The following is a 144,179-nucleotide window of genomic DNA, read 5'->3' on the forward strand; positions in this document are numbered from 1 at the left end:
TGACTACTCAGTAAGCACAACCTTAGGGTGCCCACCTTAGGGTGCGTCCCGTCTGCCCCTGCTGACGTGAAGGCCTCTAGCTTCTCAAAGTAATTCCTAACCTGTTCTTCTTCTACTCTAGGCTGTTTGTCTCCTTCCCCATCTTTGCTGCCATCTGCATTCATCATCCGGTAGCTGCTCCTATTTTTGAAGGCTGAAGTAAAAGAAGTCAGAGGCGTCGACATACTACAGGGAACGGCACATATGCAGCCACAGAGACAGAGCTGCTACTGTCCCCTGATTTGGGACCTTCTCACCACAACCACATTCAATGCAACAAAATACATATTTAAAGGAAGAGGAGCCCAATCCTGCACATAAAGTACTGCACACTTAACCTTACTCAAGAGCAGGCTAGCCGAGGGCAGTGTGAGGATCAGCACCGGCACAAACGGGGGCAGGATCGGGGCCTCTGATTTGCTGGAACCTGCATTCATTTTCCCCGGTCTGCCTCCTCCAACCTGTCACTGCAGCAAGTTATTGGCTGCAAAACAATGGCAAATCAAAGGAAGTGCTCTGGTGATAGGATGTGCTATCACCTGTCACAGGCAGCTGATTAATACCCAAGCTCTCAGCAGTACAGGCTGCAGTCAGAGCAAACCGACATCCCATCAACTCACTCGGAGGCTCCACGTTTTATGGCTCTGCCATGTGCACGGAGGTTAAGAGACAACACATGCCTGGGGAGCTGAAGCTGCTGTGCGAGGCAGGGAAGGTCCCAAAGGCATCGGGTTGCAGATCAATCTGTTTGGATTAAAAGAGTCCCTAGGGACCGCAACGCCGACTCTGCTGTTAATAGAGAGCGCTGCTCGCGACTCGCCGCAGACGTCCGCGCCGAGAGAAGCTGGCCACCAGGATCTCGGCCATGGGCCACAGCTCCTTCTTGCACAAAGGGGCTGAGGACAGGGGGCAGAAGGATGGAGAGCTTGAAAAGATGCATGCTGCAGGGAGCGCATGCATGCGGACAGAGCGCAGGTGGCAGCTCCTGGACCGGGACGCTGGAGGTACAGTGCACACTCCAGTTGCAAGCAGCTGGACCAGTGCCTCTGTACACAATTCGCTGTGACTGCAGCCACAGCCACCCCCTCGGCTGGAGGAAGGTGCCTGTGCAATACCTTTTCATTCCCTTCCTGCGCTGGAGAGTATTCCTCCATCCAGATCCAAGGGGTTTTATTTCCTCCATTAAGGCAAGGTCCATGCCTTCTCCAGTGCTTGGCATGCACATTGCGAATCCTACAAGAGCGGACGAGGAATTCCTGGAAATGCCACCACTTGAAAGATCTGCCTTTTTTCCCCAAAATGCTTTTGCTCCACTTACTACTTTGCTGCGAGGGGAGAGAGCCGGTGGTAGTAAATGCAGAGCAAACCGAGCCTGCGCAGGTCATCGCAGCTGGGCGCAGAGGACCGCAGCTCGTGACCTGGCTCGAGGGGGAGAACAGGGCGATCCCACGGTTCAGCTAGAGGCTCGAGACCACGGGGCATCAGCACGGCAGTGACAGCGACTACAAGCAACAGTTACGTCTCATGCCGAGACTAGCACGCGCCATGTGCCCTTCCGCCACCCCCAAAAAACCCTTCTACCCACCCGGAGACACCGAATACCATCTTAGCAAGGTTGCTTGGGTGTCATTTTAGAGACAAATGAGAATAGTGCTGCACCCTCTGAACACAAGGCTCAGAGAAATTTGTGAAACCCATTCAGATGAATCAAGGAATCATAGACAACGAGGGGTGGAAGGGACCGTAGGGGGTCCCCATCTAGTCCAAGCAGGACCAGCCCCAACTACATCATCATCCCAGCCAAGGCTTTGTCTTCAAAACCTCCGAGGATGGAGACTCGTCCACCTCCCTGGGTCACCTGTTCCAGTGCTTCACCACCCTCCTAGTGAGAAATTCTCTCCCAATATGCAACCTAAACCTCCCTTGAATTTGAGGTTGCCCCAATCCCCACTGAACTGATCCCCGCTCAGTTCCTTTGGAGCCGATCTGCTGCATAGAAAGAGCTCCTGTACGCCCTTTCCACGTGCATCAACGATGCCACTGACCTATTATCCCAGCAAAGCAGCGAGAGGAGAACCACGGCTGTGAAAACCGAACCAGGTCTAGCACCGTGTGGACATCCTGACGCAGAAGCAGGAGCACAACGCCTGCATTTTACAAGGATTCAGTTCGAGAGACAGATGAGGAGATGGGAAAGGGACCGGGAAAAAACCCAATAAAAACCTTCCAGGACAAGAGGCGTGCTGCTGTCCTCCTTTCCCTGCTCTTTAATGCGGCTTGTAGCAGGAGAAGGAAGACAAGCGGCACGAAATATTCTTCACGTTCCACGAATAAACTTTGAGAAGGGCCACCATCATCCAACTTGGAAGCAAGGCACTTCGCAGTCGGGAACCAATCCTCAGTCATTAGCTCAGACCATCATAAAATATATAATGTGGAATAATAGGGCGGAGAAGGGCCGGGCCATTTCACAGGAAAGTAGTAAAGGAAAGTTTAAGCCGTTTGACAGACAAGTGGGGGAGGAGGGATGGGCTGAAGTAGGGCAAGTCAAGCCTGTGGGACTCTCAGTCACCTGCCCGTGTGAATCCACATCTCGTTGCTGTATCAAATTAGAGCATCTCCCAGCATGGCTTTGGGGTTGTTTAAATCCATGTAATAAATGGGTCTGCCTGGCTGAGACCTTGTCCAAACGTCAGGAAAGGGGCTCTCCTATCCCAATCCTGATGCTTTCACGGCAAGAGCGCTTTAAGACCTGGGGAAGCCGAGTTCAAGGCCAGGCTCTGCATGATGCTGGATGGGACAAGACAGGTATTTAGACACTTAACTAGGATAGGGGCACCTGAACTCTCAGAGGTTTCAAATGTTGCTCGGACACCTCAACACCACTCGAGTCTGACCCATACTCTGGGTGTATTAATCCCCACGCTGAAATGGGAGGAAGGACAGTCCCTCCTCTTTCCCAGCCCTGAGCAGTTAGACCTCAAGCCCACAGTTTGCAACAGGTGGAGACAGGAATAAGTCTCAGCTTTGTGCCTGAATTGGCATCGAGGGCCAATATAGCCACGGCTATCAGTCCAGTGCAGCCACTGCTAGCGTTCATTTGTTTTCCTGCAACATGTGAGCACATCCCTCAAGCTCTCCCATGATTCAACCACCTCTGGAGTGACACCAGGAGGAGTCATACATACGTGAACACTAAGGCCAAGCGTAATATCGGAGCAAAACCGATACGAGCAAGAGGGTTGACTGGAAGACGCGCGGCCTCCCAAGTCATTTCAAGCCGATTCTCGGGAAGCGACAACCTCGATAGAGCGGCAAAATGCAGCTGCCTGAGCGAGCCGTACGGTGCAATACTCGAGCAGCATCCAAACACGCAGCAGATGACACTTCCACACTCCTACTCGCACGCACGCTCTGTTAGAGGCGAGCGCCAGCCTCCTTACACAAACAAGCACAACTACCAGTTCATAGCTAGAGGAGACGGGCAGAAAAACTTTACCAACCAGCGCTTATGGGGCGTTTCCAGAACACCCACAGCTATGTCAAAACACTGTGCCTGCGGTGTTATTCCCAGAAACAGCCCTAACGCGCTGGAAGGCAGCCGAATTTCCTGTAAAGACATTTTTATTATATGCTCTTAGTCTCACTGAGGCTGCCACATCATCAGTGAGGGCAGTAACATTAAAAGCATGTCAACAACAGCAAGCCAGGAAACACAAGCTCCCGACACCCATTCCTTTGAAGAATGACTCAAGGGGGTCAACTCTTTCGTTCTTGAAGATGTGCATGGGAAAGTGGCGATAGCCCTACAATTTGTCTACAGAAAACCAAAGCAATTCCTCATTGAAAGGCTCTAGCCTACTGTAGTCCTGATGCAACTTGAGAGTGCATCCCCTTCCAGCCCAGCGATCCCAGGAGTCTGCAGGAGAAACGTGGCGTTTCAAGGGTTCGCTGAAGCTCTTCACTCAAGCGGAGACCCAACCAGGTCCAACTTGATCCAACTAGGGCTGAACAGTCAAAGATGCCAGCTCTGAAGTTCAGTACCCCCTAACCTCATACCGGACCTACACCTGAACATTAGGACTCGAGCCTCAACTCTTCCAAGCAGGACCTGGCTGGGATCCCCTGGTGCTTCTCCCTGCCCTGCTCTTTTTTACAGCCCTCAAATGCCCTGCTTTGTGGTGACCCTTGTCTTGGGCACGGAGAAACGTGAGAACATGGAAATGTTTTAATGTAACATAATGAGCCGAGATCAGATCGCTTGGTCTGGTAAACAGTGTCAGTCGGTTAATAGATGCATTTTCATTAACTGAGCTTGCTGGAATGAATAAGTCATAAGGAAGCCTTCCCAAAAATCACGATGCACCGAGACAAAAAATGGCAAAGGGTCAGTTCAGTTCATCGCCGGCACAGCTGATGCTTACCTGGACCTCGCTGCTCTAGCAATTAGGTTGGATACGGCCCAAAAAAGCACGTACTTGTGAGATCTTTTCCTTCCTAGGACGAGGGCACTAGGGGAATAGCTTCTCTCACAATCTCTGACCCTGGCTCAGACTGAAAAAAGAAAACAGAGAGGCAGGAAAAGCAGTTAAGCAATATTTTTCAGGCTTGAAAAAGTTTTGCTTGGATTTGATTTTATCCAGATCTGCTTGCCCATGAAGGCAAACACTTAGCAACCGAATCCTTACAGGACCAAGTCAAAAGTGTACATGTATGCCTAGGAAAGGACTGCAAGAAGGTTTCGATTAGAAAGCTATGGCAGACAGGCATGTATTTTCTCAATGCCTGACCCACTGGGGATAGGCAACGGCGATCCTAGGAGTGGGCTTGTCACTAGGCAATTAATGACCCAAAACACACAAACAATCCAGAAGGGCCAGGAACCACCAAAGTCTTGGGTTTTACGCCGTCTCCATTCCCAAGCCGTAATTATTTTCTGAGCTGTAAACATTCGTCCTCCTTACTACCGACCAACTCCTTCGCCACCCACCGCCACGGGTTGCGTTTCTTGCCCCACCATCGGAAGTCTTCTGGCTCTCTCCGGTCACACGATGCTCTTCGTCCAGATTCCCAGAGATTTGTTTTCGACCATCTTCTTCCAAACCAAAGCCATCCCCGGACTGGCTCCGGTTTGCAGCATAGCAAGCAAAGCCCTCGTTAGAGGGTGGCTCAACGAGTCAGATTTCCTCACAAAGTCCGGGAAATGCTTTGCTGCTGTTTAATAAGTACAAGGTTTGGGTTTTTTCTGCTGACTTCCATAGCCAAGCTCATAAAAATGGAAAGGAATAAGAAATTCCAGTAGACTGGGATGAGGGAGGGAGGGAGGAGGACACCTTTTACTTGAATTCGTCCTCAACAGGAGAAGATAATGAGCCATGTATACCCTTAAAAGAATAGCTACGGTATATGCAATTATTGGGAACGCACGCTTAAAGAGGGGTTGCCAAAAATGCGCGCTTTTATTAAAAAGGAATGGTTTCACAAAGGCACAACTGTAAGAAAGGTTGTAATTTGCCCAAATAAAACTTAATTTGATCCATGAAATAGCTGTGGTTTATTGTGTAATATATGTGCTATGTGTTTTAATTTAATAGAATCCAATATAATTGTAAGCCAGTTCAGTTTCAGAACAACTTTGGACTGTTCCCACAGCACATATAGTACAGATGCTACTTTATGCCCAGCGCCGGCATAGCCATAAAGCTGGAAAATGGAAGGGATTATCCAGAGCAGCAAGCAAGGCTTCGTCACAGAGCAAAAATGGGGAAAGCGCCTTCTAGGAAAGCAGTCATGTTGCTTTATAGGAAATAACTCGGGGTAAGCAGTGATGAACTGTGCCGTCTCTGATAGACGGTGCCCTGGATCGGGTCTTAAAGGCTGCCGAATGCCTGTGCGGGAATGAGAGCTGGCTTCAAGGTACTGCCATGGCACCAATGCAAGGGGGACGTTTGCCAAAACACACGGGTATGTTGGCACAGAAAAGCCTGGGCATCGCTTGGCGTCCGGCTGGCCTGTGCAATTCTCCCCTGGCCACTCGGCTCTTTGAGAGCCAGGAGGAGGAGGCCACAGGCTCCTTATCCATGAAACAGCCGACCCAGGAAAGGCAGGAGGGTGCAGGGCTCCCCAGTGACTCCATCAACTTCCCTTTCCTCTTCAGGATTTGGCTCCTCTTACGGTTTTCTCCCTGCCTATTCCCTTCCTCCCACCCTCCCCCACTTTCCCTTTAAACCCAACGTGCGAGGAAAGCTTTGAACTCACGCTATAAAATCCTATGCAGAAACCAGCTGTAACCTTCTGGCATAACAACCCCAGCCGTTTGACTGGCACCTGGTGCCTCGGCACGCGCATGCTTTTGGATGTGCAGTGAGCCGCACAGGCACTGCACGGGGGAAGACGGAGGTATTGTCGTCAAGATTTTTCCCTGCAATATTGCTCCATTCGCAGTCAGACCCCCCCGGCTCCGATCGCTGCATGCATTGCACACCCAGTCCAGTCTGAGCAGTAAAGAGAGAGGGAGAGGAGTTTTGCCCATCCTCATGCATTGAGCCACAGGCCTGAGACCTGCAGAAAAAGTCTCCTTGGCCACTTATCTACTCCTTGGATCTTGTGCAAAACATCTACACTGAAAAGTAAGGAAATATGTAGCTTATGGCTGCTATAAATTGTACATTGTCTTTGTGATAAACCTATCCATACACAAAGAAATCCATATTTCCTCATCATAACCTTAACTCTGACCTAGGATTTTAATAGGGTATTTCTGGTACCCAACAGGTACCAATTAATAGATTTCATAGATTTTCAGGGCCGGAAGGGACCGCGGTTGATCATCGAGTCCAACCCCCTGGCCTGAGCAGGAAAAAGTGCCGGGGTCAGATGACCCCGGCCAAGTGTATACGTTGATACAATAAAAGTATTAAATGGATCATTTTTCCTCGTATTTCTCAGACTACCGTGGGACATATTTTGGTGGACTTTGGCAGCCGATCTCTTCAGGGAAAGAGCGTTGCGTGCGCCGTACGATGAGAGATCGCATTGTCCAGCGACTACCTGGGGGAGTCGTGGCAGCAACAGAGCCAGACCTCGGGGCTCCACACCAAATGCCGATCCTGGTGACACTACTGCCAAATCCTGATCCAGACCCAGCTGTGCAGGGTGCTGCACAGGACACATGTCAAACATTGTTCCTACTCCGCTGACGTGCAGTGTCATTTGGGGCAAGTCTCTTCAGCTGCTAGTGCCTCAGTTTCCCCATCACTACAATGGGCAGAGCCCTTGCCCTTCTTTGCTGAGCTCTGCAGGACTATTAACATTAAGCTGGGTCCTGATGGAGTGGGCCTATGTCAACATAAGGCAAAATTATGGTTGTAGCTTTAAAGTCAAAACTCAGTGTAAGCCAGTACCCAAGTAATTACCCTCAGCAGCCTTAACGGGGCCATTAGTGTGATGCTGGCTGTGTTTTGTGTTCAGAGTTTCTAGGGCTCTTCTCCTTTTCTTTTTTACCCATTTCAAGCTTTGGCTCCTGCACTAGAGGAACGGGAAGCCTCCGTCCCTCCAGAGATGCACCGCTACGGACCATGTCCCTTACGAGATCACATCCATGACACCAAATGCAAACCCTTCCCAGGGAAAAAGATCCTGGGGACAAAGATGGGGTGGGAAACAGCTGTCCAAACCTGCAAAAATAGTTATGAATTCAACAACATTTCTTGCCCCGAGTCAGGACGAAGCTAACACAAAAGTGGAAAAAAAAATAAAAATAGGACATTTCGTTCCAAAGTATGTTGAGAGGAAAAGGCTCCAGGATTCACATTGGGTGTCCTACATTAAATCTTCTAACAAATTTTTTTGTAGTTCATATTAGACGATAATCTGTCATTCAGAGACTGACAGAGCCTCAAGAACCACGGCAAAAAAAATAGCACCGCACTTATTTCTATAGGATCCGAGTGTGGTTTCCTGGCATTCGTTCCTTTTATGCTCCGCGCTGCAAATGGAAAGGAGAAGGATATGTTTTCAATCCAAAAGGTAACAAGGGTCAGAAGGCAAGGATGATTTACACCTCACGTGAGGTACCTTTTTCTCCAACTGCCTCTTCAAGCTAAGCATTGGTTTCTTCTCCAGCAATATCCTGAGCAACAACTGGCTGCTTCTATTCAACGTATTTAAAAGACACGTTAAAAACATAGCTTCATCCAAGATAAAGGGCTCCCTCCTCTACAAAAACTGCTGCCTGCAACTCTTCCGAGAGCCCATACCAAGAGGCATTTCTGCTAGGTAGTTTAGTTTCCATAGAAAGTTTTGGACGCGCCAGGGCAATCTTGGCAGCGGGGGCTGCAGCCCTGCAGTCAGCTGCATGTGAGGGCTGGACTTGTGCTGGGGGAGGCGCGACGGCAGGGTCCGGCCTCAAAGCAGCCACGTGCCGATGCCGGCAAACTGAACGGGGTTCAAAATAGCCTTTTCCCTACCTACACCAGCAGCTCAATTGCACTCCCCCGAGCTCAGCAGGGCCCGTTCCTGCAAACATTTAACAACAGCCAGGCTGATTTCCTTAACAAGATCCATTTTAAATTACAATCATCTCCCCCCATGCAAGTCTTTACTTTACAAAAAAGACCTTCAGTGCGTTTTAGAGGGGTGGGGGCCATCCAACCCAGGGTAGTTTTCAGCCAATTTGTGTTTCCCATGCTCCAATCAACTCTGATGAGGACTGGCCATGAACTTGAAGAAATGGCTGGAGACCTCGACCTCAAGAAGAGGGGTTTATGCACGAGCACTTGCATGAATTGCTCCTAGGACCCACACAGCACCTCTCGGGACCGCGCCATGCTTTGGAAATGTGTCTGCGGGTCTCCCGAGAGCAGGCTCTGAGCAGCAATAGCCCAGGCGAGCTCTTCTAGGGGGAAAGGGGCAGAGCCCTTGAGGGAGCGATCGGGCGAGACCAGGCAGCACGTCAGCCGCGATCGGCGATAGGCGCTGGGGGGGTTTCTGCCTTAAGAGAATCTCTACCTCTCTGAACTTACCGTCTCGGCCTTTCAAGCCACCAACACCGCTCCCTGCAAGGGTGAAGAATAAAAGGGATGCATCTTGTGATGTGGGGTAGCGCCGGTGGTGCACACCCGAACAGGACTGGGCTACAGGAATTTGCAGAGCAGGACCAAGGAGGCATGGTCAGACCGGCCTTCGTGCCATGGCTTTTCCTCCTTTGAACCATGCCCTTAGCATTTAACCTTCCAGACGCAGACTTTCAATATATTAAATGGTCAGACTGGCAACCAAATGTGGTAAGGGCGATTTCTTGGGATTTAATGCTCCTCTTAGCTTCTCCCTGCTAACACCAGGAGGGAAAAGAAGCCCTGGTTACACTGGTCCCTGGTCATTTTAGAGCATCAGGCAAACCCACGCATGGATTTTGAGGTTAAAGAACATTTTTACTCACTCAAATCCCCCCCCATGTCACCCATGTGAGCTATTGAGAGACCGACTGAGCACTCGCTGCTGGTTTCAGACTCTTCCTGCAGGCCTGGGCTCTTGCCTGCTGCCGTTACTAGTGATTAAACCATGCAACGAGGGAGTTACTGATGTTCAGTGCAGAGCACGGGCACGCTGCTGCCTCCCAAGAGGTGATTTAAGAAAAGCTTTGCTGGGCTTCAAATGCCATTCACCTGATCTCTTCATGCCCACCACTTATGTCCAGAGGAACCGAGACTCAAACTTTGAATGATGGGCATGAATAGATCAGGTATTTCCAGAGGAACTGAGACCCAATCCTCACCTGATCTATCCATGCCCATGATTTATGTCCAGAGGAACTGAGACCCAATCCTCACTGCCATCTTGTCACTCAGACAGAACAGCAGGAAAGACATCCCAAAATTTCTGCTGTCATCTCATACAACCAAGCCGTGCAAAGTGCTTTAAAGCAACAGCCCTTCATAAGACAGGAGGCAATAACAGGTAGGAGCAGCATTCACTTCCGTCTGTTTTCTGTACAAAGAGTAGCACAATTCGACCCAAGCCATCAATTTTAGTAAGGGCCAGCCAAAACAAAAAATCTTGAAGCTCTACATGGGGCATCGCTCAAGAGCCAGGAAACAGCCCATTTGTGAGCTGGAAACCCCTACCCATCACTGCACGCACCTGCACGCGTTGGCCAGCTGGCCATTTGGGGCACGTGACTGTTCTTCTGGACGCAGAGTTAAGCCTTCAAGAGTTTGTTGGGATTTGAGCGGTGGAAATAGTACAACACGGGGCCTGTTACAGTTAGATTTTAATGCAACTAAAGGCAGCGCACGGTTTCTCACTGGGCAGGCCCAGAGGCACAACTGCTGACAGCGAAGAGCCCAAATAACAGCCAAGGAAGCTTCCCGAGGGCCAGGGACAACTCCTCACGAGGGACACACCTTTCCTTAGCTCCTCTTGACTTGCTCCCAAAACAGAGGCTGCTAGAGATGCCCACCACGGACACAGATCCATTTGCCACGGCCCCTCCAAGAGCAGGGGACCATGCCTAGTGCCAGCCACCCTGCAAGGCAGGAGGCGGCGGGGGGTGAAGGTACTGGCCAGGTACCCCTGGCGCTGGAGCAGACGTCCGGTGCGGCCATCCCGTTCCCCCCTCGCCTTCTCTACAACAGCAGGGGAAGGCAGGCCGAGTTGAGCTGTGCCCCACACCGGGAGCCTCTCCCCTGCACTCCCGCACCGCATACTCGCAGGCCCCTTTGGGGAGAAGGTGCCGTACAGCAGCCGCCCGACAAGGGATGCATCACAATTTCCCAGAAGGGAAACATAAAAAAAAAAAGAGCCACAGCTGAAAATAAATCCTGCAAAACTAGGTCAGAGCCAAGACAGCCCCAGGCGCTTACCATGGTAACTGCAGCACACAACAGCAACAGACGCTTCCCCAGCAGCCTGCACCCAAAGGTCCGCGCGCCCGTGCCCGTGCCCGTGCCCGCGGTGCCAGCTTGCACCAGCACCCGGCGGGGGAAAGCTGAGCACACCTGCACCCTCACAGCGAGCAAGAACAGGGAAGCTTGCACTTGCCTCCGTGGGCTCCAGCCGTGCCGGGAGGACACCAGACTCGAGTTGGGGGGACGCAGGGCATCCCGAGTCTCTCACCCCGCTAGGGGCAGGGGGCTGTTGCCCTGCTCTCCGTGCGGGGGAGCGGATGAGGTGGGGGAGAGGCTGATTTGTGAAGAGCTGCAGCAGGTGTGAGCTCTGCGTGTGCTCAGGGAGCCTGATGGACTCATTGATTGCAGGTGCGGGAAAAACCCCTTTATTGAGGGGAAGACCGGCTCCCCTCCCAGCCTTGCTTTAGCCCAGCCAGCCGGTGCCTAAATCTTTTAACAGTAGCTGCAGTCACTAAGAAAAGCTGCCAGGAGACACCCCTCCGCTCCAGAGCATACGGCCAGCATCAAATAACTTGCTGGATTGCAAGGGGGGTGCACGTGCCAGCTCAAACCCAGCCCAGCTTTGCAGCGTGCCACGGCCAATGTGGAATCGGCTCCTGCCCTCGAGCCCGTTGCTTGCGAATCGCAGCAAGCCCCGGACCCCTCGACGAGCATGCGAGGCCCCATGCGGACAGGCCCGCTCTCCTCTGCGCTGGGGCCGCGGCGTGCTGGCGAGACGAGCCCGAGCTAAATCGCCACCAGAATAGAGGAGGAGGAGAAAAGGACTGTTGGCAAAATAAAAGCAGCATGAGCACGAGGCCGGGCGGAGGTTATTCTAGCTCAGTAGAGGCAAAAAGAGGAGCTAACTCACCTCCTTCGGAGGCCAGAGAAAATGCTCTTTCCTTTCTCCTTTTTATCCCACTTGTGAAAACCATCTTGTTTAGATTGGGTTTCCCGACCCGGCAAAGCGTGACTCACAGGGTAACCAGAAATGAGTGCTGGGTGGTCCGAGCGCAGGTCTTTCTACCAGCCCTCGTCTGAAACCACAACCAGGTCTGCTCCAAGGGCTCATTTACTCACCAAGCAATCATCAGGCTCAAAAACAGTGCGGGGGACTGGGGAGAGGGTTTAACTTGGGCTTTGGGGACCGGGGTCCCGAAGAGGGTTTGAGAGCCAGCTGGTCCAAAAGGTTCCTCAGAAAGATCAAAAAGGTCCTACGTAGAAAATGCATTCAAGGAACCAAACAGGACAGAAAACATAATTGGTGCTCCAGCCCAAAAAGTCTCCACGCGCTGTCCACTGAAATTAGACACTAGATTAATTCATGGAGAAAAGCGGACATGAAATCAAATAAAAGAAGAAGAAAAAAGAACTGTTGCATTGCACACCGGGGACCCGGACTTTAAAAAAAAACACCCACTTCATGAAAACTATGTGGTGCACCCAGGACTGAGCTAATGGAAAACAACCGGATCCAGTTTCATTGCCCAAGCAGAGCGAAATGCAACGTTTGAGGCAAACCAGCAAAGAATAAAGCTGATGTCACCTATTCATCCCCCACCCCTTTATTTTTTTTTACCTTAGCCAAGATGTCGTTCACAGGAAACAACATTATAAGACGGGGCCTGGTCCACAGGTTTCCTCGTGCCAAACTACAGGGTTTAAGGTCGTCTTCCCTGTAACGTCAAGGGCAATGGCTTTCAAGTAACCTGTAAGGCCGTCATTCTTGAAGCAGGGCTCGTGCATGGGCGACAAGGTTTACTGGTGCTTCTCTGCTGGATTTTAGCTTGATCTAACCGGACGCGGTGGTCCAGGCTGCAGATAGGTCAAACAGGCGGCTGAGCCTGATGCCGCGATGCCGCCACAAATGGCTTGGTCTGACAGGGGTCTCCAAGCATCCCGCGGGACCCGAGAGCAGTGGCAATGTGGACGGGGTGGGGGGTGGGAAGCAGCCACAGGGCTACGGGGTCGTCCTGCTTTGCAGCAGCTCGGGGACTTCGACGACACAGCGGCCTGCAACCTGCTCGCTCCACAGGAACACGGATCCCGTGCGTTTCGGAGATGGGGGTGCCTGGGGTTTCCCAAGACGGCACCAGTTTGCAAAAGGTCCTCGGTGCAAACTATTCTGCTGCACACGGGCACGGTGCCGCTCCTGGGCCTCGGCACCGCGGATGCTCCCTCGGGGCGCAGCTGAAAGGGACGGACCGAAGTCCCAAAGAGAAGCAGGATCAGACACTGAAGAAACTGCTGGTGCAAGAGAGCTAGGGAATGAGATGAACCCCTCTCTAGTCACTGAGAAACGTATAAAGACTGGGATTTTTTTTCAAAGGGACAGAAGGCACCGGTTCTCCAAGTCTCAGTGAATTCCTGTTCCAAAAAACTCCTTAAGGCTCCTTTGAAGGGGGAAAAAAAAAGGGAAACCGCACACATGGTGAAAAGTGAATGAGATTTGTTTAAAAATATAAATCAATCAATCACTAAAGGCCTCGATAGTAAAGAAAACTCATCATTTGTAACCGAGTGGCTTGCTCCGAATGTGGCCCCTTTAAAACAGTGCACGTAACGGATACAGCATGTTGAGGTCTATGACACAATGCAACGAGCCCAAGCCAAAAGAACAAGATGAATGCAGTTCTCCAGCACTGCCTTTAAATGACTGTGATGTGTTTTGACACCATCCCCTGACAACAATGGTTGTAATACAAACAAAAATTAATTATGTCAAGTATTAATATTGATGCCACATGAACCCAACCAATGTGGTCCCGATTAAATATCATTTAAAGTGTGGTTATAATTTGAGAAATGACGGTGGAAATGTCCTGGTGGCTTTCCATGCTTGCATCTCATTGACTTCCAAATCAAATTTGTTCAATTTTGCGAGTTAAAAAAGATGCCGTTTCCCCCCCAATTGCCAGCTTTGCTAACGTACTCTGGAATCTGGAAACAGCTGGACGCTGTCTGCCCAGTGCCTCCGTGCTCATTACTGCTACAGAAAATAATGTCTCAAATCCTGTAAAAATCCATGACAGTGACTTCAGTCTTGTGAGATCTGGGGGCGGAAAAAAAGAGTTCATAATTTGGGGTTCTTTTAATTTGCCTCCTGGGCTCGGAGACTTTCGAGGACACATTTCATGCTTTTTTCTGCAAGTACCAGGGCTAGGAACATACTTGTTTTTAATGAAAGCTGAGATCTTCATGTAATCACAGGCCTCCAGAGGCTTGGACGATATGAAAATCAAGTACTGGGAGACTCATAATAAAACTGCAAGAGTTGGCAGCACTCTTAAGCAGAAATAACACAGTTAACAACTTTACTGATAATGCCGGGGTCAGAAGAGCCAGCACTCCCCCAGAGCTGTGTGGGCTGCCTTGTGCTAGCAGGACTAAAAGGAAGTAAAATCATGTCTTTCATCAGAAAAGCAACCAGATTTTATCCTGACTTTGCAAAAGGAGCACATCATTGGCGTGCACTCGCTTTTCCGACCATACCTGCCCCTTCAAATCCAAATGCAATTACAAAATGGCACCGTACGATCTTGCAAGAACACGCTCGCCCGCACCTCTCGGTCCGCTTGCTTCCCCGCTTCGTTTCAAAAGTGGCCGGAGATTTTGAATGACTGATCTGAGACGCTTTAAAGGCGTATGTTTTGCTGAAATGAGTGCTCAAATGCTTCCTGAAATCTGGCCCCTGTATGGTGCCCCAAATTGCATGTATTAAAGACAGAGGCATACAAAATAAGCTAGTGACATCCAAAAAATTTGGCCTTGTCCGCTAGGCACTGGAGAAAGCAAATAGGCTAACTGCTTCAGGGCTTATTCTGTACTGTCCACCCAAGAAATTGGTGATGCCCCTAGCCCCCGACACACACAGCACGTGGGTGCACACGCTTACTTTGCTATCCGCCAGTCACTAGAGGTGTTACTAAATAGCCTTCCTTCCCTCTTAAAAAAGACAATTAAAACCCCCCTATAATGCGAATACTTTATTATCAATGAGTGACCGGTATTAGCTTTTTGTCTGGGTATTAATAATAGTTTTAAAAAAATACATCAAAAATAGGGTTCTCTCCCATTTTTGCTGTATCATTTTTCTTTAAAAAAAAAAAAAAAAATTCTGTATTGAAAGAATTATATAAGCCAAAGTGCATTTTCCTTTTTTTGTCCACATACACATTGCACCATACATAAATAATTACATTGTAAAAATGACTCCATAATTACAAGTATAATATATATTTTCATATAATATATAAAACTTTATATTAAATCTAGGTAGATGATATTTGGGATAGTCTGTGTTTTTCTTTCTCTCTTTTTTTTTTTTTTTTCCTTTTTGTCAGAGGCCAATGGTTATCGGTTATTGCTGAGTAGTATCTCCAGCCAGCAAGGACATGACGTGATAAACTGTCTCGAGTAACATGGCCCCCAGCCTTTTGCAAAGCTGATCCGAACGCTGTTTGGGTCATAGGGCCCATCTGCATAATCCAGGTCCGTGGCGTGTTGTAAGAGGCAAGACTTCTCGTAGTCGAACACCTTTATCGAATAGCCAGGCATCACTTTGCGCACTATTAAAGTCCGACAATGGGGAATGTCCAGTGTTGGGGAGTTGACGAAGATAGGGTGCTCGCTGCGATTGTAGGCCCACACGCCATCTGGCTCTTTGCTAAGTAAAATCCCGTAGCCGATTTTACTTCGAGTCCTTCTAACAGTCTCGCTCCTGTTTTCCAGGTTTAGCTGTCCGAGGCAGAAGCCATTTCCTTGAGGTAGGTCATAAAATATACTGACGGACTGTTCATACACTGTGTAGAGGCGTCCAACACGAGTCCGGTGTTCCCAGTAGGCGACATTACACCAGTGACTCCGCTTCATGGCGTCGGGTGACATACTGGCATCTGAGGAGGAAAAACAGAGAAACGATCAGGGGCTTTGGGAGAAGCAGGAGTTTTTAAAGTCCTATTTCTGCCCAGCAAATGCACCCACCCAGAACTGGACCAGACAAGGACATGCCGTTTCAAGCAATGCCAGGAAGGAAGCCCCAAGCCCAGGCTGCAGACTTCCCTTCGAGCAATCCCTTCTGAGCCTGTATCAGGGCCGTGCAAACTGTCCGGCAGCTGGCAATTTTAGCAGCTTGTCCAGCGATGGAGGGTCCTGGTACCGTTTGCATAGTTGCTTAACATTTATATTGTTGTTGTGTCTACAGCCAGCACCAGCCAGGACCTCCTTGGCGCAAGCATTGTAAGTGGCCATTTCTGCCCCCAAAAGGCCTACCGTTCTCAATACAAAATATTCCAGGTGGATAACAGCAGTGGAGCCTGCCGGGCTGGGCGGCACAGAGTAACGCACCGAACTGAACGGTATGTGCTGAGTCTCCACTGGTCAGCGAGTGACCGACTGTGACTCGGGGAGCCAGATCCCGAAACATCGACTCAAGTCATTCATGTACACGCACTGAAGAAATCCAATTTAAAAGTCCCTTAATTTGATGGGAGGAATCTGTTCCTAGCAGACTAAGGTTGCCCTTGTCTCTAATACGCGGGTAATGCTCAGAGGAACCACAAGTCTCGGGATGCAGCGCTCGGCCCTGGGTCTAGCAGCCTAGGATGCAATGCCTCCACGGCTTGAATTTCCACAAGTGATCCCAGATCCTACAGCCCACTTGGCCTCGCTGCTCCAGTACACAGGACACACCTGATCGCTCGCCGCGTCTGATCCTCCTGATCACAGCAAACAGATCCATTGGATGGACTTAGATTTCACTAGAGGGACACAGGATGGGACATACACCAATATATCCGTTATCTATCGGGTCAGCACTGATAAAAGGCAAATTTATCAGCCTTTTTTGGCTGTTGTAGTCAATAATGTTCTCTGATAATTATGCCTTCTGGCTGGGGCCCCCTGATTAATAATTGGCTATCAGTATTGGCCAAGGCAATCTTTATCAGTGCACCCCTAGAAGGATAATTATGCCATTTAGTTCAGTCCACCGGCAATTGTTAACATACGGACCCCCAAAATCATCCCTTCGCTCCCTTACCCATAACTACAGCAACGGTATCAGAAACACCGTGAGCGCTCTATAACACACCGCAGGTACGAGCACGGGGGACGGTTGCAGCAGTGACAGGAAGCAGCTAGTTAAGATTTGCTCAGAGGGTCCTAGGAGAAGGATGATATCGCTGTATTATTTGTTGGCCAACTGGGCTATTTATTACCCATGTACTGAGTGAAGGCTCCTGGCGTCAGAGGAGAGGAAATATTTTCAGAATAAAAGTGAGCAAGCTCCCATCGTGTCTGAAACGCTAGTATCCGTTATTTGGTGATCTACAAGAGCATCATTTTGATGTCCTCAACACACTTTAAAATAGAAGTTGCTTCAACCAATTGAAGTGGATGGACATAAACCACTCTAGCTTAGCGTTCAAAGGCAAATAAATGCATGCTGCATGGCGCCATGAATATGTGGCGTGGATATGGCCACGGGATGGTTTAGATAAAGGACGGGAATGAACGACATAATCTAGCACGTTTCCCTCACCCGATAATCATTTAAGACCGCCTCTAGTACGATTCTAGAAAAATGAGGTAGCCTCTCATGTCAAGGGAACAGCGTTTTCCACAAACTACACATCTGCATACATAGCCCCGAATTACTGATCTTCCTGCCCATCGGGAAGGTCTTTTCTCTTCGTGAGCCACGCTCCGGCGGTACCGCCGGAGGCTCCTTTCCAGAGCATGGCCATCAGCGCTGCAAGCGGTGCAGGAATTCACAACTCGGACATGTGAATCAGCCTCTTTCCAAATACACAAGCCTAATGCTAACAGGCTGTTTTCCTGCTCCGGGATTTTCAAGGATGGCCTTAAAATAAGCAGCGGTACCTTCATCCTTCTCTTTAAATTGGCAACATTGCCATTACTTTAGCTTAGCTCTTCCAACTCCCAAGGATGCACAGCCCTCCCTCGTGCTCCCCCCACGCGGTGCGCCCAGGGGGAAGGGAGTGCAGACATCCGTCCGAAAACCGAGCTCGGCGCGCTTTCCTCCGGAGATAGAAACCCCGTCTACAGAAGCTTTAACGCCGGGGGGGGGGAAGATTTTTCAGTTCCGGATCTGGTTAGCGCGAAACAATTTATTTTGCTGGCAAACCTGTGTTCAGCTCCGGCGAGTGCCATGCTTAAATAAATAAGCAAACAAAAAATTAACGGGAACAACTGCTTTATTTGTTACCGCGAGTGGGGACTGGTTTTTTCATCTCCAATTTAAATTGGCCTCTCCCCACTTCTGCATAAAATAAGCCTAACAGTCTTGCTCTGGGCAAGGGTCCCAGAGCTACAAGCCCGGCAAGGAGCTTTGCTTTGAGCCAGCCTTGTTCTGTGCCCGGCATTAAGCTCCCTGACAATATATCACAAGACCATGGCCTGTTGACCTCTCTGCCTTCATGCCATCAAGTCTGATTAACTCGCACACAGGGTGATGCCATTATTTTGCTTCAGAGACTCTACTGACGCACCGGATTTAAAGCACAGGCCCACAGCCCCTTTCTTTTCATTCTCAAATTACACTGGAGTGGAATGGGCTTTCCTTCCCATCAGCAGCCTTTGAATTAAGCTGCTTTGTTAGCGTTTAACTCGAGTTGTAACTATACAACTTCGGGGAGGGGGGGAGAAGGTAGGTAATTGGGCTCTTCCACCTCCAAACACACAGAGGCAGCCTGGAAAAGCAATGCGGCTGGCAGCGCCGATGGCCGCGAGGAAAGGGGATGTCTATTGTTTGACGCCGGCCCCTTTATGCGGATTCCTCGAGCCCTCCACTGAGTGCTAGCGCAGCTCTCCCCTGCCCCCACCCATCTGGTTATACCATCTCCCAGACCCAGCGCCATCACGAATCCGCGTGCACGGCTGCCTCGTATCAGCACCCGGGTCCCAACCCAGAATCGCGAGGACTTTGCAGAGCTGGGGATCAGCAGGAGAGGACGGGCTCCTGTTGCTTAAGGCAGTGGTTCCCAACCACCGGGCCGTGGCCCGGGACCAGGCGGCGAAGGGTTGGCTGCCGGGTCATGGCACGAGCCCTCCGCTCGGACCCGTCTGTCCGCCCAGGCGAGCGGCCTCCGCTGCCAGCAGGCGTGTGCGGGGTTAAAGCTGGGCAGCAGGGCAGCCCGGGAGGGAGGGAGGGAGGCGGCTCCATGCTCCCCATCCCGCTCCCATGCTGGTCCACAGTATAAAAAGGTTGGGAATCGCTGGCTTAAGGCAATGCTGACAAAGGAGCCAGAGCACTGGGACCGCAGAAATGCCAGGTGAAATCAAGTTTCACCCACAGATGCTTCCTCCACGGTTGGTGGGACCTGTTCGCAGATACCCTGCCCAAGTGGAATATGAATAATTGTGATAGTGAAGAGGACCCCGCCAAAAACGAAGAGTTTAAAGCACCTCCAGGAGTCGGCTTTTAACTGCCTGGGACCAGGACTGTAGTCGGTAGCAGCTATATGGAAATTTGCTGGCCTCCCCTGGGGAACTGGACTGTTAAAATGTGGGATGGAAGGATTTGGGGTTGAATATACTAATATAGTACACTGGGATGTGTTTCAGGTAAGAGCCTTCGTCATGGGATCACAGATACTGAAGACACATACGACTGGAGACACTGAAGATCCTCTACAACCGTGTCCCAGGACTAGCCCCAAAGCACAATTTCTTTCCTACTTTAAGCACCCTTCGCAATGAGGACACCCCATGGTCTTTAGACGGCTACTTCGCAATCTAGTAGGAACTTATCCATCACGCTCAGCGGTAATTTCTCCCCCAGAGATATCCCTTGAACCTCTCCAAATGTTTGCTCTTTATTCAGCGTGCCACCCCGTGAATCATTCCTACGGCCTGGTCTATCTGCAGTGTCTGCATAACTTTTTTGGAATAAGGGTGCGATTCTTTACTGAAATAACTGGACAGGGTTATGTAAGGTGTCCGATATATCGCACAGATGTGTTCCCTTTCCCTTGTGTATAAATGAGAGGGGTAGTAGACTTAAAAAAATGCCAGAACAGCGAAATCCTCACAACCTCTATGCCTGGACAAGCCCTCCGACAACCTATAAAGATGAAGCTCTTTTTGTCTTTCCCAACTCTGGTGGTTTACGAGATGCGTTTTAATTTGACGAGTAGGCTTTTGTGGACCTGCAATTAAGCAGCGCCCCTGTGTTCCCGGCTATGCGCCACATTAAAGCAAAACTATAAAGGCTCCCTCAAAGACAGCTGCTGGGTATGTCACACACGTTCAAAGACGAACTCTGCATCAAGTATGCACTAAGTTCACCAAGGTTGCTTTCCTACATTGAGAGAACAGAAAACAGCAGCGTGTCTCAATTCACCCCTGCCCTGTGGCCAAACACCAAAAACCAGGAGACAGATTAAAATGATGTAAGATGCTTAATGCTGGCGCGTACTGATGTAAAGGCCGTCGTTATATCCTGACTCAGCATTCGGTATTCTGAAACCAGGAAAACACGAGCTTAAAAGGCCTACAGAAAAGCTGGCTGACCTACATACCCTGTTCACATGTACGATGCTTCGTGTCTCCCATAGACCTTTTCCAGTGACACTCAGAGGCCGCGTCCATGAGCGTGGACGTTTGGTTCCCCGGGGACAAGTAGCATCGGGACACCTTGCGGCAGCTACTGCTTGCCCCCGGGGAATGCCTGAGCCCTTGGGTGCGCGGCAGGTTACCCCAGGTGGGGCAGGGGAGGCTGGGGCCAGCACCCAGCAGCCTTACCCGGGGTCCTGGGGCCCTCCTGGGGCTGCAGCAGCAGCGATCCTGCCACTCGGAGCCTGGCCGGTAGCCAAAGCGTGGCTCCGGCTGTCTGGTTTTGCGCAGCACGTGCCGTGTCCAGTGCACTGCTCTTTATTTTTTAGCAGGGATTTTTTTTTATCTGTAGATATCCAGGGGTCAAAAACCGCCCCCCTACGCTGCTCCCTTGCAGGGCGGAAAACAGCTGAACGTGCAGTGCGTGGCCTTGCAGACGTGTCCGCGGCACCACATCCCGCACGGCTGCGCTCATCTGGACATGGCCACAAACTCTAAACCGGGTGGAAAAACTCCCCACGGAAAGTTGTGTCAATACAAAATATTCAGTTTGTTCCAAACGGGATGCTTGAGTCGAGCTTAAAAACAATTGCACCAGCTTTCCAACTTTTAGGGCTAGCCGTAATAGTTAGCTTCTGCACTCGGGATCCCAAACGCTGCGCTCTTCCACAGTTCGGGCTTGGGGAATGCTCTTTGGACCAACTACCTGAAGTAATCAGGCACCGACATATGCAGGCAAGCAAGTAAATGCCTTTAAATAAATAAATCCAATCCTTGCTGGGCCTATGTCCCTGTCATCTGTAAAATGGGTATGAAAATGGGAGGTTCATATTCAAGGGTGATGTACAGCATGCATCAGGGCCTTACGGCAAAGCTCTGGATTGCCGACTCCTGTTCTTGAGATATGTGAGCGCTTTGGTCATCAGTTTATTTATTCTCTCCTTCCCCGTTAGGCAGGGAAATGCTCTTCATTTTTCACAGGTGGGGAAGGAGAGATGAAGCGATCTGCCCAAAAAACACAGGGGAAGCCTGTGGCCGGGCAGAGTTCCCGGATAGGATACCATAAAGGGTCGATGCAGAAGAACTGAGTTTGGAGAGCAGCCCCACACAAAGCAAACCAAACCTGCAAGTCCTGAACTCGTGGACCCTCTTTTATGTCTGTTCCCCCGCATTTCAGTCTTTGAAGCTGACTGCAGACAGGACTCTAGCAGTGACACAACTGGAATTCAGGCCACTTTAAAACAAGCCCATCCCCTGCCATTAAACAGTGAGTAAGAACCACTACTGGGAATGACCAGAACTACAGTCAAAATGGAAACGACGATCATTTAACTACCATTTAAACCAGCATTTTCCGTATTTAAAACAGGAGTCGGCATCAAAAGACAAGTGGCTGCATTGTGGGATAACTCGAGAGAGGCTGACGGGATCTTCCAAAGAGCATCAGGCATGCCGCTACCCCAAACCTGCCGAAATTCACTGGAAGTTAGGCCCCTATTTGCTTCGGACATCTTCGAAACGCTGCTTTGTATCTGCACGCAGCGGCAGCTGGACTGTGAAGCAGCGCTGGTTGTTACAGAGCATTCGGTCCTTAGGCTGAAGTCATACAAGTGGTTTTCTTGCCCACACCTCTGAAACCAGCTCTGTTTTAAAGCGGCCTGCCCCTCCTGTGCATGCACACATCCAGAGAGAGGAGAGGTGTCTCCAGCTCCCCATCAGCCGCGAGGTTCAAGCACACCGCATGGCTGCTCTCTAGCTCGCCAACGCCATCGGGAGCCTTTCCTCCCCTTTAGACCCAGGCTGCAGATCCTCTCGAGGAGCCAGCAAGGAGAGGCTGCGTCAGGCTGAATACGGTTAATTGTCAAACCTTGGGGCGGAAGTCAAGGTTCCTGTTCAACTAAGAAAATTATTCTAAGGAAGTAACATCCAGCGCAATCACATGATTTATCCCCGTGGCTCGACACAGCGCCCGGACCAACATCAACAAAAGCACCCGTACAACCTGTTTGCTTTGGGCTCAAAAGCAACAAATGAATCCCAAGTCCTGCAAATTTCCTTTCCATCTTCCTAGAGGGCTGGACTCGGCTCGCTGAGTCACTTCATCATAAAGAGCTTGTCCAGCCCCTCCGGTCCATTAACAACACACTGAATTCGTAAACACTGAAGGTTTTTTTCTTTTTACCCTTTGACCAAAAAGCCTTTATCTCCTTTACCATCTGCAAAGAAACCTACAGCCCCTGGATCGTGGGGGAGTTCAAACGAACAACCCGGCCTGCTCTGAAAGGGTAATGACTTCATCGGCAATTGTGCGATGAACATGTTGTATCCAAGCACATCATTAAATGGTGTCAACCATCCCGAAATATGTCACGATGACTTGCAAGGCACTAGTTATGGGGATGTGCAATTTTAAAAGTGCGAGTAAGGGAAGACGACTCAGACTTAACTTTGCCTTGTAAAAAGCATCGGCTTAGATCCAAATATGACATACAAAGTCCTTTAACCTCCCAGATCTCTAGTCAGAACCAAGAACAGAAACTTCAAGACTTTGGGAACCCTTCAGCAAAAATGTCAGTACTTGCACTATTACTACCTGGTTTGCAAAACCCCTTTAAAACAGGCAGTGGTCTGAATGCAAATCTGACCTGATTACAGCCCTAACGAACCAGACATTTCCAGATCTAGGTCTGTCCTCAATGAGATCCGTGCAAACGGCCGTGCTCAAGGAGGTTGGCAAGGGGGTAACTAATTGGACCCGATATTACTGTTTTTCTCAGTGCACCGATATCCTGTTAGAACAGAGTTGGTCGAAGTCTGCCTGGTCATTTTGTTCTTTAGAAAAAAACCATTAAAATTTCAAATGGCTAAAACTTTACAAAAAGAACAAATGAGTAAGCAGGAAGAAGAGAAAGCAGGTCCCGTGCATCTGCGCTTCGTTCGCAATGAAATCTTCCGTGGCACGGGGTATCAACAAACAGATCGTTTCCTCTGCAAGAAGCATCCAAAATTTTGCCTGATTTTTAGATTATCCTTCTCCCTGGGTAGCATGCGTCTGTGGCGTCCTCATACCTTACATCCAGCCCCCAAATGGTAAATTGTGTTGTTGTCTCGCATTAGTCTCAGTCATGCCAACAGCTACAGTAGAGCCTGTCGCTTTTCATCTCCCGGGGCAGAGCCTGGTAACAATTAGGGAGTTCTGCATCTGTTTAACCTCATCACCTCTGCAAGCCCCATTTGCCCATTAGATAAGTAGTTTTTGTTGTTGTACTTTTTAGAAATTACCACTTAACCCTAAATTTCCCTTACAAACAAAAGCTCCAGAACTGGATTTTGCATTAGAAGTACAATTAATTAGGAGAACAGCCAGAAAGCCATGTTTTAATAAGTGTTTTCCATGCCTTATGGCAAACGACCGTGCTCATTGGCTAACGAAACTGAAAAAGGAGGAACACGCCGCATACTCCGCGTGGATCTGGAGCGCTAATGGCAGGCAGCTGTGCATACTTTCCAGGAACGTGCAACGGGCTGCCTGGGATTCCCTTTTTTCCGGCTGCAGCAGTGAAAACTCGGGGAGCTCTTCCAACAGGAAGCTCCTAATCAATCATTCCCTCGAGCCCGATGATACCATGAGATCAGGCGCCTTTATTAAAATGACTTCTGTGCAATTTAAAACTTGAGAGTCAATTCACACGTGCATTCGCTCAGCTGCGTGCAACCATCCCCTTCCCCTCCCATCAGTACTTTAACCCCAAACAACTGGGCAACACACTTCATTTCTTCTTTCCTTGCTCCAGTTCAAGACAACCCAAAGCGGGGTAGGGCAGGCATGGGGAAAGGATGCGACAGACCTGGGGCAGAGCCGGGAAGGACGGTTTGGGCGCTGCATCCCAACAGGGACAAGCTTCCCTTGCAATCACGCTCATCCTTGGGGGTAGGGCGGCAGCTAAGTGTGGCTTGAAAAACAAAACCCCATAAAACCCGCCCGCGGCCCACAGGCAAATCAAGCGCTGTGAAAGGAGAGCGGCGCAAAGGTTCAAATGAAACGCCGCGGCCCCTGGAAAGCTGTGCCAGGTCCCCGCTCTTGCACGCTCTGCAGAGCCTTGCTCCAGCCTCCCTTCTTTGCAGTCTCCCCTGCGACCCAAAGTGGCCGCCCGGGCCGAGGTGGATTGGCTTTCATTCTTTTATCTCCCAGCGCATTCAAACAAATCCCGAGGAGATCAACTCATCTTGCAACCCTGACATAAAGCAAGCACTTCAGCCAGCCTCTAAGACAAGGGGGCCTGCGCTGCGTCTTATCCGCTGCCAAGTATTAGTTTCGCCTCCAGCCATTAGGCACTACCACTGGCCTGGCGGCAGGGATGGCCCACGGGACGCTGCGCCCCGGCCTTTTCAACCAATGCCCCCTTTTCATCCTCTCCCCTCCCCTGCCCGCGGCGTGCGGGCGGCCGGATCCCACGTCTCGTTTTGGGCACAGATCCGCTGCTATAACGTCCTTCGGGAGGAAGACAAAGCCGCACGCCTTCCCTGGCCGGCCTCAATGGTACAGGCCACATTTTTAACAACTATCCTTGTCGGCAGCTACAACTTATAACAGCCACATTTAGGCTGGCGTCAGAGCTATCTCCCCCATCAAAGCCGGCTTTATCGATCGGACGTATGCACAGAAACTCTGGCGCTTGTTTACTTGCGGGCTCGTTCCTCCCCGTCGCCGTTTCCTCCGGTGCTGCCCCGCCTGGCAGCAGGCGCGTCCAAAAGGAAATTCAAACAGGTTAAAGATTAAAAACAGAACAACAAGATAGGAAGCAAAACGGAGAATCGGACCCGGTTAAGGGAAAAGTTAGGTTCAAACCCCCAGGCCGATGGAGCGGAAGAAATGCGAGGACGCCTCTTGCAAGCCCTGCGCAGGGAGCCGAGCGCTGCCTCGGCTCTCTCCCTCCCGCTGCGGGGTCCCGAGGCAGGGAAAACACAGCGTGAGGTTTCTATTTGTGATGTGACAGCACTTTACTGCGAGCAAAGCTCAAAGGACTTCATGAACCAACTAATGCAATTCCCTACTGACTGCTCTACCATTACGCTGAGGAGCACGGCAGATCCTCCACCGAGAGATGCAAAGGTTTTCTAGACGATGCAGACAAATCCCAGGATATAAAGTGCAGGAGGAAGAAAAAAAACTGTATCTGGCTCACACCTTCATTTCTGAATTTGAGCTCCACAGACAGTGCTTCACTAGAAACATATAACTGAGGGCCCATCTTCACCCACAAAGCATTTAAGCACATGCTCAGGAATCAAGGTGCAAAGTTTTCCCTGCAAGGAAAACCCCCAGTCCCACCTGGCATGCCAGCAAAGGGTATGAAGTGGGCTTCACAAGGAGTCCGGGGGTCTTTGCAGATGCCCTTGCAGAATGGCACAGGCTGTGCTAAATTGGGAGACTGAAGCCAAAGGTTCGTGTGGCAAATAGGTGGGCTTGCATCTTGCTTTAGACACAGTCTGAACATGCCCTTAACTCTATGGAGTCCCCATCGAAGACTCTTGCCGAAAGAGATGTGTTACACGGCGAAAAATAGCTACAAACCTGGTACCCAAAATACTGGTTGGGATTTGGACCAGGGTGTGGAAAGGCAGCAAAGATGGCAATACTCCTGCTTAGAAGAATTTTAATCGATAAAATGCTTTGAAGCTTGTTACCATTAATGGATGGCCACGTCAAAAGCAGTCACAAACCACAAGATGCCCTTAAAAGACTCTAGCATAACCTCATTTTGCAGACGGCCCCCCACAAACCTGTCCTCTGGAATAATACTAATTAGGGGTTACCCAAAGGGAAGGCGAGCTAACAAATTTACTTGGTCTCCCAAGTCCTTTGAGCAGACGGGGATCTGAATGGTCATCTTGGCCTAGGAAGAACTGGTGTGGAGGCTTCACAAGCCTCCATGACCTTCAGTAAGACTTTTTGCTCCTAAGATGCACCTCTGCTGTGGCTTGCATTTCATTTCCTTTCCTCCAGTCCTCAAAGACATTAATTCCTCTTGCAGGATATTCTGATCCTCCTCTGCATGGCCAATGCCTCCCAGCTTTGTGTCATCAGCAAATCTCATTAGCTCACTCCTGCTTTCTGAATCAAGGTCATTAATAGAAGTATTTTAAATGAGCTCGGTCCCAAGACTAATGTACGAGGAATTTTACTCTTCTGAAAGTCCCAGCAGGATCTCAAATGAAGACATTTCTGGGCAGCACAGCACTTCTGTACTTGTGTCCGAGTCTCCTCTCTCGCTCAAAGGGGAGGACTGAGGAGGATTTTTATTTTACTCTTGTTCCACGATTACAGAAATAAAAAATAAGCTACAAGCAACTTCCTCAGCAAGGCCCAGCTAGAAAGGACAGCAAACAGAAGTGTGCGTTTCCCCCAGATCCTCTGACGGTTCATTTGGGGAGCTGTCGGCTGAAATAAGCCCTGATGAATGGCTTCGGAAACAAGTTCCAGGGGAATGAAGAGGTTAAAACTTTCCATAGCAGAATTGGAATTTTTATGGCCCTACAAAAAAAAAAAATAATAATTGTCAATCTGCCCCAGCAGTGCTCACCATCATTTTCCTTAAGCTAATATACTTAAAATACCTCCGCCTTACAAGTTTCAGCTGGAATGTATTGCTAAAAAAAATGAAAGAAACAAAAAACCCTAATCCCCCACGACATCACATCACGCTCCAAAATAAAGCAGCCTGTGTAGGTTTTCTGGCTGTAGGAGTCAAACTGTCAGGATGCATATAGCCTACAACCTGGTAATCTGAAATGCCCTCAGTTTCCATAGTTGCGTTACGCACAATTATATCTGCTTTGCGGGGGTGCCGAGATCCCGATGTACGACGGCATTTTGCCGTTAAAAACGTCGCTGCTCAACTCGCTTGTGTACAGCGGCCCGGCATCAGAGAGAGACCTTCAGAGCAGCGTGGAAGTCCCAGCTCCTGGCTCCTTTTCCCCCGCCCTTGCTTCAGGACCGCTGGTTTGCCGAGCGAGCCACGCATCCGAGGGAAGGCAGATGCACATGGAAATGTCCATTCTCCCCTTCGGAGCCAGACATCCCGCAATCCTCTTTCTCGGCGCAGAGGACCGCTGATCTGAAAACCAGAAAGCTCTCACCAATGCATGCAATTTTTGTCCCTGGATTCTCTTCAACGTGTCACCAACATGGCACTTGTGATGTCACAAGATGGCTTTGGGTTCCACGTTGTCCACGAAACGGAAAATCACGTCCAGGACAGAAAAAGTATACAGCTCCGTTGGAAGAATCCACCTGCCTGTTCCTACGGAGAGAGCAACAGGCCGTGTCCCGGTCACGAACTTCCCGTGAACGACACTCTGCCAAGCGGATGGGACGGGGTGGGAAGCAGCAAAGGAGTCGTGACCACGTAACCACTGCCACTGTCCCGGGGCCCGGAGCCCAGCACTGCCGCGGGGAAACCAGAACGGGTGTGGAGGGAATTCAGCTCCGTGCAGGTTCCCCCAGGCCCTTGGCCTGCACTACCCCTTAAATACGGGAAGGATGTCCAGACAACGCCAAGAGGGGAATTTGGAAGTGCCTTTCCTGTTTGTGAAGGGGAAGATTTCATTGCAAAATGCAACAGGCACAAGGACAGCCCTCCAGCATTTGCATATCACCAGGAGCAGGGCCTCTGCAGACTGTTATCTCAACCCGAGAAAGCTCCCGGCGACTGCAGACGGACGTTTGCTCAGATCAATATAACCAGCCGGTCGCGGTTATCAATAGCCAGGTAGAGTTAACTATACAGCAGATGAACGCTAACCAGTACACCAGATGCTGCATTAGCACATAGCTTATCATCCAAGCACTGAATACCCAGGTTAGCCCTGCAGCGTTGCGTGGGCTCCTCATGTCAGTGCTTCCTCCATTAAATGTTTCTCGGCCGCTTTCCCACCCGACTTCTATCACGTGCCCCGAGCTCTTACAACCTTAAGAGCACTTCTGAAGAAGGGCAGGAGTTTCCTCATTTGCTCAATACCATAGCCAGAGAAACTAGACTTCTTGGCTCCAAAGCGTGTACTTAAGGCAACGTCCCCGGCCCTTTAGCAAACACGGAGAACTGCTGTCGGGAAGGCTGAAGCCTGCAGGGCCCAGGAAAGGGGTGCTGGCTGCAGCCCTGGGTGTGTCGGCGGGACGAGGAAAGCAGGAGCAGGGGAAGGTCTCCCAAGTTCCCCCAATTCAGCAGCAAGGAGGGAGCCAGGGCGGCCCATTCATTCCTGCTAATCCCGGTGTCATCCGAGGGCAGCCTGGCTGCGGGCTTGACCAAGGGGGAGGTAAACAGCTGGGGATCAGATTTCCAAAGGGGCTAAAGGAGCGAGACACTGGTTTCCCACTGATTTCCATGGGAACCGGGCGTCTAATTCTTCTAAGGCTCAGAAAATCCCGGATGAATAACTCCGGTTTTACACAAGCCTCTGAAAACTATTGCAAAGTAAAAGCTTTCAGTCGTCGCCCACCGAGGCTTTATTGGAACGGCCGGTTTTGCAGGCACGTCTCCTGCTTGATTATTATTAATCCCTCAGGCCAGCCAGTCACCTTATTTATGAAACCGAACTCCAATCCTACCGCCCCTAGTCACGCCGAGCTCGCTCAGCCCTACCCCAGGACTCTTGGCTCCCTTGACAGATAATTAAAAATACAACCCAGCTCAGGCCCTGATCCTACAGGAAGAAGCAGGCAGGAAGCGAGGGGCTTAAGAAAATACCCAGAAATTGCATATCAACAACTTTCTCTGTATAACAGAAAACCAGGCCTCAATGCCCCAGCAAAACCGAAACCCCGTTTAAATAGAGGTACGTTCTTCTGAAACGCCAGCTTACAGGCCTCCGTCGACTTGGCTGCTTCGCAAGCGACTCGTTTCAAGAAGCTCTGGTTGCTGCTGCTTTTACCGAGCTTTTAAACAATCTGTCCTGAGCTTTTCAGTGTCACTTAGGACTTTTTATCCCCTTCCTCCCCCAGTCACATTGACGAGGGTCACTTCTAGCAAGGGAGGGGAAAAAAGGAGAGAGAAGAAAGAGCAAAGAAACTGAAAAAACAAAGAGGCCGGACCCTAGCCTCCGTGCCCAGATCTCAGTAGGAATCCAAGTGTCGTCCTGTGCCACCCTTAACACGTCTGTGTTTAAAATGCACCTTCGCCTCGGCTTTCCCAACGCAGCCGAGGACTCGCACCTCCGTCTCCGTGAATGGTGGCGAAGCAGGATTGTACTTACAACGCATAAGTACCACTTAGACACCTAACAGCTGGACTAGGACGTGGTCCACAGCGTCTAAGCGTAAACTCCTGCAGGAACAATCCTTCCAGACACAGAGGTGGTTTTCTGAGTTAAAAAGGACCCTCACCGTCTCTGCAGGCACGGCCATCACCTCTGCACACGTCTGCGTGTTGTCTGGCGCCCGCGACTGCTTCGTACCTGGCGTGCAAGGTTAACACAGCGATGTAAATACAGCCTAAAATATAATCACCTACATTTGCTGCCAATTCTGAAAGCACCGTAGCTGTCAGCAGTCCTGATCTGGCTACAACCGTCTGGGGTTTTGGAAGCCGGCCCTGCGTAACTCCAGTCCTCGCCAACGTCCTGCATCCCGACCGGCCTCCGGCTGCCGCTCAGCAGAGACCGCACAACCTCCTCCACCGTTCGGACACCTACGATCAGCTCCCCTACCTTGCTTGCTGCCTGCCAGGCGCTTCTCAGCGCGCCGATCCAGCTGGCCCCATCTATTTGTGCCCTAGTCGTTCCCGCACAGCCCGCCCCACAAGTCTGCCACTCACTTCAAGGGAAGCACGAACCCAGCAAAAATACCCCAAGGCAAGGGTATTTCTTCTGACGGAGGCAGCCCTCCGGAGAGCTGGATGACACGTCCTCCGCGGAAGCGAGCGACCCACCAACTCCGGCAGCCAGAGGTTGGAAGGAGTTGTTCTCACCGTACGCACAGGCCCGAAGAAACAGGAATTGCCTCCGGTCCAGGGGGAGGCGAGAGAAACGAGGACATAAAATTACCCTAATGGCTGCGGAGGGAAGTTACGGGAATCAGCTTGCTAGAAACTTTGGGGATGCCGAGGTGCTCGTGGCTTCGGAGCGCATTCTGGCAAGGAGTTAGCTCTCTTTGCCTTTTTCCCCATCACCTTCTGTAGGCCCGACCCAAAGACCACATGAAGAGATAACCCAACGCAAGCACGGCCCCGGACGCCAGGAGGAGAGGTGCGGGACGTGGCACTCGCATTGCTGGACTAAGGAGGGGTGGGGAAAGGGAAAACTGATCCCTAAAAAAGGAAAAGCCTGGTGCTGACACAACCGATCCGACAAGGAGCTGCGCCGGCAGCCCTGTTCGCAGGAGCGCCAACACAAGACACGGAGGATCTGGGAGACTTCTTCTAAGATCTCGTCCCACTGTACATTTCCCCTTTCGCCACCGCAAAGCCGAACTCTTCCTTCCCCCCTGCTCACCACCCTTTGTTTGCTTTCTCTTTCTGCTGCTTGGGGTGGCACGGAGCCAACTCTCGTTATTAATTAATCTGGGGGGCGCGTGCTGGCCACCCTAACCACTTCCTACTTCGGCTGAGCTGGTGGGCAGAAATCTGGCCGGCCAAATCCCTTTAGCTACGTCAACCTTTTTGCAATATCTTGTAACCACAAAATACATGAAAAGGCTCAAACGTTAATTCTTTTTTTTAAATCCCTTCTGCTGCTATGCAACTATGAGCGACACATCTAATGCAGCTTCAACACTCGGGGTGCGATTCCTCAAGGCACTCAGCCTAGGATTCATCCTGCTCTCATGGAAAGCAGTGGGGGCTTTACCACCGACTTCACCCATGGCAGAGTGACTGCTAGTTGTGTCTGCTAATTTGCTAATCAATGTTAATTGTATTTGAAAACCCCAACCTCAATGCTCAGGGATCAAAAAAGGGATCGACCGGTAGATGAGCAGGTGGAAACGATCAACGGGCAGAAACAGGGATGTTCTCAGAAACCAGACGAACCCAAGGGTAAGGAGTTCCTTAAAATAGTATCGTAATAATAATGATTTGCACTTTCATCCGGGAGCTTCAAAGTGCTGTACAAACTAACTAATTACTAGGTCCATTTTAATAGTTACAGAAATAATAACACCGTACACTTTCATAAAGCCTTTCAAGCAAAGCTCTCAAGACACTTTTTAAATGTTCCTGACGTGAGCCCATGCACCCCTGTAAAGCAGCTATCTTCCAGAGGGCGTGCCAAAAAATCAGATGACTTATCCAACAAGTGGCAGAGACAGGAACAGGACACACAATGCCCTGTTTGCTAATCCCTCTGCTCCAAGCACTGAACTGGTCCCATACCAGAGGTAGTACTGGTGTTGGACTGTCCGAAACCCAAGCTGGACCACCATTCATAGCGCAGTCCACACTGACCCGGATTAAACACATGCCGTGCAGACCAGACGGTGCTGAAGTGGAGTATAACACTTGTAAGCACAGGCACATTTCCTACCTTCTGCACAACCACCCGTGCAATTCCACTGGTGATCGCAGTGAAAGCACGAACGCTGATCAGGCATGGGACTAGATTTTCACTACTGGCACTTCTAAGACACGGCTGTCCATCAGTCGCCTCTATAGGCCCCAGGTGACCATCAGACCAACTGGCTTTGGCAAGTAAGAAATGCTATTTAGAAGGTTGTCAAAAATGGTGTTTCAAACTCCTTCGAGGAATGATTTCATGTGTAATGAGCCCCGAATGCTTGACCCAACGTCTAATGAAATATTTCCCCACCCACTTTGGTGGGCCCTGGATCCAGCCCCGAGTGACCACAGGGTCTCGACTTGCATTCGCTCCAATTATGCTACCTCTCTGCAGAGCACTGGCAAATGCACGGCTGTTTTTTCTCCTAATTGTTAGATAGCGGCAGGGCAAATTAGCCCTTTACAACAACAAAGGACAGCTATGCTTAGAACATTTCCCGAGTGCCGTGTTAGCACATCATCCGTTCTGCGTGGCACTTGAACGTCCCCCTTTCCTCTCCCCCCTCTCCCAAAAGCAGCATGTGACAGTCTCAGTCAAAACGTGCATGTGCACTGGCTTCCCCTCCGGTGCAAACACAAAAGCACCCCCCCTCTGCAAGGGAGAGCATTTTTGGTGACAAGCATTAGCATCGCAGGCAGCAGGGAAATGTTTTGCATCACCACAGTTCATCTCCTTCCTAGAGTATCTCACAAGTCTGACCTGGCCCTGGTGCTTTTGGGACCGGCGTTCGGAGATGGGCACTCAGCACGACCTCCAGATAAGCCCCCAGTCTGGACTCCCATAAATTGCTGTTTACTTTGGATAATTTAGGGGTGAGCAAACCACCTTCCAAATGCTCTTCTATTTTACAAACCAGAAAACTGGTAACGAGGCACCAGGCATAAAGAGCACATCATGAGCATGCATTTTTGCTTGAAGAGACCCCAATGAAACCCCAAACCCAGCTGGCACTGCTGCATGCAATCCCCTTCTAATCTCAGACTGGAGGTTGACCCTGAAACGCCAAAACACAAGCTGCTTTTTGGCAGGGGGCGGCTGGCTGATGCGGGGGGCACTTGAGGCCGCCCTGACCTCTCGGGACTGAAGGTGGTCACATTCGGTTGGAGCCTGCGAGCAGCAGCCTGGAGAGAAAACCGAGGCTCTGGAGACAGGCGTCTGTGGGCTGCACGCCAAGACAACTGAAAATACCAGCGACTGCAAGAGCTCTAAGGAAACCGTATCGCCGACCTGGAAAGCAAGCTCGGAGCGAGGAATGTCAGGTCGGGGGGGCGGGGGGCTCTCGGAGGGCGAGGACGCACGAGCCCATCGAGTGTTTTTCTGCAAACGGGACTGAATCGTTTTGCTCCCTCTCCCCAACGCCGCGTCGCCACAGTCCAGCTCCCGAGCAGGGCAATCCTGCGACACCCCACGCAGCTCCGGAGGAATGTGCAGCCCTCGGCGGGAGGAATAATGTTTTCAAATTAGCAGCACATGGAACGGAGCCCAGCTCTGATGCTGGCAATGCTCCTCTCCTGCTGCCTCCTTCCAGGGTCCAAAGGACCCTGGGGCACAGCCAGCAAAAGCAGAGACAAAGCCAGGCTCCCTGTTTGCTAGCAACGATAAGCGGCATCTAGGACATGCCAGCGTCCTAGGCTAGCAAGGCAAGATGCATTTAACCCGGGTGAGCCTCAGGCTCAGGGCCGGGCGGGATGCCTGGGCTACAACTCCTCTTTCTCCCCTGGAAGTTTTGAGATCTTTGGACAAGGAAGGAAGTGGCAGGACCCAGGTTTTATTCCCAGCTCCAGACAGCACCCTGTGGGAAGGAGTCTCTCTGCTTCCTTCCCAAAGCCGTCTTTTCACGGCCCGCTTCCCTCTCCCCAAGGACGTCTGCACCGTCCTGCAAAGGGCCTGCAGGATGACCGCTTTTCTGTCCTTCCCTGCGTCCCTTCTGGAGCTCGATCCCCGCTGGGAGGAGCGAGGACAGCACTCAGTCTAGGCCTCTCTACGGCTGTGGCTTTGCACCGTGCACCCTGCGCTGAGCTGAATTCTTTCGGGGAGATTTTCAAAAAGCAGAGACAAGATTTAAGGGAAGGTGGGCATCAACAACCCTTTGGATCACTGGAGGTCCAAACCTTTGTGTTTCTGCTCTCATGCAAATCAGTGAGTAAAAAGAGAGTTGCCGGTCCCAGACTTTGGGCCCCTACAGCTGCGTTTCTCTTTATATATATATATATATATATAACCTCACCGAGAACGTCATGCTGGACACTACTGTCCCTCTGAAAGCAGTGAAAAGCAATCCAGCAGGTTATCATGGGGTGCTCCTTCTGCCGTCTGCAGTGTCTCATTCAATCCCCCTGCCTTTTCAAAATTCAGTCGAGAAAATTAACAGCCTCAAGAGAGAAGACAGACGGGAGCAGAGTCAATGGTTTCTTCCAACCGGAGTTAAGTACAATTTTGATTCCTAACATGGAACAAATTCAGCTATGTTTTTTATTCACCCTCTAACAAGTCCTATCAATCCATTGCAGCCTATCAATCAGATAGCCAGCAAGGCAATTCAGCCGTGGAGGATGCATCTCCCCGCTGGGTGAGACGGGGTCCATGTTGTTGCAGAATCATCTGAAATTCGAAGGAGTCACAATAATCCGCAGCATTTCACAGGCGTCCACTGCAGCCCAGCACGTCCTTGATGGCCATCTCCAATAGCATCCCCGCAATAACCTCCTGTCTGACAAAATCCTGAACCACGCGTTACACCTAAGAGTGGCAGCGACTTGAGCCGTTTCCCCTCGCCTTTCTAGGAGGGGTTTGCTGTCATTTCTAAAAACCACTGCAAACAAAGGAAAGCACCAAAATACACACAGGTGCAACCCCGAAGCAACCTGAGCGAGAAGGGAGAAACCCAGGCATGTAAGCAAAATCACACGCAGTGGGCATGTCTACACATGCATTTACACCGGCTTAACTTTAGCGTGCAGTAAGCAGGAATAGGCCGGCATCTACACATGCAGGCATTAAAGTGCATTAATACTGGGACTAAAGTTAGTCCCAAGTCAGTGCGTGTGCATGCACGCACACACACACACACACACTGTTACTGTGCAGTAAGGTGTCTACATGTGCATTACTGCATGGTTTAACTAATCGGCATAAATTTGATTTCTGCATGATGCAGGTATCAAATTTATGCTCCAGTCAGCGTAAGCTGCCCTATTTACTGCACAGTATGGTGTGCATGTGTAGACACGCACCCATACTGCGCAGTAATTTTGGTTACTGCACAGTAAATGCACACGTGTAGACGCGCCTAGTGGGTCATAATCTGCTGCCAGCGACATGAAAGTAAATCCAAAGCAGCTCCAACGATCATGCCTTCTCTCGTGTCTCCAGGGTGCGGGGTCTGATCGGATATGTTATGGGCACAGGAACAGCGAAACCATGAAGCACAGAGTGACACGCTGCCAACATTAACTCAGTCCCCTGGTTTTCTTTGTCACTTATTCAATGTAACTGAACTGAAACCATGTACGGTGTCACTACGGGATCCAATGCAGTCAGGGGAAAGGGGGATGTTCTCAGGAAAGGAGGGACCCACGTCTGACATGTATCTACTCTAGGTTTTTTTGGACAAACTGACAAGGGAAGGGAAGGGAAGAAGGAGGTAGGACTGCGAAGGTAAATCAATCATCTGTTCAGGGACAGCCTGCTCAGTATTGCTGCTCTTACGCCTATAGTCCTGCTCGCCCTCCAGGTACGCTCAGGGAGCATTTCTGTAAAGAGGTTTGTCTACAGTAATAACCACCCATAATTAAGAATGCTTGATTAAGTATAAAAATAAATGACTTTCTCATTTAGGGAAAAAAGGGAAGGAGGGGTATGGGGGGGAAGGTCTGGAAATCAGGGCAGCTGGATTAACAGAGCATGTGAATGCTTCATTATGGCTAACGAGTTCATGACTACACACAGTTTAGCACCAAAGTGGAAATGTCACTCTCTCTCTCTCTCACTTTCTCACTCCATTGTGAGTTCATTTGAGAAAAATGAAGATACAAACACTTTGGAAAGTACCTTCAATAGTTCGCGCTAAGGAGTCAATGCGGCACAAAAGCACAAGAAGCTTGTTTGAATTCACGGTTAACCCTTGAGAATAAATCACATGCAAACATGCTCTGTATCTGAATATACATGCACAAAAATTAAACGCACAGAGCCGGGACTGTGGAAGAAAAAGCAATGCCCGTTATACTTTGCTGAAGTAAATCAGCAGGGCAGTTGATGCAGCTCCACAGTTTCTACAGACTGAACTCATCTATTTATCCCAGACCAGTTTTCCTCCCTCCTGCAGCAGTTCTCATTACTTCTGGTGAGGAGGAGGACGTTCTGTGAATGATGGAGAAGGACGAGACCATCTTAAACCTGAATATTTTCCTGCAACAAGTAAACAGTACCATTGGCACTACATTTTCCATCGAGTTACTGAACGAGAATCCTTAAATTGTTAAAAATAGGAAAGAAACTGCACAGTTCACATATTTTATAAAGCTGGGTTAAATCAACATCTGCAAAAAATATCCCTGTTAAACGAAATAGCAGGATTTCATTAAGTAAATTGCAAGTTGGCAAAATTTCTGAAAGAAAGGGAAAAAGCCACAGCCAGCCCTGTAATTTAAACCTTATTTTAACTGTGACAGCACGACTGCCATAGGCTGTGTTTCCAAACTAAAAAAACCTCCCAAAAAACCCCTTCCTTGCTCCCCTGTCATCCTCACCCTCAGAGGACCACGAGGTTTGCAGTAATTATAATGTTACCTGGAGTTTTAATATAAAGAATTAAAAAGCAAAGAGCTCTCACGCCGCCCCCCTGTCGCCCGGCATTACACGTACTAGACGTGGTGGGAGTGGGGACCTCTGGGACGTGCTACAACCGGGGCATCCACGTGGTTGCAGAACGGAGGAGCTGATGATTGGCAACTCACCCAAAGCCCATGGGGTGTCCTGGGTTTGCATTAAATGGAGACAGCTGCACTCGGGTTCACCTTCCAGATGGCAGGGCAGTCCAGGGAGACGGCAGGTCCCAGCATACCGACCTCCACGTGAATGCAAACTGAGGTTGCTTAGATCAAGACGAAGCATGGCAGCCCGGGATTCACAGCATCCGCAAGCTCCGCCTCTGCACGGAAGAGGCTGCACTCCTTGGCCGCACGCCACGCTCAGCCGCAGGGGCCAAACTCCTGTCCCGTCCCGTCCTGTCCTACCCCAGAGCCAGCGCGCGTCTAGGGGAACACTGCTGCCACCACCAATACTCTCGGGCATGATGCTTTAACTAGCTATTTCCCACCAGCGACTGCCACAACAAACCGAATGAACGCGGCGACTGAAAGAAGATCAGAAACAGAAATATTTCTGCCTTGGTGACGCTCCACAGCGTATGCCATTTTAGCGGCGTACTGCTTTTCTACTCGGGACCAGAGCCCAGCCAGAGGTGCGACGTATCTGAATTGCTGAACGATAACTAGATCATCCAATACCACTGCATGCTTATCTTAGATTTTTAACCTTTTGTCAGTAAGTCTTTGCAGGTGACAGTTATTAGTATTTATTATCTGCGTTACTATAATGTACAAAAGTCCTAGTAGGGACCTGAAATAGCCCCTGTGCCCTGACTGACAAAAAGTAATGTGTGCTTGGAGACCCCTAATTGTACTCCTGCTCTGCTCCATCCACTATGCCAGCCCCGCATCTCTTTGGGTATCCTTCTCTCATGCCCATGCCCATGCCCATGCTGTCTTTCCTGCTGGCCTATGCACACATGGACTCACTTCCCCCTCCAGGTACACTGTCTTCATACAACACCTTTCCAAGAACACGCTCAGGGATCCCGCACTGAGACCAAGACAAAACCCATTGAGTTCAACGGTATTCCTGGCGCTGGCTTGCCAGTTCATTTTGTTTTCTAGCCTTGTCTTCCAGACTGGGAACTGGTACCTGCAGCTTTGCATGGCGCGTGGTCTGGTAGTGAAGACAGTTGAGGGCCAGGGGTTGCACCCCCCCGGCACTAGCTCTGTGAAGTATTGTTGCCCAGACACACTCTTCCTCAGTCCCAATCCCACCTCTTTTCCAGGGACAGTAATTTGGCTTCTCATCTACACTTGCAACCTATTATAACACCTGGTATGTCAGTTCAGCTGTGCCGGAGAACAACAGAGCACGGGCAAGAGTCTAAAAGTGACCTTGGGTACAGACTGAATGATCAAGAGGTGGAATCTGGTGATCAGGTGACCACCAATCAACCTCCCTTCGTTTAAGAGATGTGACGTCTCTGTCCTAAGCCTGCAGTTATCCCTAGTGCCTGGACTTTGAGGATTAACAGGGAAGAAAAAATCCTGGATTTCCTTTGGGAATGAGCACTCTGACAGCCGTGAGGGCTGCTTGCCTGAATTAACAATACCAGGTCTCATCAGGGAAAGCTTCCAAGTCCATACACTCATCCGAGTGAGGACCAGAGTTACTAGGAGGTCTACTTTAATGATGCTTTCTCTCGGGATTCAGCAAGGGCACTGCTGTAAAGAGCAGAACGGGCTTTCCAGGACACGTCAGGTGTGGCTATGAAGCCAGAGCTGATGTCCTAAGGAAGTGTTTAACACAGACACTTGTACAAAAGTCCCTTTCCCTAAACATGCCAACAATGTCATGCTCCAGAAACTTTCCTTTTTTTTTTTTGCTTTGGGCTCCCCACAGCCACGGTGAGGCCTGCCTGGAGGAACTCGAGGCTGAGCCGGCGGAGCAAGGGAGGACCTTCAGAGCACAGCGCGTGCACCTGGACTCCTCCCGTCAGCAAGTCCGTCCCCTTCTCCCGCACACGGCCCCAAACCTGGCTGCGTTGCACCTTAAGGAGTGGAGCATAAGCACAGCCTCCTCTTCCGAGGGGGGGGAAAAAAACCCCTTCTTCTGATGTCCAGCCTAAATTTATTCACGACCAATTTATAACCATCTGTTCTGGTGTCAACATTGTCCTTTAGCTAAAATAACTCCTCTCCCCGCCTGGCATTTGCCCCCTTGATGTATTTATAGAGAAAAATCTTCCATGCCCCCTCTCCACTCTTTGTTCTGCCAGGCTAAAGAAGCCGTGCTCGTTTAGTCTCCTCTCGTAAAACAGGATCTCCGTATCCCAGATCATCCTAGGAGTCCTTCTATGCACTTGTTCCACTTTCAGTTCACCCTTTTTGACCCGGGCTGGACAGAACCGAACCTGGTATGATAGATGAGGTCTTACTTACAACAGCATTTGCTCATATACCTTGCCTGGTACATTTGAGGGTTTGAGTTGCTATTTTCCAAGCTGCAGAACACTAGTAGGTGATAGTCATCATGGGTGAGATCCAAATTAACCGTGTGGGTAACTAAACAGGGCTAAGGTAGGATTTATGTACCTCAGTCATGGAAAGAAAGCTCGTCCAGGTCAACCACACTTCAGGAGCTGCAAAACTGCAGAAGTGCCTTAGATGCATTCAGCACCGCCACTGTGGCTTGTGTGTCATTTCCCTTACTCCAGTCCTCAAAGACATTAATTCCTCTTGTAGGATATTCTGATCCTCCTCTGCATGGCCAATGCCTCCCAGCTTCGTGTCATCAGCAAATCTCACTAGCTCACTCCTGCTTTCTGAATCATGGTCATTAATAAAAGTACTTTCAATGAGCTCGGTCCCAAGACTAATGTATGAGGAATTTTACTGGTAACCTCCCTCCTGCACAAACAGTTGCTGTCTCCACTTCTAGCCACATCTTTCCCCACCCGGTATTTCTTAATTCTTCAGTTTAACTACTAATTTCCGGTGTGGTCCTGTATCAAATGCCTTACTGAGGTCCAGCCAGCCCTATTTACTGATTCATCCAAGTATCCATTCTGGGCCTGTCTGGTCCTAGGTAGATTTATTTTCCTTTTGGGACTTTGTCCCTATAATCCTAGTTCATAAGGAGCAAAAATTTAACTCAGAGAGTGTGTCAAGTGGCCAGTGGTCTCCGTGTCTTCAAAAAATCCTCCCCTTCTGCCTTCTTGGCCTAACTGGCCCCTGAAGCCTGTCCAGACAACGGCCCGCTGCCAATGCCGCAGAAGGGGAAACAGAGCTGAGGGCACGATCTCCGCAGGACTAAGACATGGCTGGGAAACGCACTGACAAAATGAGCCCAAATATTAGTCCAGAGCTGGAAATAAATGTCCTTTCCCAAAGTGTTGCTGTCCAGCTGAATGCATCCCTCCAGCCACCAAGAATCAGACCTTTGATACAAGACGGCTGCACAGCAAATTTTACTGGACAAATAAGTTACCTCTCTAAATTACTATTGCAAAAAATTAAAAAGCAAGAAGGACAGAAGAGAGAGAGAGAGGACTGATACACAGCCCTTAAGATTAAGGGTAGAACCGTAAAAGCCGTGCCATTTATTTGTTTGCCCGGACTGGTTTCATTATTTTTCCTGGCACTTAAGCCATCCAGAATAACTGTCTGAAGTCTGATTTGCTGTATGCAGAGCTGAGAAAATAGCAATCTTTTCCCCTTTGTGATCTAAACATCCGTTTGCAGTGCGAAGCAGGAGAAAACCGTGCATCTCAGGAAGCACAAAGCGATCAGCAATTTGCCTGGAATGGAAAGAAAGGGAACACCCGCATGCAACGAAATGAAAAGCTGAGCACAAGATTTGTGACCTCTCATAATCCAGTTGTTGCTTAAAGCTCAATGCAGTTGTGACCTATTGCCATTAAAGTGTGCATCACTTCGGAATCAGCCTTCTCCTTTAATTTAGTTGGACAAAAAGGGAAAGCAGTTTAGGAATGGATGTCAGCGGGAGGTTAATGAAATCTGTGCAATAAAATCAATTTGAATGGTTGGAAAGCGTGTGTGAGAGAGAGGCAGAGCAGCAGACAGACAGGCTTGGAACTGGGCGAGATGGTTTTCGCTAATCATGCCAGCAAATGACACCATTACAGTAAGGGCTTCTAAATGAAAGGAAACAGCCCCCGCCAGGGGTCTGGGCCACTTATTCTCCAGAAGGCTATGAAGAGAGCTCAATCTGTGATATCACGGCTTTGTTCGCAATCCCCGACGTGAGGCTCTTCCTGAGAGACTGGGTTGTGACTTCCCAGGAGTCGTCCTTTTCCACGGGAGCAGATTGGTGAAAACCCCAGTAGAGGCAATTAGGATCCAGCACTGGATTTCAACTAGCCCTGCTATCCCGCAGCTCCCCCTGCTCTGTGCTCAAACCGTGACGCTCATCGATGATGGCTGACACTCTTCAACTGGAGTTTCCACTCGTGGCCTCTACATTTCCTGCCTTTGGAGGATACAGGTGGGATGTCCAAGGATCTGCCTGCGTGCTTGGGTTTGCTGGGGAGAGATCCCATTAAACAGAAAGCAGGGGTGCCTGAAGGGAGTCAGCAACTCCCAGCAGCTCTGAGTCTAATCAAAGGTACCCCCATCCTTTGATGCATCTTAATGCCAGGCGGATGAAGAAGCTACAAATGCACAAGTTCCTCAAATGCATGCTATGCAGAACGAGACCGTAAACCCCAAGACCCTCTGAGAAGAGAGGGCTGAGGCCTGGCCTCAATTACACTGGTCCATATAAATGAATTACTGCAGATTTATGTCACTGCAATTCAGAGCCTGGCACAGAAATCAAGGCGCACAAAGAGCCCACGCAAAGGGACCAGGGCACAGTTTTGCTCCCAGTTTGAACTGCAGAGCAGCAGTTTGCAAACAAGTGCTGGGGCCTGAAAGCAGCTCCAAGCTGGGCATCTCGTCCACGAACGTCGGTAGCTTTGGGAAAAGCTCACTGGTGCAACCGAGGGCCCACAGGTGGTGAGGAGGAGAACATGCAAAAAGCTGAGATTTGAGCAAGAGCAGCAGGAGCACAGATGGGGAGTAAGGGCCTTGTTCTGTGCCCCGTCGAGTCGAGGGAGCCTTCCCTTTCCTAAGTTTCGGAGAACCCACCAGCCTCATGACGCGTACAACAAAATATTCAACCTGCTGTCCGCCCCGGGGAGCCTGATAAATGGCAACACACACCCAGGAGCGGCTGAACTCCAACCATAATTCACAAAGAGAACTTGACAGCTGGGGAGTCTGCTCTTTGAAATGCTTTTGTGTTTATAGGAAATACGGTTGCGTGCCTGCCACAGGAGCCAGAAAGCTGGTTCAAAAAGAGTGCAGCATCCACACCGCTCAGCCGTGGCCGTCTTCTACGATGGACGCGGTACCTGCCCCAGGGATCACAGGCGACCAAATGGCTATTCCCAAGCCATGTTGTTAGGGCAACTGTCACCCAAAAAGCGGAGATATTTGGAGCTTTAAAGCAACTCAGTGATGTTTGGAGCAAGCACTGCCTCCTGCATAAGTGGCTCGTTTCCAATTCATGAACGTGCATGGATTATTGCATCGCTCCTTGCTATTCGGGAAGGACCACCGCTATTCTTCATTACTTCAGAAAGAGATCCACTAGGAGACAGAGAAGGGTCCTCCGTCCAGTTTGGTGACACAGCAGGGATTTGATCTCAGTCTTATTTTATCCCACTCCTAAGCTCATGCTCCAAACATCACTCTCTCTTCATCCTAGTCCTCGGAGAGAGGCAGTGTAAGATATGCACGGGTTAATGCCCATCCTGAGCTCTACCAGTAGAGAAGTTAGTTAGCTGTGCTATCTACCAGTAGGTGAGCTAAGGTCAAAGTTTGAGTCATGATTCCAAATTTCCTGCCTTTTGAGGATACAAGCAGGCCATTAATGTTATTTATAGGTTCCTGTGTATGAATTTCCATGTGTTTGTCCATTTAAAAACAATTAGGTAAAGAAAAAAAAAATCCCCTGGAGTCGAGACAAGTTTTTCATTTTGAATACACATTAATGGTGGGGTGGATCTAAAGTGACCGGCAGCTCCTTCAGAGACATCAGAGTTTCTTGAAATGCTAATCGTGTAAATATTTAAGGTACTTTATAAAATTCATGCAATGTACTTAGTAGGCCATAAATCTCCATGGCAGGGCCACTGCAGACTATCGTTTAAGCACATGCTTAGCGTTTTTTAAAAACACAAATACAGACATTTTCAAGTTAATTCTGGACCCGACAGACCACAAGGTTCGTTAAACGGCGAGGGTTGAGTGTGACAAAGCCCTTAGAGAACTCAAGGAATGCACTTAATTCCTCGTTACACAGATACACTGCGTGCTCCTCGTGCTACAAATCAGCAAAAAATCATTCCTAACCTGGCGCTCTCTACTTGCCCCCAAATTCAGTGTGCACGTGCCATAACCCATGGCAGTAAATAAATCCCCATTGGTCACTATTAGTATTTTCCCAAACTACCCCCAGTAACTGCACTATAGTTCACATTATGGAGTGGGGGGGGGGGGGGGGGGGTGCTGCAATTTTTCAGGTTATATACAGCGCTGGGTTTTTTTGTTTCTGGAAGAGCAAAAATTCTGTAAATCTGAAACGAGCCGCTTGCATTTGTTTTGCAGCCCCACCGGTTCAAGAATGAAATGATTTTCTTTTACATGCCAGTGGCAGGCCTGAAGCAAAGCCTAATTTGTTCCAGCTGGATTCTAAGACCCTCCCCAGCCACTACATGGAGTCTGCAGCAACCACCACGGTCCTCCACTGCAGACCACTGGAAAACACCTCCCACAGGTGAACACTTGCTTGTGGTGAAGAAAAAGCGGCTGCATCAAGAAATCCATCTGCAATCGGTGCGGTTTCCATCTGGAAAGCTGTGAAGGGCACGTGCTAATTTGCTTGGCGTTCTAGTGTTCTCTAACTGAAATAACCTTAAATAAATGCAGCTATTTCCACCTAATGGGGCAAAAAAAAAAAAGCATATTGGGCTGTTTCTCCACTGCACGGTTTGTTTGTGAGCAGGTAGGTGTCTCCGAGAGAAAGAGAGGCAGTGAAATACAAGCGTGCTCGCTTTGCGAAGCATGGCTTTGTGTTGTGCATGATGAAGTGCAAGGAAAGTCAGGGAAAACTTGGATGGGAGTTCAAACACTAATGTCTTAAAGATGAAAGTCTGCCATTCGATTAACTGTTTAAATAATGTTTTCTCATGCTAAATCATTTAAACGTTTGCACATTCCTTGCATTTCTAGAAGCACTGTTCCCTTTTATTTATTGTTGTAACCCAATGCCCTCCGCCATCAGAATAGTGCTATTTGAGGCAATGTGTTTTGGAAAGCGAAGTTGTCTCAAGGCAGCAAAAGGTTCATTATGAGCTCCGCAGCCCAGCTCCTAATAATATTGTGTGCCGCCTGCACTTATTTTCCAACCCACCTTGTATTTTCCAGCTTTTTCCAGGCAATCCCACACTACGATCTCTGCTAGCCAACATCCACTCTGAATAACACCCATGTAACCCCAAAGGAACTCCAATAACTTCCTAGGAGCAGGGTTTAGACAGGTGGAAGGAGGGTATTGTAACCAAATATCCCCGTTTGAGAAACGAACCCCAAGTTGGCTACCCCCACTTCTTTCCCCTTCCCGCAGCACACCCACTGGTATGATGTCAGGCAGCATCCAGCAAAATGTACTGAGAAGACGCAGCATGGCAGGGTCTGAATCCGTGCTCATGCGTTCGGCTGGCCAAGCTAATTATCCTGGCTGCAGCACTGCACGAAGGCAACCGCGTGAACTGGAACCAGCAGTGGTGTACGCTATTCCCAGTGTCAGCAGCACATGGAGCACCTGGGACAGTGCCCTGGACCCTGCTCCTTGAAAGCGGACCGCATGGTGTAAGAGAGCATGGAATTTAATCCTGGGCGTTCAAGTCTCGTTCTTTTAAACTAAGCAGACTATTTCAAGGATGACAACCTGCCATCAGTTCCTAGGCAGCTCCTTGCTGACTTCAACAGTGCACTTTGCTTCATCATCAGGGACATAAAACAGCTCTGAGAATTTTCAAATTTAGCAAATACATATATTTCTCGTGATTTTTTTTTTTTAATTCAAATTGAGAGGCTTTTCTCCTACGTAGTACTTCATTCTGGGGATTCAGAAAGTCATATTGGATTTATTTCCTGGTGCAGGCAACGCAGATGCCAAGGGAATCGCTGTGTGTGGCCTCCCCAAACGTGTTTCACGAGTGAGGGATATACTCTCAAAAGTGCCTAAAAGATACGGAAGACTAAAATTCTTTTTTAAAACTATCTTTGATGCATATGTCCTATTGAAAAGTCAATGAGACTTGAGCTTTTGAGCACCCACGAGCTAGACTTCAAAAGTATTTCAGCATCTAAAGATGCAAGTAGGCATCCAGTGAGATTTTCAACAGCACTTAGGACAGTAAGGTGTCTTGATGGATTTGAAAATCCCACTAAGGGCCACTAGTCTTTAGTCACTTTGGGGAATTAAGAACGGGAATGTCATAAGTCTTATGAAAATGGGACTTGGATGCTTTTGAACAATGTTAGCTACAATTTTAGGATGAAATCCAGCTCTCACTGCTGACACAAATTTGTGGGGGCATTCCTCTTAGTGAGGAGAGGGGAATATTATTTTCACTGCTCTATCCACGCACCTCCAAAAAACCTGCGTGCGGCGCAAAATATTCCAGCTCCAAGACAAAATAACCAATGTGTGCGGCCGTACCAGATTTACACAAACTCTATCCTGATGTCTTGTTCCTTCAGGGTCCAGTCTAGCACAGCTCTTAAAGATATGCTGATGTTAAAACATACAGGCATTTCCACTGAAGTCCAAATGCTGTCTGCAATTACCAGGCTGCACGTTTGCTTAGGTGCTCTGATGGTTCCAAGTCTGCGATTGTCTTCTTTTATGGAAAAGTCTTATAGAATTGAAATTAAAACTACAGTCTCTCCAGAGGTCTTTTAACCATGTTAAGAATTCAAGGTATCTACAGGCACCAAATGAACAAGAATAAAGCGGTGGAAACTGGTGGTGAATAAATACAGACTAGAAAACAGAAGCAAATATCTAATCATCAGAGGAGGGAAGTTGTAGAACAAGAAGGGATGGGGGAAGACAAGATACCGAACCGATCTGAAATAAAATCGGTAAATCTACACGTTGCAGCCGTCTGGGTTGGCAGGGGACTGACTGCCGTGACCCATGGAGTCCCCACCACTCCCATCTTCCCATATCTTTTCATTTCATTCCTAATTAAATTCCAGAGGACTTTTCAATTAGGGTTCAGATGATGTCTGTCCTAATATAGAGCTCCATGCTCACTTGCTGCAGTCTTTATGGGAGGTTTTAAAACCCACATAAGTCAATTCCCCGAGCTGAATAGCTCTACCGGTCCATGCGCTGACTAGCAGGGATGTGGAGTATGAGGATGTGAGAGCCCTGATGAAGAATGAATTGCATTTGAAATCTTGTCTAATGCTTGTCTGTGCACTTGGTCCAACAGATGATACCACCCTAAGAAATCCTTGCCTCTTGCATAAATCCTGGCCCACCCCGGCTATAACATTACTATACTACCATGGCACAGAACATGAGGCTAGCACAGTGCTATAATCCGGCGATAACAAATGAATTTGCTTAGGTAACAGATCTGGCAAACATGAGAAATGGGACAGACTCCATCTTTCAGATTCCAGGGGGTTCTTCTATAAGGGAGGGATAGATGAAAAAAGGATGCTATTTTTAAACCCCTGCTCCGATAATAACTGATCGTGACATCATGTTCTTAGCTGTTACCAAACAATTCGGCTAATCCACCTCTGATTATCAACCAAAATTTTGCCACCGACTTCAGTGAAAACAGATCTGAAGCCAGTATGTTGAATTCTTCTCGTCCGTTAAAGATGAGCTCTCCCCTTTGCATGTTATAGATGATCATTCAAACCCCCTTCATTAGCTCCAGCCAAAGATGATAAATCAAGAAGATAAAATGTCACTGCAAATGCAAGACATCGAATGTCACCCACTTACCTCAACATTTCCTCCATCTATTAACAACATACACATCATTTTTACAAGGCGTCCAAGTCAGCTTTCAACTTTGCAAACGCTGAAACGCTGTGCCTCCATTTAGTTTGGGTTTAACATTGTGCTTGAAATGACTTACACATGCATGAAGTATGCTAGCCTTTAAAGATCAATTTGCAGATGCAAATGGCACATCAATACTAGCATTTATGCATACATTTAATCATGCCTGCAGAACTGGACAGGTGTCTTTAAGAGCCAGGTCTAAGTTAATTTTCAAGGAAAAAAAGAGACACCCCGGCGGCCTTTATAAAGATATTCCAGAATATAAGCAGCAAACCCTATGTTTGAAGAATCAGAGAAATCGATGTGTGATGTGAAAGTGTATGAATTGCAGCCAAAGAATGGCTAGTGCAGCATGTTGTAGCGTGGGCTGGATCTCCTGCTATGACTTAGAACAACCCTGCCCACAAGAGCATGAACAGCACCGAGGCACAATTCAGCTACCACAAACCCTGTCTAAACAGTCAGCAGTTACAAGAGGAACTGCCAGTCTGTTCACACTGTGTCAAAAGCAAAAACAAAATAGGTTGAATTAAGGTGGCCTCGAGGATGTGGATAAAGTGCAGCTAGTCACAGGGGAGACTTTAGTGTCAAAAATCACACCCCGCTCAGCCCAGAATGTCATTAAAACCAGTAGCTGCAATTATGGATTATCAATTGAAGGATCCCCGTGTTTGGTGCTAAAAACAGACTGGTGGATAAAGTTTTCTAAAACGCTAAAGTTTTTCTGCATCAGCAGAGCAACGCTAGGACCTTGAATATTCACCGCACATACATGCAAAGCCTTGTCTCGTTCTGTCCTAGCGATGAATTCCCACTGTCCATTTGTGGGGTAGGTTTATCTGTGGCTTCTCACTTAAGTGTTATATGGGCTTTGAGATAATCGAGGAGAGTCCTGCTTTTCCGTCTCCTGCAATATGCGTAGGTGTGTGCGTACACACAGGCGTAAATGCACACACAGACCTCCCCCTTCCTCCCGTACTCTTGATGCCAAAGCTTTTTTTCCTGCTCCTCTCTCCCGTCATCCTTGTGCACAGGAAGTCCCCTGGACTTTTCCTACAAGTGCAAATGGAACCGAGACTACAGAATAATCAGAGGTGCAAATCCCTGGCAAGGGAAGCCTTGGGAGCTGGACAATAGCCCGTGACCCGGAAATTCACCTTCTGCACAGGACACACGATCCTGGGCTGGGTTGATACAGGTCAACTCTGTTCCCAGCCCACAATGTCCATATAAGATCAGCCGTTCAGACTGAACTCTTTAGAGTTCACAGCCAATTCAATTCTCCACTCATTTTCAGTGGGGCACAGCACAGACTTGTTATAAGAAATCAGCATCCAGCAATTTGAGCTAAACTGTGCAACCTGGTGGGGGGGTAAAGAGCCAGGCCAACCTTCCCTAATGAGACCCTAAGCCAAACTCACCTGGTTTCAGGTTTCCTTATAAACCCAGAGCGTAAATATGTTTGCAATTCTTTGGGTGAATCTGCGCCAAGTTTCTGGCAGGCCCGCGCCTGGGACTGAAACAAGGGAAGAAACAGTGGTTTTGACCCAAAACCAAGAAAAAACAAAACAAAAACTCGGCGGTTTCGGCCGAGTTTTGTTTCGTCTCAGAACTGCCGTCGCAGCCCGGGGCTCGGACCCCTGGTTTGGAAAGCCCCGAGACGGTCAGAGCCCTGCGATAACCCAGCTCCTCCACCGCTTCCCCCGCCTTATTTTGTTGTCAGTCCAGGTCTTATCAAATGATCATTCTGAAAAGGAGCCAGAAAAGCCTTTTATTAATGCACAGCCGGAAAACTCCACAATACATGGAGACGGTTTCCAGTTTACTCGGTTGCCTTTGCTGTTCGTGGTCTTCACAGTACGAGACAACGGGCACACACGCAGACACGTGAACACGCCGAGCTCAGAGTCCCCCGCGACCGCTGCGCGGCAGGATGTTGGGCTGAGGTTCAACTAAACAACCCAAAACCTTATTCCTAACGGAGGGGCACGGCTGTGGAAGTACTCGAGTCGCATTATTTCCAAAACCCAAATCCCAATTCATTCCCCTCCCCACGGGAATGGCACCGTGCTGGACAGGGCCTTGGAGACTGGACAATGGGCAAAGCACTGGAACAACAGGCGCCTACGAGAGAAGGGTGCAAGCACAACGAGGCGATAGCACCGAACACTAACCCATGGGCTTTTCCCTGGGAACACCGTCAGGCTTCGGAGCTGCCAAAGCAATATGGATCACGATGAATTTTCTCTTGCCTCGAGTGCCCTATTCTGCCAAGAGAAAGGAGACTGAAGGATCCAGGAAATGACCCCAGGATGCTAACCCTTTTGCCTGCACATCACTGGTCCAAATCCATTCCACAAAGCAAGTTCATCAGCTGAGGTCGCCCTGGGAACTCATGGGATGGCCTCAGCCCACCTGCGAGCATCATCTGAATGCCCACGAACACGGGCACGGAGGACACAGGATCCTCACCCTGCCGATATCAAGGCCCTTCTGTGGTGCCTCGGGGGGAAACCCACATCCGTTCTGCTGGTATTTTACCGTTTTGTGGAGTGCTCAGTGTCCTGGTGTGATGCCAGCATTAAATCCACATTTAAAGGATAAAAAGTAAAGGCACTAGAAGGCACAGAGCTACTAGTGCCAACATACAGGCCACTCCGTGATATCTGAACACAACTCAACTAAGGTCCATGCGCCGCCCTGGGATGGAGCACGGCCCCTTGTCCACCGCTCAGTCAGCAGCACGCCCTCCTTAATGGCACAGCACCTGCCTCAGAGCTGCAGAAATATGGTTTGTGAGACCCATCTCAAACTCCTCTCCATAGTCATCAGGTGCCAAACCTGCAAAGCAGGCCACAACTGCACCTTCAGGCCAGACACTTCCAGCAGGCCTGTGGGATGCTAGGGGATCTCAGTGGCTGCATTTTGCAGGGTCAAAGTGCCCAACTCTGAGGTCCCCCGGAGAAGCCCACCCCCCCGCTCTGCTTTGCAGGCTTTGGCTGGCATCTCTCAGTGCAGCGTTCCCGCAGCCAGGCACCTCCGCCACCCTCGCTCCTGGGCTCGACATGGCCATTGTCTCAGGGGAACCTGTCAAGTGAGGGAGGCTGCGGTTACATGGGGCCAAGCGGGTCCCTCAGGTCATCTGAACTCAGGCCCATGAGGGCGTTGATGAGACCCAAAAACCTGCTGACCAGGTAGGGCCGCCCGACATGAGATTCTGCATTTTACCCAACTGAAACTCAAAGGGGAGCTCTGGCTCAGAGACCCAGACGGGCTGCCCTTAGGTGTCGGGTTCAAACCCATCCCAAGGTGGTGGTCCGTGGCACGCCGGAGAGATGAGCTTTAAGCGGGCCGTGTACTGAAGAAACAGTCCTTTGTGCTGTGAACAAACCCAGCTTTTTAAAGGCCGGAAGATTCACCGTTGTCATTATCCCAAGGACCGGTCCTACTGCACTTAATAGCAATACGACCTACCTATGGGACTTTCTGGGATCGGCCCAGTTTTCTGCATTGAATGGAGAATCATCTCTCCGCGGGCACTACACCCGAAGGGCTGTAGGAACAGCATTCCCTAATGAGTTTTTAGTATGCTTCCTACGGAAATCTGCTGTCCAGTCCAGGGGTAGGCAACCCCAGCAACCTATATATCTACCTAAAGATGCCAACAGGAGTGATCTTTGTTGCTTCTATTGGTTTCAGTGGAACGCAGATCCCAAACTTGTTCAGGTGTTTTTTAAAAGTGTATCAGGCACCTATCTGCACTGTGGGTTGCTTAAATAGGTTAAAAAACATCGAGCTTTAAATCCTAACACACGTCCTCCCATGAGATGTTTCCCTGCTCAACACACTGCAGAAGTCTGGAGAGCTGAATTTACAGCGAGTTGGGTTTTATGATGCAAAAAGGGTTTTGGAGAAAAACCCTGTTCTCTCTCAATAGACATATAATGAACCAGAAGCTTCCCCGATTAGAACAATTACAAAATCCATAGACGACTTAGAAAACTGGTATGGGGGAGGATTGAAACAAGGAAAAGCTACCGCATTGCTCCTTTCTACAAGCCCACAGTGCTGTTTATATACAAAAATGCACCAAAATCCACACAAAATGCCAGTCTGCAAGGCCACTCTGGAAGGTCCCACAAGGAACATATGTTTCTGTAGCCCAATTTCAGGGGGGTGGTAGATGGGGAGAAAAACCATGAAAATAGTCAGTGTTTCAACAGCAACAGACCTAGGAGCAAAGCATTTTCAGGGTTTTGTGAGCGGCGAGAAAGCCAAACAGCGCAAAGATACAAGCCGTGAACACGCGCTGGCACTGCCGTGTGCCAAGTCCAACCTTGCCAGGCCTCTGCACACAGCTTGCTCCTGCCTTCAAGGGAAAATTCATTTTCAGAGCCAGCTGTTTCTAATTGTGTACTTCTTGCAGCCTGCCTAACGACATGGGGGTGGGAAGGGCTTGCGCAGGGTGAAGAGTGTCAGGATTAAAATAACATTGCGTAGAAATGTCAATGAAAGTGAAAAGCAGGCAAGAGGAGGGAAATGAGATTTGGTATTCGCTGGGGGTGAGATGGTAATCCAAACTCTGGCTGATATGGGATTAGCTTCTAGCTCCCAAAAGTGTTCTTGGAATATCCATCTTGCAAATGCAGGCAATTCATTTTGATCACCTGGGCTGCACAACTCCAAGATAATTCACTATAAAAGGCAGCATCTGCATTCGGTGTGGACAAGAAGCAGCATCTTTCTTGCACAACGCCTTCACAGCCTCGCATTCTGCTTCCAAAGCAATTCCCTATGGCATTGCAGGAGCTGCGGCTGGGATAGCACTGCTGCGAGAGCCTTTTTATCCTGCTTGTAATGTAAAAAATAGCAAATAAGAGTCTGTACCACACTGACAAAGGTGTGTGCGAGTATCAGCCTTGGATCAAATCACTTCCTGGCCCTTCACATTCTGACTGAAAGAAAGTGCCCATTTATCCATACATTATAGACTTTCCCAGGTCACAGTCAAAGCTACCTTTGGGAACAAAAAGGTTTAAATCTAGAAGCCCTTCTGGTATTTTTTTTCCAATGACCAGCCATAGCACTAGAATAATAGAGAGTGAGGGTTGAAGGGAGCTCGGGAGGTCACACCTAGTCCAACCCCTGCTCCAAGCAGGACCAGCCCCAACTCCATCATCCCAGCCAGGGCTTTGTCTACCTGGTCTCAAACACCTCCAAGGATGGAGAGTTCACCACCTCTCTGGGTGACCTGCTCCAGGTAACTAGTTCAACTCCAGCTCAGGGAGGTCATTTCCAATAACTTTCGGTATCTGATGGCTATGGACGCTGTTGTCTTAGAAAGCGGCTGTCTTCACACCTGCAGAGCTACCAACAGGACTGCCACCAGCTGCTCCCCAGCCCTCAAATCCACTCTTTAAGAAGAAATAAAAACACAATTTGACGGAAACTGCAGCATTTGGAAACAGCTTTCCTTTTGCTCCTAAAAGGATCTGGCATGAGCTGCAAGCCCTTAAAAGAATGAATGCAACTTGCAATAGCAGTTGTAAAACGTGTGTGCTTTCATTACCTGATTTCTTGAAACCTCTTTTTCTCATGACTGCCTGGGAGATGCCGAATACATGGTACATTTTATTCTTTTCCCCAGGGGTTGCTACCAATTTAGGACTCAAGCCTACAGCTGTTTCATGCTTTTTCTCTGATTCCACGTAGCGCCCACACCGAAGTGGATGGGAGATCCACGCGGGGACTGTCTGCATGATCGGACCTGCTCCTCTATTTAGGACTCGGGTCCATTATAGCAGGGTCTGGTGAAGCAGAGGAGGCGGAGAGGAAATTTCAGGCCGGCCTCTGCCACGTTACCCCACACCCAATTCGAAGCCTCAACGGGATCATGCCCGCAGCTTGTTCAAATATTCTTTGTTTCATTGCGATTTCTGGGTTCAAAACAAGCCACCTGCTCAACGGGGTATCGGGAACAGCAAGGCAGGTGGCTGCATGCAGACGTGGACCTTGTTATGACCCGTGCAGACACAAAGCTGGTGGGGTGGTTCTCGTGATATACTGGGCATCGGAGGCACAGACCAGGGTCCCACCATGCCAGGGGCTGCACAAACAGGGAACCGAAAGATGGACGTTGCCACAAAGATGTCACAGTCTGCATGCAAGAGAAGAGACAACAGATGGGATACAGGCAGAAGAGCACAAGGAAACAACGAACCAACCCTGGTCAGCGTGACAGGCCCGAGTCCCAGTGCACCCACCTCATCGTGAGCACACGGGTTTTTTTAAGGCAAAAAAGAGTTTGGGGATCTGAAGGAGGACCATGAGATGGTTTTGCGGGTGCTAATAGGGAGCTGTTCTCCGGAAGGTGTCTGAACGCTGAGCGTGTGGTGATGGAGGCTGATATCGCAGGACTGTCAGAGGCAGGAGCTGGCCTCTCCGTGCCGAATGAGACATAATGGCTAGGGGGTAGGTGCAGGTAAACCTTGGCAGTGGGAACAAGCAGTTTGTTTGATGCGATAGAGAAGGGGGAGATAGCGGAAAGGACAAGGAGGCGGAGGAGGAGGACACAGTCAAAGTAGACAGGTCTTTCTGAAGGGGTGCGAGCAGGACAGGAATGCACTGCCAGAGACACCGAGATCTTGTGGCCTCTGCAGTTCTGATGCGCCATGTTAGAGGGCGGCTGTCATTAGTGGACAGCAAACGTGTCTGGAGAGTCCTGCAAACGGCAGAGCCAGCGGATGTGCATCGCTGGGTCTCCCCGAGAGCAGTCTGTCTCCTTTGAGAACTGGAGTCCAATCCTCCTCTCCGGGCCACGTGAATCAGGAGTGGAGCCACAACGCAGGAGAAGCAGCAGGCGCAGAGTCTCCTTGTGACGCTATTCAGAGCGGGATCAAACCGCACCTGAAGTGGGCTCAGGGCAAAAGGGGCCAGATTCTGCCCTGGTTTATACAACTTGCAACCCCACTGAAATCCATGGTCTTGCAGGCTAAAATATGGCCCCAAGAGCATGCACGTTTACATCAAGGCTGCATTAGGGCCTCAGAAAAAAGTGACTCACAACCTGTGGGTAAGAGAAGCAACATCAGACAGATACAGGTGTGCGCTCCAGCTTACGTTGATGCACCTCCATGCAAAGGGAGAGCAGGCTGCAGACGGGTGCGAGGTCAACGGGAAGGAAGCATGCAACACAACACAACACAACACAAGCCCACAGCACGCCCTGAAATGAAGACGACCCACCTGAGCAGGTCCACTCCACTGGGAACCGGCTACATTTCTGTGCTCGCTTTGCATGAAAACATTGCTATTGGTATAAAACAGGACGCCCGTAGGTGCCCACCCATTTTGGCACCTATGCCATTTTGGCTCGTTCCTGCCCACCCAGAGCAGGAGCGAGCTTTTATGCATATGTAGTATAAGCACATACCCATATTTCTAAACACCCACGTGTGTGCACGTACGTATATACATGTTGCAGACTCTGGCAACTATTTTCCAGGCCACCAAAGGGATCTGGAAACCCCATTTCTATTAAGAAGGACGTTCTGAGTTGGCTTTGACAACCTGAGCTTTGCTCTAATCCTGCAGATCTCAACAAATCGGTTGTGGAGGCTTCTGCACCAAGGCAACAAGCTCCACGGGAGCATCTCTCAGCACACAAAATGCGAAGCGCGAGTGCACCTTTGAAGCAAACACCTTCAAAGAAGGACACGTATCAAATCCACTGAGGTTTTTTTTGCAGAACAAATTCAGCAGGGCGAGAGCAAAACTCATTTGCAAAGATCTTTTAATGTTGCAAGTTTCAAATGACTGACCCTTTGGAGTCAGCTGAATTTGAATCCGGCTCTAAAGATTCATACTGCTGATTCTGAACAGAAAATGTGACGGGAAAACACCGCAATTACCTTGAAACTTAAAAAAAACCCAAAAAAACCTTGTGTTTTGATAGCAGCCGAGCGGCACAGAACATTTCTATTCTAAACCCAGCTCTGCGCTTGCACATACTTCTGCTGACATTTCCCCTTCATTAAAATAGCTCAACAATGGGGGGAAAAACAACTCGCCCTGCGCGTAGGATCTTTACCTCGCTTTGTACTTGCAAAGGAATTTCCTTGATCTCTTGCGGAGTGGAAGTTTCCACAGACCGGAGCCTTATGCTACATGCAGCTCGCTGAGCGAAGTGTCCCACGGCAGCGTTAAGAACTGGTTCTTTCTCTTGTCCGGGAGATGGACATAAATCTTTCCAGAATGGGGATATAAATCACTTTGGCTAAAAGAATGCAGATGTGACGTGCTGCTCACCGGCTGCGAGGGGCTGCCCTTGGCAAACCAGAGTTCCCGGCAACACACTTGAAAGGGCGGCGCTGCTTCTCCGTGTTACGGTTGTGGCTTAGCCATGGCAGTGCCCAGAGGCAGGGAGACGCAGGAGGAGAGAGGCTGCCATAATACGTTGCAGCTGGCGACAAACAGCAAATAGTCGCTCTGCGCTGTTGGCACTGCTTCAGGTGGACGCATCTGGCCCTGCCAGGGGCACATCGCCCTGTTCAGCCAAGGCGGAGGATGGATGGATGGATGGATGGAAAACTTGCCTTTCATCTGATCTGGCACTGGGCACAAGTCTGTGTTTGAGGCTTTAAGAAAAGAAGGAAGCCAATGGGATTTCTGCTGTGCGATGCAAGGCAGGAGGCCGGTGGGAAGGCAGCACAGGGAACGCCTAGATACGCTTGGAGAAAACCTTTGCTCCCCAGTCCCTGCCCCATGGCAGAGCTCTGCGGGCTCGAGTCACGTCCAATCTGGGGTCTGCTCCCCGCTCTTCCCTGCCCACCATTAAACCCCAATGGGAACGTGATGGGAACCGCTGTGATCCCCTAATGGAGACCGGGGGATATCCCAGCGCCACTGAAGCCAGATGGGCATCCACAGGACCAGGCTCATGTAGTGAGCAGCACCTCCATCCGAACCGACTGCTGGCTGCGACGGGGCCAGGAAAGCGAGTGGGTGCTTCGTGCCAATAACTGTGGCACAACGTCGCCCTGCAGGCGTGCTGCCGAGGCGTATCCAGCAAGAGCCAGGAGCCCAGAGGCCAGCCACAGAAACTCATGTCCAGGCAAAAGCTGCCCCTGGGCTTGCCGAGTGCTAATATTGCTTTTGCTTGTGTGGATTAGGAGCAGGGTTTAAATAACCCCCAAATAAACCAATCTTGTAGGGACAAAGGCTCCTCGCAGCCTCCTAATGACCTATTTACACTCTGCTGGAGTGGCTTCCTCCTGTCCTGGAGCCTGAGCTCCTGAGGCAGCGCGGGGCATATCAATCAGATAACCAGATTTAGCTTGGGAAACAAAGCGTGCAGCATTTTACCCGCCTATCGGGGGAAATTAAAAAGCCTGAGAATTTCCTCTCCCCTGCTCCTCACCCTCCTTTATCCTGAGGCTTCTCGTTCCCAGGAGGACAGAAAGGACCAACACAAAAGAAATGCGGCGGGGTTTTTTTTCCTGCATCATGAAAGTAATATCTTTTCCGCAAGTTTAAGCAATTTCAGAGCACGGGAGGTTTCAAGAGCTCAGGAAACATCTCGTGTGCAGCCTGCCCAAGCTGGGCCGTCTCTGTCCCTCTCTCAGGCCTGCAGCACCGAGCGCGCTGCCCGGCACCATAGAAATCCCACAATGAGCCGGGGTCCCGGGCCAGAATCCTGCCCGTATCTCCAGCACGCCTCAACGATACGCAGCAACCCGCGTCGAGAGCCAGAGCACAGACCCTCTTGCAAACTCACTCGTGGTACAAACTCCCCCTGCAAGGCACAACGAGGCGATGCCCCTCCGGTGCCCACAGCGGCCCTGGTCCTTGCTCCCACTTGCATGAGGAGTGCGGGAAGCCTGAAGCAAAGTGTGGGATGTAGGAAGCGCCTGGTCTATGCAGATCTGCCTTGTACGCTGGAAACAGCTCCAAGCTCCTGGCTGTCGGGCCCCTGTGCAGCAGGCATCGTGTGGCCATTCAGAAATGAACCCCCCCCAAGACCGTGGGGTCTCTCCTACCAGCTGCTGAAGACCACGACTCGCAGCAGCAGTGATGGAGACCCCAGCAGCACCTCGCCTTCCATCTCTGCAGACAGCTCCATGCCCAAGCTTCTTTCAAGCCTCCAGGTAATCAGCCCATATAGCCTGGACAAACATCTGCTAACATCTGGCTCATGCTGCCTTCCGGGCCCTCTCCTCTCCTCTCCTTCACCTATCTCCTGCCTCCTTTTGCACACTCTGGGTGCCAGCGCTTTCCTGGGGCCTCGCCGCCCTGCCGACCGTCCCTGCATCTAGCACTGGAGGGTAGACACCCATCACCCTCTGCAAGGCTGCACACGGAGATTTCCAAGCAGGCTGACTTGGTTTAACGGGGAGGCAAGGAGGGAGGGTACGTGGGGCTGGAAAGGACTTACGACAGCCAGGCTGGCACCGTGCCCTGTGCAGCCCTCCAGGGACCCTGCTGGCAGGCTGATGCCAGGAGATACATGCCATCTCCCATATCACCTCCAGCCCTTCCAGCAGCACCCATCATAACCAGTGCTCTCCTGTCCCTGAGCTAACCAGCCCAGTCCGTATTTCAGCTAGGCAGGCCATGGACCGTGCCAATCTGTTTAAGGCAGAGACACAAGACACCCCGCCATTACCGTCCTGACCCAGGGGCGAAGTTTTCTGTAACATTCGATCTGGCCCACGACACACATTCAAATCAAAAGGAAACAGACACTGATCTGTGAAAGCTCCCAAGGAAGCGAGAGACCTCACCTTTGCCCAATTCTGGCCCCAACCCTAAAACAAGCTTCACGTTAGTGCTCATTTCTCTTTTAATCACAAATTATTTCCAGCAGGACGACAGTGGAAGGACACAGCCTGCTGGACACCGCTGACCGGCAAGGAGCCAGTCTCATAAATGTTTGGCAGCCAGCAGAGTAACAAGCCCATTTCTATTGGAACAAGCTTGTTACTACTAATTTTTTTTTATTGGCATTGCAGTTGATTCATAGTGTTTTTCTCAGATTTTTTAAGGTACTTCCTGAGTTGCACAAAAACAAACGCAAGCATGTGCATGCACACACACTCCTCAAAACCTCAGCATCTTATTTTCTCTATTGCCATAAAAGGCTCCTCTGATTTTAAACAGGCCTAAAGGGAAGCCTCGGGCACTCAATTATCCCATCAGCAGCGGTGCGGCTGCAGCACCAACAGACTGCAGTGGGAATTGGGGGCATAAGCTTCATGGGGCGATCTGCCCCCTCGACTTTGAGGAACGCACTTTCAGAATCCAAGCCCAGGTCCAGATTTCACATCTGTCCTCTCTCTCTAGCATCTAAAGCTGGTATTAGACACAGCCAAACTGTGCAATCCAGAAAGGAAATGTGCAATCCAAGCTTGTCACTAATTTCTTGTGAAATGAGGTGTCAATCTGCCTGTTTCGAACAGCGAGACTACGTTCCTGCTGTCTGTCAGTCCACTTCACCACTATCCGCCGCACTGGGGGATTCAGTCTTTTTTTAATTCGTTTTGGCAAGCGTCTTGGAGATCAAGGCTGCAGAAACTTTGGATCTGAGGACAGAGGAGGAATCGCTGGAGGAGCACTTTCAGGCAGTGCTGAAACACATTCAAGGCAAATGCAGATAAACCAGGCAAGTGAGACAATTTTCAACACATGTGCTTTCTTTTTGAACTATAAAATATCACGTCATCTTTACAACGTGCAAAAGCTCAGCATAACAACAGGTATCACTCATTATACAAGGATTTCAAAGGCTTGATTTTGGTTTATGGATATATATAATACATATACACTCTCTCTCTCTCTCTCAAATTATATCAAATAATTATGAGTGTCCAAGAAGTAGAATGCTATGTTCCTACCCCTTACAATGATGCTATTGCCTCCAGAAATAACATTTAAAGGCCTGTTCTTTTTGTGTGATATTTTAAAATAACACGGTTAACGCTTACAGTACTGTTCCAATTAGAAGTTGATCTTTTCCCCTCCAATAGAAACATATTTGATTTACGACCTACAATCGGGCCCTTGACAACTGGCCCATAACCGTGCCACAACGCCTGATTTTCAGTTAACCCTTGCAGAAACAATGAGTGAAAAGCTGACAAAATTCACCTTTGAAAAACGCTCCACTACGTGAATGGGAAAACGGAAACACAGAGGGGGGACTGGTGTACTCCAACATGCCAACCAGTGTTGGTACGGATGCAAAGGGTCTCGAGACTGTGAAAACCACGGGGTACAACATGACGAGAATGGCAGCGCTGCCAGCCGTTCTGGCAGACGGCATGAAATTACCTCCCTGCTTCATGCTCAAAAGGAAAAGTCTCCGTTAAGAGAAGTTACTGATTTATATTGGGAGGAAGGGAAGAAGCTGTTCTTCCTAAAACTGAACCTGAACATGTGTGCTCAACTTATAACCAGAACCACACAGTGAGTGCATCTACATGCGCGCTTTGCTGCAGTTGACCAATTAGCTCCGCAGGAAAGCGTCACCATTTACATGTGCATTCCTATTAGGGCGCAGTGACTTAACCAACTCCATGGTAGGATAGGACTGTCTGGGACAGGTCCTGTCCCACAGCAGAGTTATTTAGCGCGCTGAAACACGTGTAGATGGCGACTGCCTGCTGGCTAACCCCACCCTTGTGCCCCAGCCAGCCCCTCCGCAGCATGTTGAACCAGGTTGGAGCTGCCCCAAGCTGGCAGGCTGACCCCCCGCCCCCCAGGACGCCCTGCCAGCCAGGGCTGCTCCACCCCAGCTCAACATGCTGTAGTCCCAGGCGCACATGTAAATGCTGCGTCTGGGAGCAATAAGCTCCGGTGCAAATTGCACCCGAGTTTATTACCATGGGCTAATTGTATGTGTAGATGCACCCAGCATGTAGGACTTACCACCGTCAAAGTTCCTAGCTCTTTGCTCACTAATTTCTGTAAAATCAGAAACGGAAAATTTCTCCTCCCATTAATTTCTTCCTGCAAGACCTACGCCAGTCTAAACTCAAGCATCTGAGCCAGTATGAAAGGCAGGAGAGACAACCTACCTCCTCTGGGGAGGATATGAGGTTCTGGACTAGATCCATAACTGGTATAGATCAAGGTAACTCTAATTGGAGATCTCGCCCCTTATTTTTCTACTTCTCCCACATAGTTGACTTCTTCCTAAGACAGCCTCATTAAAGGCCATGTTAACTGAACATCCAACTTATGGAGGAAATGCTTTAATGGAACATAAGTGATTGAGCTCAATACAAGGAGTGACTGGATGCAATCTTACAACCTCCCTTTTGCAGAAGGTCAGACTATGTAATGGTCCCATCTGGCCTTACCAGCTATATAGGAAAAAATGACCATGTCTGTCTGGATCCAAGATCGGCGTGAGGGCTTGCAGATCGCAGATATAAAGGATGTTTATAGCTTCAGGGCCCAGTTCTGCCCCTGAAGGCATGCGTGCCACTCCCGCTGTGCCAGGGGAAGCTGTGGACGTGTTACTCAGGGCATCGTTTGACCCTGGGAAGTCTGGCCCATTCAGCAGCGGTTGAATGCAGAGCTGGGAGAGTTTACAATCACAACGCTCAATGTTTGCCTTCGCTCTGCTCCGTGCGCACCGCGAGGAACAGACGGGGACGTTCAGAGATTACTGAGCCTTCGGGCTGGAAAAAATGAATCAACCAGCTCATTCTTTGGGCCGGACACACTCACATTTTCCCAGAGCATCCTCACACAAACAGACCCTTGTCTGGATCCAAAGCAAGCGCTCGCCCGTTTTCTCCAGCAAGAATAGGAGATAAGTGTTCAGCTGTCCGGAGCCGCCTGGCTGCTGCAGTCAAAGGGACAAGCGTTGCAGAGGAAGAGATGAGCTGCAGAACAGCACGTCTGTGCACGGGGCACCTGCAGAGCCAGCTACTCAACAGGTGCAAATAGAGCTATCCCTCTTTACACCCAGCTGAGGATCCAGCTGGGACGGCCATAGGCTTCAGCGCCTCTGCAGCTAGTCACATCACTCGCCCTGAGCTTTCCCCTTCAGTCAAGGTTTCTTTTCAAATAGGCGACGCCTGCGTGAATCGGACTGTGAGAGCAACAAAGGAAGCAGACAACTGACATTTGTGAAGTCTTCCACATGGTTTGGCTCCCAATATGGAAAAAAAGGAGCGCAGGAAACAAGGCCCTAATACATGGAAAAAAAAAAAAAAAAAAATCAGAAAAATAACTAGTCTGCCAGTGCATCTTCTTTTTGGATGGGACAGGTTGGTTAGTCAGATGCGCTCCCTGCAAGAGTCGTATGGAGCTGCTACAAAGCCCCTTCCCAAGCTTGAGGATTTGGGATAATGGTCTCCTTGGATAGTCTAGACACATAAGTAATCTTTAAGGGGTTCTGCTCTTGAAGCCCCATGGTTTAATACAAGCCACATACCTCAAATGTTATTATAAGCTATGGCCTGTCTGAGAGGGGACTGGTCAGGTGGTGAGACAACGTGCCAAATGACGTGGTGTTTTGGAAAACCCGGTGGTCACCCAGGGAAAAGAGCGTTAAATGGATCTGACCCGCCATCTCCCACTGCTGCGTGTCCTACAGCTCCAGAAGCAAAACACACACGGGATAGTTTGAGAAGCCACGTGTGCGTCCCGGGGTTGCCTGCAGGTGATAGCACTGTATGCCAAAGCCAAGCCAGCTTCCTTGTATTCAAAACGACTTGTCAGAGGCTGAGCTCATGGAAAAGAGAGTTTCCAAAGCCTTCACATCATGATGACCCTGAGGGGCTTCAAGTGCCGGATATCCTCTGAAGACAAAAGAGTCCTTGCTTAGGCTGAGTAGGTGGGTTAGGCACCAGGAAGGCAGCGAGTAACCCTCTCACCTGGGTGCACAGAGGCTGTTCCACGACTGCTATGTCGTGCCACAACGATTGTATGGTCCTACGCTTTCCAGTCCCTCCATGGGAAGGACAGAGACCATCCGTCCCCTGTCTGTAGGAGCAAAGCTGGCTGCCTTCAGTTCCCCAGCCTGACGGACCAGGTGCCCCTTCACAACTGGGACAGCACAGGGGGGAGCCTTCGCCTCGAGGCCGGAGCAAAATCTGAACTCGCAGCTCTGCAGCACCCTGACGATTCAGCTACTGCCTCCCGAAGCCTGCGTGCAACGCCCAGCAGGATCCACAGAAACCTGGGGCTGCACAGGACATCAGGGTTTATCCAGTCCAACCTCCACGGCACACTAAACTCCTAAAACCCTTGCACACAGGGAGGCCAGGGATGGGCCCAGGTTTCCCCCTTAATAAATAAAAAGGAGGGACAGCTCGGTAACATGTTCCTGTGTTCATCACTGGACATGTTCTAGCCCCCGCTCCAACCCCAGAAGCTGCAAAGGCCATTATAGCGGAGCATTTATAACTTAGGAAGAGGTCAGCCAAGACACGCATTTCCATATGAAGACGTGTTTTTATACTTACAAGAAAGCCAACCATAAACGCAGCAGGTTTCACCAGTCAAAGCCCCAGCCTCAGGACGGCTTATTGCACAACTCTTCTTATCTGCACTGGGTTGCTCCAGCCCGCCTTTCTGCTTGACTCCTTTCCAGGACCACCGCCCTCCCTGTAACGATGTCTTCAGGTTAACCCTCCCTCCCCACCCACCTGCTTGCTTTCTCAAGGAAGTGACTGAAGCAAAAATGCGGGCCATAAAGGGCATGGCGGTAAATGAAGTCTCTGCCCGCCGGGTTTGAAGCTAGCGCTGTGTACACAACGTCTGTCCTGGATGCAGAAAACGTTGGCGACGCTGCCCCTTTCTGTGCGCGCCGCCTCCATCTTTGCCTCAAGGGGCCTGGGGTCACTTGTGTACTTTATGCTTTCCTGGCCAGACGTGAGCTGCGAGGGTACTAAACAGTGTCCTGCTGGCGAAGGCCTGGAAAGCACTCCCCTGGAAGGGTGCAGCAATATGCAACTGTAAGACAAGAGGGGGTCCCAGGACACGGCCCCGCGGGGGCTGCCTCGGGGTAGGAAGCGGTGCTCCAACTCACTCTGCCCTGACTTTTGAGGATCCCGATCAGAGAGGGGAGAAAGACCCTAACTCATGTTAAGGGCAATGAGACGGCTTCTGCAAGAAAACTGCTGCTCGCTCCCCGACCCGAGGTCCAGATCCTGCAGATGAGGACCCCACCGTGGCACTCTCCACTCCCTGTGCGGACCTCAGGGCAGGACTCGGCTCTAGCGTCTCAGCCAGCCAGGCCCTTTACTGCGATATTTAAACCAGAGCTGCATATTACGGAGTAGAGTTTCAGCTGATCATGTGAAGAAAGCTTCGAAATCCCCTTCCTTCGAGCCAGGCTTCAGAAGGGGCCGCTGCGTGTTCGGCCTCGCTAGGAGCCCGTCCACGGGAACGCTCGTGGGGCCAGCTGCATTCGTCACCCGCAGAGGGTAACGCGGCGGTGGGCACCGACCGAGAGCGGCTCTTCGCTGACCCCGAGCACAGGGGACCAGGACCGTGCCTCCCGCCTGGCACGAGGGTGGGGGGCACAAATACCAACACACGCATGTATCATCTCTTTCAACCCCAAATTCCTTGGAAGAACAAACAGCGGCGTCTGCTTTGCCAGTAAATTTAACCTGTGGTTCCAGGGACTCGAGGTAGTTCAAAGCCTTCGGCAGCCTGGCCAGGAATGGCAAGGGATGTGCTTTGCAGTTATTCGCGAGCAAAGTCAAATCCACACAAATAAGCACTGTTCCAAAGAGGCCGGTTTAACCATCAGGCCCGCCGAAGAACGGGGGATGTTTTTTTTCTCTGAAGTCCTTTTATTTTTTTTCCAGTTTGTCTTGGGAGATTTTTTTTTCTTCTTCCTTACTAAAACACGTCTCCCGCTCCCACACCACACGCTCCTTTTTAGATGTGAGCATCCTCCCTAGGTAAAATGCTGAGTTAGGTATTGGCATCCGGGAAAGGAGGTGCCTTTGATGAATACCAAATCTACAGACTTCAATCGTTTCGGTGAGTGCCACACATTTAATAAGTTATTTCCGTGGAAAACCTTAGTAACTCAGTTATGAATCAAGCCTATAAACACCTCTCACTCATCAAAGCACCAAAAAACATCTATTACTGTAACTCTGAAGACTAGCTTCTCTCTACAAGTTCCCATAAGAAGCCAACATTTCTCCTTCATAACATTCACCATTTTCAGAACTCGTAAATACAGTGCGTCTCTATGCAGCACATCCCGTTACAAAGCAAAACGCTCGTATGCAGAAAAAAAGTAAAGTTCAAACAAAGATGTCCCATCAGATACGTCCTATTTAAAAGACGCAACTGGAATTACATCAAACAGACTTTTACTACCTAGAAAGCCACATCCAATTCCTAACAGGGTGCAAGAATGTAATGTTTTGGCTGGAAAGATTAAACTCATTTACTTTAAAAAAAAAAAAACTTGCTTACTTCCTGATGTTTCTTTTTTTAAGTGCGATGCTTAGGTGCTCGGAGAAAAGAGAGCTCCAATTATTCTGTGGTTCAAGGCCAAACATCATGACTACTCAATAAAATGGAGACAAAAACATATTTTATCTGGGTGTTGTACTTACACAGGGAACTTCTACGCTGAAAACATTCAGAGAAACTATTGAGACCCAGCTCCAGGTGAAAGGGGTGGGGGGAGGAAGGAAGCGGCTCCCTGACTTCTGCTCAAATGAACAGTACTAAGTTACTTAAAAAGAAATGGCAGCCCTAGCTCAGAGACTTCATCCCTGATCACGGCAGGAAAACAGGCAGACCCTCCTGGAGCTGCAAACGCAGGCAGCACTGCGAGAGTTCACCTCTGGTTTATCCGCAGCGGGTTTCCCTTGCTGTTGTTGAACGGAGGTGAGATGCTGGTGCACAACGATGCAATGATTCACAAATTCTCTGGAAGCAGGAGGCAACGTGCATGCGAGAGCATCCGACCTGCCGCCATGGGCGCACCTGTGCAAGCGCCATTTAAATCCACAGGAGCGCTGTGCACGTACGTGAGCAGAGAAGCCTGGCCTGAGCGGGAGCTTTGAAGCGGTGGACAGGTAAACGTCCAGCAAGACTTGCACTCTAGGCCCAGTCTGCTGTCCCGTGTTTCTCTGACCCCGACAAGTAACATCACTGCTCCGTGCCTCCGTTCCCCGTGTTTTAAATGGGAGCAATGATTATTTTCCACATTTTTAAGTGCTGAGGCACATAGAAAAGTTCTACACAGCTGCAAAAACTGATGCTGATGATGGTTATAATGGAGGAGACGGGCTTTGTGGTTATGATACTCAAATATGATTCAGGAAAACCCTGTTCTACTCCCTGCGCATCTCTGGACAAGTCACCTACTCGTCGGATGTCCTGGCCTCCCAGCTGTGCAATGGGAAGGCGATCCCTCCTTACTCCCACTCTGCCTCCGTCTTGTCTTCTTAAACCTGCCCTTCTGTGGGTCAGGGTCAGAGTGCCCCGGACAATGAACGGGAGCCCGTGGCGGATCAAAGTGTCACGGTGTTACTGCTAACTAGTATTACAATACCTGCACCCAAAGGCCCAAAGGATCGACTAAAGGCGCTCCTCCAGGCACTATACACAGCTACTGCACAGTGACTCATAAATGCACAGAAAATAAAGCACTGCATGGGCATGGGCCGTACACACCTATCCACGCCCGGGGAGGTGAAGCTAGCTGCTCTTCAGCCAGCCTCCCCCTTCCGCACCGCTACAAGAGCACAGCCCCTGCCCGGCTTCCCTTTCCAGCCTGTTAGCCAGACTAATCGGGGCGAGACTACCTCGCTGTCTCTGCACACACAAGTGTGATGGGATGCCCCAGCGTCACCACCCCTAGGAAATGCCCTTTTCTTAGGAACAGTATAGTTGTCAGGGGCGTGATTATGTCTTTTTGCTACAAGCATCCTACTGCATGCACGATGATATCCTCCGAGGATTATTTCCAAACAGCACTGCCCTAGCTCACGGACCAGAGACATCGCATTTGGGCCCTCAAGCAGGTAGACTGGCCATGGACGGGTGCGACTCCCCTTGGGAATTCACCAAGAGCTGCAGATCTACTGGGGGAGTTTCTTTACTCCGATACCTGATCCAAAGAGGCCTCAAAACCAGAGCCTCCTGCTCCGATTATTCCCAACAGCAGTTTTCTTGTAGATTCAGGGGCTGGAAGGGACCTCGTGAGATCACTGGATCCAGCCCCCCTGCACTTGGGCAGGAAGGACCGTTGGCGTCAGATGACCCCAGAAACGTGCGTGTCAAGTCTTTTTTTTAAATTTTTTTTTATGGGCTTCAAGATCAAGGCCTTAAATGCTCCTCGCAAGCTTGGCATGACCACTCGTGCCTCTTGCACGCACAAACGACTGCTGGCACAAATTCTGAGGTTAAGTTTTTGTGACCTAGCATGTGATGCACTGCAATATTTCAGTGCAGCAACAAGGCTGCCTAGGAAATAGCCGGCTGTCATCTATGGGTCTCAAAATACTCAACACAATCTAGGGTGCTCCTGCTGTCATTTGGAAGCCAGACAGGTTATATCTTGTGGCTATGAACAATGTTTCCAGCTGCCTCTTTACATACGTCTACTGGACTATTCTATCCTACATTATGTCCCATATCCGTACACTATTATCGTGGGCTCACTTGATATAATACTAAAACTCAAGCAGGCTACAAACCCCATTGCTGCTTTCTCGGTCTTGTGGAAAACACATTTCAACAGCAAAGGTGCAGCGAGGCCGGAGCATTGTTATACCAATAGCAATAAAGGTGTCTTCTGAGCCACCAAGAAAAGGGAGATACCGTTCTCAATCCAGTTGCCAGCGTCTTTGTTTAAACCTGTTGGCTCTTGGTGCGTTTGGCGTCAACCCAGAAAGATTTTAAAATCTGTTGTGGAAGAAGACACAATTCTGCTTTCCCCTGCCACCACCAATATCCCTAAAGTTCATACGCACCATTATCACAGGCTCTCTCTACCTGCCTTTTAAAGATTAATTAGTGATCTGAGCAATGATTCACCTTGGAGTCTGCAGCGTCGGCTTTGATGTCAAATCCCAGACACGGTTCAAAATTTCCCATTAACGCAAACAAAGCGAAGGTGCATTATCGTCCGTGGCTGTGGCGGGGGGAGAGGAGAGAGGGGAGCTCAACTCATCGGGCAACGATATTGCTCAGTCAAAGTTTTACAGAACTGCATGGGTCAGATGGAGAAAACCTTCCCAAGAAGCAAAGATGATTTTCTAAAGTAAATTGGAAAATAGATGCACTTATTTCCCGTTGGCAAACTACAGCTATGGAGGAAAAATGTTTAATATAAAAACATCTGACAAAGCACCTCCAGGATGTATTTTTTTGCATCAAAGAAGTAGCTCTTGGCAATGAACGCGCTACCCTGACAAGAAAACTTTTTAGCCAAGCCCTGATTGTTATAGACTGCTCAGAGCAAGACATGCCAGCTAACCTAGAATTAAGTAGGAAAGAAAAAAGGAAACGATTACAGGCCCAAATAAACATCTGCCTGTGATTAAACTGGATGCAAAGACCGGCATTTGCTTTTTCCAAATTAATTTACGTCTTTAAAAAAAAGAAGAGAGGGGGGGAGGAAAAAAAATACAATTCTATAATTTTACTCCTTAATGGCCTGATGCGGCAGACAACACGGCATATGCAGACTTGGGGGATTTGCACGAGAGCAGCAGAGCTGTAAAAGTGGAGCCCACCAAAACCCACGGGGCACTGGCCGTTATAAACTGCGAGACCAAGGCCTAGCAAAGCTGCCTCCATCAGATCTAGGGGAAAGCACGATTTCATCCACGGCCACCAACCCACAGCCAGAGCAAACGAGGGGAGGTCGGGGAGAGGCTGCACCCCAGAAAACGGGGACTATGGCAGAGGCATCCTGAAACAAGGAGGTTGCACCACTAACAAGACATTCCCGCCCAACCTGATTCACGAGAAAAATGCCAGGTTTTCTATTAACGGGTCATTTCACAATCTCTCTTCAAACCGGGAAAGGTTAATGTTTGTCCAGTTTCCACACACATCCGCCTTACATATTTATAGGCTTTTTCCCCCTACTCCTAACAGAGAAGATCTTCATAGATTTCCTTGTTAGCATAAATCCTTGCAGTCTGTTTTCTTAGAGGGGGGAAGAGGAGGAGGAAAGCAGCAAAGCTTCTCCAGCCGCTGGCCTTTCAAATCCGCTCCCTGAACCTCATCCTAAATCCTCGCAGGAAAAAATCACCCTCTCGCTTTGCGCTTAGGAAACGGCCTGCGCGTTATTACGAGTTATAATTCAGGGGTGCGCTCCCCGCCGATGACTGCTGCAAGTCCTCTGCCCTCTCCCTGCTTCAGCCCGCGAAGGACTCTGTTCCCCTGTCCAGACAGCCACCCCGGCTCGAGCCCCGCCGCCCACGCTGCCCAGGCACTGAAAGACCTGCTTCGAAACAGCCCTTCCTGCCCGCCGACATCCATCTCTCTTCCACGCCCATTCCAGGTGTCATGCCCTGCTTGAAGCATCTATTTGTTTCCACCGGGGACTCCTTGGCAGCTGCAAGCCCGTGATGCTCGTGTGGCTTCTGGCGATCACGTGCCTACGTTTCAGTCCTGCCCCTCGGAGCGCGGCTCTCCCGTGGGAAGCTGAAACGTGCTTCTCACCAATACTCTGCCGGTACCGATGCAGAAGTCCCCGTTTCAGATGCACGTGCCCGCCTACGTAGCAGCATGCTAGAGCATGCACGGAAAGCAAACTCCTCAGGGCATGGACACGCTGGAAACCCTGACCCAATTCCCTGGCAAACAAAAAAACCCAGCAGCATGCGCCTTGCTCCTCTCTGCAGCATCTGCCCCTGTGAGAGCAAGAGCTTCCTCCTGCCAAACCCCTGCCTGTCTGGAGGTGCTTTCTGCTCGCCCTGGCTCTCCAAGTCCTTCCACTTCTCAACTAACATCTTTTCTCCCATCTCTGCAGTTCTTGCCACCCCTCTCCACCCACCCACACACCCACCTTTGCTTTTTCATATCGTTTGACATATTGTACTTGAATCTACACGGTTCCAGGTGAATCCGGACTCAATCCATCCATCCATCCAAGAATGACGACTCCAAAGCAAAGCTGGAGGCTGGCACTGTCCTAGCTGGATCTGCCTCCAGGCTGTAATACTGTATAACCTCATTATAAAGCCCCTGGATAGAGAAGCCCTCTCCTCTTAACACTCACAACAGCAGGAACCAGTTGTTTTCATGACTACACTGCAGCAAAATGATGGAGTATGTCCTAGCGAACACCCTCTCCATTTGACAGACTCCTGGGGCCAGGAGAAAAGTTAAAAGGAGGCTGCATTGCACGGTACCAGCCCTGGCAGTACTGTTCTGCATACAACACACACGCTCAAAGAAGGGAATAAAGTTTCCCTAAAGGAAACGGTGGCACAGGATTAGAAGCTTGCAAGGCAAACACTTGATTTGCAAAGCAACTTCCACAAGCCCAACCAACTTTGCTGCACAGAGGTCTGCGCTCCTCCCGATGGAGAGGGAAATCACGAGCAGGCATGTAGCGACGCATGAGACGCGTTCTGGTGACTGGCTGCTCACCCGGAGGAAAAGCGGGCGTCGCAGAAGCTCGGCACCGATTCCAGCAGTGAGCCCGGCACAGCGCGTTATTCATTAAACACGTTCGGTGGAGACGCGCCAGCTGATGTCAGCCCGGCAGGCCGTGGGCACCGGGGCTGAAATACAGCTCCCTGCAGGGGGGCTGTCGGACAGCGGCGGAGCACCGAGGTGAATCTCGCACATTGCTCCTGCATCTAATATTTGTGCCCTGCTATTTTTCCAAAGGAAACCGCTGTCCCAATAGCTCCACTGGCTTGAAGGACAGCTATCGCCCCAGGCCTCGGCCTGCCATCACTCATGATGAATGGCAATAATGACAACGGGATTTTGCATCTTTCACCCAAGCCTATCAGGAAGCCTTAGGGCACGTCTGCACCGCCTGAGAGCACGGCCACGAGGCGCACCCTGCCTACGCCCTCCTCTCCCGGTGTGCCAACTCCCTAAACGAGGCAGTGCAGCAGCCTCAAAGCAGCCCTGGGCACATGCCTGGCACCGCTCTCAGGCATGTTTGCTGGCACACGCTCAGGGGCGGGTGCACTACCTTGTTTTCGGGTTTTGCAGCATGTGGCTGGGCGTGCTCTGGAGGGAGGCCAGGCAGCATGTCCACAGAATAACCCATGAACAAAGCTCCAGTGGGTTCCTGGGATGTAGAGTAATCACCCATTTCACAGAGGAGGAAACAGAGGTATAAAACTGGTACGAAGCGTTTAGCAGTCACCAGGGGTGCGGGGATAACACCAGGCCATTCCTCGCTCACCGGGAGAGCCGAGCGACCCGACACTTCCTAGCACAACCTCCGAGCAAATCCGTCCCGGCTCAGCAAACAAGCTCACAGATCTTTTAGCTCCCGTACATTTTCCTTGAACTGTGAAGTCAGCAGCGTGTTTCACCGCAACAAGGTCTAAAACAAAAGCTTTTGGTCATCAAGACCGCTTAAAAAAAAAAAAATTCAAAATATTTTATTTTTTAGGAAAAAAGAAATGTAGAGGGAATCTCAAAACGGGAATCCAAACCAGAAATCAAACTGGTTTCTTTGGAGAGGGCTGAGACTGACCACTGTTAACGTTTCTGTACTTTCTTTAAAAAGAACCCTTTTCTCCAAAATACCGTTTCAGCGAGAAGTTGCCAAAATGTTTCACTATCACCAACTTGGTGTATTTTGCTGAGAAAAAGTTTAGTGCAGAAAAAATACTATTCATGGCTCCACAAACTAGTGGATGTCCCCAGTTCCCGAAGCCCGGCTGATCTTTATAAGGGACTGAAACTCTAGCAGCCTGAAGGCACCATGTCCCGCCGAGCCTTTGGATAGCGCTCGTGGTGCTGAAGCAGGTCGAGAAGAGCGATGAAGGTGCCACGTGCCAGCTCCCAGATGCAGTTGTGGGGTTATTTTGGGGTGTGGAAAGTCATGGAGCTCGGTGACCATCGTGGCCTTGCTTTGAGGCCTCGCAAACCTCAACCTGGATCCTCTCAAAGCAGTGGGAGAAGAGCAAACCGCAGGGATGTGTTGAGCCTTCCCTGGGGTAAGCTCCCGAAAGGTACGGAGAGGAGCTGCGATTCCTACTGACGTGCCGGGGAGCTTCAAGTGCTAACTGCCTTTCAGGCCTGGAGCCACTGGGAAATGAGTCCTTCAAAAGCTGCTGCCTCTCTGCACCAGTTACTCTCTAAGGTGCTGCCCTGCCTTGCCTTCTGCCTGATGTCTGATTCGCCACCTCCAGCTAAGGACCGAGAGCAGCGACAGAGAGGACCTAGGCAGCCAGCCCCACCGCTGAAATCCTGGAGGAATCAGGCTTTCCAAAAAGGCAACGCACAAAAGGAGCAGCCTCGGCTGTGGCCACCGCTTTTGCCCGCGCCCATCTCACACCCTTCCAAGCACAGGCAGCAAATCTGACACCGCCACCAAGTCACATTCGTTCAAATCAAGACACCGCGCCGACAGCCAGCCTGCACCGTGCTTCGGAGCAGGGAGTGAGGAAAACGCCAGGTTAGGATTCTCCTTCACTTCCTTTAAATCAGCCGTCGGGGCAGCAGACACCTGCCAGGGCCCAGAGACCCGGGGAAGTCACGGAAATCCAGCGCCACCATCCCACCCTGCAGGACTGTCCTAGCAAGGACGGGTTCCCATTGCTCCAGCAATGGGGAAGAACCAGTTTCCCCAACAGCACAGCCCTCTACAAGCCTGGAGGGCTAATGGGTGCAACAGTTTCCTGGCATTTGGTGCTGGAGCCAAATGTCTGGAGAAAAAAAAAAGACAAAACAAACTTATTACCACTGCTCCATCACTAGTGACTCACGGGGTTGAGGTTTGGTTTCTCAGTTGTTTGCCCTTTATGCTCCCCTGCAGCCCACCCTTTCCATGTGACCCCACTTTATCTCTCGGAGGAGCCCAGGGTGGCCCCGCAGCCCTGCTGGTCCTCTGGGGATGGGGGGGCTCTCTCTGAAGAGGCCGGTGTGATGCAGCACAGCTCCTAGGCAGAATACTGTATGTTCAAGTGCAAAGGAAAAACGGTGGTGGGCAGGGCCAGGAGCTTGCTCTTGAATCAATAAGTGTGCTGAGGCATGGGTGCCAAGGTCCCTGTGCACGTAGTGGCAGAGGATGCCTATGGGGGGAAACCAGGTTGAGGGCCTTCTTCCCGTAAAAGAGCAGCACGAGCCTCACGCCTGCTCAGACACTCAGCATTCGCCCACCCTTTCCACCGCTGCCTTGCACAGGGCTTCCAGCCTCCTTTGTGCAAGCAGCGTCTGCGCTCAGCAGCAGAGTCTGGTTTACTTGCGCTCATCACTCCACCTTGGCCACGCTGCTGCAGGCCACGCAAGCCCTCCTGCGACCAAAGCCCGCTGCCATGCTGTGCTTCCCACTCACGACACAGGAGTCGTTCTTCCCACCGTTTTGACCTGGCTGCTTCTGGAACAGCCTCGCCCTCAACCCCGTCATCCAAGATGGCCCATGGCGTATGGTATCGAAGATTAAAGCAGGTATACAAGTCTCATTCAGGTGCTCGACCCTTTCCAGGATCAAGCCCGAGCTGTCAGGCCACCTTCCGGTTTCAGAAAGTCTCAAGGGATTGCACTGCCCAGAGTTGTGGCTGTTTGCATGGAGCAAACGTGTTCAGTTTTTCCATAATAAATGTACAAACCTTTCCTCGAGAGCTTGATACACAGCTACACTCTTTTTCTAAAGCAATCCTAAGAGGGCTTTTGATAAAGAGAAAAGATGAGAGAGACGTGCTTTCGGATACCCTTTCCTCTGCTACAATTAAGCTACTTATATCTTTCAATTTCTATGACGAACCCGCAGGGTCATTAGAGGCTTTCCTAGAGTCCTGCAATCCCTGCTGTGGTCGTGAATATAAGGTCAAGTTCAAAAAGAGTCTTTTTAACTTACAAACATGGTGCAGATAACCTTTTGACTTCTTACTAAAACTTAGGGGCTGGAAGTTCATCGGCTACGCTAACAACAGTAAAGAATGGATCTCTCTGTTATCCAGAAATTGAATTTTGTGGTTTTAAAAGGAAAAGCATCTCTGATGATCAGAGCTAAAGCAATAAATACCAGTGGCTAGATGCTAGATCCAAAATGTTCTTATTTTTGGAACAGGAGGTAAATGTACACTTCAGTTTCTTAGACACACACGAGGAAGGGCGGTGGCAACACAAGCTTTGTGCGTCTTTCACACAACGCTGTATATCCTTCAAACCGATCCAAGACGATGCACTGGAAATGAAAGCGAGCAAAACGCTGCCCTTGCGCTGTAAGTAAAGATGTTCTGTTCCTGGTGACGACAAGCACGGGTTAACTTCAGCGGAGCTCTTATCCTCTATCTGTAATCATGGCCACTGGGGGAAAATACATCAACCGGCCCCAGACTCTTATTAAAAGTTGCACCATTTAAACCTACACAGTGGGAGAGAAGTATCCAGTTTCAGCGCAATCTGGTCACGTGTTATCATTATGCTGTTCAAATAAAAGTCAGAATGTCTCTTTGACAGAAATCCTGCCAGATGCCCTTCTTTGCAGAAGTCGGCCACCATTCACAAGCCCTCAGTTTTGAAGGCTCTGCTGCTACGATGGATGGCTATTATCGAGTTGCCGTAAATGCCGCGGGCGTCAGGACATTTGCAGAGCACAAGGAATTTGTGAGAAATTGAATCCACGTATTTACAACAACGCCGCTCCAAATGATCCAGCTCCCCGCTCTCAATTGTTCCCCTGCTAGGGACAATTGGCAGCACAACAAAAGCAACATCAGGCACGTTCGATTCAGTCCAGAGAAACCTCAAGACGTATTGAACGGTATCAAAAGAACCTTAAAGGGAAATGAGAGCGATGAAAAATTCATAAGGGAGAAAAACTCGAGGTTATTACAGCCCGGCAGGGCCAGCCAACACCATGTACCTCTGCGAATTCTGGAGCTGTTCAAACATCCTGAGCAATTCAGAGCTCCTCCAAGGCTCGTGATAAACTCTTTAACACGGTAAAACGAGAAGAGTGGGGACAGGGATCTGGAACAGCCCGACACGGACAAGAACCGGAACGAAGTCCTCGCTGCTCCAGCACACGCGGAGCATCCCCTCGGGCCGGTACCCGTCTGCCGCGCCCCTAGGGGAGCCCCCATTCTCCGCTCCCAAGTCCCTCGAAGCCCGATAATCAGGAAAACCAACGGTGAGAAAACAAATGACGGGAAAGTGCCGGCCTTTGGGCCTGCTTAGAAAGGGAGCCTTAACCGCTTGTGGTGGCCCTGCCAGCAGACGCAGCAGAGGAGGCTAATCTTCGTGGGAGCTGTATTAACAGAGCTAATAAGGCTAGTTAAAAATGGCCCCGGCCCTCAGCTATGTGATCCCGGGGCAACTGCGAACAGACGGCGAGAACGAGTTGTGACAAAAAAGCACGAGGAAGCCAAGGGAACGCACGGCGGGAGACAACGTCGCCCTGGCAAAGGGACAAGGGAGGGATCCATCAGCCGCGATTCTGCGAAACGTCAGGAGCGAACAAGCAAGGCGTCGGCGTTCGCCAGGCAGGTGCTCTATGGCTGGAGTAAAGGGTGTGCCAGCCACTTAGCCAGCATTCGTCCCTGTCCTCGGAGATTCGCCATCGACCGTACTCAGCCATTCTGCACACGAAAACCGGAGACGAGCTTGTCACTTCGGTCCCTCCCACCCCAAAACTTACAGCGTATGAAAAAACACAGCCAGGGTTGGTCTATGACTCCACTGAAGTCAACGGAGCTATCCCGGGGATGGACATACAGCAGGGATCCTGCCCAAATCAGCACACCACCTGTGGTTTCCACCTGCCAACCCCGACCTAAAACCCGTGACGTGATCACAGCACCGGGCCCAAGTGGAAGCCCGGAAAGCCAACGGGAGCTGCACAGATTGAGTGGAGACATCCCGAGAGCAAGACCGATGGACCCAACTATGCAAGCTCTTGCTCAGCACCGTCAAAGGCTTGTATGGGAGGAAAGGGACAAATTCTGCCCACCAGAGCAAGGCTCTGCACACTGGACCCTAAAATACCTTTTGTGCACACTCAAGAACACACTTGTCAGCCTTACATGGGAACATCCCCATTCACTACCCCTATGAAGCAATGCCTGTAGCTCACAGACCATTTTTCACCCACCCTCCTGTCTCAAGGCAGGAGTCTACCAGGGAACAAGTGTGTGTGTGCACGCCATGCATGCCAGAAGATGCATCCCAGCATGGAGATGCTTCCTGTATTTTCTTCCTTTTCTGTGTATTAAAATCAGATCACAACCAATATTTTCATCCAGCAGCCAGGGCACGACAGTCTCTATTGAAGCCATCAGCTTCAACAGGCATTTGATTTGTTTTTCCCCCTGTTGTCACCAAGAAGCCCTCAGACAGACACATCTATTTCATTCTGCTTTCCTGCTCACACCAGCAAGCTGGCTTCATGCAGCTCAACACAACAGCCCTTCTACTGTGAACATTAGCATCTGCCAACCTGAGAAGTCTCCAGGCGTGATGTTTGGTGAGTTAGTGGCCTCTGTTTCAGTGTAAGACAACGTGGAATCCGATAGATCTGGAAAATAAAAGAAGAGCATTTAGCACGTTTGCATCACAAGCACCGTCTGAGCACTCAGGGCTCCACCGGCCCACATCACCTGCCAGATGCCTACCCACGAGGAACCATGCACCCCGGGCAGGAACCAGGCACTCAACTTTTCTTCTCTGACGTGCAAAATGCAAAGTTTCAACTGCTTTGACCACAAAAATAACTGCAGTTCAATGGATCAAACAAGTAGGAACTTGGTGCTTACTGGATAAGGTTATGCTAAGCCTCCAAACAATTCATAGTTACTATCCTTAATTATCACCATTAAAATTCTTGAAGCTGTTTATTCTTGCTTCCTTCCTTCCTTCCTCTTTGCTGAAGCTAAGGAAACTTTGTTTTAACAAGTTAAGAGCCGTTGTTATTCCCTCTTTCTCATTAAGTGCTCAACTGTTTGCTCACAGATTAACCATCATTTTTGCAAGCAAGCAAAGCCATGAATCTCCCTGAATCGCTGGCCGTTGTTTTAATAAATTCACACATCACTCACGATTTTCCCCTGCCTGCAGCACGCGCAGCTTCTGAAGGGAGTAGGTACGGGGCTCGGGTTTCTTCTACGTCTAACAGGCACTCCCGCAGCCACGTGATGTCTTTTCTAGGACACTCTGAACCCCTCTGGGGTGACCCACCAGCAGTGAAGAGCACCGTGCTTGACTGTAAAAGGCAGCGTGGACTATTTAGGCTGTGCCTTGAAGCCCCCTGGCTCAGAGGAAAATCAGGGGATATGAATTACGCCCCTGCAAAGACTGTCTCACGGTGCACCAGGACTCGGGAACCTGCGGCTTGACCTGACCTTCCTTAGGCCCCCCACAATCTCCCACTCTCGTGTCCTCTGGGACAGGACCTTCTCTACCTCTATCTACGCCCTTACCGTTACGTATGTGCCAAGCTGCTCCTTTTTTTTTTACTGGGCAAATACTAAACATATTTGTCACCCACCTCCCCCTTCCCTTGGTGACCCTCTTTGCTCGCTTCCTCTTTTGTAAACTAGAACCACTGACCAAACGGAAGAGCAAAGTGCTATTCAGTGTGCTGGAAACTGGCACAAAATAACCCCTGCTTACACAGAAGTATCAAAACGGATGCATCTAATTGCTCCCCTCCGGGGCGCGTGGCACTGCCCATTTACCGGGAGGGGTGCTGAGCACCACGAAGGCAAAGGCAGGATTTGACACCGTGTCTACTGAGGGTTATTTTACATTTTTTCAAAGATAATATATATTTTGGAAGACAGACTCAGCTGAATTTTGCCAGTTTTAAAGTGGGCTGCGTTGTATGCCAAGCCTACTTGACCAAGCTCCTTTCGGCAATATTTTACAAAGTCATAATAATTCACAGGGAAAAGTGAGATTTCCTTAACATTTTTACAGGATGGAGCTGAAAGGGCCGGTGTCTCAGTTGAATAAACATTACAATAAATAATAGTTAGCTCTTCCACCCTGGCTCGGTCTAGAAATCCTTCCCGCAGCTCATAAAAGAAGGTAAGTCTCATTGTTCTCATTTTACACGGAGACACATGCCTGGGGTCAAAAAGCAGGTCGCTGGCCGAGCCGGGAAGAGAAGCCAGGAGTTGCGTCTCCCATCCTACCCTGACATCCAGTATAAAACGTCAGGTATGAAAATCACTGCAGCTTCATTCAAAATACAACTGTTTCACTCTATCAAGAGATTACCCTGAAAAGCACGCCGGGAGCACGAAAAGGGCATTATAAGATCAAACCTGCAGTAGTTACAATAGGATGAAACCACGTAACTCATTTGATATTTGTTCCTTGACTCCCTACAGCTGGTCAACTGCTGCTGGTTCAGAAATCAGGAGAAGCCCAGGCCTCTAGATTCGGGCATGTGCTTTTATGCTCTACAGTGGCCATGTCTCCACTGGGGAATAATCCAAAATATTTGTTGTGAACAAGGAAGAAAGGCTGCCATGAGCGCTTATAAAGAGGAAATACGTACCCAGTGGCTTTTGCTCATCATTGGGAGACAGCCGAGAATAAGGAGGTGGAGGAGACTCTGGAGGAACAAAACCTTGTATTAGTGCTTTATATCAGGTAAAAAAGTCAAGCCCTCAAGTTTTCCCTCCTAGGCAATAACAAGTCAAGGTCAAATAAATCCCTAGTGAGAACACGGAGGAAACATTGCGTGGAAATAACCCTAGGCCACAGATCTCCAAAAGTCACTGCTCATTTTGAAAACCCACCTTTAACAGGGCTGGGGTTTTCGAAAGTGCCAAGCGCAGGCCTTCTGCAAAAGAGGCCCCTTGAAAGAGTCTCCGGTTGGACGTCCCAAAACCGGGGGGCCCAAAATCACAGGTCACTTTTGAAAAGCTTGGCTTTTACTTTCTAGTCACGTGTTTAATATAATCCCATTTAAAGCATACCCATGGATTTAACAAGCGTTCCCTGGACAGCATGCTACAAAGCCTGAAAAACTGCACAGCTTCAATAAAAAGGCCCTTTTCCCAGGACATAAAGCATCACAGGCTGGGCTGATTACAGCCTCGCCAGCGACGATCCCCAATCCCGGGACCCTGCTAGCTAGAGCGGAGGGCCTCCGACACTCGTCTGGGCCCCACCTTTGAAATCCTGCAGTGACCCCAACAGTCATATGCTTAAAGTTAAGCATGTGCTTAAAGACAGCCCTGAATCAAAGGCACCTACAGAGCTCTTGGACTACCCAGGGGTGGAAGAACTAACCGAGCAAATGGCCTGGCCCTTCATCACTTAACGGCGCAGACTGTCTTTATTTTACGCTATTATAGAAACGAGTTTTTTAAAATGTAACATTTTAGAAAAACCAAAAATGAGCGTTACTGGGAACTCATATCCTGGCATCACCAGTAATTCCCAATTCAAGCTCTGCTTAAAGCTCAGTGGCGCCATGTGACCCCACACTGCCGAAAGGAACGGGTGGTCTCCCGTCCCCCCTCCCGGACCTGGAAGCAAGCTGCTGTGACAGTAGAAAGCTGGGCTGACCTACGGCGTTACTTTATTACGACTTCAAAACTTCCCACTGGGCTAGTTTTCCCCTGGGGCCACAGTCCCTTCCCGCTCTCAGAAAGGATCTTGCAATATGCATCGGGATTTATAGCAGAACAAGAGCACACGATGCTCCTGCTCCCTCCCAGCGCGCAGGCTCCACGCAGGCAAGGCGCCTTCGCAGAAGCATTTAAGAGCTTCAAAGGAAAAGATTTTTAAAAAGGAGCCAACAACGCGAACTGGATCTAACAGCATCACCTGCGCCTGCAAAATACGCTTGTTACCATCCCTCCCACCCCACAGAGCTTTTTCACACCACGCAGCTGATTTCATGACACACGTGAACGGACAACGGTCCGCGCACGGAGAATAAATACATGAGCGGGCAGAGCACCAAACCCACTGGACACAGCATCGGGGCCGGATCCTGCTCCGATTGAGCTCTCTCCCCCCCACCCATCCTGGGCAGGGAGAGCAAAACAGGTGGGACTCAGAGCAAACTTTGCAATATAAAAATTGTATCTGGAGCCGGGGGGGATACAGTTGCATCTGGGGGGGGGGGGAGGGATACAGTTGCATCTGGAGCTGGGGGGGATACAGTTGCATCTGGAGCCCCAGCAGCTCCTTGTAGATGGAGCCGGCTGTACCCAGTTTGTCTACCAGGCCATACAGAAAGCTGGGGGTAGCAGCCACCTGAAACCAAATTCACATCCTTACAATTTAAAAAGCTGCTGGTAGGGCTCTCGTCCTCTGCAGGGGAAGGGGCCCTGGAAAAAGAAAGGAGCTTCTTCCCAGCGGCTGGCCACAAAACACACAAGCACGGCTCCCCTGGTTTCGACTCCCCTTCTCTGCCCCACTTCAACCCCCCGAGCTACTTCCACCCGAGGGGGGGGGGCATTAAAAAAGCGGAGAGGGGTCGGGGGCCGGCTCTCCTCTCCCCACCCTCGCGTGACCGAGACCTGGGCCGCGGGCAGGAGGCGGGGAGGGGGCGCCGTACCTGGCCCGCACAGGCGGCTGAAGTGGTAGGGGTTGCAGCAGACGCTGGGGCCGTCGGTCCGGCCGAAGCTGTGGCAGTGGCAGAGCGGCTTGAGCTCGGCGGGGAGCTGCAGGTCGGGCCAGCGGAAGAGGCGGCCCAGCAGCAGGTGCGGGGGCAGGCGCGGGTCGGCGCGGGCGGCCAGCACGCAGCGCCCGGCCAGCGCCCCGCGCGCCTCGACGGCTTCCAGCAGCGCGGCCAGGGCCCGCTCCTTGAGCCGCTTCAGCAGCGCCCACGCCGCCGCCTTCAGCTCCTGCTCCGGCAGCGCCGCCGCCGCGCCCGGGCCGTCGGGGCCGCCCGCCGCCTTGTCCGCGAACAGGCAGCAGGTCACGGCGGGGCAGCGGCCGCCCCGCACGCGGGCGCTGCCCGCCTCCGCCTCCGCCTCCTCCGCCTCCTCGTCGTCCTCGTCGTCCTCCTGCGCGTGGCCGGCGCCGTGCTGGCCCCGCAGCGGGCGGCGCGGCGCGGGCGGCCGGGCGCGGGCGTCGGGGGCCGGGCTGTGCCCCGCGGCGGCGCGGCTCCTCCACAGCCTGCGCACCAGCCCCGCGCGTCTCGACCGGAACATGCGGGCGGGCGGCCCCGGCGCGAGCCCGGCGGCGTGCGGGCCGGGGGGCCCGGCGGGCGGCGGCCCCGCGCCGCTACATGGGTTTTGTGCCGCGGCCGGCCCGCCGCGCCGGACTCATTGGCTGCCGCCCATCATGTGCCCGTCTAGACACTCCGGCGGCTCCGCGCCGCACTGCTTGTTGCGCAAACAACGGCTCAAGTTTCTTCCCTCTCCAAGGAAAGCCCGCCCCGGCCCGGCCCGGCCCGCCCCTTCCCCGCCACCCGGCCCCGGCCCCGGCCCGCGGGAGGCGGCGGCGATGGGCGCGGGGAAGGGGCGGGCGCCCCGCTGCTCCCCGGGGGCGGCCCACCCCCGCCCCGCGGCCCCCGGCTTCCTCCTCAAGGAAGAGCGCCTCTGCGGGTTTCTCTCCAGGAGGGAAACAGCCGCGCTTCGCCTTGGCCCCTGCTTCCCGAGCCGGGCTGCCCTGTGTCCTCTCTTTGCTCGGGCAAGGGGGCTGCCCGCTAGCCACTTGTCCTCCGTCCTCCGCCGCCTCTGGCTGTCCTCCTGAAGAAAGAGGACACGCTTTTCTTTTCAACAGAAAAATAGTTGGGGGGGGGGTTTGCCTTAGAGGAAGCTCGAGGAAATAGGGGACAGAGGACAACCGGACTGTCCTCTAGGATGAGCCACCCGCTTGTCCTCTGTCCTCTCTCCAGACCTAACCCCACGCCTCCACGGCCTCTGGTTTTTCTCAAGAAAGAGAACACGTTTTTCTTTTCAAGAGAAAAATAGAAGAGGACGTGAAGGTGTCAGGTTTTGCCTTAGAGGAAGCCCGAGGAAATAGAGGACGGCCAGACCATCCTCTGCGCTGGCCACCCTAGGGGATGCCCCTCTCCGCTCCCAAAACGAGCGCTCTGCTCCGGGCAGAGATGCGCGGCGGGCGGAGATGCGCGGCAGGTGGAGATGCGCAGTGGTCAGAGATGTGTGGCGGGCGGAGATGTGCGGTGGTCAGAGATGCGCGGCGGGCGGAGATGCGGTGGTCAGAGATGCGCGGCGGGCGGAGATGTGCGGTGGTCAGAGATGCGCGGCGGGCGGAGATGCGCAGTGGTCAGAGATGCGCGGCAGGCGGAGATGTGCGGTGGTCAGAGATGCGCGGCGGGCGGAGATGCGGTGGTCAGAGATGCGCGGCGGGCGGAGATGTGCGGTGGTCAGAGATGCACGGCAGGCGGAGGGCGACCTTGGGGGTCAAGAGCGGGGAGGAGCAGGCTGCCCGCCAACTCCAGCCAAGTGGCCACCTGTTTGGAGCATCTTGCCCTCAAAGCACTGAAGAGAGAACGGCGGGAGGAAAAGGAGAGAAATCCCAGCCTAGGCCCGCTCTCCCCTGTAACTTCTGCTCGAGGATTTTAAGTCGCCTTGAGCCGTGGTAGCAACCGTCCTCGAATCGAGGGATTGCTGACGACCGTGACGATGGAGTTCCCCATCACACTGGATTTAATTGGAATCGGTGGCCAGCCCCTTGGGGAGGAGGTTTCTGACACTGCAGACCTGCTGCTTATTACATTTTATCTTTGCTATATAGAGTCTGCGGTGTTCAAATCCCGGGGTGGAGGTCGGTGCTCTGAGAGGAGTGGGAGCAAGCATCTGCCTGGGCAGTGCTGCCAGTGTAACTCTCCTAGCAGCGCTAGGAAGGGGCTGAGGCAGGAGGGAGGAAAGGTCACTCTTTGGGAACACAAGAACAGTCAAATCTTCTCGCCAAACTTTTTTATTGCAGTGCAGCTAGTAAAATACTTCCCCGTGTAGCATCTTGCTGTGCTTTTGTGTGTCCAATTCCCCTTCCCCTGCTCAGCCTCTCAGAGCAAAACAGGGTCATTTGGCAACCAAGAACAGGGGCATTTTCGACACGTACATGCCTCTTGAAAGAATCCTCTAGGAATTTGGCTCGACTGATCAGAGATAAGGAAAATGAAAAATGAGCTGATCAGCTGGCATAGGGGGAGTTGGAAAATATCAGTAATAAATACAAAATAAATATATCCACCGTTTCTCCCCGTATCTCAACCAGTGAGCCGAACCAGGCAGGAAAATATTAATGACAATGACATTTCAAATTAAAAAAAAAAAAGCACGTGGAGGGAATTAAAATGTTCAGTGACTTCCTTCTTCCTCTATTTTCTGACCAACTCTCTCCAACATCACACTTACATATATATGTGTGTGTGTGTATGCGTGTGTTTGTGTGTGTACACACACCTTTCCCCCCCCACACACACACATATAGGTGGAGTCACTCTTATATATGGTTATTGCTCCCTCGACCGGGAGGCCATTGGGCGTTCGGTCACTGTTGTGATGACCTTAGGTGTGGATTTTCCTGCTTTCAATTCCCACGGAGCAGAGTGAGTCGTGAGCAGACTGTCATCTTCCACCCCGGGGGTAATCCTGATCAAACTACGGACCACAGAAAAACACTCTGCCCTCTAAACCTTAAATTGGACTTATAATCATTGCTCTGAGTCACCCATACGAAAGAAGACTGATATATGATGATATAAGATATATAGATAATATATATATGATAATATTATATATATATATTTCTTGAGGCGAAGTCTTACATATGGAGATATAGATATATCTTATATGTATGATTATACGAGCTAGATGTAGGTATATATCTATAGCTATCTATCTAAATAGCTATATATAGCTCATATAATCATATGTATTTCAAATATGGATCTGCAAGTATCCATTCAATAGATCTGTAATATATATAATCATATATATGAGATTGCTCGAGTTTCGCTAGCTTAGCTAAAGGTGTGATTTTAAACCGGTTTTGTTAAATCAACGCAGCGTGGTGGAGGTGCTCTTAGCTGACTTAACTCTGCCCCCTGGCCGTTTAGTCTCTCCTTGCTGTAATCTCTTTTTAAACTAGCACAAGTATGTCCACTCAGAGGTTTGCACCAGTTTAAGTTCTTGGGTAAACAAGCCCTTTGACTTCGGATCTGACTTCTGCCCCAGCCCAGATCAGCCCAAATGTATTGACCTTTAGGACACGCTGCAAAGCACATTTTTTAAAGTAATAGATCACTGGGGAGGCATCAAGGGGGTGGTGTTTCCTTTGGGAAGTGTAGGAACGGGGTTTTGGGGGTGTGGGTTTGCCGGCTGGCTGGCTCTGTGCTGGGTGGGTCTTGCTGTTTGTGTTTTATGGCTATGGGTTGTACAATCCATGGATGGCAGGGGGCCTTGAACTTGGACCACGAGCCTTCCTCAGTTCTTAATTAATCATCAAGTGTGTCTAGTTGTACTACCGTCACTACACCCAGGCAAACGTCCAGGGCTGCACAGAGTAAGCACTGAGCATTTGCCTTGCAGTTTGAACAGTACACATAGCCCCAGTGTAGACAGGACCTTGCAGCCAAAGGTGACACCACTCCGCTTCACTTCAGCTGCACCTGTCTACACGAGGGCTCAGGTAGGTGCCGCGGCCTCCTGCATCGCTTCTGTGGCAGAAGATAAAAGCTATGTTCAGACGCATCCTCCGGCTGTTTTCTGTGACATCCCAGCTACAAAGAGTCTTTCTTTTCAGTTTCCATTTGATCCACTGACAGGCTTGGGAAAGCAAACTGATTCTGGGTAGGGAGAAGAATTAAAACGTCGGGTGGCAATACTTGCAGGTCCATATGAGAAGCGACCTGTGTACGGAGGGGAATGGGCACTGCAGTTGAGAACTCACTGCGCCAGCTCTATATTAAACCCATTTTTCTATTGGTGAACTTTACACCAAATTCTAGCTACATTTCTCCTTCCGGCAGTCAGTAAGAAGCCACATGCGAGCACAGGGAATGGCCGCTCTGCTCATGAAATGATGGAAGTGGGGAGCAGGTTTGCTGAGCCACGCCGCTTTCTCTGGGAACCACGTTCCCAAGGGTTGTCAGGGCAGAACAGCGGATTAGCCGACTCCTTCAATACTGCTCCCGCTAAATCCATCGGGGTTTATTCAGAAATCTGGTCGGGAGCGAATACAGGTAATCGCACTTGAATGCTGACTTAATACAGTATGCGCAGTAATATTTTCATATGACAAATGATAATACTGCAATAAGTGCATGCTCATTAGGGATCTGCATAACAACAACACTTTGCTTTCCTACGATATGCCAAAGCAATTTAAAAAGGAAGCCAGGTAAATATTAGACAGGTAAATATCATGAGCCTCATTTGACTATAGCAACAAAGACAAAGGTTGCGGCGAGAATTGGCTTCAGAGATGGAAGCAAAAAATCAGGGCTTCCTGAACTCCAGGGCTGTGGTGAGACCAGGCCAGATCCCAGGCTACTCAGGCTTCACACTTTGTCCTAAGGCAGCTGTCGAAGACTTTCAATGCTTTGTAAAAAATCTGCACCTCTTCACCGATCAGATGTGCCCCAACCATGCATGCAGCCAACCCTCTTCTTTCTAATATCAGAGCTGCAAGCTGCAACCCAAATTAGAATATGTCGCAAATATGCAGTTACCAGTATTTAAATATAAAAACCTGAAATACCGCATCATTTTAGCAAAGGATATGTTATTATTTTAGCAAGCCAACAGACTATATAATCACCCTGCACTCAGTATGGCACACAGAACAATGGAGCCTTCATGCTTCAAATGCAGGCCTGCTATCACTGTAAGCATAGGTATGCAATATAGAAGTCCTAATTTGACTAAAAGTGCCATCCATTTCATTTTTTTCAACAAGACCACATTGTTTCGTGCCCTAACATGGGACAAGAAAAACAGAGAACTCAATTGTACTTGTCATAATGCACACATCATTTATAATAATGTTGGTTATTAAAGGATTTTTAGTAATTAACAGCGGTGTGCTATTTCACTGCGTTTTTTTGGCCTATTTTATAATGACAAACATTCTTGCAAGATGCTCTTGAACTTGTTCTATAGGTCTCAGACTAAAAGCATAGAAGCTGTTGAAAGTTTGCCAGCATTACCTAAGATTGGTCGTATGAGTACTGTACAAAGCCAAGTCCTCCCAGGCTTAGACAGAATATTGGTAGCTATGCAGGCAGGGGGGAAAAAACGCCCTGCTTCTATGAGCCAGAAGAGCCAGAAGGCAGATGGAGAGAAGAGGGGGCAGGTAACACTGCACAGCACTGCAGCGGTCTCCACACCAGCAGAAGCAGGAACAGCAGCCAGCACCTGCATGCGGGGACTGCATGTGATATTTTGTATGTGAAAGAAAAATAATCTCACCATTTCCCCAATTTTGCACCTTCAGAAAGTTGCTACACCAAGCCACGATGCAGCAGAAGTGGTATCTTTAATATCTAAATCATTCTGAAAACATATTTTGGTCTGTTTTTTGTCATACTGCGTTGTCTGCGAGATTGAACTGAGATTGCGCACTGGATTTGGTGCTGTTTGCATATGTAGTTAGAGGGATTTGCTGCCTCGGTTATTGCCTGAACAGACAAGATGGGCGAAGGGTAGGAGAAAGGAAAGGTTATCATCCTCCAGTTGTGCATGCAGAACTGCAACATGGCAATGAAAGGTGCCACCAAAGCGGGGCAAAGCCACCCCACTGCTACTGGGTAGATGGGAATAGCTGATGCCCTGTAACTTCACTCCAGCTTACCTCCTGGGGTTTGCTTGTACGCCCGTGCCCTGCACGACTAGCAGGGCTGGTCGGACAAACTTAGGCAAGAGCTACGTTCTGGAGATACGGTTTCAGTGAAACTGAAACACCTCGTGAAACCGGGTGGATTTCGCATTTTATTTCAGGAGAAAACCAGATGTTCCAACGATGCCAAAAACCACCCCGTTCCAGCTTTTCTTTTTTAACAACATGCTTCAGCCTTCTATTCTGAAACAACGTCTCATTTTTTTTCAAAACATCGTATGGGATGATATATATACACATAGCCTGGTGCCATCCAATACAGCATTTACAGAGCTGAAGTCACAGCACAAGGGTTTCAGATCTGGAACTGGCCTTTGGAGGAGGCAAATGCTGTATTGGATGGCACCAGGCTATGTGTATATATATCATCCCATACGATGTTTTGAAAGAAAATGAGAACTTATTTCAGAATAGAAGGCTGAAGCATGTTGTTAAAAAAGAAAAGCTGGAACGGAGGAGCTCGGGATTTGGAAATCTGGCTTTGTTGATTTCCAAACTCTGAGATCCTCCGTGTGCTGCAGCTTCCCCTCGTGACTCCCACGAAGTCACGACGCAGAGACAAAGCCTGAACCCAGATCTCCGAAGCGCTGGTCTACTGCTTTAAACACCACGCCTCGCATCCAGACACTTCATGGACAATGCGGACACCTACTCCATAAATGGAGAATCAAAGAGAGTCCGGGGTGCGATTGTGGTGCCATTTTTCAGACCCTACAACACATTGTGCACACTTGCCCAATTAGATCATTTAATGGCGATCTAAAATCAATCCATGCAGCTACCTCTGAAGCAGTTAAATGGTTATCAATTTTAGATATGAATCTATGAATGTTGTAATCCTAAAATGTCACACCAAAGAAGAAGAAGACCACACCTACCGCAATGGATAGGGGTGGTATTCTGGGATGGCCCATGCAGGATGACAAGCTGCCAATTGGTACCGACTGGAACATGTCTTTCCTGTGCATGTCACCTTTGAGCAAGAACAGACGCCTAAAAGGGATCACCTGTGCTAACAAGATCAGGCCCCTCAGATCACACCTACCATGAGGATTAGTCCAGGAAGGGCCACAAGAAATTGCCCCCAGCACACCAGAGCCACAAAGCACCTCAGCATGAGGGCAACGCAGAGCCCAAGAGGGTTGAGAGAAGGGGATGCCAGCTCTGTGGGTGGCTCCCCTGCTTCCCTGAGAGGGCACCCCGTGGCAATGGGCTCTGTTGGGTCTGGGCGGTGGGAGAGGAAGGAAAGGGCTGCAGTGAGTTCAGCTCCCTGCTCTGTCCCAGACCCAACCAGCAACCGAGGACACGTCACCTTGCCTCTCTCCATTTCCCACAGGCGCGGCGGCACTGCTTCCCTGCCCCGCCGGGCTCTTGTGAGGCTGTAACCGTATAGACCACAGCGTGCCCCTCCCTGACAGGAGACCACAACCAACACACCCCTCAGCACGGCCTCAAATGGCAAGGGCCTCCAATGAGTGATTACCAGAAACCCCCTCCACTTTATCTGGGACCCCCTCTCCTCCTTGGCCATGTAGGAAAAGCAGGACATGACGTGACTTGATCTGGGAAAATAACTGATTTATCAGCTCACGGCCCCACCTGTTTTGTTTTGTTTTAATTTAAATCCACCCAATTTTTTCGTTGACAGATGGAAAATTAAGAAAATATATTTTGGATCAAATACAAACATTTCTTACTCTGACAAGTTTCTTTGGGTGAGTCCGGTATCTTGCATTAAACCGGCTGAAATCGTTGGAACATTATTTTCGTAGCAAGCTTTCAGGTTTAAAAAGCCTTCGTCAGGCTGAGGAAGCATGTGCCGTTGGTGTTTCAGATTAAGATTAGATTCAGATTAAGAATTTCTGAATCTGAAGCATTTCTTTCCTTTTCACGTCTCACAACTTTCACCCCCAAAAAAGGCAAATCATAGCAAATTGTCAAACTGAGAGTCATTTTTGATCATGAAAGGACTTCACGTGATGAAAGGCTATGGCAGCCCTGGGCACTACCTGTGTCATTTGGAAAACCGTCAAAATGAAAAGTTTCAAATACTCTGAATTATTACCCCACCGCCCCCTTTGAGTTTTCAAGCAATGCATCCTACAAAATGTTTCTGCCTGCCAGCACCTGCCTTCTGGGTCCGGGCAGACCCAGAGGGGATGCGTGGTACAGCCAAAGTTGGAGAGGTCCACAACCACTTGCCCTGTTCCTGCATCCGCTGCTGTACGGGGTGACAAAGTTAGGGCCAGCTCTAGCCACAACTCTCCTCCCAAGTGGAGATCCCATGCCTTGGAAGAGATAAGCGCGCAGTACCCTCTTTGGGGCAGGGCTTGGGCAGGCGGGCGTTCTTGTCCAGTGGCCTCTAGGAACCACGTTGTTAAGGTTCATAGATTCATACATGTTAGGGTCGGAAGGGACCTCAATAGATCATCGAGTCCGACCCCCTGCATAGGCAGGAAAGACTGCTGGGTCTAGATGACCCCAGCTAGATGCTCATCTAACCTCCTCTTGAAGACCCCCAGGGTAGGGGAGAGCACCACCTCCCTTGGGAGCCCGTTCCAGACCTTGGCCACTCGAACTGTGAAGAAGTTCTTCCTAATGTCCAGTCTAAATCTGCTCTCTGCTAGCTTGTGGCCATTGTTTCTTGTAACCCCCGGGGGCGCCTTGGTGAATAAAACCTCACCAATTCCCTTCTGTGCCCCTGTGATGAACTTATAGGCAGCCACAAGGTCGCCTCTCAACCTTCTCTTGCGGAGGCTGAAAAGGTCCAGTTTCTCTAGTCTCTCCTCGTAGGGCTTGGTCTGCAGGCCCTTAACCATACGAGTGGCCCTTCTCTGGACCCTCTCCAGGTTATCCACATCCCTCTTGAAGCGTGGCGCCCAGAATTGCACGCAGTACTCCAACTGCGGTCTGACCAGCGCCCGATAGAGGGGACGTATCACCTCCTTGGATCTGTTCGTCATGCATCTGCTGATGCACGATAAAGTGCCATTGGCTTTTCTGATGGCTTCGTCACACTGCCGGCTCATGTTCATCTTGGAGTCCACTAGGACTCCAAGATCCCTTTCCACTGCTGTGCCACCCAGCAGGTCATTCCCTAGGCTGTAGGTGTGCTGGACATTTTTCCTCCCTAGGTGCAGCACTTTGCATTTCCCCTTGTTGAACTGCATCCTGTTGTTTTCTGCCCACTTGTCCAACCTATCCAGGTCTGCCTGCAGCTGTTCCCTGCCCTCCGGCGTGTCCACTTCTCCCCATAGCTTTGTGTCATCTGCAAACTTGGACAGAGTACACTTCACTCCCTCGTCCAAGTTGCTGATGAAGACATTAAAGAGTATCGGTCCAAGGACCGAGCCCTGCGGGACCCCACTGCCCACACCCTTCCAGGTCGAGACCGACCCATCCACCACGACTCTCTGGGTGCGACCCTCTAGCCAATTCGCCACCCACCAGACTGTGTAGTCATCCACGTCACAGCCTCTTAACTTGTTCACCAGTATGGGGTGAGATACCGTATCGAAGGCCTTCCTGAAGTCTAAGTATACGACATCCACCCCTCCTCCTGTGTCCAAGCGTTTCGTAACCTGGTCATGAAAAGAGACCAGATTAGTCAGGCACAATCTGCCTGCTACAAACCCGTGCTGGTTTCCCCTCAGCATAATTTGTCCTGCCGGGCTCTCATAAATGTGAGCCTTGATAATTTTTTCAAAGACTTTGCCAAGGATGGAGGTGAGACTGACTGGCCTATAGTTGCCAGGGTCCTCCTTCCTCCCCTTCTTGAAAATGGGGACCACGTTAGCCCTTTTCCAGTCGTCCAGGACTTGGCCTGTGCGCCACGAGCGTTCGAATATTCCCGCCAGTGGCTCTGCAATGATGTCGGCCAGTGCCTTCAGCACCCTCGCATGGAGCTCATCCGGGCCTGCCGACTTAAAGGCATCCAGTTCTTCCAAGTGACTCTGCACCATCTCAGGGTCTACGTATGGAAAGAGGCAGGCGCGCTACCGAGAGATCAAGACATAAGAAGCTCTGGGGGTGTCCCCCCCTCGTGCCCATGACCGGCAGAGAGCAGGACACTGAGCGAAGAGAAGAGTGAATGGAAACTCCACCACGCAAACCTTGCCCGAGTTTCCAGGTCAGTCTAGGTTCTTCCCACGAGTCTCCGTCCGCTGTGGGTGGAGACGAGCTGACCCTGCACTCTGGTTATTAAGCACTACAGCCTCAGGGGTTGATGGCAAGCAAAGCTCTTCCAAGGAAAGCTGGTCGGGAATTTTTTCGGCAAGAATGGCTTTGCATCAAAAAACACAGATTAGTCAAAATAGAAACTTGCCGTGGGAATGTACCAGGGTCTGTGAAACTATGATTGGGAAAAGTTTTTCTGGTCAGCAACAGAGATGGAGCTTCAACAGCACAACCAACCGCCTTCGGGTCAGGGCACAGGTCTGGGATGTGCGAGAGGTCGGTTCAGGACTCGTTGCTGTCTGACTGAACCCCAAAACTGGACCTGGGTCTTCCACATCCCAGGTGTGAGCTCAGACCACCAGTTTGGGGTGGGTCCCTCTCAGTTCCTCTGTCTGGAGCTGTCCCAGTCTGAATAAATAATTCAGTATTCATCTCAACCAGAGACAAGCCGAGGCTAGGCCTAGTGGCTCAGGGCACTTACCTGGGCTCTGGGAAGCCCAGGTCCAACTCTTTGGTCTGGATCAGGCCAGGCAAGGCTTCCAACCCTCCCACAGGAGTGCCACAAATGCTGGACTCTCTGAGGGGGCTCTCGCTTCCACTTTCACCCCAAAACAACCTCAAAAGCGCTTGGTTTTGCCCCAGGGCAGAATGGGACAAATACTGAAACCTCAAAATATTTTGTGGGAAAGAAAAACTATTTCTCCCCTGCATGAATCCCAAGCCTCGGTGGTAGGCAAAGATGATGTTTCTGAATATTTGATGTACGTCCTTCTCTCGTCCTTTCCCCTGATTCACTGCTTCTCCTCGGGTTTTCTCCCTTCTCTCTTTCCTCCTTTGTACCAGAAGGGCAATTGTTCAGCGCCGCAGAAATGACCGGCACTGTTCAGCACATATTTGTGGGCAGCAGAAGAAAAACAGCTGAGACGCCATGCAGACAGCACGGAGCAAAGACTAAGGTTCAGCGTCTGGCACAGTTTCCTCAAGCATCTCAGACCGTGACTTTCTCACAGCACCGCCTAAAGACCCCTGGTAGCCCCGCCGTCCCACGGTGCGATTCCAGAAGCAGCCAGGGACAATGGTCCCTCACCATCAGTGGCTACAACAAAACCCATTTCCCCACCCTTCCTTGGGAAATAAAACAATTGGAAATACATCCTTCCTAGTCACATTTGAGGAAAACGAATTCCCACAAGCAGGTTGTTCGGTATCGTCCAGAAGGGTGCATCTTACACACAAACAGCTCGGCTGAGTGATAGGGAAGAGCGTCCTAGGTTACAGCACACTTCCAACATCATCCCAGCAACAGGAACGGCTGAAATCCTCCAAGATCTGAAGTTAGGCTTCACATCCTGCTCTAAACCCAACCCATGGAGAAGCCGGAACGGAAGCAAAAAATCTCAGCGAAACTGGAGAGTAATGATTACAGACCCCCTAGGAGATTATTTAAAACCCATTTGCCTCCAATGTTGCCTGTACGTGATGTTGACACTTCCATGATGCGCACCAGGGGAGACAAGGACTTGGATCGTCCTTAGGTTTTCGGTCAGCTGCGAGATACAGCGAAGTGCGAACCCAGCACGATCTGAGCCCATCTAACAGTTCCTGGCAGCATAGGAAGCGAAAGCAACAGCATGCTAAAGGACCGGATCACTTCTCACAGGCACACGCAACCACCTAGTGTCAGAAAACCACAAGGAACTGCACCAGCACAGAGCTTGATTAAGACTCCCTAAAGTACAGCAGGGATTTGCTTGCCCGCTGCTGCTAGGTGCACCGCAGCTGCACGGTGCTCTGAAACAGAGACGGGCACCGCAGGATCGCAGGTTAGTCAGGCTTTCCCGCAGTTAGCCTGCACCTTTGTGTTTCTCTGCAGTTCAAGCAGTAGACAATTTGGACTGAACCCGCACACATCAGCCAGGCACAAGTCGAAGCAATGTGGACTGGACCCAAACCAAACTTCACGTGAAGTTTGACACGTTTCAGGTCAATACCTTTCCCCTGCGTTTCAGAGGCTGCTAAACTTCCCGATGTCGGTCTGAACCAGAAGCGGGAGTGCTGGTATTTCACAAGACAGCTGCTTTGCATGAGCTGGTCTGTCCGACCAGGCAGACGCAGGAAGTCGGATAAGCTTTGGTCAAGAATCCAAAGTCCGCAGCCTGCCCCAACCAAACCTCCAAACCCTCTGAAGTTTTCCTGCCAAAATCTGTGACCTTCATCAGAGTATCCAAGAGCCTTCGATATCTCTTTAATGTTCCCATAGCAGCCCGGTCAAGCAAAATATTGCTACAGGTTTCCCTCGATTTATGCGGGTTCGATTTATGTGAATTCGCTCTTATGCGATGACCCTTTTTATACCTGAAATATGTTATATGTGAGCTAAATTCACTGTTATGCAATCGGCATAGGTGCGTGCCCCCCCCCAAGCAGGTAAGTCTGTGAGTTTGTGAGAGGAGGGGAACGGGCCATGGGGCCAGGGCCCCGCTCACCACAGCCCCTGCTGCAGCTGCTCTGTGAGCGGCTGATGCCAGTGCATTGCGGCTGCTGGGCTGCTCCGTGCCCCAACCGGCCTGAACCCCCCGGGCATGGCGTAGCACAGTGGCTGCAAGCAGGCGGCATCTGCTGCTGCCGTGTGCAGTGGGATGAGAGCAGGCTGGGGTTGGCAGTGGTACCAGGCTCTTCCCGGCACACACGGTGGGATGCGGCAATGGGAGGGGGGCTGCTCCCGCCCCCAACATTCATCATAGCCCCCTGCAACCTGCCCTCCCAGCACCACTGCCGAGCACCAGGAAGAGCCACCAGCCCCAGCCTGCTCTCATCCCATTGCAGGCTGCTGCCTGCCCCTGATGCAGCCCTGGGAGCAGCAGACACTGCCTGCTTGCAGCCTCTGGGTTGCACCGTGTCGGGGGGTTCGGGGCACGGTGCAGCCCAGTGGCTGCAGGCAGCTGGCGTCGGCCGCTCCCGGGGCTGGTGCAGCAGGGGCTGCAGTGACTGGGGAGAAGCAGAGCAGTGGGGTGAGTGGGGAGAAGTGGGGTGAGCGGGGCTGCAAATAGCCTGGTGCTGCCCCTGCTGCAGCCCCGGGAGCAGCAGACATCGCCTGCTTGCAGCCACTGGGCTGCACCACACCCGTCTCCCCGCCCCTTCCCTAGCCCCAGCCTCGCTCCATCCCTCTCTCACCACCGGGAGAACGCATCCGTATGGGTTTCATTGTAAACTGGGTTCACTTTATGCAAATTCGATTTATGCGCCATTCCCTGGGAACACATCTACCGCATAAATTGAGGGGAACCTGTATTGTCCTTTTATTTTATTCATATGTGGGGAATTGAGGTGCATAGAAATTGAGGCCAAGGCCCAATTTATGAATTTGATTATGATCCCTGCCCTCAGTAGGCACCTAATTCCCATGGGCTCAACAGGAGTTAGCACCTAAATGCCTTTGTGGACCTGCTTAAGGGACATCCCACAGAGCTTCTGATCCATCCGGGAACTGAACTCAAGTCTCCAAAGCTGCAGGCTACTGCTTGCTCCACTGTTTCACCCTTCCTCCCGTCCAGGCAGCCTGAATTGATGCACGCTGTCTCCATGCTATTTATAAAGTAATGTGTGATCCGGCAGGACTGGCAGGCTCAGGGGATTCACAGTGGAACAAAGGGTGCCCTTTCCTTCCCAGCCTCCAGCTCCTATATCGCTGTGCTTGGCTGCCACCATCCGAGGGCTGCTCAGCGATGTCAAGCTGGTGGTTTTGGTCTGGTTTCCCGAGGCCTTAGAGCTCCCTCCTGAACTGGGAACATGCTGTGCCGGCCTCCCTGAGCTAAGAGCCTGACTCACGGCCTGCAAGTCCCTCATCCTGAGCTGCTCCTGTGGCAATCACAGGCTACATTAAATCTGGGACATGTATGATGCTTTTGCAAATGTACAATGCTTTGCTCCCCTGCTCTCTTGTCCACGGTTTTACTTTGCTTTCCCAGCAGTTCGAAGAGACCTCGGAGCTGTACTCACCCAAGAGCATGAAAGGCAGAGGTATGTGCTGACTCGCTGTCATGCTGCCTCCAGACTGGGGCTTTGGTGATTAGACACCGGCTTCTCCCACCTTTCATTCAGGTTGGCATCCATGCCCACCAGACATTGCTGCCAGCTGCGTCCTTGGGCTGATGGCTGCTGCAGCTGTATATGCACCAGTGGGATTTCCCTGGTCTGCTGGGCCAGGCCTGTTGGTGACAGCATCATACGAGGTAACCTGCCCGGACACCTTGCATGCTAACTTTGCCCCAGATGCCTCACCTCCGTTACAACGCAGTTTAGCTTCAGCTCAGCAACTCTGACTTCTTGCAAAGCTGTCCAGAGCCTCAGGTCAGATGTCACTCGCCCTTCCCCCGATCAAAACAGGATCTATGTAAACCTTAGGCCTCTTTATAGCATCAAAAATGTGTGGTATTCTCTGGCAAAACACCTCGGTTGCCAAACACAACCCAAGTGGCCTTGAGAGGGAGCAGCGTCTCCCAAAGGAGCGCGGCTTGCTGCCTAGGCACAAACAAGGGCACTGTTTTTCTGAGGGCACCCACAAGAGCCCTGCTGAGGTATCCAGAGTGTTAAACTATTTGGCGTCGTCCGTCCCTCCAGAGCCATTGCTGGAAAACGCAATACTGTCACGGTTGGCCTCCACCACCTGAGTCCACACCACCGCCCGGCCCCTCCAGCACACCGCAGCCTGCTCGTGTCAGCGATACGGCTCCCTTCTCACCGTCTGCCATTGCATGGGCACCCCGCGCTGGCTGATTAAGCCTCTCCGGGTTGCATTCGGTAGTGCTGCAGAGGTTCAGCTCTGCGGGAGCTTTAGTTGCTCCTTTCTTCAGTTCTGATTATTGTGCTCTTCAATTTCTTGTGGCTCCTGGTACCGGTGATGCTGAGGGACTGCTCCTGCCTTGCAGTGTCTGAAAGACTCCTCCAGCAGCGGTGACTAGTCCCCAAAGCCTCTACTTACCAGGTCCCCTCCCTGGGCCTGGGAAGCCAAACCATTGGAAAGGTACAATTCCCAATGCCGCCCCAGCTAGGGTGTAGCCGCAGTGGCTAGGATGTTCTCTGCTTTACTGAGTCAGTGCATAACACAGGACTTTAGTCTCCGGAGCAGCCAGGCTTGCACGAACATTTGCAGGCAATGAGTCAGTGCTCCGGGTTTTGCAGCATGGGGCTGGCAGGGCTGCTCTGGGGAAGGCCCAGCAAGCCCCGGACCACAACAGCCGCTCTTTTCACAGCCCTCGTGAGCATGAGATCCAAACCCTTTCAGTCTAAAGGGTCTCTGAGGTCTAGTGAGATGCCTCCGCACCTTATGTGGTACCAGCCATGCTGCATGCACTCAACATGGGGCCACACGGTGATCCTGCTGCATGGGTTATCTGCACTGAAGGGAGGGGAGCAGGAAGCAGGCATCAGAGCTTCGCCTCTCTTCCTCCAAGACAACCCCCTGAGCGGCTATGGTGCGCGCTAGGAGTAGGAGAGGAGCACATGCTACCTCCAGGAGCTGCTTCCACCCCCATGCTAACTTAAGGCAGCCAGCGCTGCCAACAGCAGCAGTGGGACTCGGGTGTTAACCTGTGCTAGCAGCCAAAGCCCAGATCCCAGGTGCCTGAAGACTTTGAGCTCTAGCTGCTAGCACAAGATAAAGTCCGTGCATCTGTGCCTTCACTGCTCTGGCTCCCCGTGCTAGCCTGGGGACACAATACATCCACGGCTCATTTTCGGGGCAGCCAGGTGCGAGTTCCTGCTGTCTCAGACACCCTTTCCACAAGGGAGATGCCCAGCCAGCCTGCTGCCACGGGCAGGAAGCCAGACCTGCCGAGCCTCCCAGTACGTATCTCCAGCTCCGTCCTCCTGCTCTTTGACTCTGGGACTTTAGACAGAGAAGCCGGCTTAGCAGCCGGGACGGCTTTTGTTCTAACACGACGGCAGGAGCCAAGCGATATCACAGAAAACAGACACTCTCTGTTCAAATAGGAAGGGAACAGCAGCAACCAGTGTCCGCGGGATGATACGTCTACCACCGACACCACCCGTAACAAGCACACAAGAGTTTGTCCTCTTTATCAGCATTTATTCAGCAGCCTGTGGAGACAGTCTGCCTTTCTGGAGCCTTTTCCAGGCAGATAACACTCTGCTGAAAATGCCCTTTCCTCTTTTTTTGGCACAGGCTTTGTGAATTGTCATTTCCAATCTGAACACGTGCTCCAGTTCACAAAAACATCCCGGCTTCTCATGGGCCACAAACCTCAGTAAGCAACGCGCTGGGCGACAACCCAGGCCCACAGGAAAAACAATATGTGGTCGCAAATTAACTTGAATTAACAAAGCTGCGGGGGCTAAAAAGGCAGTGGGACAGGATGAGAAGGAAGGCTAGGCTGCCCAAAGCACCAAAATGGACCTGAGAAAGGTCAGCTAGGAACGGCAGACTGTCCTTGGACATAGTCGGTTGCTCTTCTAGTTTGGATGGCGTTTGCTGGGACGAGCTGGTCAGAGCCAACCTGGGCTGGCTTGTAAAAAAAGATAATATTTCTCCCTTGGAAAACACAAAGACTGCAGGCAGACTGTGCTGCCGGGCTGTCCGCTCCCGGAGATCTGCTGCCCTGAGCAGCTTGTTGTGTTGCAGCAGCTCTGTGCAGAAGTGACCGGCGTCTGGTTCACTTCAGAGCAGACGCCAGTCACTCCGGTAAAGAGCCGCTCACATCTTTGGTACATATTTTCTGCTGCAGTGCAGCGGCTATCTTAAAGGGCAGCTCTGTTATTTCACAACCATCTCCAATAACAGCGCAGAGACAGCAGTGGAGACGTGCCACAAGATACCAGGAGCAGAAAGTCCCGGGCTGGGGAAGGTCACTGAAGTGCAAGCGCATGCACTTCAGGAGGCTCATCCAGATGTGTGATGGAGAAGCCCCAGGTAGTTGGATGCTTCCCCAAACTGTATCTGCTGCAGCTTCAGACCTGGGATGTGAAACACTTACAAACAACCCCAAATCCCATCTCTTTTTCTAATCAAATAATAAACTTCTGATTTTTACCAAAATCTCCCCCCTTCTCCCTGAATTGTCACCCAGCTCTGCCCCGACCCATGGCTTCAGGCCTGGTGGAGGTTCTGCGATGCTATCTTAGGAAGCAGAGAGGTGTGCAGAAGTGGAAAAGGATGGGGTGGAGAGAAAGTACATTGACCCTGGCCTCAAAGTCTCCGGCACTCAGGGGAGCAACTCCCAGCTCATCATCCTTAAACACGCCCCAGGGCCCAGGACTGTACAATGTACCATATGGGGAACACAATTGCTTCCTTGACATCTGGCGACTTCAAAGAGGGACACTTGATAAGTGACTGGGCGTGTATCTATCGACAGAGGAGAGTACGAGCCCTTTGAGCAACAAAACAAGGAAACCCACGGGTTCCAGTTGAATCCAAGGTGTTGCAGGAATCGGCTCTGCTGAGAAGACAGGATGTGGCTCAGGAGTCTCTCCCCTCTCAGGAGACCTGTCTATCCTGTTGTCTGGGACATGCCAATGGAAAGAGAAACCCTCCTCAGAGCAGTCAGCCGGTTCCCAAGTGTCTCACTCATGAGAAATCGTTTCTGCCCAGAAAGCCACTGGGTTTGGAGCAAGAGCAACAGAAAGTGGGGCTTCTTTCCTAAAACAAGGTGAGTCGCAGAAATCTGCCCCCGAGCTGGGTGGGAATGGCAGCTATTGCTGGAACAATTCAACATTTTCTGCCTGGACAATGCAAAATGCCCCAGGTCCCGGGACCCACTCCTAGACTGAGGATTTCCCAGGCACTCTCCGCATTGAAGATCAATGCAAAAGGCACCAAACCTCCATGCCGCATGGTCCTCAGCTGGCGAATACTGGTATTGCTCCTGCCACCGTCGCTTTGCTGGTCTTTCACAGGTGATCATGTGAGGACAAGCACGAACGCCTGACCGAACGCCTGGAAAGAGACCTTTCTGCAGCCTATGCAAAGGGCGTTGTTCACCATCTTTCAGGAAGAGATTGCACACGCCCCGCTGTACCAACTGCAAAGCACCAGACATTTCTTGTACAGAAATCCCCAGAGAACTTGAAAGCTGGCCCCAAACTCTTCATTTTAGATGTTATTAAAAAAACAAACAAAAAATCCAATTAAAACAAACGCTGCTGTCTCTTCCCCCCGGACCCAGTAAAACACTTGGGAGGGAGGGCTTTCCCCAGCCCCACATGAGCTGTCAGGATCCCTGGTTTCCCATGGAGAAGCCGCAGCAGTTAATCCAGGACAAGACTTGCTATCAGGTTATATGCAGGGCTCTGACATGGAGCACACACCTGGGTACATGAGCTGGGTCAAAAGACACTTTAAATAAGACTGATGATTTATACTGGGGTGAATAAGTGGAGAGTGATTAAACACACCGTTAGCAAACAGGAAAGTCACAGAGACAGAAATAGAGAGAGGTGGGAAAGCCATCCCAGGGTAGGACCTCCCTGAATAGTATCCTAGGATAACACAGAAGAACAGAAGTGCTTGGTATTTCTATAGCACTTACCAGCTGCACCCAGGCCCATTGCTCTCACCACTGAAATGCAGACAGGTCTGGAGTGGGGCGCTGCAGCCATCCAGCAGTGCAGAACAGCTGGAGATAGGAAGAGTTCAGCCTAGGAAGCAATTGTCTTTGTTGAACCTGACCAGGACCCCAGGGTTTGGCCAGTTACCGCTGTCCTCCGAGTGCTGAAATCTCCAACGCCATCCTGCCACTGGCCTTACCCTGGCCCCGGGGAACCACCTGGGCTTTCCTTCACACAAAGTTGCTATTTTTGGTCAAAGTTCAGGAAAACAAGTATTCATGTGGAGATACCAAAAACACTTCAGGTAACAAGGGGTGCATACACATATATTAAGCTGACTAAAATAAGGCAACTTAATTAAACCAGTTTAAGTTAAGCCACATCAGAGCACATACTCATACAGCTCGTCGACTTGGTGGCAGCCAGCTTGTGAGCTACATTGACTTAATTAATGCAGCTCAACATAACATACCTCGGAGGTGTATTGTCTGCACCGCATTTAAGCTGACTCTACCACATACGTGTGTACGCTCTGACAGTTAAGTTGGTTTAAAAATACTTAAGCCGGCTTAACTGTCAGAAAGATAGTACGTGCGTACACACCCAAGGGAGCGGGATCATTAGGCTTTGAAACACCCATTCAGGGTCCGTGCATGCTAGATACAGGTATTAAACATGCAGTGCTAAATGATGACACAGAGATCCTGGGGCCCTTTTGTAGTATCATCACTAGACAAACACCAAATGCAGCTCTAAAGCAAGGGTGGTATTTTTACTAGTTGGAGTTTCCTCCTTTTTATGGCCTTATCCACACATGAAGAGAGCCAGAAGGATTTGTTACTGACATTAAAGCAAAAAAGCCATCAGCCTGGAGCAGCACATCCACCCCCCGCACCACTGTTTCACCTGCTGGCTTTGTATTATTCTTGCCGTTAGCCATAGTCAACGCAGAGATCTTTATAATGCACTGAATGCCATGTAACTACAACGAAGGAAATTAATTATTCCAAGTCCAGCCCTCTCAGGGTATTTAGGTTATATTATAGGGAATATTTTTGCTATGTTTCTCCAACCAAGAAACATCTGTGATGTGATTCATTAACACTCTCCCTGATGTATTCTATTAACATAAATTTGTTCCCACTGAGGACACAATAAAGCTGTCATTGGATTTCAAAAGAAGCCAGAATGGGTCCTTAATAATACGGCCCAATGATGGTCTGGGATGGTCTTGCTGTCTCTCCCCAGCGTTCATGCTAAGGTGGGGTGGACTGACAGCGGGCCGTGGCAGCCTGCAGAAGGCTCATAAATAAGCAGATCCCAATCCCAGTGTCTCAGTGGGAGCTTTGCTGCTTATTTCACTAGAAGCAAGTGAGCTCCAGGCTCTGTTGGTAGCTGGGCTCAGGCCCTGGGCAGGGATTTGAGTCCAGAGGGCAGAAAGCAGGATTGGCAGTGAATGGACTATTAGCCAACGACTCGGAGTAGATATTGCTAAGACAGTTGCAAGATGTACGGGCTCCACGTGAGAGGGCTCAGCAGGATGCAACTGCAGCATCAGGCCTTGATCTTACAGCTTTTGTTTTACATGTAACTCTTACTTACTTAGGTCAGGTTGGTGCAAATCAGAAAACTCACACACGTACAGTCACACTCCTACCCATACTCACCCGTACACACATACACTCACACTCCTACCCGCACGCACTCACACATTTTTAGTTCAAGAAGAACAAAGATGTTAAAACACTTTTTAAGCAATTAAACTAGACACATTGGCATACCGGGGGCTCCCTGTTTATTGGCCTAATGAGTGGATGCGACTAGATCATCGCTGCTGAAACAGAAACGGGCAGGAGGTTTGGCCATATTGGGAATTTCTCGCATACTGAAACAATCATTTGCTGCAAAGAGTTAAGATGCCATTGGTTGGCCTGTTTTTGTTTCTATTCACATGTCAGTGCCTGTCATTTATTTAGTCAATAGGACTCGTCCAAGGGATGGAGACAGACTGGGTTAGTCATTCTGCCCATGGGTCGCCAGTCACTGAGAACTGCCTGAGGTCATTTCCAAATGCACCACTAACAATGAGAGGGAAGCTAGGCCCGGGAGACCTGCAGGAAATGGTGCTGAGATTAAAGACAGAGATAGTCCTTTACAAAAGTACATTGGAAGAATGTTCCCTATGTTCTGTCAACAGAGTTTCTTCCTCGCTGAAGACTGTCCTTCTATTTTAAGGCTGCTTTCAGACCAAAAATGGTAATCAAATTGCTTAATGACTATCAGACAATCTTAGGCTTCTTTAGGCTGCAACTTTAGCTAGAAGAGCTGCAATCAAGGAAATGAACCTTCCAACGCCGCTTTTGTTACTGGAGTTACTTGAAACAACTTCTCCTTGTTGTGTAAAGTCTCTGATATGTTTGTTTCTTTGACCAGTTAAATCACTTGGCATTAAAACCAGACTGGAGCCCTTGATACCATTCTGGCCTGTCTGCATCTGACAATGAGCCCTGGCAGACCCTCTAGACAAGCTCCCTCCCCTACAGAGCCAGCAGGTCTGACGGCGGTACCCTGGCAGGGGAGGGGGCCGGCCTAAGCACTGCTCCATGGGAGTAGAAATGACAGGTCTGCGCCCTGAGTTTCCAGTCCTGGCAGCAGCGGATCTCACATCCATCACAATCTGCACGTTTTATCAATGGCTCTGAAATGCAGGAGGAACTGCTGCAGCCTCTCGATGGGAAAGCAGGGATCCTGACAGCTCATGCGGGGTTGGGGAAAGCCCTCCCTCCCACGTGTTCCCCTGGGTCAGGGGAAAAGAGCCAGCAGGTTTCAACGGAGAGAGAAAAATCCTGCCTTTTGAACCATAGTTGTGCAGTCTGTTCCTTATGGGACAAACCAGGCGTCTTCGGGGTTTTAGGGGGAAAACCGTTAATACCAACCGTATTGTGGGCCGGGAAACTGGATTTTCCATCCATGCACGCTATTGTTTCCAGCTAACACATTCCACGAGGCTTTTTCATACCCCGAGTTGCTCTGTATAACTTGTGTGTCCAAGGCAGATGGAAATCGGGGCTCGGACTAGAACAGGCACAGCCCAGAGGGCTCCATCGTAAGCACCCGAGTCAGTAACTTGCAGCTGCCGGGCCGCGTTCTGCCCGCGGGCTGCGTCGGCTCCCGATAATTTCACAGGCGACCAAGACCTGTGTGTAAGGGAAGGCAAGGCCCTGACCCTGAGGAGGACCTGAACAGGCCAGCACAACCGCTCCTCAAGGAGAGATCACCGAGCAAACAGCGCACCTTGCGCAGCACGCAGGCTGGCCAAATGCTGAGGCACTGCATTTATTGGAGGGGCCATTTATTAAGAGACACAGCAGTCTGCAGACTTTTGCTCCAAAGATTCACACAACAGAGATTCGCATGCTGCCGTGCGTGTCGGTTCTGGTATTGGGGAACGGCGATTGATTCCCGTGGATCCTGTCACTGCCGGGCATGGGCAGAGCAGCCAGGGTTTGGGAGGGTGCTGGGAGCACCCCGTGCCTCTAGCCCAGCGGCAGCAAGAGCAGGGGCACCGTGCCAGCTTTGCCTGTGGGAGACCCCCTACCCTGAGGCTCCTTTCCCGGTTATACTGGCCTGGCTCTTTTGTCACAGTCATCCAGAAAAACCCGGCGTTACAGCTCAGGGTGTGACCCTCAGTCATATAAGGCCCCAAGCATGAGGAGAGCTAACTGTCTCGTGTCTCAGACCCTGGACCGCTAGCATCCCTCCTCTTGGGAAACCAGCCACATGCGTGATGATGGGAGTGGGCTGCATGCACATATTCACGTCGCAACCGCCCCGTATTTCGCAGCGTCAGCAGACCTGTGTGGACTGCCCCACAACACGAGGCACAGAAGCAGGAGAGGAGGGAAAGAAGAAGAGAGGGAGCAATTTTTGAAAGAGAAGGACAAGAGTCCCTCTAAGGGGAGTGTGCCCGGGAGTCTAAGCTTTCCCCACCCCTCGTTAGACTGGACAGTTATAAGTGCAGCTCATTATTATTTGCGGCACAGGAGGACACCGAGGCTCCAGGCAATGGTAGGACTCTATAGATAGACACAGCCATTGCCCCAAGAGGCCACAATGTGAAGGGCAAAAGGCAGGGAGAAGCCACGGAGGTGAACTGTCTTGCTCAAAGCCACAGAGAAGAGCTGGAGCTAGAGCCCGGTCTCTAGACTCACGGATCCAGCGCCCTGTTCACTAGACCACGGATGAATTCAGAGTCCCTTCTGAATTGTGGGACTGGGACCCAAGTGTAAAATAGTCAGGGACCAAGGTAGAAGGGGGAATTCGGTGCAAGCGTTGCGTCCGTGGGACATCAATGCTCTTGCCTCTGCTCCTGATCTGTCACCCTCGTGTCAGGCTCAGGAGGAAGAAACAGGGATGCTCGCTCAGAGGTCCAGTTTCTGGGACCTTCACGCCACTACGAAGCCTGCCCTGGTGTGCTTCTGAGACGATCCTGGCTTGGAGGCTTCATGCCTGTGCGCACAGGCTGCAATGCCACAGGTGTCAGTGGTGCAGCCAATTCACCCTGAGGCAGGTGCAAGGACAATCGAACATTGGCTTTGCCTTGCCAGGAAAACAGGGATGCTCAGTTCACCCCTGGTGCCCGGCTCTGCCAGGACCAATGGGACCATCCTATTTCTGATGCAGGGAAGAAAGGAACTGAGTGAGTTATCTACTTGGTCACCACTGGTGGAATGGGACTGGGAGAAAACCATCCTTCTTGGTATTGATGCCTCTGCCTTTCCTGGCTATAAATAACTTCTCCGTTTCCCCTGCCTCCCAGAAGCTGCTCAGACACTACAAACCAGAAAGACTAAGTTACGAAACCTTTGTCCGCATATACATCTTCTGAGAATAATACCTCTTCACCGCCAGGAAAGTAAAGCACGCAGTGGCGCTCAGGTGTCTGCATTGATAAGGCTGTGAGGATGCTCCCGAAGGGAGGAAGAGAAGGGCAGGACCGGGGCACAGGCGAGCGCCCCTGCTCTTTCACCATTCTGCGGTAGGACTGGCTGTCAGGGGAAAAGGGCTGCTGGGAATCTGAGCTCCCATCGCAAAGATAAGTGATGTTTCTAGTCTCCAGGATGATAAGGAAAACGTGACCTATGTATCACTGAAGTAGTGACGCATCCCAGGTGCCAAGGCCCCGCATTCACTCCTCTTACAGAAGTATCCACAGCTACTGCTGGGTCCTCCCCAGCATGCCACAGGGACCATCCACCCCCTGGGGTGCGACTTGCCTCCAGGGTCCATCCGGGGGCTTTGACCATCGTCGCAGTGCTCGCTCTCGAGGGAACCAAGGTGCCAGCAAATTCTTCTCATCCCATCACTAAGGCACAGAAGAGGCCAGTGGATCGGAAAGTGGGCAAAGAGCTGAGAAGCCTTCCTCTGAGAGACAGCTTGCCGGCCGTGGCCCTGTCCAAGTCGCTTCGTATCTCCGTGCTCTCATTTCCTGATCTGCAGTGTGTGGTTTGTACATTATACTGACCTGCCTCCGTGGGGGCTGTGAGCAGGGTTTAATGCTTGGAAGACAGGCACTTTGTTATTACCATTTAAAGAGGTGAAAAATATGCTAGGCGTATTCCTGGACAATGCCTCCGCTCCTCTCCACGGGGCCGTCACCGGAAGCTGCCAGCTCCCAACTCCCTTCACCGACCTGGACGGCTACCTCTGTTGCTGAGGCAACCCGGCGTGCTCGCTCGCACGAGGGACTGATGACCTACCAGCCTCAGCTAAAGGCAGGGGCGCGTGCAGAAATCTTCTGCTTCTCACGCTTCAATGCGCTGCTGTGAAATCCAGCAAGGGAAATCGAACCACGACCTAAAGGAATCCATTCTCCTTCAGGGGGCATTGGGCTCACTCTCGAGTTAGCAGGTCCTGGCTATTCCTAAGTAGCCAAAATTGCTGACATCTGTGGGAGTGCAAACACAGAGTGAAAATGCTGCTCCCTGCCCAAGTAGCGTTACTGGCTTTCATGCACCTACATCCCACTGACGCTAACAAGAACTGGCCCGCAGAACATGCCCGTTGCCATCTCCGAGCAGAGCGCGTGCGACTAAGAACATGACCGCTGGCAGCCTGTGTACTTTGAACAAGTGCACACACTCGGATTTGAAACAGGCAGGTATGCGGGTGTGCGATGCTGATATGTGGGAAAGACTGAGCAGAGTTTGGCATCTGCTGACAAGTTTAAGGACCTGATCTGCCTCCCGTTAACGTGACTGGGAGTTATGTCGTGGGCAGCGGATGCAGAATAAAGCCCTCAGACAAGGAGCGATGTGGGGCGGGGACTTTGTGAGCAGCCCGGCAGCGTGTCTAGTGTACAAACCAAGTAGCTTGTTTCCAGGATTTGAACCTGCCAATGAATGCACAAACCGCTCTCCACGCAGGTCCGCCGATGCTGCGAAACAAGGGGACAAGAAGGGGACTGAAAGGTGACTAACTGGTGTCTTGCTTTGCCACGAAAACACCCAGGTCATTTCTGTCCCGGTGCCTGTGTCATTCTCAACTCTTTTTACTCCTCCTCCCATAGGAACACATAGTGCCTATCTTATTTTTGCTTTTTAGACAAAATGAACGTGCTATACGTCTGAAGCAGCAAAACACGTGAAATACCCCCCACTATCATGCAAGGCCGTACAACTGAATTGTGGCGCTGAAAATAAAACAAGTCTGCTGTTATGCATAGAATACCTGCGGCTCATACCATGTGAAGGTTATTTTATTATTTAGGCAAAAACAGCAAGCCAGAGATTTTGCTCCATTAACAACATATCTAGGGCTGCCTCACTGCCCCAGGAAAAGCTCGCATGCTGTATTTTTATAATCAACTTTAAAAAGCGGAGTCTCCATTGATTCATGGCTTCATGCTACTGCAGACAATTACAGCAAGCCGACGTGTGCTCTCCTGGTTCTTTTCAGCGGAGATGGTTTTATTGGCTAAGATAGACCCGACGTTGCTAAGTGAAAATAAATAAAATTCAAGACTGGCAGCAAAAAGCAGAGGGTGTCAGACTGGCAGGATTGTTACCAGCCGCCGGTCTGTTCAGCTGCCCTAAGGGCCCGCTGGCCTACCCTGAAAGACTCCCGCGATCCCTCAAGCAGAACCGCTGCGCCATCCATCTCCCGTTCACCTTGCTGTCACGTCCTTGCCGCTGCTCTGAGATGTGTTCATCCTATTTTCTCCGCGTGCGTGCAAGAGCCTGCAGACCGGCTGCACATACCGACGCGAAGGCTGATGTAATTAGCAATGGCAGAGGCAAGGAAGGTGCAAAAGGTGGCCAGAGGACAGAGCAGCCATGCAAGGGCTCAAGTTCAAGCGGCCGTAATTGTTGCGTGCACCTTTCATGGACCCTCTGCACAGGGGTGAGTTTCTCCCATGCAAGACATGCCGCCGGACCAAATAGCGCTCACAATCTCGTGCTGCCTCCCGAGGTCCCGCGCATTTGGATCCGACGGCATCAGAAACCAGGCGGCCTGTGAAGTTTCCCATTTCCTGATTCTCCTGCTGAATTCTTAAGTCAGCAACTTGGCTACGAGCGGCCTCATTTTCAAAAGGCTCGGTCACATTTCATTCCTGAATACTCCCAGTGTCTCTCGCACCGCAACGCTTCTACGCTGCATCACGTCGCACCCCCTAGGCAATGGCTGCTCTGTCTTACGGGCTCCTCTGCGTCCCACAAAAAGGTAAAACAATGCGGCAGTCTGAGATCAACTGCAGAATGGAGAATTTGGATATTGTTTTCTTTTCCTGTTTTGTTTTGCACAGACCTCTATGGAGTCACTCAGACTCCAGAAACAGACTATTAATAAACTTAACTGCTTTGGATAGTACGAGCCAAATGCTGACCTTAGAGGGGAAAAAGAACATACAATTGTATAGAGCCTTTCATCCCAAGGAGCTTTCCAAAGAACATATAGCGATTATCCACCACTGAAATGCAGCCGTCTGTGGTGGCACAGAGAGTCTAGTCTCCCGGGCCCTGGGCTTGATTGGATTGATGCTCTGAAAGCACAGCGCACGCTTTCTCTATGCTGGATACTCTTTGGTGGCTTTCATCAACTTCCTTTTGGTCTACAAATAAATGGTCATATCAAAGGGGCGAAGGGGGAGGACTTGTGGTTAGGACACGAGGCTGGGAGTCAGGAGTCTAGGCAGGGGTTTGAGACTGTTCTTTGGTATCAGCACTTCCCCGCCTGCCTCATCAGATACTGCAGAACAGAAGCTTTCATTTTTAAAGGAAAAATAACACCATTTGGAGCCCAGGCAGCAAATACCACGTGCCTTACCCGTGCCGGAGGTTCAGACTGCCTTCGTTACAAGCCCTGGGCTCCCAGGAGCTGAGCCCCTACCCCAGCCGCCCACCCACCATCAGAGTCTAGTCTCAACGTCCCCTGCCAGGTGGAGCCACAAATGGACCCAGATCTGACTCCCAGGCAAAAGGCAGTCCAAGCAAAGAGCATTTCGGGTTGAAGGCAGGGGTGCATAGCACCGTGGAGCACGCTAGGATCAGACAGCTGCCGAGCCCCACTTCGGTGGTGGGTGAAGCGATTCCTGCGCTGAGTGGAAAGGCCACGGGGATCAATAGCATGGGAGACAAGAGAGACCTGTGAGACACCACGGTGACACGGGACTCATTTCCCCCTACGCTTTCAAACACAGTCTGTGTAAAAATGGCATGTTCTTCTCCGACCTGAAGGATCATTTTTAGTGGTGTTTCTTCATCGGGGCTGGAGAATCACGTGCATCTAAACTGTGCATGTGAAATGCAAGATGCTTGCGTACAAACCACACATTTAAATATCTGGCAGGCAGTTTGCATGTGCAATAAGCCCGTTTATTAAAAAAAATGGATAATGTTAGTTCTTTTCCTTTTTATGGTTTATAAAATATACTATTTATAGAAGTGTCTGGGGCAATGAGAAATAGAGAGACAGACAGCATTACTGTTCACTCCAGCCATTCAAAAGTCACAAGATGGCCAAAAATTATCATGAACTTGGCTTAAGAATGACAGGGTTTTAAAAACAAAATAGTTCAGGAACTCGGTATTTGCCTTTTGGATTTTGAGCTTCTGTTTTTAAGCTTCCCTTTGCAACCGAGAGGATTCAAAGCTTATTTCTATTTTTAATAAAAAACGGAGTTTCTCATGTAATCACGTGACTCTAGGACTTGGGGCTTTGGCAAAACCCCACGGGTAAAGTTTTGCCCCCCTTTACCAGTCAAGACCAAAATGACCACTGAATTCGGTGGGGATGGATTTTTCACCCCAAACAATGACACATGATCAGATTGTGACGGTTGGCAACAGAGAGGCTGGTGCTCCAGCTGTTGGGTGTTCTTGCTCTGGAGGAAGGCTCGGTCATCACAGTGATGCATAATCCTCTCCCAGGTTCCCTGTGTCACATCAATCCCTGCCCCACCAACCAACACAAGAGAGCTACCGTTTAGTCCGGTCGCTGCACAAGACCTCCCGCTACCTCTAGCCGCTCAGACTAGAGCAAGCGCTTTCACTGCTGACCAGAGCCAGGGGGACAGAAAGGAAAACGGCCTGGTGCAACAGAAAACACGATATTAAAATAATCCTCCCTGCTCCATTTAAAAAGCCAAGCGTTTCCGCAGGAAACCCACAGGGCTGACGGTAATTTATGAAAAGACCATTCCAGATGTTTATTATGGAAGGAGGGGCAAAAATATCCGCTTTACTTCTTGCCGCTCTGTAATAGCTGCTGGGAAGAGCGTGCTGGCCTACAACCCTTGCAAGACCAGAGGCTCCAAGTTCAGCAGAAGAGAGATGCTTTTCAGACCTCCTCTCCCCTTTGTTTCCTGGCCCTTGGAAGTCACGCCAGCTGGCTACTGGGAAGGATTTCAAATGCGCTGAAATCGTGAGCTCTTTTCCACCAGGGTGAAACCTGAAGCTCACTCTGTAGAATCGAGATCTGCCCTCGCTGGAGTTTTCCCTACAGGTATCCTCCAGGCATTTGAACGGAAACCGTCTCAGAGGAGGAGGGCGAGGAGCACAGCTCTACACCAACCGAGCATTACTGAGAACTACCCGGGACGCCAGGACTGTGCTCTCAGGCTCTGCAAGAACCCAAAAAAACTGCAATCTGTTGCTACTTAGAGGCTTTCCCAGCCAAGGCTCAGGGATCCCAGCATGGTGGCACTGGGCAGTAGCACACCTGGTCGCCTCCCTGCCCTTGACTCAGGTGCACCGGGCCCTTCCCGGCTGCTGGCAACTGGCTGCACGTCACCCCCACCATGTTCAGACATCACCGCTCTCCCCACCTGCACAAAGTGGGAAGCACAAGTTGCCTCCACCCCATCCCCTGCTCCCTACCTCTCTTCTCCCCTCTTCCCAGGTGCCAGGATCACACCCGCATAGCAGGTGCACGGCATTTTGTGGTTTAAAGAAGAAATGCTGACCTGCCCTAACAGCAGCCCCACCCTCCCTCTGTGGGGCTCCTGGAGCTGCACTAGGTGTTGGCTCCACGCAGCTTTCCCCCGAGCACAGTATGGATCACTTTTTATTACCAGCAACGAGCAATAAAAGAACCCAAGGGGAGGAGCGCTCCAAAGGCTCTCTGCAAAGAGCTGTAACTACAGCTTACAGCACAAAACCTAATGGGCTCATTGCTACCTTGTGCTGCCAACAGGTGTTTGTCGCATCCGTGCCCACATTGCAGTCCTAGACGGGCATCTCCTCTGAGGGGGGGCTTTCTTTTTAATGGGGGAGTGTGTGTGTGCCCACAACATGCACGTGTGTGTGTCTACACTGCCTCTCTCTGCTCTCCAGCTGGATCCTCAGTCCAGATACTAGGGAAGTACAAGAATTTGGTCCAAGGACCTGACTGGGCTTCCCTCGTGTGTTAACAAGAGGGAAGATTGCAGCCGACGCCAAGGGATGAGCAATCCGCGGCGGCACCTTGCCTCCTTGGGATGATGCAGCGTGAATCCACTCGGCTCCATCAGGGCTTTCAACCTGCCGCCGGCTTCAGCGCACCACGGTGTCATTTTAATGACCCTCCACGTGAGCACGAAGGAGTGAAACGTCTAATCCTGTTGAGTGTGCGAGGGTGTGACTCACTCCCTTCGTGCTGGGAATTACCTCCTTTTTGGCAGCTGCGCTGCACGGCAATTAGTGCAGGCTTCAGAGCCCCAGGTTCGTATCTGCCGAGCGACAATGATAAATCAAGCCTGGCTGCAGGTAATATCGACCATAACATGTGCGTGCCATAATATTATTCTAGTTGCCAAGCAACTAACAGGAGGTTCAGCGAGAGATAAAAGGTTCTGAAGAAAGGCACACACTCCGTCCTCTTCACAAGAGCCTCCCTTCGCGCCGGCTTTATCTGATCTTGCCCAATGGTTAGCTGAGAGGAGCCGCTTTATGCGAACAAAGGAAAAAGAGTAATAAGTGATTTATAATAAACTGGGGCTGGGCTCACAGCCCCAGGGAGTCACTGGGAATCTTTCCATTGACTTCCTTGGGTTTCCAAGCGGGCCACTGGTGGGGAGATGCTACACAGTGAGCACGCTACCTATAGACAGGGAGCCGGGACCGACTTGAACACGTGTCCAGCAGCCACAAAATGTAGGGCCATAGGCTCAGGGTCTCCGGGCTGTATAATATGCAGGCACAGACACGAGCATGAGGGAGAAAATACCCAGGTGTGCACCCAGGTCCCTGCTTTATGTGTATAGCTCTGCCTTCTGCATGTGAAATCCTGTATTTGTCTGAACACCAGAAGATGCAAAATGGGCAACTCATTTTGGTCATCTGGCCCCAAATGGCCTTCAACTGGTGACAGCGGCATCCGAACCAGAGAGCCAGCTTTGCAGGTCTCGAGTCAACGTGGCAGCAAGAAGGCTGCCCATGCCCCCCCCCCCCCCCTCCCATTTGCAATGCACAATCGCACGGCGAACAGGAATTTCAGGGTACCCCCGATCCCCGAGGAATGGGTAGGATCCATAGCTAATTCTGCTTGGTTGTTGGAATAAGCAGCGGGCCACACAGTTAAAGCTGCCCTTCCATTTTGCTCCCAGTAATAGACTACCCTGAATATACCTCTCTACTGCAGGCCGATTGCAGCATAGGCTAGAGATACCCAAGGTACCTTGGCCATTAGCCAAGGCATGCAGAGCCTACTGGCAAGCACTAACCAATAGATCTAGTTTTCTGGCCACACGTGGACTCTTCTGGTAGTTGAGTAAGTGTGTTTGAAGCCAGCTCAGGTACCTCTGTGCTGGGCTGCAGGCTTCAGGCTGGGCTTAGCCACAGAAACTGGTGTATACAACCCTGGGTCCCCAACAAATCTGTCTGTTCCCACTCCTAGCGCTGCAGTTTGCACCTCCCATTACTAGCAGGTGAGACACTGAGAGCCAAAGCTTGGAAGGCGCCTTTAAAAACACATGCACAAATCCAGATAAGGAAGGACTAGCTTCGGGTAAGTATTTTCAGGGGCAGACTCATGTGTCCCGAAGTGCTTGTTCCCTGGGCACCCTACAGAACGGGACGTGGGGCTTCAGCAATGGACAGAGACCTCTTGGGCAGGCATACAGGATAACAGGTCCTTTTTCCCTTCTGGACACTCTCCAGGTTGAAGGACGGACTCTGCTGAGAGCCATTCGCTGGAAGACATCAGGAGATCAGCACTGGCGTCATCAAAAATGATGCCTATTTCCTTTTTCTAGCAACCAATGCCTCACACCATAATGATCCGCTTCAAGAGATGGCTCAACCTTACCTCCATGTTCACAAAACCTGTGAAACCAACACATTAAAAACTAGAATGAAAGCAGGGAAGAAATCGCAGGCTCGGATCTCAGTATGAATGCCACAGCACAGATCCTGGCACCCGCTTCTTCTACGGAAAGCACAGAACGTGGCAACGGCAGGCCCAGGCAGGAGCTCCAGGTGCGCTGGTAAATGTTGGGACGTTACTGCGGATGTCATTCCTGTTTCTGATCGCCGCGTGTTTCCATCAGACCCGAATCCCAGGCTCAGACCTGTTGTTCCTACCATCTGGCCAACCAGTGCATGCACATTTGAGCCCCCGGGAAGTTTACCTCCTCAGTCCACTTTGCCTCCGTGATGCTTGCTGCTGTTTGCCCCGTGGGGTAGTTCACTCCCATGGGACTGGTTCTTTTCCCTGACTGAACTACTGAAATTCAGAGCAGACGATGGAGGACTGGCTTCAGCTCTGGCTTCGGCTCCAAGTGTCCAGGAAGAGAGTCGATTGTGCTGACTGTCCATGCTGCTGTGCATCTGTGCCTGGCTGTCACTCAGGCACGGGCTAGCCCTGAGCAGCAGGAATCCAGCTCTCCTCCGAAGACACCCACTATTTCTGCGTGGGACTCCCCCATTCTCTTCTCCCACCTGCTCCCCTGCACGCTCTGCCCAGGCTTGCGCTGCAGCTGTAGGGGTGTCGGCAGCATGGGTGTGCACACCCTTGCCTGGGCTGGTCCAGGTGCCAGTAGCAGGGTCACCACAGCAGCACAGCCTTCTTCACCGTGGGCTCTACAAGCTCACCTGGGGCCCTACATACAAACCAGCACAGGCAGCCTGCGTGGAGGTCCCTGCTGCTGCAGCTTCACAGCTCTGGTACATGCATGGGACTGTAATCAGCTCGGGTGTGCAAGGCCACTGTGCAATGACACCTGCAACTTCAGTTTAGCCAGAGCTCAAACTCCCGAGGAGGGTTTACAGAAAAGCTCCCTTCTGCTGTAACAAATGAGGAAGTCCTTAGTAGAGGAAGTACACTAAGGCATGAAAACCAACAGGGATTTTGGAGGAGGATGGTAACAGGGAACCCAGCACAGGGTCACCAGGGACTGGGCTCTTTTGCCTGCAGCATTTGTGGTGTCTCTTGAGCCATAGGAGATCCCCCATTGGCAGATACTCATTTATATGGAGCTGGTGAGCCTGGGATGATGATCATATGAGGAGTCTGGTATGCAAGGTTTCTGAATTAGTTAAGCCCTGAGATGGGGCCACAGGGCTGGCAACGCTGGAGGAGCAGTTTCACAGCAGAGAACAGGAGAGGGGAGGTGGGGACAGAAGGGTCTCTTCTCTGGGCCAGCACACAGGGGAGGGCCGTGAGCTCACGGGAAGAGCACCCAAGCAAGGCTGTGCCCATTGCCCCACACAGGCTGCAGCAGCAAGGCTGGCTGAAGGCATAAGCCGGGGTAACTATGTTGAATCCCCACCCGTGGCCTATTTCCCTCCATCTCTAGCACCCATGGGATCCAAATGCTCAGGCTTTCCCCGAGCGCAGCATGCCTCACCCCAGTGAAACACCTCTTTGCATTCCTCACGCGGCTCTACAGGACCCGTTGGAGACCCAACCCACTTACACAACACGCTGAGCCAGCAGGCAACTGGGGGTCTCCACAGACCCCACTCGCTCATGCCAGTGATGCAGGGAGTGATGCCAGCACACAGCTTTGCAGCGTGGACTGTAACGTCCCATGGCCACTCCCCCAGCACCCTGCAGCATGCACCCACAGGAGCATGTAAAATCCAAGCGTGCGTTACCCCTTATCCCGTGCTTGGTGCTGGCGTGGTATCTGGTCTTGTCCAAAGGAGCAGTTTAAGCCCAGGCAGATAACAGTGTGCAGCGTGTGGCTGGGAGAGGATCTCTTACACTGAACTTTTGGACTCCTTACAGTATGAAACGATATATTATCCCCGCTCTGGCTCCGTACAATGTCTGTGAAAGATGCAGCCAGGAATACTCAAGTTCGCCCACTGGGGAAACATTGTGTTACGTGAAGACTGGAGCTTTCTCCCCTTATCTGCAGCCCAGTTGATGAAGGGGCTGGCGTCAGTCTAGCAATCCTGATGGCTTCCATTTAGCACCAGCAAGGGCTGCCTATCAGCAGAGTGCTGGGGCAGATAGCAGACGGGACTATCTAATCACATACCTTTTGCATTAGTGCTGCCATATATTCCTTCCACTTACAATCCGGAGACTGGACTGCACTGAATTTTCACAGGAATGAACTGTCAACAACCCCGTCCTTCCCAAGGCCTAAAAATGGGACGTGCAGTGGGGGGCTTTATCGCACAGGCCAGTAGGTTTCTTTTCTTAGACTTCCAGGCAATGGCCAGGCCAGACTTGGAGCCCCCATGCACGAGACATCAAGGAGACCTTTCCGAGATAACAGCAGTTCACTTGGCTCTCTCGAGAATGCCTCGTGGCTGTTCCTTTTCAAAGCTGAAGTAAAGAAACTAGTTCAATTAAAGCATATCAAGAAATTTTGTTTCCTGGTTTGTTTACCTTTTATCAGTGCTCTTAATGTGCTTTCCTGCTTCTCCAGGAGGGGTGGGAGTATCGTGCTTTATAAAAAAGAAGAAAAAGGGGTAGGGGAGGGAGTCTTTTTTTTTAAGTATCAAATTAGTTAATAACCGGACCACAGCGAACAACTGGCTAGCAGCTTTTTGCTAGCAGCACTCTTTGCTTTCCTTGCATTGCATTTTGGCTGTATGATTAACTCTCTGTTCATCTTCGTCCCATACAATAATAGGGTCTTGTTTAAATGCACGCGATGGCCACATACAGCCTTCCAGACAGCATTGTGATATCCAGGGCAGCAGTGGGGGACCTGATCCGGAAGGGCTTTCATTTATTCAGGCAAGAACATACCCTGAATAAAAAGGACACAAGCAAGTCCTTACTCTAAGACATGTTTCATACAACAGCATCTCAAAGCAGTGGTTCTCAACCTTTTGAGACTCAAGACACCCTTGTTAGATTCAAGGCACTCCTTGTTAGACTTGAAGCACCCTTTGGAAAATGCCAGCTCTTAGTTTTCACTCATTTTTTGACTACAGAAAAAGAATAGGACAAGCTTTCTGTTGCAAGGAACTCAGAAAGATCACAGCAGGGCAGAAAAGTTTTAGCACTGGATTCCTATTTGAAATCTCTGGATTGATCTTGTCAATCCTGTTTGCACACCTAACAGGGCTAGCATTGCGTGGCACTCCACATCACCCTTGAAAGGCTCTCAAGGCCTCTTACCAAGTCAGGCCACAATCATTTCAAATCTGCCATTGGAGCTTGGAGCACACGTGGGGTGGACTGCATTGATTTCAGGCATTGTTGCAGGGCTGGCGGGAGGAGGAGAGTGTATCTCCAAAGATGCCCAGGACTGCACTCAGTCACCCAGGTCTTTTCATCTCCAACGGTCCCAAATCTGAGCTCAGTTGGCACGAGCGTGTCACATTTTGGATGCTGCAGTGGGCCAACCTCCTACCCGCCCTGAGATCTGTAGTCCCTGTTGCAAGCGCCAGACAAGACGTGCAGCCTTCTGTAACTATAAAAACCTCTTGCGAATGGGATTTTCTAAATACCCCATGGAAGCCAAGTGCCCAGCTCCGAATTCAAGGGAATTTGGGCATCTAACTTCATTGAGCTGTTGACAAAACCAGACTGGAACTTGCAGAGCTCAAGAGACCAGGTCCGGCCTGGGGGCTCATGGATCTCCTCTTCCTCGACAGCAGCTACTGCTCCCCCAGGACCCGTCTATACCTGCACCCGTGCTGGACACCCGGCATTTTGACCCTTCTCCTTCCTGCTCTGAGAAGAGCCCAGAGGAAAGGGAGAAAACCAACAGGGCTCTGGGGGAAGCCCCACTTGGAAAGAGGTTTGGTTTAGACAAACTCAGGGCAAATGCTCAGCAAGCTCTCTTCTATTATGATAGCTTTTTTCTGTTCATTCATTCATTCATTCATAGGTGAGTCCAAGCCAAGCACTAAATCCACACACCCATCCGCTAAGAGCTATCAAACATCTGGGTCTGGGTTTTGTAACTCAGGTTTTCTTCTATGTTTCAGCCCAAATGACTTGTACAACGTTTGTACAAGTGTACAACACTTAACGTTGTACAACCACCTGGGAGGTCAAGTGCCCCTAGTACCAGGGGCAAATGTGGTGGCACAATCCATCCATCTCTGTACCTGGGAGGACAAGCCATGTTATATTTGTGCTCTGTCTCCCTGGGAAAAGTATTTTGCCTAATATGTCTCAATGGAGGCCTGGCTCCAGGATAAAGCCGTCCTGTCTCGTCCTCTCCAACCCCCATTCCAGTGTGAAATCCTTTCATTTCCATTGTAATATACTGTAATAAAATATAGGGGGCTAGAGTTAGCTTTCCTGGAACCAGGAAAAAGAAAGCAGCAGTATAAACACAACCCCCAACCTCAAGCCTCCAACAACCCAGCACAACACTCATCTTTGCCCAATTTCAGGCTGAACCAGCCTGGGCTCCTCTACAGCCTGGCTGAGATCCTGGATGCCTTGCAGTCCAAGAGCATTTTGCTCATCATCTGCAAAGGTTTCAGCCCAAACCTCCAGCTGTGCTACAACCTGAAGTGCAGAGAGGCTCTTTCTGTGGATGTGTCATAGGTTTACTAGCTTAGCATCTCACACCGGAGTAAGGTTTCAGTTGGGGGTCCCCTCTGTCTACTCAGGAGACATCCACACTGTCCCCACCTCTCCCCAACCCCTGGGGACGGACGCTCTCAAACACTCTCTGCCCCTTGCTCACACTCACATGCACCAAACCAGTGACCTCGCCCCATGAGCACCCTCAAGCCTGCCAGAGACTGACACGAACCCAAGCAGGCTCACACGTGACCCAAGAAGGGATTCATCCACACCTGCCAAAAGCCTTAGCTGTACTAGCACTCTAAGTTAGCCGTGGTTTCTATTAAAACCTAGATACAGTCAAAGCAAAATATGGATGTTAGCCAATCCCTTCAATCCAAATACATAAAACTGGGGGGTGAGGGAAGGGGGGGAAGGGGGTATTTGAAGTATGGGCCCCGACTGTGCAGCCCAGGCCCACACGTGATCCCGTCACAGGATGGGAGAGCTGGAAGCCCCGTGGTCCCAGGGGAGGCTGAAACGGTTCTCGGCACACCTTGCCGTGAGCTTCATGACTGGTTCTAGCAGCTTCAATTCCAGGGTCCCAATGTAACACGGGATTTTGAGGTGCAGCCACATCTGCCATCTTCCCTGCCTGTATGTGTCTCCACGCGTGCACACGCGCACTCACAAGGGAGAGTTCATTACACAAATGGGACTTCCATCGCCATTACCTTAAACCCGGTGTGAGCACAGACACCACTGCAAGGCACCTCCCAACCCAGGAGGTTTTGCACTAGCATAGAAAATTCCCCTCTGGTGTTTTCTGCCCGTTTGATTTAGGAATCCAGATACAAAGGGGCTTTCTTCCTCCAGCTGCATAGCTAGTTACCTTCCTCCAAAACAGGGCTCTTCAGCTGGAAATGCCTTTTTTGTCCTTTGTCTTTGGATACAGATGATGAAAGCAGCTCTGCAGCATGTCCCCTGCCTTTGCTGCAGTGCTGTTGTAGCCATTGCTGCCATCTCATTTATGGGACACAAGCTTGATCCTACCCCTGGCCAGACAATAAAATCCATAGGGAAAACACCCCTGCCCCATCTAACACCATCCTGTGGGCAACTGCTTAGGTTGAATCAATGTGTTTTTATCATTGAAATGCTAGAGTGAAGGCCTGGCCCCCTTGAACTCAATGGGAGTTTTGCCAGGATGTCATTGCAAAGTCGGTGGGGCTAGGACTTCACCCCTACCTGCCCTCTCTTAAACCTGTAAGATTTTTATCTCTGCCCACTGCTATCAAAATAAGTTGTTTTCTGTCATGGAGCAAATATGGGCAAACTTGCCTGGATCACAAGGTCTTTGAGGGATGACTGTCATAGGAGCTGGGCAGTAATACAGCTACTGAGTCAAGATATGTGGAGAGATTTGGTTTTATTCTCACAGCTGCCTCTTGCAAAACCTCAGAGCTTGTCCTGAAGGTAAAGAGCCCCAGTGCATCACAAGCACCATTGAACAGGAAACTGTGTGCACATCTGCTCACCAGAGGAAATCTTCAACAGGGTTGAGCCCAGTCTCTCGTACTCGGCCTGCCTTCTGCCCAGCCATGCTTTCTGGGCACATCATCTTCTTGCGGGTATCGTTTCCATAGACAAAGCAAATCTGGTCTTCTGCTACTGCAAACATTTGGGCACACTGAACTCAACTGTGCCAGCTCCCTCCATTTTACCCAGGTACTAGATATTATCTGAAAAGCTCTCATCCCTAGAGAGCCATGAGCATCTCAGAATCATTTTTTTCTAAGAAGCAATTTTCTAGCCCTCCTGGTTGCGGAGAAAAGCTTAAAAGCACGAACCCCAAAAAGCCAGAGATCAAAGAAAAAGAAACCAACAAGAAATGCAAAACCTGCCAACGCATCTCCACCGGTCCCGCGATAACGACACCCCACAACAGCACCATCACCGTTCCGGCACCTTACACCTCCACCCCCAGAAACGCAGCACATCTCATCCAATGCACCAAATGCCCTGATGGAAAACATGCAGGAGAAACCAAACAACGACTGCGCACCAGAATGAACGCACACCGAAAATCCATCGAAGACAAAAATACCCAACGACCCGTGGGTGCACACTTCTCACAAGACAATCACTCCCTCTCCGATCTCTCTGTTCTAATCCTCAAAGGGAATTACAAAATACCTTTCAGAGACGAGCTATGAACTTCACTTCATCAATCTGGATACAAAAAATCATGGACTCAATACAGACATTGCATTTATGACACATTACAACCTGCCTGACATCTGATTGACCACGTACCTGCCAGACCCGACCTCTTCCTCTCCCCACTTTTCTGCCCTTTGCCTTCCTAATTTCCAGCGATTTCCTTTTTCAGACAGCCTCTTTTCTACCTGGAATTACTAGTACAGTAGAGACTCCCTTGCTCGCCTTTGGCTTGCCCCCCTCCTTTTTCTCTCCCTCCCTTCCCTGCTTTCCCTTTTATTTTCCTAATTTCCACCTATGTACTTTCTCACTGACATCCTGCCACACTTTTAGCTTGTCTCATTCCTTGGAGTCTCAGACAGCAGAGACTCCCAATGCCTGAAGATGGGTGACTGCGCCCAAAAGCTTGCTAAAAACTTTTTTCCAACTCCTCAGCTGGTCTACTAAAAGGTATCACATCTACCCAAAGAACCTTGCCTTTCTCTAACCTTGTGATTTTTCAGGCCATTTTCCAGGGATGCTGGGAACTGGCTCTTCCTTCTGCAGCACTTGCTTCGGGAAAGGCCGAAAGCAGGACGTTCGAGGACCTGGACACAGCAAACAGCCTCCCCCATGCCCTACACTCTGCTTGGGAAAATGTGGTTCATTAAGGCAGCTCTTGTGCGTGGCCACAACTTCGGAGCCGCATTAAGCAGCTCCCCATGGTCCCCAGACGTCCCCATTTCCAGGCTGTTTTTCAGCGCACTACAAAAACCAAAGCTGCATTGTACATGGCTTGGCTGCCTCGGCCAAGGTAAACAAGCCAGGAGATGCCGTCTTTCCAGGCATTCACAGGCACATGAATGCGAGTATGAGGGGCCATTAAATCAGGACCAAGCTGCTGCAAGATAATGAAGAAGGCAAGCGGCAGCCAGCAGCGTAAACCCAGTGCCTAATGCACTCCCAATCAACTGCTTCTTTTCATCTGAAACCTCTGGTAATTAATAGATATGTGATAAGACAAAGTCATAATTCCAGGAAGGAGAACAATTCACTTTTATGGGGAATACTGTTTTCCCTGGAGTGGCGTGTTGGCAAAAACACGCGGCTGATGCTCGAGTGAAGGAAAGGAGCAGAGATTCCCACTAGATAAATGCTCTTCCTCAGCGGCCTGCACTCTCCTCTCCATGCACAGGGCAAGCTATCTAATGGGCACAGCGACCACGGGCGAGTGCCGCCTGCCTCCCGTGTTGTGCAGCTCCCGGAAACGCAACGTCAGAGCAACCCATTCGCAAACTGGGCCGCGCTTGCACGAAGGCTGGGCTTAACATAGGGCACAGGAGACTATAAAAAGAAGTTGTTTCCCCTTGCTTAGCAAATGTGGGTAAACTTGCCTGGATCACCGAGTCTTGGAGGGATGAATGTCACAGGAGCTGGGCAGTAATGTGGCTACTGAGTCACAATGTGTGGAGAGATTTGGCTTTATCCTTCCAGGTGGCAAAACCTGAGAGCATATTCCTCTGCTAGAAAAGCCACTTCTCATAGGTGTCTGTACCTGCAGGTAGTAGCATGACTGAATCACTGCCACCAAGGTGGGCATCTGGCATTGCTAGCAGTGCCGTAAGGAGAACAGGCATGTTTCTGGCATGATCTGCCTGCAGCCACCCAGGAGATCACCCTGGCGCTGATGCAGCAGACTGCAGGGAAGTCCACTCTCCCCCAGGGCTAAACAGAGGGACAAAGAGAGACCAGGATTAGTTATTCTCATGAGCAGCACCCGGGCTCATGAGCTCTAGGATGCTTTTCAGCACCCCGAATACCCAAGTTAGAAGGTGCTTGCTAGCACTTCTTGCTGCCGCATCACTGAATCCCAGCCTGGATGATCCTATACAGCCCTATACAACACCGCAGAGCCTCTGCTGCTCGGTGGTGTTGGATCTCTCTGGAGGTTTCCACGTGGAAACTCTGGGCCTCGTCCTGGAGCAAGCTGCCCTCGCCTTCAGTCAGAGCAGAATCTGCTTGCTCGGTGCCGAAGGAATAGCTGCAGGCTAACAACATGTGCCGGCATGTGGGCTGCCTTGAACGATGTGTGTGTGTGTAGGTGCCTCTGGAAATGTGTCCCTGAGAAAACACCCCCCTGGCCCACGGAAAGACTGGCCAACAACAGGACTTCTGTCCGCTCTGTATTCACTCAAGCACTGAAGCCACTTTTTACCGCACTGCCAGGGAATAAAGCAGTGATAAATGAAGTAATTTACACATCAGGCATCTCACGTTCCTCTCCCGCCCTTCTCCAGACGGTGCACGGGACCATCATGACCCCACTATCTGAAGGAGAGATGCGGTGGGGATACATTTTTGAGTGCCACAAAGTTTAACCATTGGTTTTTTTAAAACTTGTTAGGTCCCACCCTCCGACACAGGGAAACACATGTGTAAAGTCATCCCATCCCATCTGATGCGTTTGTTAGTACCGAAGCAACCCACACCCTCTGTACTATGTATCCCCATGAGACCTCTCGGAGCAAGGGAAGTGCTGGCTGCCTCTAATGCATAGCTGAATGAGGCTAAGTGACTTGCCTGAAGTCGTACAGCATGTCAGTGGCAAAGCAAAGGACTGAAGGGCCGGGCAAGCATCCTCCCAAGTGCGTTGTCCCTCCTCGCATGGACGATGCAAATAATGCATGTGCTTCCAACACAGAAGTATGTTTCCATGTGATCTGGGGGGGCTCCAGGATGGCAGACATGACACTAGTTGCCAACTGTTATTACCCAGCTGGGGACTTTGAACAGAGGAGTAAAGTGCTCTGTTAAACCTGCAGCCCATGCCAGGCCTGCTCCCTGGGAAGTCATGCTTTGGTTTCAACAGAAGGAAAATCAGGACCTGTGGGTGCAGCTGGCCTGCATGGCTCACAGGGGCTGGGAACAGGATGTCAGGCCTCTGGGGAGCTCACGCCCTTCTCCCTCCTAAGAGGTGGGAAAGTAGTTGTGCTGCCCACCTTCGGGGGCATTTAGCTTTGCTGAGGCTTCTGTCCAGGGCACGTTAGGAACAACATCCATGCAGGGGCTTGGACTAGATGACTTTTAGGATCCTTTGCACCTCAAGGAAGCTATGAGGCCAGGATCTCCTGGACCTACCCCCTCAGCAAGACTACCCCATAAAGGCACACGTTGCTCCAGCTGCTTTTCCCTTGTGCAAACATTTTATCTCCCTGGCACCGGTAATGTAACTAGGGGTGGGTGAGCAGGACATGAGTCCACAGTGCCAATTTAGAGTGGGGTGTAAGAAAGGCATCTCCTGGCACTGCCTGCTGCTGCCCAGGGCACAGAAACTGCTGCCTGGCACATGCATCCTGAGGGAGGTTACTGCCAGAGCAGCCCCTGGTCTGGGAGAAAGCCTGGGCTTTATAAAGAAGAGCAATACAGTTCAATCCCAGCGTGTCTGCAGCTGACAGTTCAGTCCAGACCATGGTGCGTTTGCGCAGGTACCGCACGCTCACTGTACCAGTGGCCGAAGCCGCTTCTAGACACAGGAAGGTGCAGACTCAGCTCAGCTTTCCAAGACACACAGCAGCACACAGACGGCTGAGTGATATTTTAATCCGGGGGCTCAGCAGGGCAGATTGGGAGCAGTGTTCAGGTGTCTAGCATGGAAATCCTGCCTTCGCAAGGAAAGCTGCTGGCTCTGGTACCTCTCCTCTGCCTACAAGGGGAGTTCAGTTGTGCTTCGGTCCCAGGGCTTTCAGCTGTGCCGTTCCCACTGCAGAGCTTAAATCCTCTGCAAGGTCCCGACAGCTTAAAACCTCAAGCTTTACTATGGACCGGTGCCTATTTTTCTTTTTTAATGGGTGCATTGAATATGTTCTGAACTCTGCTAGCAGCAGTGTCTCTTCCTCCAGCCTGCCAGTTTGGGGATTATATGTTTTTTTTTCAAAAAAGGGGAAAAGTCTGACCTCAGCTCCTTCTGAACTTTCCCAGGCAAAGCAGTGACATGTGGACCCCCTGGCACCTGGGTGTCTGGCTCCGGAGCTAAAGTGGTTTCCACTTGTAATAGAACATGCTGACAGGCTCTCCAGATAAGTAGGGCAAGGCTGGGGCACACAGGCACTTGGCAGCCTCAGCCGAAGGAGCCTGGCGTGTACAGCTCCAGCAGCTACCGAACCCCCGTTGCAGAGCCTGTGAGCGATTCCTATACGTCAGGCATTTAACCCACAAACCCATGCTGTAATTTAAAGCTCATTACAAGTTCTAATCAATAGTTCAAGACCCTTCAAAGCCTTCAGATCCATTATTGCTAAGGTAAAACAATGGGGGAGCAGATGCTTTTGAGTCTGGACTATGTCACTTCCAGGTCTGGTCTCGATTTTAAAAGGATGTGTCCGCTGATGGAGCAGAGGGCTTTGCACCACCGCCCAGCCCACGGCACCAGAGCTTCTTCCACAGGAAATCAACAGCACGAGTCCAGCCCTGGAGGTCACACGAATCTCTTGCTCTTCCTCTTCGGGGCAGCAGCTCTCTTTGGGGAAGCTTCTGATTTTCCTTTTGCGGGGGTTTTAGCATGTATTTTCTGAATTAAAAATGAACAAATGAATTTCCATTTTAAGCATAGATTACTTGCGGGGGGAAAGATTTTTTCTTGGTTATTTCTACTGGCATCGACTAGAGCAGGTGACTTCCTGGGTGCAGGGACTAATCTTAATCCTTGCCGTTGGGCAACGTCAGGGACAACTCCACGGCAGTTTGGGGTTTGCCGTTTGTTGCCCTGAGCTGTGTGCCTTTTAGCTTGCTCCACTGCTTTCCCCCATGCAAAGTCTCAGATTCTGGCAGTCTTCGTTTGCTTTGCAACCCCAAAAAAGTCTCTGTGCAAGCTTTTCTTGTCCCCTCCACACCTCCTACATACTCCAATATAAGAAGCAAGAACCTGGACCCACCACGAACCCCTTGGGCAGGGATCCCTTGAGGCTGGGTACTAAGAAGACTTGTGGCGGTTTCTCTGGGTGAGTGGCACAGCGACGCTCAGTAGAAATGGGCAAGCTGGCCCTTGACGTCCCAGAGTCCCAAGAGAGCACCAGCCCCAGACCTTCGCTGACCGGGACGACAGCTTCATGCATGACCAGGAGATGGGGTCTTCTGCTCTGGATGAATTTTCCAAACTTAAGGGCATGAAAACTGCAGATTCCCTAGTTTAGCTGTGATCTTTTTTTTATGTGGAACATTTTAGAAAAGCCTGCAGGAACTGACAAGAGAGGTGATCACCAGGATTAGTCCCGTACGTCCTGCGGCCTGGCCGACATGGAAGTCCCCTGGCTTTCACACACAAATTATGCAGTAGCATAAACATGGCCTAGAGGCCTCCACTCAAATTTCAAAGCAGCAGAGTACAGTCCACCTCCACATGCATGCACTCACACACGTGCGCGCACACACACACACACACACACTCTTTCTTGGTCAACCTCACACAAACACTTGTCTTTTATTTAATCGCACGGAAAAGGAAACTTTCGGGCTGATAACAACATCCGGTCAAACAACACCGTCCTGCCTCACGCTCAGGTGACCTTTTCTTAACCGGCTGGTGAGCTGGAAGCATGAAGAGGTACAAAGTAAAACACAGAGGGGGTGCCCCTACATGCCCTGGGGGTACCCAGGGGAAAAACGTCCCTGCCAGGGTGCCCATCTAAGTATATGGAGATGTTTCCTGGCATCACCTGCTCCCCGTGCAGCTGCTAAGTGAAAGCATGCACCAAGGGCTATGAAACATTTCACAACCAAGTACAAGTGAAATGTCCATCCAGGAATAAAAACCCAGACAGGTACAATAGATAACAAAATGGGTTTCAATGTTACAATGCTATCATGGGCCAGAATAAGTTTAAAAGTGGCAGAGGTTTCAGATGCTGTGATTATAGGGCCCTGCACTGACGATTCATCAAAAAAAAAACCCTAAAAGCATTGAATAAAGTAATGAATCCAATGTAAGCAAAGGAGTGTCACACTTCTGAGATTATTAAAGAAGAAGCAACAGCTATAGACAAGTCGCCTAAACACATCCACCTTTTTCCCCTTTCCCAGTTGTTTATCATTTTCTAAAATCTTCATACATGTACCTAATTTAGGATGACCACCTTTTCCAAATGGAAAGGAGGGCAGATACCTTCCTCTCCTTCCCACCCCCACCATCTCCACTGGGGGCAAGGCCAGAGCAGAGCCAAGCAAGGTTGGGGGTGCGTGTGGGCCGCTTGCTGCGGGTTTGGGGCTCCCTGCCCTGCTGCCTTTCCCCTACGAGCTCCTCACTAGGAGCCGTGTGCCCCCTGCCCACCTGGTAGCAGTGGGGGGCACAACTCCCCGCACTGCCACTGCCCGCACTGTTGCTGGACGGGCAGGGGGTGCCTTGCCATGGCAGCGCAGCCAGCGCAGGGTCCTGGGGGTAGGAGAGCAGAGCAGGGAGCCCCAAACCTGCAGCAAGCAGCTGGCATCTGCCCCCGCCCCATGCACAAATCTGGGGGGCATGTGCCCCCATAGTCCCCCGCAGGGGGTGCGTGCAGCAGCGAGGCACTGCCACCCCCTTGTCCCCCCGGACAAGCCATCCGTAGTTCAGTCCTGCTCCCCAGTCCTGGGCCCCATTCACCGTCCTGGCTGGGCAGCACCCCTAGCCCCAGCTGCTGTCCCTCTCCCTCCCTAACCATGGGGGCCTCGTTCTGCGCCCCCCCCCTCCCTCCCCCTCCAGAGACTTACCTGCAGAGAGCTGCTCCATGCTGCCTGGCCGTAATCCCAGCCACAAGCATGTGTACGGGCACGCACATGCACGTGCACATGTGTGAGCACGCACGTGCACCGGGCACCCCCTGCATCCCACTCCCAGCAACCCCAAGCAGCCTGCAAGGGGAAACCCGCTGTTTCCCACAGTGAATGGAAAACCCAGATCCCTGCAGGACACTGCATATCTGGGATAAATGCTGTCATGGAGTCATGCTGCCTGGGACCGAGATTTGATGTTCCCATTCTGGGACTGTCCTGCCCAATTAGGGAGAGGTAATCACCCTAATCTAACTGTTACATGGCAAAAGTCCCATTGGTTTCAAATAGTGAAGGGTCAGGCCACAAAGCATGGAAAATCAGCATCTGTGGGTTAGCACAAAAAATTACCTGGCTGCTCTTTTGTACCTCCGTATTACTGCAAACCACGCAATGCTGGGGCCGCAGTGAGAGCATTATCTTGTGAACAGCGGAATGAAGAGAATCCCACATCAGTCCTGTTTCAAAGTTTACTACTTTTCACAGCTGCTATAACGGATAGCGTGCCTCTCGCTCTCCTGGAAGGCTATGGATTTTGCACATTGTTTGACTGGGTCTTTGGTAGCTGAATTTGTCCTCTGTTCAGGATGGAATTTCCAAATTTCCCTGGGTGTGGGATGAAGAGGTGTTAATGAGAGAAATGCAAGGGAATGAATCACAGCCGGCAGCAGTGTGTAAAGAAGTAATGTTCACAGGGAAGTGGTTGGACTGGTTCCTTTCCCTGAAAAGGGCCCTAAGAAGAACTGGAATTGTTTGTGTAGAGCAAGTGTCAGCACAATGCAACTCTTTCTTACATGGAAACCCAAAATAAAACAGAAGAGCGGCACATGAGGCATAATTAAAGCCTGTCCCTAAATGCTTGTCCCTAAATATCAGTTCAGAATTATATACAAATTGAGGAAAGACACTTTTTTTTCCCTTTTATTTCATTTTTCACACCTCATTCTCCAATTTAAACCCCTATGTGACCCTAGATAGCTCAGGAGTTGACCCATCAACTCTTCTGGCTTTACGGTTCAGTAAACAGAGGGCTAACACATGCAAGTAAGGGTTTGAAGAAGAGACTTAAAGTTAGAGGAACTTGTTCATTTCTCTGAGTCCAATTTCTTCAATGATGAAGGTGATTCTTAGAAAGCAGGTGCTTATGGAGGGATTCACCTTCCCAAGCCAGCAGGTGTGGCAGGCTGGTGCTACTTAGAATTCATATTGTACTTTCACAGTCAAATGGAAGTGAAGTAATCCTGGATCTCATGTGTCTATCATTCCACAAAGAAACCAGCTTTAAAACACACTGATAAGGTTAGGTCAATACATGGTATAAAGGAAGGAACCAATAAGAATCATAGACAAGGAGGGCTGGAAGGGACCACAGGAGGGCACATCTAGTCCAACCCCTGCTCAAACCAGGACCAGCCCCAACTACATGATCCCAGACAAGGCTTTGTCCAGATGGGTCTTAAAAACCTCCAAGGATGGAGAGTGCACCACCTCCCTGGGTGACCTGTTCCAGTGCTTTGCTACCCTCTTCGTGAGAAATTTCTTCCCAATATTTAACCTCAACTTCCCTTGCTGCAACTTGAGCCCATTGCTTCTTGTTCTGTCATCTGTCCCCACTGAGAACAGCCCAGCTCCATCCTCTTTGCAACCCCTCTTCAGGGAGTTGAAGGCTGCTATTCAATCCCCACTTCAGTCTTCTCTTCTGCAGGCAAACAAGCCCAGTTCCCTCAGCCTTTCTTCACAAGTCATGCCCCCCAGCCCTAACCATTTTTGTTGCCCTCCGCTGGATTCTCTCCAATTTGTCCACATCTGTAGCAGGGGGCCCAAAACTGGACACAGAACTCCAGATGTGACCTCCCCAGTGCTGAATAGAGGGAAGAATCACTGCCCTTGACCTGTTGGCAACACACCTACCAATTAGGGGTGTGTGAAGCGGGCCCTATTCAATTTGGATTCGGCCTGAATCAGGGACAGTGATTCGATTCATTGATTCGGATCACTGTCCCTGATTCGATTCAGCTGAATCTGAATCTGAAGATCCAATGCTGATTCAGAGAATCAGCAATTCGGACATAGACACAGCTTTAAAAGTTTTTTCTACATACCTCGAGGTACCAGTGCAGCTCATGCATGCTGCGATGCTGGGACAAATGCAGCAGCCCACAGGAGCGTGGGAGGGCCCTTCACATGCTCAGTGGCAAACCCACTCCAGGGCCAAGGAGCGTGCTGGGGGGCCCCCCCGCACCTCCCTGGCTTGGTGATCGGCTGCAAGGGGACCCCAGATGCCCCCCAGACCCAGGAGGCACCAGTCACTGAGCCAGAGGGATGCGGGGGGGCCCCCAGCACGCTCCCTGGAGGACCCAGAAGTGGACTGGAAGTGCTTCTGGTCCACTTCTGGGTCTGCTGCCAAGCACGCTGGGGAGCCCCTCCGTGCCCATGCCCAAGTGTTTTAGATCTTTAACAAAAGGTTTGCAACCCTCAGCAACGTCAATGAAGCCAGACTTTCTGCCAGCACTCAGGAGGCAAAGAACTAGTATTTGATGCCAGTGGGGTTGCAGGAGGGGTGCATTCGGCCATTTCCATTGTGTTTACTCACATCAGATTAATTGTCTGCCAGGATGCACCTTAATCGCTTGTATTCAGAGGAACACCTACATTTAAGCTCAATGTTCCTAAAAACATTCCTGTGCAAGTATATGATGTATTTAATATATCATTATTAACCTAATGAAAGACCTTAAGAACTGTCATTTACTGGGTCAGACCATAGGTTCATCTTGTCCACCCTCCTATGTCATGGACAGTGGCAGCGTGGATGCTGAAAGGGAGAGCACACAAGGGATGACTGAGGTTTTTCCCTTGTTCCTCTCCCACTTGCAGCCTCCAGCATTAGGGCATTTATACCCTAGAGCGGTCCCGAGAGCTGCTCTAATTAAAGCACCTGGGGCATCTCATTTATTAGTGCCCCTGTGCTTAAAAATGGTGGCAGGGTCACTTTAACTAAAGCTCACTCCTGCTATAATTGTTAAGTGTGGGGATGCTGATACATAAGATGCTGGAGTCTGCTGGAGCACAGTAATTACCACGCTCCAGCAGACTTGATTAATTAAGCCTGTTCCAACATGCTGTGATTACAGTGCATCAGAGCAGCCTTGCTCTCATGTACAGGTGCCCTTAAGGTCCAGGAAGTTGTGATTCAGAGGCTGTGCCCCTAACCCCCAGGTTCAATAGCTACGGATGCCCCTTTCCTCCCAGAATGTGTCTAATCCCTTTTTGAATCTGATTAAACTGTCTTCCCTCGCAGCATCTGGTGGCAATGAGTCCCACACTTTACTTACAAGCTGTGTGAAAAAAACCCTTCCTTTTGTTAGTTCTAAACTTACTACCCCTAGTTTCATTTTAGGACCCCTAGTTCTTGCATTGAGAGAGAAATCAAATAATACATCCCTACTTATTTTCCTTTCACCATTTCATATTTTGAAACCCTCATCATGTGCCCCGTCAAAAGTCTCTTTTCTAAACTGAACAGGTCTAGTCTCTTAGTCTCTCTTCATAGGGAAGACCCTCCATACCACTAACCTGCTTTATACTCATAAATGTGACAGGGAAAGAGAAACACCTCATTCCTACCTTGTCCAAACAACGATACGGTGATATACCAGGACTGGAACTTCAAACTCCCCAAACCATGTCATACTGGCACGGAGACTTTCTCAGAGCAACTCCTTCTCTTCTTGCGCATGCTGAGTCTTTGCCAGGAGATGTTCTGCAGTCTAGTGGTGTATTGGGAAGGTTTCCTTTTCATGGGACTATCTTGTAGGGAAGATTGTTTCTCAGATACCACCAGTCCCTGCTCCACTTATTTCTTTTTTGTCTGTTTGTTTTTTGCAATAGCTGCAGTCATAGTTGGCCATGCATAATGATGAGTGCTTAACTAGAAAGGTGAAATGGGAATTTATCTAAATACCCCTCAGGCATCTTTGCCAATCTGCCTCTTCAGAAGATCTCCCCAAGATCAAGCCTAAATACAGCACATCTTGGAGAAACTGGCCAATTGTTGCCTTGGGTCCTCCACGATCCACTGGCTGGAAAACTGGCTCCGGGGTCGGACCCAGAGGGTAGTAATTGATGGAAGTCACTCATCGTGGTGTCCTGTGACCAGCGGGGTCCCCCAAGGCTCTGTTCTTGGATCCATACTGTTCAACATCTTCATTAATGATGTGGACACTGGAGTCAGAAGCGGACTGGCCAAGTTCGCCGATGACACCAAACTCTGGGGCAAAGCATCCACACCAGAAGACAGGCAGATGATCCAGGCTGACCTGGACAGGCTCAGCAAGTGGGCGGATGAGAACCTGATGGTGTTCAACGCCGATAAATGCAAGGTTCTCCACCTTGGGAAGAAAAACCCGCAGCATCCTTATAGGCTCGGCAGTGCTATGTTGGCTAGCACTATGCAAGAAAGAGACTTGGGGGTCATCATTGACCACAAGATGAACACGAGCCTGCAGTGCGATGCTGCGGCTAGTAAAGCGACCAAAACCCTGGCTTGCATCCATAGATGCTTCTCAAGCAAATCCCAGGATGTCATTCTCCCCTTGTACTCGGCCTTAGTGAGGCCGCAGCTGGAGTACTGCGTCCAGGTTTGGGCTCCACAGTTCAAAAAGGATGTGGAGAAGCTTGAGAGAGTCCAGAGAAGAGCCACGCGCATGATCAGGGGTCAGGGAAGCAGACCCTACGATGACGGGCTGAGAGCCCTGGGGCTCTTTAGCCTGGAAAAGCGCAGGCTCAGGGGTGATCTGATGGCCACCTATAAGTTTATCAGGGGTGACCACCAGTATCTGGGGGAATGTTTGTTCACCAGAGCACCCCAAGGGATGACGACTAGGTCGAATGGCCATAAACTACTACAAGACCGTTTCAGGCTGGACATAAGGAAGAATTTCTTTACTGTCCGAGCCCCCAAGGTCTGGAACAGCCTGCCACCGGAGGTGGTTCAAGCGCCTTCATTGAACACCTTCAAGACGAAACTGGATGCTTATCCTGCTGGGATCCTATGACCCCAGCTGACTTCCTGCGCTTTGGGCGGGGGGCTGGACTCGATGATCTTCCAAGGTCCCTTCCAGCCCTAACGTCTATGAAATCTAGGAAATATCAGGAGATGAATGCTAGGCCTGGATGGTGGCACAAGACCTCTGAAGGTTGCTTGGCTCAGCAAAACGTCAAATAGCAAAGCTCCAGCAACCACTGTTGAAACATGCTGGGATGAGCATTCAAAGTATACGTCCCCCTCTTTGTATTGCATCTGTCAAACTAAAAGCCATAAGCCAGGATTAGCAATGTTGTATTCTCAAGGGTGACCAAATTATTGCCAGGGCAATACACTCTGCCAACACACCCTTTCTTATTAACCATCCAGTTTTGGCAAGGCCATGGAGCTTTGGGAGGTTCACTATCCTCCTTCAAGCCATGCCTTGATACTCTCTACAGTCACACAGCCAGATACATAAATTCACATTGAAAGTAGTTGTTCTGGAGCCAGCTATACACTATCATTAGGTTTCTTTTTAATGCAAATGCCTTTTAGAGCAGAGACAGACACATGGGGCACCTATATATGTGATGGACCTCTGCTATGACATGCTAATTAGCATGCGTCAAAGGAGACTCAATTAATCCAGTCTGCTAAGGTGTGATAATCACCATGCTCCAGCAGCCTCTGTGTCATGTGTATTCAGCATCCCCACATTTCAAAATGGCAGCAGCACCACTTAAACTAAAGCTTGTTAAATGAGCTTAAGCTAAAGTGCCCCTGCCAGCATTTTGAAGCATGGGACACTGAATAGACATGACGCTGCGGGTATTTTAATTACAGCGGCTCTCGGGTGGTTTGTATTTTACCATTCTGGATATTGGGAAATGTTGGTGTTGGAGTATTCAAGAGAGAGTCTGATGGAGGGCTGATGGTTATGGAATTTGTAATGGAAATCAATCGGAGACTGCAGGTTTCTGGTCCAAATGATGAAGAAGTCATCTATATATCTTAGGTATAGCAAGGGTTTGATGGTGCAGTTCTTGAGAAATTCTTCTTCCAGGTGGGCCAGAAAAAGGTTGGTATATTGTGGGGCCATTTTGGTGCCCATCGCTGTGCCCATGGTGGAGGAAGTGTTGGCTACTGAAAGTGAAGTCATTGTGTGTGAGGATGAAGTGTGTAAGTTCAGTAATATCTTTAGGTTTGTACTCTGAGTTGTAAGCTTGATCTTGTAAGACAGGCTTGGATGCCATCCTGGTGTGGGATGCTGGTATATAAGCAAGTAACACCATGGTGGCTTGGAGGGTATTGCTGGGAAGGTGGGCTATGTTGTTAAGTTTTCACAGAAAGTCTGTTGTGTCTTGGACAAAACTCGGTCTTTGGGTGACAAGAGGTTTTAGGACGGATTCAATGAAACCTGATATTTTCTCAGTTAGGGTTCCATGGTTGGATATTTTAGGTCTGCCTGGGTTCCCTTGTGTGTGGATTTTAGGGAGCGTGTAAAAAGTCCTGGATTGGGTAGTGGGGGATCACGTTTTGTAGTTTTTCTTGTAGCTCAGATGGAAATGATGCCATTGTGGTTTTGAGTTTTAAAGTGAAAAGGGGAGTTGGATCTTCCCCTAGTTCTTCGTAGCAGGTGGTGTCAGAGAATTATCTGTTGGCTTCTTTTATGTAGTCTTCATGGTTAAGGATAACTATAGCTACTCCTTTACCTGCTGGTTTTATTATATTTGATTGTTGAATCTTGGAGAGTCTATGGCCCTTCCCTCTGAGTGGGAGAGGTTGTTACAGTGGGGCTTGCTGTTGAGTGTTTCATTGTTCATTCTTTCCCTGAAGCAGTCAAGATAGTGGTCGAGGTTTGAATTTCACCCACTGTGAAGCGTCCAATTGGATTGTTTTTAGTTTTTTGGAGGGTTAATCTTTTCCTCAGTGTTGTCACAGGATGAAAGTGGATTTGTTTTGGTTGTGGAAATATTCCTTGAGACGGAGGTGTCAGAAAAATTCTTCCAGTTCTCCACATGGTAGTATCTTATTAGGGTATTTTCCAGACAGAAATTAAGGCCTTTAGAGAGGACAGATTTTTCGGCTTTGGGCAGTGCGTGCACGGAGAGATTGATAACGTTGGAGGATTGACCGGTTCCTTCCGCTTCATCGGGTAGGAGGTGGGAATGCTGTACGGTGCTGGTGTCATCTCTCCGATGGTTGTTTAGAGTCTGGGAAAGTTGTTCCTGTAGTAACTGTTCCATTTCCTCTTTTTATGTCGGATGGGTGTTGTAAAAAATCTTTGGTAGTCTTATTGTATACGTTGTATAATGTCAGAGGATTGTAAATGCTCAGTCCTCTGAGAACGATGTTGTGTTTCTTGCATAAGCTTAGAAAATATATGTCGCTGTTGAGTTTGGCTTCTTTCTTCTGCATGTTGTGAAGTTTCCATTTTGCTTGCTATAAAATCTTTCAACAGTGAACCTCTTGTTAGAGGGGGCCACCTGTGCTGCTGAGTGTCAATACCCATCCTCAGTTGAGGTCAGCCACTCACCCACTTGCCAGTACATCTCCAAACTTTGCCATTTGCTAGACTCCTTGGGCTGAGCCTGGTTTTTTCCTTGTCTCTGTCTGCACAGCTCCAAGACCCATGAGTGCGATCCATAAAAGCAACTAAGTAATGCAGGAGAGGAGTCTGGAATACCTGGCACGTAACAGCAACAGCTCAATCATGTGCATCTCTTCCCTCGCCTCCTCAAAAACTAAGAGGAAAGCAGAGTCCACCCCCCCACCCCCCAGGGTCAGCTCGCCTCAATTTCCCAGACACAGCCCTCCGAAGTGCAATGCTTCCCCAAACAACCGCTGGGACAACGTGGCTCCATTCTTTCTCAGGGCGGGGAGGCTGCTTTTCAAGCTCTTCCCTATTGACTTGGCTCTTTGGCGGGTTTGTTGGGTCATGCGTATAACCATGTTTTGCTCTACCTGTGGGTTGGCAAGCGCCCCAGGGCCAGCAGTTCCTCCTTGAAGAACTGTTCGCCGCATCTCCAATGAAAATACCCTTTTTATGTGCGAAACCCAGCGCCGCATTCCAAATGTAACAAATTAAAGTGCTTCAAAGTTTGAAAATACCTTAAATGCTAGGATAAGCAGAACTATAAAAAGCTTCACACCACAAATCAAGGACTCTACTGGAACGTGTCCCGGAAGGGAGCCTGAAAACGAGTCTGGGATTGTCTGACATTATCCTAAGTGAACGGGGTCAGGACTCCTCCTGTCTATCACTGAATGTGGGTTTATTCATGATCTTATGCTTGCTACTTGGGGGAGTCACAAGGAGCTTCTTGGATGTCTCCTTGTCCACTACGCTTAAAATGGATTTTAATAGCGTCCCTCTTTGGGATTTCAAAAGAAGAAGAAGAAGAGAAGGAAGTGCATTACACTGGAATCAAAATGTTTGTTTCTGCGCCTCTCTTCCAAAATGAAGTGCTTTTCTTTTGTGTGTGCACGCTTAGTGCTGCCGCCAAAGTGATTTGAACAGTGCGCCACTAAAAAGGCAAACTTCTGAATTCCAGGCTCCGGTCTGAAGAATAATTTATGTTTGGGTGGAAAGTATATTTTCCCATGCAGACCGGGACAAAAGGACACCTTTGAAAATACTGCAAGTACGTGTGTGAGAGCACTGCTCCTCCAGGACTCCTGCTGGTATTTTTACAGTGCAAGAGCCTAAGCCCATGATAACTTGTCTCCTTGATGAACTAAGATTCCAGTAGTCTTAAAAAAACAATGAGAGAGATGTCCCATAGACAAGAATGCTGCGTGGTTTGTGTCCCAGCTACAGACTTACGCTTTCAAGAGTCTTTCCCAGCATCGCGCAAAGCTTCTATCAAACACCAAGGCTATTATTAGTGTAGTCTAAATCCAACGCATATTTCAGACAACCATCAAATTGTTCTCAAAGGCCAAAGCTTCTGCTTCCTGATTCTGCACAAATAGATGACTTTCATAGACATTTACACTCTTGAAATATTTCAGATATTAACTACTCCCTATAGGCAATGATAAATGTATTGAATACAAGGAGATGCAAGACATGTCAATCACAGAACATGAACAGCGGAGGTCGGCTTGATGCATTTGTCTCCACCAGCCAAGAAACTACAAGTCTTTTTTTTCTCTAAAGGCTATCTATATAAGATATAGTAGATACATGCAGTAGGTAAATGAGGCCAGTCTTAAAACTTTTCTTATGCTAGGTTATTAATGAACGAGCACACTACAATAGTCAAAAGACCTTGACTGCAGCTCTGCTGAAGTAAACCACTGCTTGTGAAAGCTTGTGCTGCACATCTCTGATTTTGTTAGTCTGTAAGGTGAAAATCTACCTGGCTTTCTGGCCAACTTCAGACTAACATGGCTAACAACCTCTCGCTACACCTCTGAGGTCATGACTATGAACCTGGCAGCACAGTAAGGATGTGAGATATTGGTTTCTCTCCATATCCCAAGGCATGAAACATGTCAAGGAAGACAACATTTTCATCCACAGTCCGATTACGATTTTCTCAGTCTTCCTACCTATTGTCCTAACAGCTGCACAGAACTAACAAGCCCCTGGAAATGTCATTCTTTGTACCAGGAATCTGATTAGGAGGACGGGACAAGAATTTGGTGCTGAAGGTTATAATAACTCATGTTACTCCCCAAAAGTGGTAAGCAGGGGCTGCATTAGGACAGTCCCTCTCTTTCCCCAAAGAATTGGCCCATCCTTAGTCGTTAACAATTATCTTCAGCAGCACAAGCAGCCGTTCTGCAGCTGCTCAGAGCCCTTGGCTTCCACTGTGGCATATGCAGTACAGCTCACAGCGTGTCAGAGCAATCACAGAACATATTGACAACGGGCGATGTTCTCGGCGGGTGTCTCTTGGCGCATCTCCAAGCCTGCAGCGGAGTTATGCTCATTGCCACTAACAGAGAAAAGATCGGTCACGTCCACATCCCAGCAAAAGCGTCTGTCCTACACTCGAATCATCTAATGATCTCCAGAAGCCTGTTGCTTTAGAGGCTCTCTTACGCTCTTGCTCATTTGAAGAGACTCTGAAGATACTTTCCAGCGCTACAAAATGCCAGGAGGTTAGACCATAGTCTATCACTGCCTCAAGAGGTATTAAATATAGAATCCCATTTCTGCATAGAATTGAAGAGTGCTGCCCCAGATGTTTTCTTAAAAGTTTGTCTTGATGCCCAAAAGCACGTTAAAAAAAATGTTCAACACAACCTCTGCGAAGGTACAACTACCAAGGAACAAACAACCCTTCTGATGAACTTTTCACCTCAGTTGTTAATTATGGATCGGTGACCATCTTATTCTGCTCCCATTCAGGCCTGCTGAGATATGCAGGGGATATTATGATGTTTGGTCAAGATCCAATACTAGAAATAAATTAACTCCCAATTTGGAGCCAGACTATATGAGAAGCCTCTCGTGGCTCCTCTGAAGCATGACTGCCTGAAATTCCCGTTTAATTCCCATCCCTGGGGCACGCTCCAGCTCCAGCCTCTGCAAATCTCTACAGTGGCAAGGTGCACATAAAACACGGGAGACATGATGCACCATCTCACAATAATAGGAAAGTGGGCTGGATTAGGTCCTATTCTTCACTATGTCAAATGAAAAAATAACTACAGGGTTGAAAGGAGCAGTATTGAAACAACAGTGCTGAAGTCCTACCGACACCGATTTGAACCACCATGCGACGGGGTTCCCTAGTGCCACTTGAGTTGCGTGTTTTCTTCATAAATGGGTCTTGGGAGCAGCAATTAAGCCAACGAGGCAGACGAATGCTTAGCTGATATTCCTGGTGAGAAATGAGAAATTGCACAGGGAACAAAAGCCTCAAGAAAAGAAAGGTTTGCTAGGCACGTGTGACCTGTAATGACTTCATTAGATATCGTTTGGCTATCCATGCTAAGAGAATAAATCTGGAACCACTGGGAAAGCAAAAGAAAAAAACAAACCCCAAAGGGAAAATCAGAAGTAGGAATTTTAAACAGGAAAAGCATGGCGTCAGGACTGGCTGCAGATAACAGAGTGCTCTGCTGAACACACAAACAAACAAAAAATAACAGAGGCAAACTGGCAAAACAGTCCTCCGACCGACTTAACCACTGCTCTGCTACAGTTACAGGTCTCCAACCAACACTGTAATTTTGTCATCGCTTTGGAATCCGTCGCTGCAGAGAAATCAGATGTCCTCGGTGCTATCCGAACAACAAAGAGATGGAAACTTCAGAAGCAAAAGGCTTAACATTTCCCCTTCTGAAAACTGGGGAAAGTGATACTGAGCTCTTCTGTAAAGCACTTTGAGATCCACCAGCGATACGAAGTCAGAGCCAGATGGCCCAGTTCTTACCGATCACAGTGCGGAGGACTGAATGCCGCTAGCAGAGTGGTCAGACTGTATTCCCCCTCAAAAGGCATTGAAAAATTGATGCAAACAAGTGAAGAAATGGCTCAAACTGTATTCCTGCTGGAGCCCTTCCCTTAGGCAATATCACAGAGTCAAAATGCATCACTACTGCCTGTCTGCTCTGCGTGAAGAGCGACTTGTTTTCATGATGCTTTCATGAAAGGCACGAAAGGATAAGCGGATGTTCCAACCGAAAGGGCCATCAGTCGAAGCCTCTGCCCCGTCTTAAATATTACGTACCAGACATCTCCGAATGGACAGCCATTCGTTCCTCTTTCCCACTTTCTGCAACTGGGCAACCCCGATTCCTGTGAGAACCTGGAGAAGTCAGGGTCTGCTCTCCGAAGCCTGCACAGAACCAGGAGGAAGGGAAGACCATCCGTGGCTACAGACAGTTACATTGCACGCATCCGCTGGACGGGCAGCACTGCAGTGCAGGCAGTCACAGGCCCTCCCAGTCACCCAAAAGTCCCATGGATCTAACCTGCCAAGGTACAGCCTTGCCTCTGCACAGCTCTCGCCTTCCTCGTTTTCTGACCTGGCACCTGGCGGGCTTCCCTTCCGTAGCGCTCTGCCGGCGGATAACCCTTCCCATGGGGTTTGCAGGGCATGGGGCTGGAAGTAATTGGTCAGTAGAAGCTTGCACAGAAAAGCCCAGCAGAACTGGAATTGCCTTTGCAAGAAGGAGTTTCCAAAACACTGCTGCAGACTCAATACACGAGCTAATGGAAATCTTTCATGCTATATTCCCCTATCCAGTTCCCTCTCACCACACTGCCTATGGTGGATGCTCCCTCTGCATACCTATTGAACTCCCAGGGTCTCTCGTGGGTTGGTGTATCCATAAAACTCAGGAGCTCAGCAATCTAGGGAGGCTCCAGTTACACAGACTGCACAAATAATTAATGTTTGAGCTATTATTTATGCTTTAAATAAAATCACCTGGAAACCCCAGCAAATTTGGCTGGAAAGGTAAGAACGGTCAATCTTCTGTTCCATCACTCCTAATTACAGCCATCAAACGGGAATGAGTACAGAGACCGTATCTACATGGAGAAGCTGAGGTTTATCCCAGTTTTTAAGGCTGTTCTTACCAGCATTTTTCAAATAGTAAAAACAGTCTCAGGAGATTACAAGATGATGTTCCGGATGTGTATCCCATAAGTGATAACTAAACAGTGCTAAGGAATTATCTTATCTTCCCATCAGGATTTAAATTCAGAGTGCTGCTTTCTAAAGCCAAGTGGCTGGGCCAAGAAGAAAGTTTCTGAGAACATGACTGCACCCACTGGAAATGTTCCCAAACATACTTGTCTCCATCTTTCATCCCCAGGAGTTAAGGGTCTGTCTCCAAAGAATGGGAACTGCAGTACTTGAGCCTCTTCCGAGATCTGTGGGAAATGTCTACAACTAGAGGAAGAATGAAAAGATGGGGTCCCTTGCTTTTATGCTGAGGGAAAGCCAAGTGCCAGAATAATTGCAGGGCAGATAGGCAGTGTCCAAGTCACTTCGAGCTCCATGGGTCAAAGCCCAAGACCGGAGCCACCAGCAACGCAGCAGGCAGCACCGGCATACTCATAACAAGACCCTCCACTCAGATCCAGCACAGATAAGTGATTTTGGGTGCCATCCAATGGCAGGAGCGTTATGGCCAAAGTGCTCTGTGGCAAGGGTGGGGATGAAGGTAGCAAGGTTCACAGTTGAAAGAGACTCTAGGCTCCCCTGGCCAGAGACAGCTGAGAACAGAGAAAGTACAGCGAGGAGATCATCTCCGAGCAGGGCCTATATACCAGCCCCAGTTGCAGACTATTATATCGCTCACTCAAAGAAAGGAGCAGGTGTAATCTTCAGTTCCTCTTTTTGCTGCATCCCTATCCTTACCCTGTAGGCCAGCCACCACAGTGAATGGCACTTTGAGGGAGAACTGGTCCTCCCATTAGTCTGGGAAACACTGGTGAATGAGCATGAGAATAGCAGGGGTGGGGGGAGCATCAGGTTGCAAATGGCTTGCAAAAGTGCTAGTGATCAGGAATGAGAAAGAGCACTGCCTCCTTAGGTAGCACTTTTACCCCCTAGATCTCAAAGCTCTTTCAGAGTTAGGCAAGAATCATCATCCATGTCTTATAGATGGGAAAAGCAACGGAGGTCCTTTTACCTAAGGTCACTGGAGAGCTGGGAAAGCTGGGAATAGATCATTGGTCGCGTGATCATTGATTATCAATTCAACTGATTTGCCACCTGTGATCTGCCTGGGCAACCCTGGCCCACCCACCATGGGCCCCCTTATCCCTTTTGTTTCAAAGAAAAAGAAGGCGCCAGCCAGGTAACAAGGCTTATTCCCACTCAGACCTCACTTTGAAGACAGGGTGGGGGTCTTAAAAAAGGCTAAAAAATAAGGAGCAACAGTCTCGTTCCATTCCTATGGGAACTTGGATGGATACCTAACTCACTTAGGCTCCTTTGAAAATCCAGCCTTTATCTGATGGCTCTGAATAGGACCGAGCAATGTGGGAGTTAAAAGAAATCATAATATCCTACCTATAATGACTAAAAAACAGGAAAAGCCATTATATCCAGTAATAAAAGGGCGGCTTCCCTCCACATTCACTCAGCTCCCCATGCAGCAAAGCAGGTTTTACCGCAGGAATTGATATAACTGTTCTCGAAGAAAGGACTTACTTGCACATTTTCTGAAGCGCAAGCTGTTATGATGTAAACGCACAGGCCGTGTGGGTGCTGCCCCTCATTGTTGGTTTTCCAGTTTCTTGCTACAATCTGCAGAGCAAGGTAGTTCCCCAGCTCTGGCCTTTGAAGAGCCTAAGATGCAGAGCCATAATAGTGTCTCTGTAGCATTCCCCAATGTTGATATGTTTGGTGCCTGCTTCGTCAAGTAAACCTTGTAATCTCTGACGGGGTTGTCTAGGGTGCACTAAATTAGCTAGCTGTTCTTGCGTTTCTGCTGAATACCTTCTGGGTAGCTTAATAGAAAGCCCTTCAGGAAAAATATAAAAATACACAGAAAGGCTTTCTTCCCCTTGCCGCGTAAAGAGAGCTCGCAACCCCAAGAGGCCTCAGCATGCTGCGCAGGGTCCAACTTCCATCAGCTAAGGGTTAAAAGATACCCAGAACGTGGAGCAGATGTCAAGTGCTGTAAGGCTAAGCCTGGAAGAGCATCCGCTGAGAAAGACAGATGCTGGTAGAGCCACTCCCAACGTACAGGCACTGCCACATCAAGTCAATGGGATGCGGAGAATCACTGGCAGTTAAAACAGCAAGGAGTGCCTTGGCAGGTATGTCCCCGCACAGATTTCAGTGGGACACCCCAGGCGCATCTACACGTGCATTAAGGCGCCTGTTTTAATGCACATTAAATGTAGTACCTCCAATGTAAGGTACTAAAGAAATGGGCATTAGGCTGCTGAATGCACAGTAAGGAACGCATGCAGTTTTTAAACAACGCTTAATGCGCAGCAACCTGTTTGACAGTGCATTAGCATAATCACATGGGGTTTTTACGTGAGGCTTTCATGCACAGTAGAATCGGCTATTGTGCAGTAAAGCGCACGTGTAGACATGCCTAATCAGTTCGAGCTCAGGGGCTGGCATAATCTAACACAATCTATTTTTATGGAGTAGAACGGCCTTACCCATGTTAGCAGACCCACCAAGAGGGTTTTTCCAAAGCTAGGTTTTGCTTCCCCAGCCCCACGATGCTGTTTGTTGACTCTTTCCTCTACCCAGGCAGCAAAAACAGCCACATTTCATTTTCTGGTTTCCACGCACCAGCACATTGCTGAAACGCTTGACGTACAAACGGGGCAGGAGATATTTAAATCCAGACACTTCCCTTTTTTATTTCCCTTTTTCCCTTCATTTTGCTCCCCCATATTCTCTTCACATCAGCCCAAAATTTGGACTTCACCTACCTGCTAGGTCCCCTGTCATCAAAGCCTGCCTTTAATTACAAGAAGGCTAAGCATCTGAATAATGAACCACTTATCTTTGCTGTTGAAGCAGAAGCACATTAGACAGTTCAAGCTCCAGCCTGAAACTCTCTGACTGGGTTCCAGCTATAAACATTAACAGGAAGAGGTTAATTTTTTGATTCAGTTAATATAAACACCAAAAGGTTCCTCACCGCACTGTCCCACATCACGGCAACATACATTCTGTAATTAGAAGCATATTTTTGTGATTTCGAGGTATATTTTGCCAAACCAACAAAAGGCATCAAGCTCCAACATTTATGCCAAAAATACCCACTGTGTAATTTATGCCAAATCAACAAAAGTCTTCTTTTGTCCTTCCCAAACCACACTAAAGAACAGTCTGTTAAGAGGTCCAAATGCTAAAGTTCAGGAAAAGGCCTCTATTCTACAGCGTACAAGATAGGGACGAGATAACAAAACCCAGCCAAGTCCAGCCGTCTCTCTGCTGCGAAGACAGCAGGTTGGCATCTTATTTTATGCCAGGACTTGTCTCTCTCTCGCTCTGTTTGTTTGCCCCCTTCTCTCTCTCCATTTGCCGAAAGCTTACTTCACATCTGGAATGTGTAGGCAGCCATCCACGTGTTTGCAGTAAACCTTGAAAGCATAGCCAATGAAGACCACATGGGCAGGTACACCGGAAAGCTAACCTGGGTTTTAAAAATTGCAAGAGCAGTATTGCAAGAGGTACAGAAACTATTGGACACAGCTGAATTATGAAATAAGAGGGGAGAGCATTTTGGTGGTAATTAAGCCTTTCCTTTCCCAACTTGAAGAAAAATGTTAATTAGAAGTTCAAGCATTTGGTTTTAATTCAGCCCAATGCACAAATGGTTTATTTCTACACAGCGTATTTTCATAGTCTATGAAACAGCCTGCAACTAGGAAGCATTATAGCTAGTGATTACAGCTTTTACATGAAGTTATTATACTTTGGAAAATACTGGCAGAATAGATTCACTTACAATTCTCTCTGCACATTAGGGTGGATCCATGTGCAATTAATTAGGCAGGCTGGGCACAGCCAATTAACAACCATTAAAAGAGAGAGAGGAATGGAGCAATCTTTACATATTCAGCATAGATATTAAAAATGGCATTTTGCGGGAGTGCACAGCTTTGAATTGAATTCACTTGAGAACATCTGCTGAGTCTTTAACTAACTGGATATTGTTTGGATGAATGTTAGACAATAACCTTCAATCTGGCACCAGCTGAGAGCAAATGATTCATTGCCATGGCAACCGCTAATGCAAAGGTTCCTTGCAATAAGTGTTTATTATTTATAGCCAGGTCAGTGCAGCTCAACACCAATTTAAAATAGCCCCCGAAAGCTTCCTTCTTTTTTAAACCTAAGCCCTGTTTGTACACACTTCCTTTCTACTGGCCAAGGTGTCTGCCAACGCAACGCTAATAGCTGAAGGCCGCTCAACAAGGACTGGATCCAATGCGCTCTGAAAGCAATGGAGAGACTCCCATTGCCTTCAGCTTTTAATTAAACCTCAATCCTTTATGCAGCTCTTGGTAAAGTTTTAGGCCTTTCGGCAGGGGATGGAGAAATATAGAAAACAAATGACGTTTGTTAGGGACTAATGGCGTGTAGGTCCTATTAAAGATGCATAACACTAAAGGCTTGGAAGAGCCCCTGACACGAACTCCTAGGTTGAGTTTGGAGGTAGAACCACAGTTCTTGGGCAAAAGAGACCACACGATGGGAGAAGCGCTTTCTCCCATCTGACAATGAGAGAATTGGGGTAATTGCATCTGACAATACCGTTTGTTTTTGCAAAACTCCACACGTAATAGTAGCCGGGGCAGTAAATGCAGCAGCAGCCACCACTGACTTCTGGGGACTGTTCAACAGGATGTCAGGGTCCCTCTGCCAACTTCAAGGGGCTCTGCACCAGCACGTGCTCATCACCCTGCTCCGGTTGAGGATCTGCCCTTCCCAACAGAGCAGGCTCCAGTTTGAGAGAGAGTATTTGAACGCCAGGGCTGTCTCTGGATCGCCCCTGCAGAGCATGCACTTGGCGCTCTACGGCCTGCGCTTCCCCCAGCACCTCCGACTCTTAGCGAAGGCAAGGCAGGGTGAGACCCTCGCCCACTTTTACGTGTGCTCCGACGTCGGAGCGGACTCGATTAACTGAGTTATCAGAACGCTCCAGGTGCTGCAGCGTCTCGTGTATCCAGCGTCCCCGCATTTCAAAACGGCTGCAGGGGCAATTTAACGAACGCTTGTTGAACAAGCTGTACTTAAAGCGCCCCCACCACCCTTTTGATGCTGAATACACAAGGCACTGCAGGCCTTGTAATTAGAGCGGCTTCCAAGAGGCACTCTAATTAAAGCGCCCCTCCCCTCCGCCCCGAGCACTTGTGTAGATGCCCTTAGAGACTAATGGTTTCCCTACGACTCTTGTAGTGAACTCGGGAAATGTGATCTGTCTTGCTTTTAAAGCACTTCCCTTCCAATCACCACACGCAGCCCCAGTCCATGCAAAAACGTGATCAGGGAGACAACAGCGCTTTTCCTCCCCTTAATCGTTTTCCTCTGAATCCTCTGCAGTTGGCTGCCGCTGGAGACAGGATACTGAGTGCACGGACCAGGGGACTCCTGCATTCCTATCTCTCTGGCTTGCTTATTTGTGTTGTTTGGCAGCGATTTACCCTTGAGTTTCTTGGCTTGTATTGTTAAAAATATTGTCAGGAGCGCCTAAAGCTGAGGCAGTACCTTTGGAAAGGTATTTATCGATTGTAATGAGTAGCCAGCCTGCTGCAGGGGGGTTGGGGCCACACCAGATAGCCCGTGGCTGTTCGGACATGGCCAGTCTCCTTAGAGAGGGCAAAGGGAAATGGGTACTGGTGGAGCCGGGAAACAAGCTGCTTGGGAAAGCCAGGGCTCCACTAAATTACACCTCATTATAACCCCCTTTCAGTGTATTAATTGAAGGGTTGGACACTGCCCCCCTCAAACACGCCGGCTCTTCTGCATTCAAGGAGTGCAATGGGAGCACTGGTGAAGGGACACATGTTGGAGTAACTGTTGCAGGACTGGGCTCTGGCTACCCATAAGGAACCACAACCCCTTCCCTCCTTCCTCGAGACCGCCCCGCTGCTGCATTTCATTACATCGTGTTTCCAAAGTCAGTTGGGTGGATCAGACATACCGCTGCAGTTTGAAGCGTGCCAAAAAGCAGTCCAGGGGAGGGGATTTTTGCCATGGGAAGGCAAGAGAACCAAAGATTTTCTGTGACCCGCTAGGGCTTCATCCGCATCAGCATCGTCAAGCAGCATTGGGAACTGAAAGCCGGTTGGTAGCAGAAGCAAGTATTTTGGGCACCGGCAGTGCTACACTGCTGACTTAGACCATGACTGACCTTTTGCATTCCCTCTAATAGTATTTAGACTGGCCGCGCTTGCCTGGACTAGCAGCCCTGGAGCAGACTCCATGTGACTTCTCCAAGTTAAAGTTACAGCGTGTGCTGCTCAGGCAGCCCCTTGGAGGCTTTTTTTGTTGTTTTTTTTTGCCATTTTTTTTTGTCTTTGTTGTTCAAACGTGCAGTCTTGACTTCATCCCAAAAAGGGCGCCGAGCTCCAACCAGTCGCTGTCAAAACA

At 50.1% G+C, this 144,179-nt stretch overlaps 1 protein-coding gene and 1 long non-coding RNA gene across 2 annotated transcripts; one reads left to right on the forward strand and one right to left on the reverse strand.

Moving 5' to 3' along the window:
* Positions 1-14,896: 14,896 nt before the first annotated feature.
* On the reverse strand, positions 14,897-80,457 carry SMAD6 (SMAD family member 6). The gene is made up of 4 exons (XM_019477394.2): positions 79,702-80,457; positions 77,683-77,739; positions 75,619-75,696; positions 14,897-15,820 (listed from the first exon to the last, which is right to left on the reverse strand). Exons 1-4 carry the CDS (start codon positions 80,297-80,299, stop codon positions 15,279-15,281), a joined length of 1,275 nt encoding a protein of 424 aa, XP_019332939.2. The 5' UTR covers positions 80,300-80,457; the 3' UTR covers positions 14,897-15,278.
* LOC132243961 (uncharacterized) lies at positions 77,738-114,000 on the forward strand. The gene is made up of 2 exons (XR_009455523.1): positions 77,738-79,187; positions 111,335-114,000. It is a non-coding gene; the product is annotated as an uncharacterized LOC132243961 (long non-coding RNA).
* The last annotated feature ends 30,179 nt before the right edge of the window (positions 114,001-144,179 follow it).

The sequence above is a fragment of the Alligator mississippiensis genome, chromosome 11 (assembly GCF_030867095.1).
Source record: "Alligator mississippiensis isolate rAllMis1 chromosome 11, rAllMis1, whole genome shotgun sequence".
NCBI lineage: Eukaryota > Metazoa > Chordata > Crocodylia > Alligatoridae > Alligator > Alligator mississippiensis.

Coding starts and splice junctions, on each gene's coding strand:
- SMAD6 (XM_019477394.2), bottom strand. CDS start 80,299: ATGTTCCGGTCGAGACGCGCGGGGCTGGTGCGCAGGCTGTGGAGGAGC. Junction 75,697..77,682: donor TGATGAGCAAAAGCCACTGG/GTACGTATTTCC, acceptor TTTATTTTCCAG/ATCTATCGGATTCCACGTTG. Junction 15,821..75,618: donor CACGCCTGGAGACTTCTCAG/GTTGGCAGATGC, acceptor TTTCCTCCTCAG/ATGCCAGTATGTCACCCGAC.